This window comes from Pholcus phalangioides, unplaced genomic scaffold (genome assembly GCF_987345545.1).
Source record: "Pholcus phalangioides strain wild (caught in Gottingen) unplaced genomic scaffold, Ppha-v1.0 ptg000014l_1, whole genome shotgun sequence".
In the NCBI taxonomy this organism is placed as follows: domain Eukaryota; kingdom Metazoa; phylum Arthropoda; class Arachnida; order Araneae; family Pholcidae; genus Pholcus; species Pholcus phalangioides.
This window is the reverse complement of record NW_028301607.1, coordinates 17,160,211-17,295,538: the sequence shown is the minus strand read 5'-3', so window position 1 is coordinate 17,295,538 and position 135,328 is coordinate 17,160,211. Positions and strand designations below refer to the sequence as shown.

Sequence of the window (135,328 nt, the reverse complement as noted above, 5' to 3'; positions counted from 1 at the left end):
TAGAATTATCACACACATCTGCAAGAATGATATGCAAATTTCAGGAAGCTACCAGATGATGCCGATAGTACGTCACAATGACGAGAGTGTAAGAGGGGGGTATATAAGGAATGGTGGCAAAGAAGTAAAATTGTTCACAAGAGTTCTGTAAGGCGCTCAGTGCCATAAGCGAATAGTTATGACACAGAGGACGCATGTGGATGATTTTTTACGTGGTAGAATTATCGGCCGCCTGGAATGTGGGCGTACTCAGATGGAAGTATCCGAGGAACTTGGAATTGCCCAAAGTGTCATCTCTAGGCTTTGGCAACGATTCCGAGATAACGGAAATGTCAGCCTTATAAGAAATGACTAAAAGAACTAAACTGATAAGAACATACAACGCCACCTAGTGTTGTGTAAGGGGAACTAGTGAGTTCCACCTCGGACATCAAGTAGACAAGATGTCTAAATGTTCTGCTCTTTCCGCTTTATAAATTCTTCCTATCTATATGTATATAATCTATCTAAGTCTAACGTAATAATAAATACTCAACAAAATAAATACCCATGTGTTATCCACTCGGCTAACAAAGTGTTAAAGAAAACACAACAAGTGGCGACGAGGCCCATCTTAAAAGTTGGATAGAGTATTTACTCCAAGACTGCAAAAGGTAGGAGAAAAAGTTTTTCATACATCTCTGACGATGGAAAATTTAGTTGAAGAGTTAATAAGACAGAATCAAGCTCTAATGGAAGCTCTCAAAGAGCAACGAGGCTCAACGTCAACAAACCAAAAAGTGACGGTTTCGTTTGATAAATATGATGAAGCTTCAGAGACTTTCGATTCGTTTATAGAACGTTTCGAGGCGTTTTTAGACATTCAAAATGTCCCAGAAGAAAAACGTGCTAAAGTCTTAATTTCGAGCATTTCTGCAAAGCTCTACAACTTGTTAAAAAATTTATTGTCTCCGGAAAATCCAGCGGAGAAAGAATTCGCCATTTTAAAGAATGTTTTGAAGAACCATTTGAATCCTAAAGCATTGATTATACCGAGTAGGCACATGTTTATGAACAGAAAGCAGAACGAAGGCGAAAGCATCAGTTCGTATATAGCCGAATTGCGACATCTCGCAATCGCGTGCGATTATAAACAACAGATGTTGAACACCATGCTTCGGGATGTTTTCGTTAGTGGGCTCCGAGATAGAGCGATCCTCGATCGTTTATTTGAGGAAGACGACATCGAGCTAGACAAAACAATAAAGATCGCGCTGGCGATGGAGAAAGCTGTTCAGGGGGCGAATGAGATTATCGGGAAGCCGGCAGAATTGAAGGTAGTGAAAGCGGGGAAGAGGAAAACGAAACTCCCCACGCAAAACAGAAACTACTCTGCCGCCGCTGTCAAATATCCGCCGTGTATACGATGCACAGGGACAAATCACGATAAAGACTCCTGCAGATTTATTGCTAGCAAATGTCGCTTCTGTAAAAAAATCGGGCATATAGAAAAAGCCTGCTACGCGGCAAAGAAGACTCAATCGGCACCTAACAAACAGAAACAGATTTCAGTTGAGGAAAACAAAAATGACGTTTCCATGTTTGGGTTAGAGTGGGCATTGAGTGAAGAGCCGAAAAAGCCTCCGATGATGGTTACTGTCAACATAGACAATAAACCAGTGAGTATGGAAGTTGATACGGGTGGAACAGTATCAGTAATGAGCTTACAGAGATTCAGAAAAATCTCGAAGAAAAAAGTTCAACCTACGAATTTAGTATTCCGGACATACAATGGAGAAAAAATTGTCCCAGCGGGATATGTCACTGTGAAAGTGGAGTACGGAAAACAAAAGTTGCACTTGAACTTATATTTGGTGAGGGAAAATTTAGACACGATTTTTGGCCGTGAATGGCTATACAAAATCAATCTAGACTGGAACTCTCTTAAGGCTGTGAGGACCGCTAATGACATGGATCTCAAAAAATTGTTGGATGATTATAAAGAAATTTTCGACAACAAATTGGGTGAGATAAATAACCATGAAGTGGAACTAAAGCTAAAACCAAATGTTACCCCAGAGTTTCGTAGAGCGAGAACTGTGCCCTTCGCATTAAAAGACCGGGTTGAAAAAGAAATAGACCGGCTTGAAAGAGAAGGCATTATCGAGCGAGTTGAAACTTCAGATTGGGCTACACCAGTTGTTCCCGTGGTGAAACCAGACGGATCCATAAGGTTATGTGCAGATTATTCTGTCACATTAAATCCTAAGCTAGAGGTGCCTCAGCATCCCTTACCAACGTTTGAGGAAATATTCTCATGTTTAAATGGGGGTAAACGATTTTCAAAATTGGATTTCAGTCATGCATATTTGCAAATGAAAGTGCACCCTGACAGTCAACGACTCCTAACCATAAACACTCATAAGGGGTTATACGCCTGTAAAAGATTGATGTACGGCCTAAATGCAGCTCCAGCAATATGGCAGAGGTACATTGATGGGCTATTCCAAGGAATAGATGGTGTAAAAGTTTTTATGGATGACGCCAGAGTGACCGGAACAAATGACGAGTCACATCTCAGGGCTTTGGAAAAATTTTTCAAAAAATGTCAGGAGCATGGGCTGAAGTTAAATTTGAAAAAGAGCACATTTTTTCAAAAAGAAATAAATTTCTTAGGTCACAAAATTGATGAAAATGGCCTAAGTGAAACAAATGAGAAAACTGAAGCAATTTTGAAAGTTCCCGCACCGAAAAACGTTCAGGAAATAAAAAGTTTTCTGGGCATGGTAAATTTCTACGGGAAATTTTGTCCTAATCTTTCAACCATTGCCTATCCTCTCAATGAGCTGACAAAAAAGGACGTTCCGTGGCGTTGGTCTAAAAAGTGTGAGACGGCATTCAAGAAGATCAAAAAGGAAATTTGCTCAAAGCGAATCTTGATGCACTATGATCCTACACTACCTCTTACTCTTGCTTCGGATGCTTCTCCAGTGGGAATAGGAACAGTTCTATCACATGTCTTACCAGATGGAACAGAAAGACCAATTGCCTTCGCTTCTCGTACGCTGACGAAAACGGAACAGAGATACTCCCAGATTGATAAAGAAGCTTTGGCAATTATCTGGGCAGTAAAGAAATTTATGCTTTACTTGAAAGGCCGAAGATTTACTCTCATAACAGATCACAAGCCTTTGGTAGCGATATTCAGCTCGAAGAAAGGTCTACCAGTGTTGACGGCTACTCGACTTCTGCATTATGCCTTGATCTTACAAGCATATCAATTCGATATCATTTATCGTAACACACAGAACCATGGTAATGCAGATTGTCTTTCCCGATTACCTTTAAGGTCGGAAGACTTAGTTGTCAAGGATGACATAGAACTCTTCCAGTTGAATCAAATCGAAACACTACCAGTGAAAGCTCAACATTTAGCAAAAGAGACACAAAATGATGACGAGTTGGGTCCATTGCTGAGGAAATTGAAATTCGGTGAACCTTTAGGAGGGAAGGAAGCCGAGTATACCTTGCAGGACGGATGTATAATGCATGGCCAAAGAGTTTTTATTCCGAAGAAATTTAGAAATCAAATTCTTGATGAACTCCATCAAGGCCATCTGGGCATTGTTAAAATGAAAGCAATTGCTCGATCCTACGTCTACTGGAGGGACATTGATAGCGACATAGAAAAAGCTGCTAAAAATTGTCCAGATTGCTCCAGATTCAAGTCCGATCCGGTGAAAGCAAGGGTACACCATTGGGAATACCCGAGTGCTCCGTGGGAGAGAATTCACGTAGATTTCGCAGGTCCCATATTCGAGCATATGTTTTTGATCGTAGTCGATGCTCATTCTAAATGGATGGAAGTATACCCGATGAAATCAACAAACACGTTCAAGACAGTTGAATGCCTACGGGACTGTTTCTCTCGATTTGGACTGCCTTTAGTGTTAGTGAGTGACAATGGTCCTCAGTTCACATCACACGAGTTTGAAATATTCATGAGGAATAATGGAATAAAGCACAAAACGTGTGCTCCCTTCAAACCATCAAGCAACGGGCAGGCAGAGAGATACGTTCACACCTTAAAACAATCCCTTCGGGCGATGCAAAGATTTCCCGGAAACATCTACCAAAAAGTGAGCACGTTTCTGTTGAATTACAGAAAAGCGCCAAATGCGACTACCATGCAAAGCCCAGGAATGTTATTCCTAAAAAGAGAAATCCGAACAAGGATAGACCTAGTCTTGCCAAATATCAAAAACAGGGTTCAAGAAAGGATCAGAAATGAGGTCACAGACTTCTATGACCGAACTTTCGAGCCAGGAGATCGTGTGGCTGTGCGAGATTACAGATCCGCCAATAACAAGTGGAAGTTCGGAACTGTTCTCAACAAAGACGGAGTTCTGCACTACACTGTAGATGTAAATGGAACTCTCTTCCGACGTCACATCGACCAGATGAGAGCAGCTGGCAATCAAGTCCAGCCAAGCTTGGTGATACCCCGAGTTCCAGGCAAACTTTCATCAACTCCTGTCGCTGCTGACTCCGAAGTGCAGTTTGCTCCAGAAGAACAGACAACTCCGGCAGAGATCAGTAGCGATCTACCAACCAATGAACCAGCTAAGGCACCAGCGACGTCCAGTACTTCCGTTCCTTTGCGACGTTCCCAACGAACCAGGAAAGCTCCTGTCCGGTTGGATCTTCAAATTAGCGGGGAGGAATGTGGTGTCCTTATAAGAAATGACTAAAAGAACTAAACTGATAAGAACATACAACGCCACCTAGTGTTGTGTAAGGGGAACTAGTGAGTTCCACCTCGGACATCAAGTAGACAAGATGTCTAAATGTTCTGCTCTTTCCGCTTTATAAATTCTTCCTATCTATATGTATATAATCTATCTAAGTCTAACGTAATAATAAATACTCAACAAAATAAATACTCAACAAAATAAATACCCATGTGTTATCCACTCGGCTAACAAAGTGTTAAAGAAAACACAACAGTGTCATCTCTAGGCTTTGGCAACGATTCCGAGATAACGGAAATGTCAGTAGACGTTACAGTACAGGTCGCCCCCGAGTTACAACGCCGAATGAAGACCGGTATTTGGCAGTAACTGCCGAAAGAAGCAGACGGAGCACAGCATCCGACCTGTCTCGTCAGCTATCTGCAGCCACGGGTACCACAGTTTCAAGGCAAACCGTGTGCAGACATTTGGGAGATATTGGTCTATATGCTCGCAGGCCTGTCAGATGTGTTCCGCTCACGGCAACTCACTGTCGGCAGCGATTAGTCTGGAGTAGAGAACTACAATGTGGACATCGTCACAGTAGGCTTGTGTGATGTTTTCCGACGAGTCCAGGTTTAGCTTGCAGTCCGATTCACGTCGGACTTTCATATGGAGAATGCCAGGTACCCGTTGCCACCAAGACAACATCATTGAACGACACCGTTACGGTGGTGCATCATTGCTCGTTTGGGGTGGAATTATACTGGGTTCCAGAACAGATCTGCATGTTCAAACCGGAACCATGAAAGCCCAAATTTATCGGGACATCATTCTGGAACAACATGTACATTTGTTTAGGGGTGCCATGGGCGCAGAATTTGTGTTTATGGATGAAAACGCCCGTCCTCACCGAGCAAACATCGTAAACGAATGCCTTGAATCTGAGGATATAACCCGTATGGAATGGCCAGCATTCTCACCTGACTTGAATCCGATAGAGCATGTGTGGGACATGGTTGGCCGACGAGTTGCAGCCCGTAAACCACCTCCTACACGTGTACCTGAACTTCGGAGAGCATTGCTTGCTGAGTGGAGTGATCTTCCCCAAGATCAAATCGATAATTTGATACTCAGCATGCCTAGGCGTTGTACGGACTGTATTTCGTTATGGGAGGCATACAATGTATTAACCATCATACCAACCATGTAATAGTAAGTTTTTGTAAGGGAGATATTTTTTATAATTGCTCCAGGGAGCAAAAATCGTAGTTTTTATGAATGGTATCATACATACACCATCGTTTTTTTTCTTTATCTTTTGTTTAATAAATGGGCTTTATGAATAAGTAACGTTTGTTTTGTTTCTGAACCTTTATTTGCCGGAGCTGGCATTATCCTTAATTTATGGACATGAGTGTATTATAAGCTGGTTAATCTCAGGAGACGTGGTCCACGGTGGAAAATCCAATAACAAACAGTCCACACCAGGCCAGACAGCTACAAGCCAACCTGCAGCAGGACTCCTCCCACTGTGAAAGACTGAAATTGAAGAATGTCGACGAAATATTTGGTTACATTCTTATACATTCGGACCACCGCCAGTATATGTCGACAATCACAGATAAGCTTTAGTGGGGTTCCAAACGAGAAGCCAAGAAGACACAGCAAGAGAGGCGCCAAATCCTTGTTGCGAATGTTTTTTGCTGGTTGTGGTGAAAACAGAGTCGATATTTTCATATCCGGGGGGGGGGGGATTAGAGCGCCCCCACTATCGGGCCGAGAAGCGAAGCGACACCCGAGCGTAGCGAGGGGGCCGGGCAGGCGGAGAAGCCGTTTGCGGGCGTGTAAGGTGCGGGGTCGTATTCACTGCTGCTGTGGTGGTCGAGTGGTCATAGTGACGGACTCACGTCGCGAGGCCCCGGGTTCAGACCCCACCGCCACCACAGTGGTGGTCGGCTGAAGTTGGTTTTCAACTTAAATGAGCGAATGCGAGCCTATCTCCCCTTTAAAAAGTCTCGCCATAGAGAGCAACTAAACCTACAAACATTAAAAATGTAATTCAATCATAACACATCACTCACTACACTTCTGAAATATAGATGACAGCCAGGGCCGTATTTATGTTTTTTCCGCCTGTGGGCTATACAAATTTTGCCGCCCCCTCCCATGCCATTACTAATAAATCATAGACGAACAAAACACAAAAAAGCGGTACTACTGTATATTAGTTTCCCCTAAAGTTTAGTTTTCTGTCCTGTATTCGTATCCTATTCCGATCCGTAATGATTGCTATACAACGGGGGGGGGGGGGTACTCAACCTACGGCCCGCAGGCGTCTACACATTGATGAAATACGCCGATAAATTTGATTGGAATGTATGGTGCATACATTCGAATGTGAAAGTGTCTCATCACCTATCAATGGTGCAGAGATACTTTCTGCGTACTTGATTATAGAGTCTAGCAACAAAAAAAAATCACACACACAAACACACACAATAATACACAATACATAATATCTGTACATATCTTTAACCACACGTCCTAAAGTGTAGGTTTAAATAATGAAATACTTTTTCAAAATTTTTTCGTGGACAGATTAAAATTCTAGATGGCGCCCGCCAGTGGTTTGTGCACTCGTGTGATTCAAATGCTTGCATTACTTGAATGTACAGAGTGTCCCACAATCGCCTGACGGTTTTCAAAACGGGAATAGCAAGAAAACGGTGACAGATATTAAAGTCATTCTTACGGAATGTAAATGTGCGAAGTCAGGAATTTCAGCTACGTCATTCATGCTTCAGGGATTGTATAGTTATTAAAAAAAAATAAAAAAATTACTTTTTATATGGACAACCTGTGCCCAAAAACCGAATTAAAAAGTTGTTGCCCTGTCTCTTCTAATGCCACGAGTTTTTTTCCATTTTGTTGGTAATCCTGCGTTTATAATCGAATGTAGTGTTTTGTAATACTGCATACAATTCATAAAAATTTGGATTCTGCCATGCTCCGCATTTGTCGCCCCCCCCTCCCTTTTTTTCAGGAAAACGTCACACGAGGAGAACTGTCCTTATAGGAGCAGTAAACTGAATTGCCTGACCCCACTTACCATTCTGTACCATGATTTCTTTGTATTTCGATTAGTGACTGCAAACGGATGGTGTTCTGGATTGATCAGCTTCATCTCATTTCGGTTCCCAAACAAGTTTAAAAAATCGTATTTTAATCGAATTCATCCATTTGATTTATAGCCACACACTTAACACATATTTCTATCCCCCCAGATGGTTCACCATAGCCCCGACCAGTGCCAATAAACGCATCTTTGTTGCAGAAGATTCTTTCTCATATGACAGGCGTCGTTAAAATCAGTAGAATGTTCTGTCTTTTTACTTTCAAAGCAAGTCAAAATTGAGTTGTTGAAATGATCTTTGTGGTCAGCTGGGAAGGGTGCAGAGGCTTCCAGTCACGGAAAGAACCCTCTTTCTTTTTTTTCTTCCTGACCACTGTACCAACACTCTCCATAGATAGCCCTCCAAAGAAGATAACCCTCCCTCTTTCTTGGGCAGGGGTTCTTATCGTGAACCAAACTTGGATCGCCGGGCTCCCAAGGTGGGTCGTTGTCCAAATAGTCCAAATTCATTAACAACTAAGATCGGGTCTCGACTGTAACGTAATTCGCAGGGGCGTCCAAGAGGGGTCGTACGAATCTACTAATCCAGGGACTCGAGCTATGGGTCAAAACACGACTTGATTGGCAGGGGTTTCTGAGGTGGGTCAAAAATTCACTAACAGAGAGGGGATCTTGAGCTATGAATCACTACCAGGACTTGCTTGCCAAGGGCTTCCGAGGTGGGTTGAACAAATTCACTTGCAACCAGGGATTCTTGAGCTATGAGTGACGTCCGAAAGTTGTTGTGCAGGCGCTTGCAAGATGTGTCGTAGAAATCCACTAACAGACTGGGGCTCTTGAAATTATGTATGACGACCCAAATGTGATTCGCAGGGGCTTTCGTAAGTAGTCGTACAAATCCACGTAGTCCTGTTATAAATGCACGTATTGCGCCACTTTTTTCGCTAATTTTGAAAAAAAGTCACAAGGGTAGCGAAGCTGATCTTGTTGCTGATTTTGGGTCGCGGCTGCAAGGTTCAAGAACCCCTGTTCTAAGGAATGTCGGCTGAACTCTTGTCTTTTCTCCAACACCATCAGTAATCTAAAATGAGTGCGGCTTTGCCTCGCTATACGCCTACTCACCCTCCCACCTCTACTTTTGACAATACTATTTGGGAAGGCGGTGATTAACACTGTAAATAGGAAAAGGTTAGACAATCTTATATTTTTTTACTTCAACGACAGTCTGTGTGGAAAAAACAAAAAATAAACAATATGGTTTAATAATTATATACAAGATATACAGAAGACTGGATGTTGTGAAGATATTTATTATTTTAGATGTTAATTTTTTTAAGGAAGGAAAAAACTCATCTCTGCCTCTACCGGGAGTCGAACCCGGGTAAAATAATAAATATCTTCACAACATCCAGTCTTCTGTATATCTTGTATTAACAAGTGGAGAGCGACATTCATGTCATAATAATTATATATTATTTACGCTAGTAATGACACAAGGCACTTCTATACGTTTACGAAACGTGAATTAAAAAAAAAAAAATCTCAAAATTTGCCGCCCTGGGCTATAGCCCGCTTAGCCCCCCCCCCCCTGTAAATACACTACTGATGACAGCACTGAAAAATCAAACAACACTACATACGCACTCAGACTGTTAGGTACACAGTTACACTTCCGGGACAACTCACTAAGTAGTAAATCGCCCATAGATGGTGATAGACCTGAGTTGTGCTCGGTTTGAAAGAAGAGAAAGGTGTATTTACTAATACAAGTAGTACGAAATAGCAAGAGAGCCCAGCTATCATTTACAAAAAAAATTTCTATTCATCATCAGTGCATGGTGAATGTCGACATTTTCCGGTGTAAGTGGGAAATAAAAATTTGCCAGATTTCAGTCTTTCATGGTAACATATACATCGGACAACTGGCAAGTTTCAATACCCCCCCCCCCCCTCTCAATGCTGTCATCGTGTCTGTGCCTCTGTATCAAATACAGGGCGTGCGTGTGTGTGTGTTTGGTCACAGAAAATATACCTACACATTCAATTCACCAATTTCTCACATATAGATAACAGCACTAAAACATAACAGGTACCAGACAGCATACATGTATGTACAAGTAGATTTCATGAAGAATAAAACTGACTTGGCTCAATTCTTCGGCAGCCACAATAACGATTCCACACATTTCAGACGTTTAATGTTTAAGCAGCTATTAAAAATCTTAGACAGGCGCTAAAGATGATCTCCAGTAATTTGGGAGAAGGCACATGTTTGACAACTGAAATTGTTGGCCTGCCTCTTAACCGGTTTTTGAAATTTTCCAGATTAATATTATAACTCCCACGGTGGGCATCACTTAACTCTCTCTGTAAAATACAACTTTTTTCCGTTTTTCATCTGATGATTGCTTTTCTCCCTAACACCGAAAATATTTTTTAAAAAAAGAAATATTCTACCTTTTCCTATTATTTCTCCTGTGCACAATTGCTATACTACCCGAAAGGGGAAAGAAAAAAAACTTTGTCTTTCCATTATCAAAATTTAGACAACAGCTTACTCTGCCCACTGACGATAAAAGCATTTTTATCCAGCGGGCTATACAAGTGGTGACCCAGAGTGCCAAGTTTGAAGGAACCGCAACTTGGAGGAATGAGTGATAAGTCAAATTACTGGAATGGGAGAAGCTTAGCAGGGCCATAAATCTGCCTAGAGGGACCAGATGAGCGAATGATCAACCGAGTGACCTCAGGCATGTAAAAACCAAAAAAGTGATTTGGTGTACAAAGGAGTAGATCAGTGAGCAGGGTTGTAAAAAAACCCAGCCCGGGCGGGTTTTTGGGGCAAAATTGAATTTCTTCCCCCCCCCCCCCCACGCTGAGAGATATGCTTGGTTTGGCCGGATTAGCGATAGCGTACGTCGTAGGCGATCTCTGGGCTAGCGCAAGGTACAGTCCGTCTTGTTGTGACGTGAACTTCGCCGACCAATTTTTCCTTTTATGGCTGAGGGAATACAAAGTGACGTGAACATGGTCTTGTGATGTATATCGATGACTGCCCAGGACCGTTGTCAGCATAAGCTTTGGATTCATTTCGTTTTTGTTCCACCTGCTGCTTCACTGAATCTCTAGTAAGACTTCGCATGGGTGTCAACCTGCTTTCATGATTCCTCTTGTAATGGTTGCGACCTTCTGTTCGACTCACGTTAGGGCTTTGTTCAGAATCCTTAAAGCCACTCCCCCTGCATTTATCGTTCCCATCACTAGTGCTGTTTGCACTTGTTTGGGTTCTTGACTCACGGAAGCTATTGCTAGACGATATTGTTTGGCTCGGTATTGTACAACGACGCCGTAGGTGATAATAACCTGGTACCAGAAAGTTCGATTCGTTCGCTCCTGCAGAGTCGTGAGTCTAGTACTTGATCGACTGTCAGAGTAACTCGTGGTGGCCCTTGCACCGGATATATGGTGATGAACACTTCCTGCGGATCGCAGGATTCCACTACGGACAGCAGGACGTGGATTGCCAGAAACATGACGTGGACAGTCACAAGTAGGTCACCTACTTGGTTTCTGAAACATCTTGACAGATCACACCGCTGAGGTTCGGATGCTCTATCGTCATGGTGAACTTCACCTTGGGGAGTGTCCCCCCCCCCCCCGAACTGAAAATAATTTCATACATTTGTTTCTGTCGCTGTCCTTTCATTTGTCGTAGTTGGCAGAAATTCAAGTCGACGTGGTCCACCACATGTTGAACAGTTTTAATCTTAGACTCGTTTACGAGTATTTTCCCGAAGAACCACTGTCTTTGCTTGAAATTCAAGACTACATCAGCTTTCTGTAGAAAGTTGAATTCCCAAGATTTCTGTTACCGACGATTTCAGGTAGAACTATAAATTTCGTCCTTAGCTGCTTCCATTGCATATTGACCAATACCATCGTGGTCAACATATTCACCGTTGATTGTTGTCCGTTTGCAAGACGCATATTGACAGTTTCTTGATGGAATTTGGCGTTTTGCTCTTTCAAAATACGATGCAGAGTATCATTTGCGATACAGTGCATAGCACCACTTTGCCATTCATATGTATTTTAAACAACACTACGGGTTTTGTTACAGATGTACATAAATTCAGTTTCAACTGGCCAAACTGAGCGGTTGTCTCTGTGGTTTCAGGATTACATGTTGGACACTGCACTCTAATTACTCCAGGATCTCCACATTCATAGCAGCTTACAGGTCGCTGTTCATCCAGGCTGATCATGGGAAGTGTCTGTTCACCTGCACAAAAGGTCTGGGGAATCACTGGTTTTGATGACGTCCATGGATATTTCCTCTGTGTTTGCTTTCGACGACCCTTGACATCGTACTGCTGATTGAATTTCTTTGTGAAGGTGCTTCTGGCATCTTCATACGCGTCGAGTTTCTCAGCTAGTTCAGATGGCGAGATCAACGTGGCCCATACATCGATGAAATGTTCTTTCACTTCCGGAGGGCACTTCATCTGATCAACTATGACTAGATTGATCAAGTCCTCGAATGTTGTGACCTTAACTTCTGCTAACCACTGTTCAAGATACGTTTTCAACTCGAAATAAAAGTCACGCCATGAACTCTCCAAGTTTTTCCGATGCTCTACAAAAAGTTGTCGAAATCTATCCGCATGTAGCTTAAATCGCTTGAACAGCAGCTCTTTGACATACCGAAAGCCCTACCGTCAGGCTCCCTGGCGCAGATCCTAGCCACCTCCTTCGGTAAGCTGTTGATGAGATACATAATCCACAATTCTTCGAGAATCTGGCGCAATTTCATGTGTCGTTCGAACAGGATCAAAAACAATGAAATGGGGTCCGATGATTCAGAATGCGAAACTGACACTTGGAAGTCCCAATTTATTACAGCCAGTCGAACAGGAACTTGGCACTTCTCCGCTTCTATCCTGTTTCTTGAGTTCGAACTGCATTTCTGCTTCAGCTTCTTTTCGTCGAATTCGTTCTCTTCAGCAGCTTCTCATCAAATTCTTTCTCTTTGCTTCTTCTCGTCGAATTATCTCTTCTACGAGGGTCTGCAGTAGTCCTTTTGCGAAGACACCGTCGTATTCTTCAATGGACGTAATAAGTTTCTTCAGCTCTATCACTTTTATCTCGGGTTCGGTAGGTTCGCCCATCTCTACGGCAAGGCGTCGGAGTCTTTTCGATATTTCGCCAAATAGGCCATTTTCCACTCGTTACCTATTTAGAATGTCCGCTTAGCCAAAAAAACACATTCGTCTATTTTAAAACGTTTGGCGCCAATGTGAAGGTCGGTGTGGTGTATACGGAGTGGCGAACATGGAAAATTCCTTTATTCTACATTAATACAGAACAACCCTTCGTCATGAAGGTTAAAATCAAACTCCTCGAGAATGTCTTCGTCTCTCGATACAACTTAAACCTCACGTGTCTCGTGAATAAAAGTATTACTGTGTGTATCCTTGTCAACAGCTTGCCTGTAAAAATTTCCTTTTTCCACAACCTCAAAATATGTAACTTAAAAATGTATGTACATCCTTTATGTGTGCATCTTATGTCTAAATATACATTTTTGGTGCACCTTAAACTATGGAATTGATCAATAAAATTGACCATACAATAAGGGAATAATTGTTCAAGCTATTCAAAACGCAAATGCACCCACTTCTGCATAATTGTATCGTCACCTTCAGTTGTATGCAGAACAGTAGCAAGAAGATTGTTTGTGATAAAATAAATTAATTTGGAAAATAAAAATTCTGAGAAATCGCTCTCTCTCAGGATGTGTGCCTGAATTTTTTTTCTGCAAATTTTACGAACCCCAAAGAAAATGTATCCATAAGTGTCCTGAGCAGTCAAAAATAAAACTTTTAGCTATGTAACACACCAGAACCCCATAGTTTTTTTTTTAATTGAACCCAAACTTTCAGGAGCTAAAGTCAAATACTTCTCTTTTTCTTGAATTCCTTACAAGAATATTCCCGGCTTCATTAAATTAAATTATGAAATACATTTAAAAGAGCAGCAATAATTAAAAAATGATCTGGTTAAGAGGAGGAGATAGAAGTCATTCTGAGGATTCATTACTCTGGAGGTGCTTTCCACTATGCCAAATTAGCCATTTTTGGGAACTTAAAACTACACAATAACTTGAATTACCATTAAATACAAATGTCAATAACATTATTGTATATTATCACTTTATACAAGACAACCTGTCATGTATAGCAGCAGACCTGCAGAATGCCTTCATCTGGCTGATGATTTTAACAGGCCAATTCTTGGGGTCAGGCTTATATTATGAGCATCTTGAAAAATCAAGCTAGGGCTTATATTTCCTGGATAGGTCTTATTTTCAGAGAAAAACTATACTTTTTGTTGTGTTTCAGTTGAAAGTGTTCATTACCATTGTTCAATTCAAGAATCCCACAAAGTTATTTTCTTTTCCTTACGAGATGTTATTTTTCTCTCTTGATATTTCAAATATGAAAGTCTGATATACCTGTATAAAACTTATGAAAAAGTAATGTGTACATGTAAATATTTTTGAATGAAAATTCAGTTTACATACATTGGTTTACTTCTTCACAGAGGCTTCAATTTATTTGTACAAGGATTTGTGCGCGTTTGAAAAATTGTGTGTTATAAATAAGCAATAATTTCTGTGGATATGCTTATCACATATTACATATCAGGTATATTTGTTAAATTAGGGTCCATGGTTACATTTTCTGCTTGCGGTTTCTTGTAACATATTTTAATATGTGAATCTCACACCTAAATGCTTACATAGAAAAAGGATATGCAGCAATTTTTGGAATACATAAACTAACCTCAAAATAAAATTTTAACCTGAAAGCAACACATTTTCTTCAAAAACAATTTCCCCAAAAAACCCAGCCGGGGAAACAGGTATCTACCCAAGGAGCAAATTTGACAACCCTGTCAGTGAGTGACCACAAGAGAGTAAACATGGGATTTACCTAGGAAGTGAATAAGCATAGAAGTAATCTAAAGAACAAGGGATCAGATTGGTGAATTAACAAAAGCGTGACTAAAGAAATGACCAAGAAAGTGTTCAAGCATGGGAATGATCAAAAGAATGACTTGGAGACCAAGGTGTATTTAGAGTCAGGGGACTAAGCTGGCTGTAGCAAAGGGCAGCAAATTTGAGGAATGAGCGTTCAAGAAAATTAGACTAGCATGAGAGAACGGCAGCAAAATTTATGTAGTCTCAAATGGCAAAACCATAAATCCACCTCGGGGATGGGAATGAAAAACAAGTTATCGGAACAAAACTTACAATGGTATCTGGGCTTGGCAATGCCAAAATAAGAGGGTAAAAAGAAGAGATTTATTTCAGAATCGCCAAAATACAAGGCATTAAGTTAGGTGAAATGTCTTGTCATTGCCGTGATAAAGGTAAAGATGCCACTAGAAATCTATGTATACTCCATCTTGAATCAAATCTGCTTATTGGTCACACAGGAGGAATTGGGGGGGGGGGGTATCAGAGAAGTTAACTTCAAATCTTTGAATATTTAGGTGTATTTCACTAACTGATTTAAAGAAATAGCATGAAAAATAGATCTTTTCAATGAACATTCAATTTCACAACATTTGAAATGAATTTATTTCTTTTCTTTCATTTTTACATTTGATACCAATGAAATAAATCATCACTGTCTTTCCGCTTTGACCTCTAAGATGCACTTTCAAATCTGTCCTCATTGATAATAAGGTTGCCGATAAGCCTGATCAGTAGGGCCGCGAGCAGGAATATGACCCATGTTATGGGTGGAAGAAGGTGGGGCATTCAATGGCCTCGGAGGGGGCATTGGAGCCCGTGCTGGAGGAACTGTTCCAGAGTTCCACTGAGGCATGTATGAACCTTCATCGTAATTCCCAGCTCCACCAGGAAATCTCTGAGGTGGCATTGTGTGAGATGAATGAGGTGGAGCAACGGGTGACGTGCTGTACGTAGCTTGAGGAGGGTGATGAACGGGAGGGGGAGGAGTTGAATATAACGGCACACTTGCTCCGTGAATGGGAGGGGGAGGAGGGTGATGAACAGGGGGAGGATGTGGAGAGAATGTCTGCGTTGTGACTGGAGGTGCCTGAGAATATGCTGGATTAGTTGGCCCAATCGGATGTTGATATGCATGGGGAGGATATGAACCTGCATGCTGCTGCTGGACAGGTGGCAACGAATGCGTCGTAGTGCCAGAGACCGGGCTGTATTGCTGAGGAAGTGCTTGTGGATGAGCTGCATGCTGACTTGTAGATGCACTGTCATCCTGAATTGGAACTGTTATCAGATTTGGACGAGCACTGCTGACCGGAATCGCTGATGGATAAGATGCAGGTGAATGTGGATACTGCCGTGGTTGTCCACTCTGATTACCAGAAGGAATTGCTGTAGGTGGAACAGCACTAGGGCGAGAATGATCTCCTTGATCTCTATGTTCAGGATGAACATGTGAAACATGGGCTCCCAGAGTTGTCTGTGCTGTCATCATTTCATGAACGTGGCCCCGAGGATCTCTAGGATGTGTTGGCACTAAATTTACATTAGTAGGCAGAGTGTTAGTAGTACTATTGTGACTGATGCTGTTCTGTGAACTGCTGACAGCAGCAGCTGCACTGGCTGCCGCAGGTTTCAAGTGACGATGATTGATGTGAGCCTGCAAAAAATATTTAAAATTGAGAATTAGTTTTTAGAGACTATTGTAAAACAAATATGGCAGCTGTATCTTGCTACTTCCATGACATGAAACTGGAAAACACAAACATTAATATAGTTAGACCCATGGGGACCGAATAAAAATTACTTCATAAGCGAGTTGACTTTTTTTCTTTTATTTGCAAAAACACAAAATACATTTTAAAGACACAAAAAAACACATAGACAAGACATGAACACACATATAACCATATTGTGCCCCTTTTTAAACATAAAAGAAATTCATCAAAAAAAAAAGCAACCGAAATGTGTCCAATATTTTCATTAATGGACTATTAATTCTGTAATAAATTTTTAAAAACGTACACAGTTCAGTACATAATAAACATGCAGACATGCCAACTTTTGGAATCCAGAAATCCCCCAACTTATAGACCTGATCAAAAAAATTGCACAAAAAAATTATAATTTTTTTTTTAGAAACCAATTAAGAAAAATTTCCTAAAAATTTTCCTGCCTGTACTTAAGGTCAGAAAATATGAATAGAGTGGGTCTTAGTATAAAAAAGGTGGTTTTTGATGGTATGGGTGGAGGTAGAAAGTGAGCATTTATAGAACCATGGGCTATCTGGCTTTTCTGTTATCTGGCGCACCCCTCCGCCATATTAGGCTAGATAGTCCCGAGTCTAATGTACTTTATTAATGCTCAATCAGGCACAGTTGATATGATAGATTCATTACAAACAAATTCTTAAATATCTTAATGAGAATATAGACATATACCTGTAGGTCCCTCTGACTCAGATAAGTTCGACCACATGAAACAGGACCAAGCCTTGAACCACCAAACGTACACATGAATACAGTTCCTAATGCAGTCTGCTCTACTCTTTGGATTTTATCATCACATCTGAATTAGGTATAATGAAACGTTAATAAATATTGAAAAACGTATGACCATGAAAGTTTCATAAAAAATAACCAAAATTAAAAAGAAAACAATTAAACTATATATTATGCAAAATATAGAGATCATGTGACCATGACTACTAGAGATTGGAAGTGAAACAAAAACCTTTCTTGAGCACATAATTTGACACACCCATATATCGAATTCCATTCACATTCATTTTTGCGGCTGCTAGGGACTCGTGTTTCGGCAAGTTTATTTTGCATGACCACTTTGTATATATAGCTACACAATATGTCTACCTTATGACATAAATACAGTAATAGTGATATAATAAGTACGGCTTATAAGAGTGATTTGCAAGTGACTGTCAAAGAGTCAAGTTGAAGTGTTAAAAATACAGCAAATATTCAGTTATAACAAATTGAAAATTAGAAAGCTTTCATTATAACCTCGAAAAATTACCACAAGCACCATGATTTCTGTCTTTTTTTAAGAAGTTAAACTAAAGATGAGAATTATTATCACAAATATTTCTTGTAAACATCAGCCTGAGGTACTTCTAACAAAGAATGGACACTGAGAAGTCATATTTTTACCTCCTTTTTCTATTTTTAAGCTTTCCCGCTGTACTCACAGAATATGTGACAACTTTAACTTTTGTCTCTCCCAGTAACTACTACTACTAAGCAACACATCCACCTTGTCCATATTCCTTTGAGGAACTTCTAACAAATTGGTTCGTGTTGGAATGTGCGTCCATGTTGTGAACCTAATGTCAAGTTTGTTTCTGTGTAATGCTTGTTATAGTGCTATCACCTGCATCTATTTTTTAAACTATGAGTGAAGTATCCCAGTGACTGTGGTCATTGCAATGAATTATATATGACCAGAACTCTCTTACAGTACAAACCCATTTCAAATGGCTGAATAAACTGTATTAAAAAGAACTTTCAAATAAACAGAAAAATATTAACCAATATATACAGCTTTGGAAATGAGCAGTGATATAACTGAGAATTTTGACTGTCCGGTTAGTTTTCTAAATTGTATTCATAGTGCTAAATTCTATTCAAAAATTTCAAAGAGAATTGCCAAAAAACATTTCATGAATGGAGTTCTTTTAGTTCACAAGAGGAAACTATCTACAAGACATTTTAATGCAGATAAAGCAACAATTCATAATCTGACAGTGCAAAAAATTTACATTCACTTATAACGAGAAATCTGTTACAACAGCAACGTTTTTAGTGATTATGAACTTTCACTGTACCCAAAGTTATAAACAAATTCTACCTCAACACCCTATTTTGACTAACCTTCTGTCTCGTAAATATCCCTTTCTCTACAATGTCAAAATTATCATTGTGACAGAATTTGAAATTTATAAATATAAATAAAAAATATTGACATCAAGTAACAGAGAGAAAAATACTTATGGGAAATTCAAGAAAAACAAATGGTGTATGTTGTGGAATTGAAGAATATCACTGACAAAATTCAACCCTAAAATGGATATGATGTACAAGGATGGTTGTCATAATCTAGAATCACCACAGGACCTACATTGGGTCAAACTGCGCACTAAACTCTCTGACTCTGGCTTCACAATAGTGGAAAATAAAATCAAGAAAATGGCAAATAAGCAATAAAGGAGGTCATTTTACCTTCGAAAGGTGAGATAAAAGACGCAAATATAAATAAACGGTTTTTTTTTTATATTTTTAACCAATCGGTTTCAAAATTTATGTCACACATTCATATACAGAAGTTTTTCTAAAAACATTCACTTACTTGGGACATAATTTCTCTGCTTTCTTAGCGCATTCATAACAAAACACATGTTTACATGGAATCTAATAAAAAAACAAATTTTTATTTTGAACACAATTGAAAGACTTAAGAAAACCAAAAAACAAATTAACAATTCCTCAAAAATAAAAATCAAACAGATTAACAATGGTTATTAATGTTGTTTACTCAGATTTTCACTCATAGATCAGCAGACTTTGTCCACAACAATCAATAGATACAAGAAAAATTTTTGAGTTTGACTGCCTGAATTGAGTGGCATTTTAATTTGTGTCACATCCAGGCATGCCAACACTGGCATAAAGCCTCTCAGTAGTGATGAATGTTAAGCTTTACCATGGAGTACCCTTCCCCTTTCTGGACAACCTCATCATAGTAGTCAAAAAAAAAAAAAATCACTCAAAAATATTCTTTTTTTTCAATTTCAAAAATTAGAAGTTTATTCAATACACAACACCCCATACATACTAGAACCTAGAAGAATGGTCCACAGGAACCCCCGTGCTCGATCAACTTTTTGAAATTGCAGAGTCCCTCAGTTATTCATGAATTTCAACCCAATCCCTCCCTGCACATGTCCTTATGGGTCGTATCTATGGATGTCTGACAACCCTAGACTCCTCCTCCCCTAATGTTTTCCTTATATCTGAGCTCCAACAGCACCTGCCACACAACATTTTCTGAAACAAGTGTTGCAGGGTCAACCACACACACTGAAAATATATACCAGAGGTCCCTAATTGGGAAGGGTCCATGGCATTTTTACTGGAGTAGTCCACTACTAATGTAAATTATACATCAAAGCTTTATTGGAAAAAAATTCTTTAAAAGAAAAAGTTTTAATTAAATGTAAGTGCAAAAGCACTGGTGCAACCTTGGTAGACTGCAGTAGTAATATTATGATTTGACAAATATGCTTGTGAGTGACATCTTGCTCTCTGAGACAGTCCATCCCTTTGGGAAAGAGCATAAATACAACGCCACGACAGACGAAATGTCTAACGAGGTGGCTGATAAAAAGATGCCGATAACAAATATGGATGTCATATTTCAAAAATACAGCAACCCAATTAAAAATGCAATTACAAACAATATATATACAAGATAAAATATTACACAATGCTCATAAAGAATACTAATGGTTGTCTTATTCTAAGTATGGACAGCTTTTGATTCACTCCAACATGTTTATCATATTTCTTTTTAAGCGCATCAATTGTGTTAGAATTCACTACCTGGGGGTGGGGGGGGGGGAGAATAAGCTATTCTATTTATCAACAACACCATCCCAAGATGGTCTCTCTGGGTGGACAATGGTCATATCTGTGTCAGTGGGTGACATCTCTCGATAGGAGCATGAAATGTTGTTTTAGTTCATCCAGGCATTGCTATCGCATCACATTTACTGGTACTAAATAGAATGTCCTCCATCGTTCAAGAACATTCTCATTGTAGATGGCTGAAGTTTTCGCTGCTATAAGTGGGGGGGGGGGGTCCAGAACTAAAAGTATTTAGGAACTGTTGAGTGAGATTTATACTGCACATACAAAACTTCTAAATAACTATATTGGTGTACATTACAAGCTGTATTACCACGCACAGACAAGACACACTGGCACAGGAAAAATTTAAAAAATTAGAGGGAATGTTGCTTATGAGTGGTGAAACCATCGCATGGTTTGATTCTGTGGCGCTGCGATCGTCACGAGAAAGCGTGCGCGTCCGTGGGAGAAGAAAAGAAATTATTGGTTCTTCCCGCGCTCGACAAGGTTGTAACACCTCTGTGTGAATAAATTTCTCTTTATCTATTTTGTTGTTTTGTGAAGCAACAATTCCTTGAGACATATTTTTCAGGTGAAGACAGAAAGGTTCATTGATCAAGTAGTCCGAAAATTTCTTTAACTCCTGTTTACATAAAGCTCACGAATACTTCTCTCTCACTTGCTATAGCTAATCTCAAGAAATAACATATTCTAGTCCTAACATTTAGTGCCTGGGCACTTAGTCATCACCAGCTTGTTCCAGAAGATTTTTAATTGTCTAATACGTTTTAGCTAATGTATTCTATAGATGTCTAGTTCATTCTCATCTATTTGCTGTGGTCATTAGACTGATTGAATTCCTGCCATATGTGCCGATCTTCATTAATGAATGGACAACCTGGTGTCCAAGAACTTGCTTCTCAAGGTGGATTCCTAGATTTGGTTAACGTCTGTGATCAAAGGACTCTCTCTCTGACCAGTCATTTCGTCGGACATGACAAAAACAAGCTGGATTTTGACTAGCTTGCTCTGATCAGTCATTTCTCAGAGTGAATATCGATTCTCTCTTCACTACCGCTATACATAACAAGAAATTAGGTCTTGTGTATTTCAATGAATGTCAAGAAATTAATGAAGTCTACAGATCACGATTAACGGATGCGTCAATGGACTGACATCAAACATAGGGATACAGAACCAGACAGTTGATGAGAGATTTCCCAACTAATTATGAGTCGTGTGTAATATTGTTTATTGTTAATATCAAAAGAGTAATTTGAAACATGTTGAATGAACTTCTGAATTGTCATGACTTAAACAAAAAATAGATACAAGAGCTGCCATGAATAAATATCCTTGGTAAAAACTTGCATTTCGTTTTCTTTCATTTTGTTGTCTGCAAATATTTGGATAAACAAAAATGCACCAAGAGTGCACTATAAAATGTTACTCACTGCAACACTCTTAATGGATATATATAACAAATGATAGAAATGGATTTGGTGAATTCTACAGGAGCTCTGAACTATTGTTACAGCAAACGATACATCAACTGAATCACAGACCCTTTTCTTGGCCATTATTCTTTCTCTCAAACTCTATGATTCTGTCACATGAGTACATGAACTGTTTGTTATGCTACAGCTAGTCAGTGAGAAGTTTGATGCTATATAAAAATAAGTAAAATATTGCAAGAAATTCAAAAGAACTGAATTTTGTTTTTCCGAGAAAAAAATGTATGATGGAAAAACAATTTCTGTAATATTAAATACATATCTCCCATAGTAAGTAGTTGAATGCAGCCATCTGTAGGAACTATGGATAGTTCATAGTACAGTTGGCCACTCCGCATATTGAATAAAAATATGCCTGGGAATACAATAAACATGATCAACATTACAAATATAAATTTTAAAAAAGCCTAATTAAAGATTGTGTTTCGATAAATCAGCATTCAGTTTAGATTTATTAATAAAGAATCGCTTTCTCATTTTATAATACAAGATCATTCACACTTCACAACTGCCTTTTTCCCCCACTCATACACAGAAATCTAAAAGGAGCAACAGCATAAGCAAATATCACATTTTAAATGTCTCATAATTTTGCTCACCAATCTTCCATAATTCAGAATAGGTAAAGAACATTTTTCACAGCAATGAATGAGGGGGTTGATAACTTTCTCTCCAATCAGGTTTACCTAGGGGGGCGAAAACTACATAAAGCCTCTTTAAATATAATAAAATGAACTAGAGCAGTGGTTCTTAACCTTTTTTCCATCCCCCAAATCTTTTCAATTCACCTTCTGGCACCCTCTAAGCCAATAGTTCTAAACCCAAAATGTAATAGTGAAATTAATTTTTTGAAGGAAAAAATATGACAGGTATGGCATATTATATCAAAGCAACAAAATTAAATCTACAAGTCTATTCTATTTTAGTGACTAATAGTTTTTGATTTTTCATAATATATTGAAATTGAGGTTCTTTTTCGAAAGGGTCACCCAAATATCATCACTCATGTTCAAGAGATCCGTTTTTCCTGCCTTGCTTTCATGGTTATGAAAAACTCATTTCACAAAGGTGGGTGGTAGCAACCACCCACAATTTTTTTTTGTTACTTTTTTTTCAGATATCGCACCCCGGTTAAAAACCACTGCACTAGAGTGACGCATAAGATATGCAAAAGTTACATGTACCACCTTTAATCAAATGTGCCTTTTCAATTTTCTATCACACATGTACTGTACCCTCCTGTGTATAACCTACACATCATGTTTTTGAAAAACATTTTAATTTTTTAGTGTATATTATTTAGCCTACTGATGAATTTTATCTGCAGCTTCTTTTTTTTTTTGACAGGTTGGAAGGAAAAAGTAGTTTTAGGTATTTAAAATTAACAGATGACATTTTTTTCAATGGCAGTAAAAGAATCAACTTTTTTAAGAATCTTGACCAAAAGCTTTTCTCAAGATTTCATAATTTGAGAATGAAATTTTTGCATTCTGGTTATATATAATAGATACTACAGATTATACAAAAATTTTTCTTTAAATAGCAAAATTCCTGTTCACGGATTATACAGGCCAATTCCATAATTTGTTTGGCCACATTTTACTGGCAAACCATTAACCCTAAAGGCATACTTCCAATTAGAAAAAGTATCCAAATAATATTTAGAACTCAGATACGTCATTCATGTTGGAAGGGGTATGTATCTATATGAAATTTATTTTATGTCTGTGTGTATGTATGTTCTCTATACAAATCTAATTTTAGATTTATCGTTACAAAATTTTACATATATACCAAACGGGGCTCTACTTATGAACAATGGGCTACTGTAAAAGTTCATCAGAGCTAGGCAAGTTCCCAAAATGGGCAAAAACTGTCAGACAACGATGGTTCCTGGGCTTCAACAATGACTTTTGGAATATTTACTTTGGTTACTGTGGTTCCTTAAGAATGAGTTTCAGACATGCATAGGGGTCGTTCAAGTATTACGTAAGCAAATTTTTAGCCATTTTTGATCACCCTCCCCCCGTCACCAAAATTACGTCAGCACTGCCCCCACCTCCTAACACATATTGGCGGGATCAGAAATGTATGCAGGAGGGGGGCATAAGAGGCTCGTGCACCTTTCCCTCAAACAATTTTTTTTTTAATGTAAAAAACATTTTTTAAAAAATTAAAATTTCGAAAGAAAATACCTTTATATGTTATGGTCAATGCTATTTTGAAGGGTAAGAACTCAAAATTTCTCTTTAAGAAATTCATAGCAACCGACCCTTTAAGCCATACTTGGTAAACCCTTGACCCACAGACCAATGTGGCCCCGTAGGTTATCTGATGTGGCTTCCCCCCCCCCTCAAACCTAATTTTATAAAAATGAACTAAGTGGCACATTTTCAAATCGCTTAAATGACCTGTGGCACAATTCTAGAGCATTTAAGTGGCCCGTGAAACATTTTCAGATCACTGAAGTAGGCCTCAAAGATCACTTTCACATTCAAAGATCACTTAAGTAACCCGTGACACAGTTCCAGAACAATTAAACAATCCGTAGCACATTTAGAGATCCCTTGAGTGATATGTGGCACAGTTTTAGAGCACTTAAGCGGCCCCCAGTGCAGTTATACATCACTCAACTTACCCGCGGAACATTCGAGATTACTTAAGTGATCCGCGACATAATTACAGATCGCTTGATTGATGCGTGGCACGTTCTAGAGCACTTAAGCAGCCCGGAAACATTTCCTGAGCACTTGAAGGATTCGTGAAACATTTAGAGATCACTGAAGTGGCTCTGTAAGGGATTTATCATTAGGGAGAACGTTAGTTCAGGTGCCCACAAACAAGCGAAAGATTTTGCTCGTCTTTGGCGCACCGAGTGAGATGCCATCAAAAATATTTCATAAAGGATGGTTGATGACGTGGGCACATCTTCCAAACCCCCCCCCCCCGCGTCATCGAAAGTCTGCTAATCGGAAACTCCCCCCCCCCCATTGATGCTGACGTAATACTTGAATGTCCCCATATGCCTTTACGTTGGTTTGTCACTTCTTTAATCCTGCCAGCATAATAACTGGCTTGTCACTTTTTCAATCCTCATGGTAATTGAAGAAAACCTGGGCACCGCCAGGTATTGTAGCTGGTAGTTTTTTATTGAAATAAAGAATTAGTTTTTTTATATGGACACCACGTGCTCAAAACCATTAAAAAGTTGTTGCCCTGTCTCTCCCGAGTCATACAAAAAAAAAAAAAATCTGTTTCTTAATGCAATATTCACTTCAGATATTTAAATTAAAAAATTAGGAAATCATGTAGGAAATGAAATTGCAAAGAACTCTATACTTTCTATACTGGCCAAGATAAAAATTTCAAAGATAAGAATTTATATTTCATAAAAATATGCTAACCTTATGATTCCAACGTAATTTTTTGTTTTGATGGAGGGGCTCCGTAAAGACTCTCTCCATGGGACTGAATGAGGGTGTTTCGATCTTAGATATCACTTCATCCAGATTTGAATCTGAAACTGTTTCAAAATGAATGCATTAAGAAAACATGGAATTGCAGCACCAATCAACCATTATTTTTCAATGTAAATACATTAGGCACTACTTATTATCACATAATGTTATCACTTGCATATTGTTATCATTTTTTGTACGGAACAAACTAATATAACATGGGAAAAAAACTTGTTTATAATTAACTGAACTTTGGTTCAACAAAAAAGAAACTGACAGCATAAACCGGACTTATTTTTTTCACTATAAGTTAACATTATCAATCTGCAAGACTATGTAGGAGCTCAGAATATGGATCCTTTACTAACAAAAATTTCTGTGATCAGTTCACAATATTCTAATCAGGCAGCAATACCTCATATGATCCATGTGCAATGTACATTGCTACACTGTACATGTAGTGCTTCTTTTACGATACCCTTCTTATAGTAAAGGCATGTGTAAAGTAATAAAAAGTTGTTTTTTAGTTTAGTGTCAGTTTCTTTCAACTGACCACATCCACAGTTCCTCAGCCAAAAGACTTTCACAGTGGAATCAGTAGAAACGCACTGTAAAAATTATAAAAAGTATTGTAATTTGTAATGCACATTAAACTTTCCATTCCAACTAAATACAAATACAAGGCCACAACAGGCAAAATGCCTAACGAGGTGGCAAATGAAAAACTCATAATTTTTGAATAAAAAAAAAAGAATTTCAAATGAAAAATGGGAGAGAATCCTGTTTCAAAACAATTGAAAAAAAAACAATGCATAATTTAACATTTTGAAACCTGTTGTGGAAAAAAAGAAAACAAATTGTCCCATCGACATATGCCCCATTTGACCAAACAGAAAAAAATGGTCATCATACTCAGAAGTGGGATTTTTTTTTGTACAGTTATAAATCAGTTATCGAAAACCTTAAATCTTGATGTGATCGCATTAACCCTTTATGGTATCCGACTACCTTTCTTGTCACTTTTCTATAAAATGGTACTGGAGTGTATGAGGGATATAGTTCTAATGAATGTTTTGTTACTCTTGAACACAAACTTTTCTTACTCCTGTAAGTGAAAAATATCAATTCTGAAATTTCGATATCATTTTTGATAAACCAACACCTATCTGTATGATTTCTTTTCTTTCAAATTTCACAAAAAAAAAAAAAAAAAAAATTCTTGCGCAATTAAAAAGAAATAAGATGTTGGAATAACAATAAATTTTGCTTTAGAAAAAAAAATTAAACATGTAGCACAATGTTTCAAAAAGGCAATATTATACGTTTTAAAATAAAGCAAATCTAGATTTTGAGATAGGCCATACAAGCTATTATTCATTTTTTTTATTTATTTTCTGTGATGGGGTACATTTGACATGAACTGTTATTGCTTTCAAATGGGCAAAAAAAGTATTTCTGATACTTTGCAACTAACTTCTCAGTTGAGTAATTTTGTAATTTTTTTTCAAAAGAAAGAAAAGAATAAGAAACTTTTAGGTGGTGAAACACCACCTGATTTGAGAATTTTCCAAAAAATCACATACATATGTTAGCTGTGTCAGAAGCTTTTCTTTTCATGATTTTATAATAAAATTACCTAGAAATTTTGATCAAAAATATGTTTCGCATAAGCGCAAACAAAATTTTCTCAAGGGGGGGTTTCCGATTTTTTTTCCTTCGGAGGAGGTTCAAGTTTTTTCCTGTAAAATAACTATAATCTTGGCTCAAGGGGGTCCTTTAAGGACGTCAATGTGTGTTCGGCTAGTTTCCGACCGGCCCAGTTGACCCGGCAAATATCCGAATTTCTGGATTTTTTCGGCCCCTATACATCGATCCCTGTGTATGGGATATCTGTATTCCTGAATATCAATATTTAAAGATATCAATATTTTGATTCCGCTAATCGTTAAAGTTGCCGTAGCTAATCATAACTAAATAGTTATAATTATCACAAAACAATACACCAACGTGGAGATGATCCCAAATCATAGGAATTAATATACAGGGGATGAGTAAACTGGAAAATTTCGGACTTCAGTAGTAATATATATAATATATTTTAAAAATAAATATCGTTGTAGAGGGATAATTGTTATATCGAGACGTAGCAGTTCAACATTAGAGTATTGACATTTCCAAACAAGACTTGAAAAAAACATCATTGCAGGTGGATTTATCGTATTATCGAGTATCGTTATAGCGAGGTTTCACAATATATAAAAAAAATATGTGATTAAAATATGTAAAGAAATATAACTGTTGAGTGAAACCAACAAATAGTTGAAATATTATTCAAGTCACAAGTTAAATCTATATACATATAGCTTGGAATCAGTTCCTAAAAATGAAATTGTGAAAAAAAAATTTAATTTTATCTTCCAGCCAATAAACTTTTTTTGGGGGTTTTGGCAGATTGCATACGTTAATTTACGTGTTTATATACAGTGAAATCTCGCTACAATGATATTCGATTCAAGGATAAGTACCTCTACAACGATTTTTTTTCCAAGTCTTATTTAACAATGCCTATAGCCTAATATTAAACTGCTGCCTCTCGATATAAAGATAATCCCTCTACAAAGACATTTTTTCATGGTCTGCAGATTATTGTCATATCGAGATTTCACTGAATTTAAAATATAAAAAAAATTTCAGAAGAATTTTGACGTGCAGCTTCGCTTTTCACATATTGTGAATATAAGCGGGGAAAAACATGGTTCCTCCTTGGAAAGTTTCCTCTATACCCCTCCCCAATCCCATTCTAACAATCTTGTATTTTTACTTCCAAGATACCAGTAAAAAAAGTCACACCTTGTTCTATATATAAGGTAGTCATTGTGATGGTCTAGGGCCAATTCATTGTAACTTTTTGACCAAGTGCTTCATTCACTTGAATGAGTGAGGATTAGGAGCCGTTGAAGGTGTCAGTCAAAATACAACATGTAAAGGGGGAAGGAATAGATCCTCCATGACCCATATATTCATCAACACCACTCAAGGGTTGAAAACAGATTGACCCATATATGTGTCATTACCACTTGACTGGTTAAGAGTATCACAGGCCCTTGGGCCAAGGGGTTTTTCTGAGGCCCTACCTGGTAAATCCTAGAAAATTTCAACAGGATCTCATTTTAGTGAGGCCCCTCTTCTCTTGAGGCGTGCCCGGGTGGGCCCATGCGTTAAGACGGCACTCTTACAGGCATATATTGTATTATATTTTATCATGTATACATAGTTTTTAGTTTTTATGATTGCATTTGTAACTGGGGTTCCTATATTTTTTTTAAATATATGACATCCATATTTGTTATGGGCAATTTTTTCTCAGCCACCTCATTGAGCATTTTGCCTGTTGTGGCCTTGTATTTGTATGAGTAGTAGTAGTCATCAAACTTGTATAAGAAAAAGTTGTGATCAGATGATACCAGATTTTCAGCTCACAAAAACACAGAATCCTTGACTGATTATATCATTAGACCAAAAACAAGACATTCAGCTACATATCTCTAATTGGTCAACTTTTGGTCAAATCATTTCACTGCTCTTATATTTATGCACTAAGCATGGGCGGAATCAAAGGTGAAGTCGACTGATCTAGTACATATATGTATAGATGAATTGCCATCATCATCAGCGTGCCCCCCCCCCCCCCCCCAGACACTTCCAAGTCTATCTCCGCCTACATACCAATTAATGATTTCTGATTTGAATCAACTGCTGAAGATATTTTGCTTACCTTCAAAAAGCAATATATTGATGACACTTTTAAAACACGGATGCCCGGTGACCCTAATTGCAACTTTTTAACACAATTTATAAAAAAAAGACCGATACAGTAGAATTTCAATATGGAAAAATAGGGGAAAAAATAAAATATTTCGTATTAACTGATATAGGAGCAATTTATATCCAACACTTTAAGCTGAGAAGCTAACATCACCTTCTTAACCATACATGCACCTCATTTTTTCCCCTGCATAATTTCTAACAATATATGCAGGAACGTGTTTTGTGTGTGTATGTGACCATAAAATTCATGTTCTCAAAGTTATGATTGTTTAGTGTTACTGTGTTGCTGTCATCTGTAGAAATGCCAAATGCTTGAATTCTCATGTTTTGTAAGTATCATATTGAATGTTTGCCTGTTCTTTGCAGAGACACTTTTTGAAATGGGGACTGATTTGCATTTGTGCCTTGAAGTTGAAAAACCGCAAAAAACCAACTTCGACTGACAACCACTGTGCTGTGAACAGGGTTTGAACCTGGATTCTTGTGATGAGAGTCCTGCATGATGCCTATAGAACCATACTGGGGTACACACTGTTCGATTGCAAATGATAGTTTTTCGGATGAAAGATAACCATGATTAATTTCATCTGAGTTACTAGGAAAAGTTAGAAATTCCTTCACAATAAAATCACTCCTGATAACATGCTTAACACATGTCAGCATGTAAAAACATTTGATGGTTTAGTATCCCTTCACTATACTACTACTTAACCCCACATGCACCTCCTCCATATTGATCTACAGAACTAACGAATTGGTACATGTTAGATTGTGCGTGTCCATGTTGTGAACCTAGTGTGGTTTGTTTCTGTGTAATGCTTGTTATATAGTGCTGCCACCAATTTTTTGAACTGTGAGTTAAATATAATGTAATGATTGAATAATTGTATCGTTTTGGGCCTGTTGCTCTCTGTGGCGAGACTTTTTAATTGGGAGATCGGCTCTTTACTATACTACCCCCCCCCCACCCCCCATTTCATTATAAAATTCCTATACATATTGTATATCTTCTATTAGAATTGAAATTAAAAATATTGAACATCAGCACCCAGATTGTTGTCGGTTATATTGTGCAGTAATTTCAGAAGAGGCTCCCAATACATGGGATATAACAAGGGATCAGTGTGTTACAAAATTCAATTAATAATGATAAAGACATACTCAGCTTTTCTGAAGCAGTTTCTTCAGATATAAGATCTTCGACTGTCCTGGCTTGATCTTCATCTTCAGCTCCAACCGTTTTCTTAGAAGTGGATCGCTTGCCTCTCACACTCTTACGGCCACGACCTCCCCTTCCTTTACCTTTTAATTTTATTGAAATGTTCTTCCTCACACCGTGACTCTGAGCAGATCCAACGTTTGTTTCAGAATACTCCAAATCATCTGACACAGCAAATTAAAAAATAACTCATTATATAGACAATACATTCAACTTTGATGGAAAAAAAACTATAACAAACATCTAAAATATGAAATCAGTTTCACAAGAAACCATAATGCAAACTTTATTAATGTCTGTAATAACCTTTAGGGCGGTCGTCTACTGAAAGCTACTATGAGTCATAATAAGTCACATGTATGGCACAGCTGAACAAATCAAAACAAAATTTAGGCACCAGCCAAATTTCTTGAGACCTTTTTTTCCTCCTGACGAAACCATTAAAAATTGTATATTCTTTGACTTTATTAAGACTGAAGGACTATTTTTCCGATACCCAGAGATGCTGACATGATTTCTGGGAATGTTGTGCTGTCCTTAGAGCCCTGACTCGATTATCATACACAGAGCCAATGCCAATTTTTTAGAACCATGGCGATCTCGTACCTGAGATTAGTCAATTCAGGGTGAGAACCATCCCTTTCATGTGAACAGCCAGACATGCTGCCACATGAGCATCACGTTCTTCCCTATGTCACCGAACATCTGCGCTTGTTTTTCAAAAAATTTTGGCAGGATTTTCTCCTTGTGGTAGCTGTAAGGTAAGAGTTGTTAGTGCACTGCATAATGGAGAGGAGAATCAATATGAAATTATGTTTCAAACTGGGTAAAACTGCAACAGAAACCCATGAAATATGTACAAAGATGAAGCTGTACCTCGAAAGACGCTTTGAAAGACAGTGGTTCACACGCTTCCGTGAAAGTCATGAAAGTGTCGAAGATGAGCATCATAGTGGAAGGCCTGTGATGAGCATAACGGTGGCAAATGCTGACATAATTCAGTAGTTCTTGTCACAAGATGCACGTTTGCCCATCCAATTTACAGTGAAAGAATCTAATCTTGCATGTGAAATTGTCCAAAGCATTGTGATCAAGGATTTGGGTAAACACAAACTTTGTGTAAGATTTGTCCCTCATCACCTAAGCAATGAACAAAAACAACACATAGAGTCGTACAGCTACTTCATCGATAAGCCATATGATGCCATGTTTTTACAGTCAAAAGTTACTGGAGACAAAACCTGGTGTTTCCAGTGCAATCCACAAACTGAAATACTGTCTTGCAAGACACAGCTTTATCTCAAATACACATTTCGTGGATTTCTATTGCAGTTTTACCCAATTTTAAACAATTTCATACTGATATACGCAATACATTGGCAACTCTTTTACATTAAAACTACTATATGAACAGACACTCAGGACCGTAGGTGGGTCTGGTGCTTGGGACGCCGAACTGGAAGGGGGTGCAAATTTCACCTTTCAAACCTCTTCTTACATTCCCTTCTCAACATTACAAGGGGCCACCAAAATGCTTGCTTGCTCCGGCTGACAAATCATCTAGTTGCAGCCCTGCAAACACCTGCCAAGAAATTATTTAAAAAATGAGCACAGATGTTAAGTGGCATAAGAAATAATAAAGAATAATGCTAATGTAGCTGGCTGTTTAAATTTTTAAAAAGGGGGGGAGGGATGATTTGCCTTACTTACTGGTCAGACCTTGTATTAACACTATAGTGAAGTGTACAGGGAATGGAAGAATAGTATTGTCACACAGACCAATGGTTCTCAACTTTCGAAGCCTGAGGCCCGGTAAATCGCTTTTAAGTGAAAGGCCCATTAATGCAAACAACTAAAGAGAAATGAATGGGAAAAATGAAACTTTGAATCGCTCACGGTCCGGTGTGGTGTGACTAGTGTTATTAGGCCGCGGCCGGTGGTTGAAAAAAATTAATATAGGCGATTATCATAAAAGATGTTATAGGATTTTAACTACTTCTTTTATAAAGAATTACAAGCATTTCAATAGCACACCATATAAATCCCAATTTCTTTACCAATAAATTACGAAAATGATCACAGGTAATTTTGTAACTAATTTGCGCAAGGGGAGGGGGGGGCGGAAGGCATTATTCTACTATTCAACACTAAGGGCTGATTGTGTTTATATCACACTACGATTAATTTGTTCACATTGGGTCGAATGCAGTAAAACCTGATTACAAGAACTGTCCACCCAGCACTCAAGAGCTGGATAATATAGGGGACAGGGGAAAAGGTCTGTTTTGTAAAATAAAAGAGGAGACCCAATTCAGCTCAAATAATTAAAAACTTTAGTTTGAAAATATTTCACGAGCCACTCAAATGATCTGGACCAGTAACGCAGGTGACTCAAGTGATTTGAAACTGAGCTGTGGATAACTACCAATCTGTAAATATGCTGTGGGTCACTTGAGTGATGGGAATGTGCCATGGGCTACTCAAGTGATGTGAAACTGCACTGCAGGTCGCTTAAGTGATCTGTAAGAAGGTGCCTCTTAGTTCATTTTTATAAAATTAGACTTGAGGTTGTGGGCAATATCGGATGACTCAGAGGACCACATTTATCCCACACGTATGGTACGGCCATGTACGATTTATAACATTTCAAACATCACTATGTGCAGTTGAGGCAGTACCTTGACATTAACACATACAGCTTTTGCTACGACGTAGAGAGGCATATATACAGCCCAGGTCGGTAAATTTAGAGAAGTGGCAAAATTAAAAAATGAATTGATAAAATTGGATCGAATGGAAAAACCCCCATCGATCTGCCAGCGAAGGGCAGGTCAGTGAGTGGCCAAAAGTGTGACACAGAGAGTGCAAGCTTAAGAGAGCAACTATAAAAATGAATGAGTATGGGACTAACGCAGAGAGCAAAAAACCATATCAGTGAGTAAGCGAATGGTTGATCTCTCTACATAATCATTACACTCCTGCATAAACATGTGAGCAAAATACATTGTGAAAGCTTGTTAGTGACCGAAAGAAATAAAGAATAAAGTTCTAAGTTAATGAGGAGCAGATTTGAGGAAGCAGCATGAGGAAGAGGCAGCAGATTTCTAAAAATATAGGCCTACCGCCGTCTGTCGGTGATATGTAGTCAGGTACAGTTGCAGAGCCAAAACTAGGAATTTTGCCGCTCCACCAATTTAAAATTTGATAATTTTACACATTGGTGTTCTGTGTTCCCCACCCAAAACTTGCCACCCCCGGGACAAACACCCTCTCTGCTACTCCCCTCTAGTTCCAGCCCTGAGTACATGTACTATTTGTAATTAGTAAAGTATTGCACTGCATTCGATAATTTTTGTTTATCAAATTATTTTTCACATTATCTGTATATCTATGCAGTACAAAACTAATGCTCTATCAATGCAACATGAACATAAATAATTTGTGCAATGAGCCTTACTGATATCTTAACATCAACATTGGAAATCATTATTTTGGTCCAGCAGTTGTCATCGGCAATGGTTTTATGCAAATTGCAAAAAACTCACTTTTATTATTCTAATTTAAAAGATTTATATTTTAATGATAAAGTTCTCTTTTTTTTATTTTTAATATTTAAATATATTTTAATTTTAAAAAATGCAAAAGATAGCTGATAAATGGCAGCATCAACATCCAGAGTTTTTATACGTGGCCAAAATGAGCGTAATAACTTGTGTTAACTATCCCCTTTCCCCCTCCTCTCATGTTCCTCAATAATAAGGGTATCTTGTTTGGCCATACCACGGAAAGCACCTAAAGAGGAAAGAAGAACATGCATCTTTCCATGTAAAGCTCCACCAAGCCTTGACCATATGTCCTGTAGTTTACAGGACACTTTATTTCAGTGTCTTTTGAAAATATTTTTCTAATTTAACAAATTGATTTAACAAAAAGAAAAGAAATTCAATGGTATTAAATTGGTACCAAATACATTTGAATTATAAAATTAATGACTTGAAATTTTCAGAGGGTGCCGTCACACCTCCCTCACAAGCCACCTTTATATGCAGTAAATGAATGCCAAAAAGGGGAACCTAGAGAGTGTGCAAGCCCATGAACAAGAGTGACTTAGAAACAAGCACTTTTATTGGTGCCCACAGTATTATTAAGAAGGCTGATTACTCCCCATGTTTGCGAGAACTACTCAAAAACAAATAGATAGTCTGAAAATACCTATCAATAGACACAACAGAAAGAATGCATTAGTTTGCAGTGCAAGAAAAAGAATCATCTGACATATGTTGCCCACGGGATCCAGGAAAATTCACCTCTGACATTTCATCCCAGAGTGACCATATGAGGTACAGTGGGTGAGTGACTGCACAAGAATCATCATATGAATGCGAGCGAATGTATGAGTAAACAAGAGTGAGCGAGTGAATGTACGAGTGACTCAGTGGGCGAGCAAGTGAGTTTCATATGGCACTCAATAATTCACCCACTCACTGTGTCGTTCATACTGTCACTCGTCACTTCCACTCAGGTTAGGAGTTCTTCCCAGTACAACCACGTCCTTTAGGGAAATGTGCTGAAATCATGCAAGTTATAGAGCCTGGCTGTGCATGATATTTCTTGTCAGTCGCCACACACTCGGTTACTCATATGAGTGAACAAGTTAGTTGGTGAGTGAATGTATGTGTGAGCAAGTGAGTTTTTCATACGGACACCCATCCACATACTCGGTCACTCACACGATCACTCCGTCACTCGCCCTCTTCCGGAGTGAAATGTAGAGGCTGTTTCCGTAAACCGAATACATGAGGGCGACATTCAAATTGCGGTAGGTTTTCGTTGTCCATACCGACCGACCGACCGCTGAATGTACACACACATATACTATATGACGAGGTCCCGTCGAAGAAAGGCGAAAGATTGTCAAGTGGCTGAATAATCGCGACGCGTGCGTAATGTAATACATCACCTTCCAAGATCGAGCAGTCTCAACGGCAAGCAATTTCAAAAGAACACAGAGTTAGCGAGATTAACGCACTAAATTATCACGACAATGCAAATCAGTTACTTTCAAAGAAATAGATAACAAAAAGGGGGATCGGGGCTTTCAGCAGCGCATCTTCAACCTTATAACAACTGGAAATACCTACCGTCATCGGCCATTTTCGGTTTTCATTCCTCCTCGACATGAAAATTTGGATGGACCGCTTTTCGGGTTTGGTCATACCGTCAAATCTGCAGAAAATTTTTTGGCTCCATTGAATGGGCAACATTTTTTGTGGTTTGGTATTTTCTCTGTGGTGAGTGGTATTCATTTTTGAAACTTTCATTTGTGTACATGTTTTACAGTAAAACCTCAATAAGTCATCATCTAATCGAAAAATTATGACGGCTTAAGCGGAGTGACGACGTAAAGCCGGGTTTTCCTGGGAGCAGGTTTCCTGTGCCGCGCGCTACGTGATTCGCCCAGCGCCACACGCAGTCTGCTCAAGAATAAAAAAAGCAGCATGACAGTTTTCCTACAGAGCGCAATAAGCCTGACGACAGCGCTCTCCCTTCCCTTAAAACTGGAACATGCAGACAACACACACACACACACAGAGTAGCTGATGCCAAGGCCATATACTATAATACAAAAAAGCCGCCCTGATCTGATGCGCCACGTTAATAAAAACAAACGCGTAGCGTAATTATGTAACACGTTTCTGCCGGCGGGAAATGGTCTAATTCGGTTCGCGCGGCGCAAGGAACCTATTCCTAGGAAAACCCGGCTTTAGGAGCAAGTTTTCTATGATGCGTGCAGTGTGAAAACGCGAATTGGTAAAAAATTTCAGGTTTTTAACCAATCAGCGTCTTCACGCTGCACACGGCGCAAAAGTTCTACTCCTGCGAGCAGGTTTTCTGTGCCACGCGCGACATGAATCACCCAGCGCGACATGCCATCCACTCACCAGTATGAAAAGCAATACGGCTGTTTTCCTACAGAGCGCAATACGGCTCACGACAGCGCTTTACGTCGGGCGTTATTGGCTGACTGCTTCTGGAGGAGCCAAATGCGTTGTACGCCGCGTGTTTCACCGATCTTCCCTTCATATTTTTGTTGTTTTCTTTCCCTTCTCTTCAAGCCGGAGCATGCAGACGACAGAGTAACTGATGCCAAGGCCATATAATATAATATAGCCGTCCTGGTCTGATGCGCCACCCTAGGAAAACACAAACGCTTAGCGTAATTATGTAACACGTTTCTGCCGGCGCAACATGGTCTAATTCGGTTCACGCGGCGCAAAAAAACCTATTCCTAGGAAAAACCCGGTTTTAAGCCGGGTTTTCCGAGGAATAGAACTTTTGCGCCGTGTGCAGCGTGAAAACGCTGATTGGTTAAAAACCTGATATTCAGGTTTTTTTTTACCAATCAGCGTTTTTACGTTGAAATTGAGTAAAAACACAGCACAGTCTATAGTTTTCCTTCTTATCATCCGGTACTATCTTCTTAACCGGGTTAGGAAAAATCGAAACAAAGAAATAAGAAAAATAATTTCTATTATATGTGAAATCGCTACAGAATTTCAGCTCACAGGTAAATACAAAATTTCATTATTTAAATTGATATCATTTTGAAATGACAATAAAATGGTAAAAAAAAATCAGATAATTTTTTAGTATAATTTCATGTTTCATTTGGAAAAAAAATCGCAGTAAAATGTCTGTTTCTCCTCTATAAATGTGCCTTTCAGTACCTATATACGTTGAATTTAATATATTTTTATTGTTTATTAGTTAAAATATTATCACGCAGAATTTTAAATAGGTTCATGAGATAGAACGACAAAAGCTGGTTCCGAGAGGCAAAAAATAAACTACTGGCAAAACTACAGACAAACAACGCATGAATTGCTTATGTTTCAGGGAATGATTTTCCCCGAATACTCCCACACACAGCAGATGTGCGTGTACGTGACCTAGATTACAGACATTCCAAGCAAGGGGGAAAATCAAGGACCATCCCTATGGAACACGTGCTTGTTTAGGTACATGTAAAAGTAGACAGTATTTTGAAATTTTCTCGAGGTTCTTATCCAGGGTCGTCTTAAGAGCATCATGCCCCCCCCCCCCCCCAGCCCTGTATTTTTTTTCTGAGACCCTACTTGGCAAATTCATTTGGTTATTTCTGAAATTTTTTACCAGATCTAATTTTCGTGAAGCTCCATCTTTCGAAATCGCCCCCGGGAGTGTCCGGGCCCATGTGTTTACAGACCTGTCATCTGGGGGGATTAGGGGGCTATTGCCCCCCCCCCCCAGCTGTCAAAAGTACACTAGAAATAGTGTATATATATTTACATACAGTGAGTATATGTTCTTTGTGCGCCCTCCCCCCCCCCCCGAAGAAAGTTGAAATGACAGTCCTGGTTTACCATTTCATTCAGTGGCGTCAGAGCCAGGGGTGCAAGCTCAAGCACCCACGGTAATTTGTGGCATGGATCCCAGAACTGATTAAGAAATTAAACTTTCCGATATAAAACTAAAGACGAGCACTCACAGTTTTGAAACAATTCCGACGCCCCTGATTTCATTATAATTTCAAAATAATATCAATTTAAATAAAGAAATCGTGTATTTACCTGTGAACTGAAATTCTGAAGAAATTTCATTATATCCTTTCAACTGATAATTTATTACATATATACTCTGGATTGTTTTTCAATATGAGTCCAAACTCGCATGACGAAAATATGAAGGAATGCTAAAGGCAGTTTCTCTAGTTTCTTCAACAAAAGTTGGCGGCGACTAGCATGCCAGTCGCCAAGTGACTGAGTCGTGTTCGATATCTCGTTGCCAATACGCCAATTTCCTAGACACCCGGTTCGTCCTTGTCAGAAAACTTTCCTGACACAGGGGTACAACAGAAACGGCGGCATGACCACAGAAAAAAATTGCTACCGCAGGGAGTCCCCCATCGAGGAATTAGCGCACGAACCTCTCGATGAGTATAAAAACAAGAATGCCATTCGGGATCGGCAATAAATTGTAGGTGTAGCCCTCGTGTGCAGAAAATGACAGTGGTGCGACAAAAATGATCAATAATCAAATGACCCTCTGTCGACAAAAATTTGAAGTAAATTTTTTTCTGTACCAAAAGAAGTCCCCCTCCTCCTTCGTGAGAATAACTTTTTTGTCACACAAACCGCATTAAATATACCAATTCCTTCAATTTTTATAAAGTTTTAACTATTTCTAGTATTTAAGGGACACCCTCTACACTAATTGTCTAGGTATAAATAAATTTAGTAACATTCGATGTAAATATTTAATAAATGTTGTTAAGAAGATTACGAGACTATAGGGCTGAAAACACGCAATACAGTTCATTTGTATTACTAAAGCAAAACGTTAATTTTGCCAAGTTTTTCCCGTACCGAGCACAATTTTAGAATTTAATGATATGATTGGGGATAAGGTAGAAAGCTTTTTTTTAAACCTTCAGGCATTATCTAACGCGCAAATAATTTTTGATTTATCCGTTCTCAATTGACATCCGAAGATAATGGAGGTCAAAATTATGGGGTTTTATATGCAGTGTAATTCTTTTTTTCTTTTTTTTTAAATGCTAATCGCGACGGTATCCGATGGTTCAGGAAAATATATTGTCACAATTGTGTATGTTAAAAAGATATGTATGTATTTTATTTGATTCAACGCACGCAGGATCAGAGGCCAACATGAAGAAAACATTGGGGTTATGAGGCTGGAAGCTGCTGGTCATCCCGTATATTCGAAACTCAAGCACGTACGCAGGAGAGGGAGGCTATATTGTTGCGGTGCACCGTGTTGCGGGCTCTCTGTCTTGCTTGTTTTTCATTGTGTCTTCCGCGGTGATGCTCATGTGTGTTCGCGTCTGTATGTTTTAACTGCACTGTGATTGGTTTCTAATTTATTAATAAGTTCACATTAATGGATCAAACCTCCGTTGTGTTTTTCTGCATACGCTGTTGTCGAGTGCTCCTTACCACCCGGTCATTACAGATACACAATCTACGCCTTTGATCTGAGCATCGAACTCTGTCAAGGCGATTATTTCAATCTGATCAGACACGGTAACCTACGACTGGAAACAAAGTTTAAAGCCCCGGTTGTCCAACCAGTTTCCGTCATTGGCTACCTGGAGTTTGACAACGTCATAGAAATAACTCAGCACGGAACATTTTCCATGATTTCAGCAGTTAAATATGTACTTGTCTCGAATAAGAAATATTTTAGACTGGCAACACCATACTTCATTGGTATGTTTCCATGTGACATGTTACCTGTGCCTGTTCAAACCTATCCAGCATCTTCAGTTGTGAACGCAGATAAGCATACAGAACCTGGTTCTCACTAGATGGCGATCAACATACCAGACAAGAATACCTTGGAATTTTTCGATTCACACGGGCAGAAACCAGAGACTTACGGAAAAGAAATTGTATCATTTGCAAGAAGATATAAAAAAAAACATTTTATGGAACTCGACTCCTCTAAGTCACCACCTCCAACGTATGTGGACAGTATGCCGTATTGTTCGTCATACAAACAAATCATAATGTAGCCTTTGAAAACATTGTTAAGAAACTAAACAGAAAAGGAAATGATTTTGCTGTTTATCAATATGTAAAGAAAAATTTTGCTGAGCGAATGTTTTTAATAAAGAGATTTTGTTGATATACATTGTGTTTTCTTATTTTTGTCGTTTGAAGTTTTTTTTTTGTATTTCTTAAATAACAATTTTAATTTTTTTAATAAAAATGTTATGTGAATAAACGAGAAACCTCGCGTGTTGTAAAAAATGAGACAGACTACAAGTTTATTCAGTTCAAATATTTATTCATATCAACATATCGATTGCATGCTCGATTGCATGCTCGATGCATTTGTACATAGAATTTAAATTAATTCCTTTCATCGTTCATGTGTTATTAATAAAAACACAAATATCATAAATTGTATTGCATCTCGTGAGAAAAACACTATCGCCAAGAGATTCGGAACGGGAACAGTTTCCTCTAAATTTGAAGCTTGGGTCGTCGTACACAGTCAATGGAAGGCTGGATGAAGTGATAATTATAATCACGAACACACAACAGTGATCTCGATTAAAACTTTTTCGGTCCCTTCACGGCTAAATAATTTTCTCTGTGCCGTCACTATCCGACTCCTTTCACACGTCGTGCATAATGAAACACTTTGCTCTCTGTACTTATCATTGAAAATGAAAAGAAAAATGATGACCGATAACAAAACCCCCGCGCAGAGATAAGACACCGGAAGTCGATAGCCAATAGCTATAGGGTAACCGAAGTCAATAGAGATAAGACACCGGAACTGTAGATATAAACAACGGAGGTCACTTAATAAACACCAGAAGTCTTAATAGCGATAAGACACCGGAAGCGCGATAAGACACCTCGGACTATATCTCCGTGGTCACTTCCGGCGGTGGAATGGGGCCCATACTACTGACGAGGGAAAAATTAAAGGATTCCGGGTTGCTTTTTCCTGGGATTTATCGCTTTTTTTTTGGCATAAACATTGCGCTTCTTTGTGATTTTCTGTGAGAACTTTTCGAAATGCTTTCTCTCTCAAATTTTAATAGACTTTCATATAGAGCGAAGGGTGGTTTATACAAACAAATTGAAATTTGAAAATTTATTTGATTGGAATTTATTATCTTGATCGGCATTCCAATGCCCCTGACTGCGAGAAATGCAAATCCCGACAGAAAGCGGAAAGTGCAGCTTATACGTTGAAATTAAATTTTTCAATACGATGGTGTCGGGATTATGAACGTAACCAAGATCTTGAACTAACCAAAAACCGCAGATCTTGCCCAGGCTGAAATTATTGTGCATCCCAAATACAGTGGAACTTCAGTTAACGACCAATTTGCATAACGAGCAAAAATTTTGAAAAAAAATTTCATTCGATTAGCAAGTTAAACAAGAGCAAAAATTTTGCGCTTTGTTTATTTATTGCCACGTTATCACAACTGAACTGATGGTTCATTGCTTTCGTCCACACACGCACTGTGGAATTGTAGGTGATATTCTTCCCTACAGTCTCCGGTCAGCTCGAAAAATGAACACCTGTATACGCGAGCTTTGACTGTTTACGATACGAAACTACACTGCTCAAAAAAATTAGGAGAGCACATGGTTTTAACAAAACTACGCAAAGATGTATACCGATAAGTAACATAAAATGAATCATCCATAATTTAAAGCCTAGCAGGAAACGGAAGAAGAAAACTTCATATGCAAATCAAAGTTCATGACGTCAAAAACCAGGAAAAGGAGATAAGGGCAGAAATCGGAATGTTGCAGAAACGTCTGTTTTACTGCCGTAACTGTGAAATTCGATTGCGCAGTATTTTTTTTTTTGAGACAAGGTGACTTGAGGATGTCTCAACAACGTGATTTACCGGAATCCATGGCATGGCGTGTTATAGGCAGACTGGAATCCGGGCAAGCACAACATAGTGTCGCGGACGCTGTTGGAGTCACCAGAAGTGTTGTTGCAAGGCTGTGGAATCGATTCCAAGAAACAGGAAATGTTAGACGTCGACCAGGGCAAGGTCGGCCACGCGCCACTCCAGCAACTGATGACCGGTATATACGGTTAACAGCCCGTCGAAAAAGAACAGAGAATGATACGCAGCTGCAAAGACGGTTGCTCTTGGCAACAGGACGAAGGTTGTCCAGCCAAACAGTACGTAATCGGCTTTATGAGGGAGGGCTCTATGCACGTAGGCCAATGGTCTGCATTCCGTTGACCCCACGCCACCGTGCGGCCCGAAGAAGATGGGCTGCTGAACATCGAGATTGGGAGCAACAAGATTGGAGCCAAGTGCTGTTTACAGACGAGTCCCGATTCAGTCTGGAGTGTGACACCCGACGTGTTCTGGTATGGAGGGACAGGGGCACTCGAAATAACCCCGCATTCGTTCGTGAAAGGTCACAATACAGACGAGCTGGTTGGATGGTATGGGGTGGAATCAGCATAGGCGGACGTACGGACCTGCATATCATTCGGAATGACACTTTGACGGCCCGAAGGTATGCAGACGAGATACTGCGACCTCATGTCATCCCTTACGCTGGAACCATTGGAGATTCCTTTGTTTTCCAGGATGATAATGCCCGACCGCATAGAGCTCGTCTGGTGGAGAACATGCTTGAAGCTGAAACAATACAGCGTATGGAATGGCCAGCGTGCTCTCCTGACCTGAATCCAATCGAGCATGTCCCAAACATGCTCGGACGACACATTGCTGCGCTACCAAGGCCTTCTTGAGGAGTGGAACAGTATTCCCCAAAGTCTGATCGATAACCTCATCGCATCCATGGCAAACAGGTGTGCAGCAGTCTTAGCCGTTCGAGGAGACCACACGCCCTATTAAAACTCATGCATCATGTCTAAACAGTACTTTTTTTTTATCGTTTACATGTAACCAAATTGTTGCCCTAAATCATCTTCTCATGTTTTTTCCATATTTTCAAAGAATTAAAGCTTAATTCGAAATTTTTTTACGTCTTTTTTCTGTATTGCGCATTGATACGCGTGTACTATCCATTGTATGCCAATACGTGGCTGTCTCGCACGGTTTTCTTCACTTTTTTGCTTGCTCCCCTACTTGTTTTGAGCAGTGTAGATGTCGCATTGTAGCCCCGCGTATGGCAGCATAAAGTTATTGTTATAAATTCTGCTTGGCCAGAAAGTGACTGTTGACAAACTGATGGACCTCCATTGCATGCAACAGCAAATTCTTATGGAGAGTATTTTTTCTGAGGAAGAGAGAAATATCCTCACTTCAAATAAGGTGTTAGAGAGATGTGTAAAATGCGGGAATCTGTGCAAAATTCTGTAGAAAAGAACCAATAAAATAAAGCTGTATGAGAGTGTGCGAGCAATCTATCCAAGAAAAATACAAATTCTCAATTTTTGAGAAATCCTAAAAAGGAGGCAAAAACAAGTGTCATTGAATACGTTCTGTTTCAAAGTCGGACAAAGAGAATAAGTTTACAGAAAAAAGTGGGTCCCTAAAGTAATCCAAAACAATAGTTCTCCTCTCTTTCATCGCGTTTAAAGTTAATTTGTAAGCATTATCGTGTTTGCATGTTTATTTATGGCGTTATTATGTTATATATATTTTATTGTATTATTTATTATATTATTATTGTGTTGTATTATTGAGTGAAGAAATTTTTTATTAGTCATTTTTATGTGAATGAATAATTGTGGGACGAATTATGCGGAATTAAACTTCCCCATTATTTCCTATGGGGAAGTTTTATTCGAATAACGAGCGATTCGTATCACGAGCACGTTGGCAGAACGAATTAAGCTCGTTAACCGAAGTTCCGCTGTATAAAGATTCCGAGTGGGTAAAAAAAAGTAAAAAAGTAAACACTGAGAAGGGGGTTTGAAATACTAAAGAAATTGCGGGATATTAAGGGTAAACGCATGTTTGAAATAAAAGACCATAACAAATACGCAACGAAATTCGAAAATCTTTGTCTCTGTGCGTTATTTGTCACAGTTCACCTCATTTCATGGACAGGAAGGAAGTTCTTATCCAACAGTTCTTCATCTAAAGGCAATTACTCAGTAATGCGGTTCGCTTAATAATTGTTATGTATTAAGTGCTTACAAATTCAATATCAAAGCTGCACGAAAAAGAAAATTAATTGTCTTTCCGAGGAATAATCAACAAACGGACAAACACACAACCCATTGTCTTGTTGTTCTCGGAAGACAACCGCGTAGCACTGCTTGCTGCTCTCTATCATAATTTTTTCTCCATTCACTGACCAATATAGTACGACGAGAATAATATATGGTATATGAGCATAATAACGAATACTAACGACTCATACATATGAAATGAGCAATTCTTCCCAGTAATGACTATGGCAATATTTTGCCTATTGTCAACCCGAAGATATTGAATTAGCGACTTGTCGATGGCTTATCTCGGCACACCAGCCAAAAACGAGAAGCGACTATTATTGATGGTTTCGCTTCGGATCATTCGTTTGATCGAAGTAAAACATGGTATGAACGCCAGAAGTTTGCCACTAGACTTGTCCCATTGACGAGATCTTTTCCAGCACGACTTTGTGGTAGAGCCTAGAGCACTCCTGCGCATAGGCACCGGAACTTAGGGGGGCTGAGGCCATTTGAGCAATCCCACGATAAAGTTTGTAAGGGGGCTGAGGCCCCACCCCCTAATCATTTCTGAAAAAATAATGCAATGTAGCTTCGTTCTCCTGCGTACGTGCTTGAGTTTCGAATATACGGGATGACCAGCAGCTTCCAGCCTCATAATCCCAATGTTTTCTTCATGTTGGCGCCTCTGATCCTGCGTGCGTTGAATCAAATAAAATATATACATATCTTTTTAACATACACAATTGTGACAATATATTTTCCTGAACCATCGGATACCGTCGCGATTAGCATTTAAAAAAAAAGAAAAAAAGAATTACACTGCATATAAAACCCCATAATTTTGACCTCCATTGTCTTCGGATGTCAATTGAGAACGGATAAATCAAAAATTATTTTCGCGTTAGATAATGCCTGAAGGTTTAAAAAAAAAGCTTTCTACCTTATCCCCAATCATATCATTAAATTCTAAAATTGTGCTCGGTACGGAAAAACTTGGCAAAATTAACGTTTTGCTTTAGTAATACAAATGAACTGTATTGCGTGTTTTCAGCCCTATAGTCTCGTAATCTTCTTAACAACATTTATTAAATATTTACATCGAATGTTACTAAATTTATTTATACCTAGACAATTAGTGTAGAGGGTGTCCCTTAAATACTAGAAATAGTTAAAACTTTATAAAAATTGAAGGAATTTGTATATTTAATGCGGTTTGTGTGACAAAAAAGTTATTCTCACGAAGGGGGAGGGGGGACTTCTTTTGGTACAGAAAAAAATTTACTTAAAATTTTTGTCGATAGAGGGCCATTTGATCATTGATCATTTTTGTCGCACCACTGTCATTTTTTCTGCACACGAGGGCTAATTAGACCGGAGCCTACAATTTATTGCCGATCCCGAACGGCAGACTTGTTTTTATACTCATCGAAAGGTTGGTGCGTTAATCCCTCGATGGGGGACTCCCTGCGGTAGCAATTTTTTTCTGTGGTCATGCCGCCGTTTTTGATGTACCCCTGTGTCAGGAAAGTTTTCTGACAAGGAAGAACTGGGTATCGAACTCGCGACACCTCTAAACATCCTTTGGTACTTTAGGCGAGTACCTTATCGACCTGGGGCTACCACGCCCGATAGAGGGTCAGACCCTTAACTAGGGTGGGACAATGGTGGCATTTCCTCAGGGCCTCGAGCTGAATAGGGGCTCTACAAAAAAAGTACTCTTATTTTTGCATAATAATAACGCTTTCAAGAAGGCACGAAGAAAAAAGTCTGATCCGAAGCCCCGAGAAGGCACGCTACGGGCCTGGGACCAGGAAAATCAGTCCGGCAGGAGTGATTGAACTCGAACCTTTCTTGAATCTCTTCCGTATCTTAAACTTCGTAAAACTTTAGCCGGCGATTCCTGGCTAAGGTGAAACAACTCACCAAAAGTGCTTTATGCACTAATGTCAACATCGCAATGAAACCCTAGTAAGTGATAGTAACAGGAAAATACAGAAATAAGTTGCTAATCGTACACTCTGCATTTTATAAGGTACTCTGATTTGCATATTTCCGGTGATTTGCTTTCGTGTAGTACCCTCCACCTCTTTTTGCAAACCGCATTCAAATATATATATATATATATATATACTGTATATTTCAATATCTTCATAATTTTTGTGAATGTTTTAACTATTTACGAATTTATGAGACACCCTGTATTTCAACAAACATTATTGATGTTTTTACCGTTCCTACGGTTTTTCCGCATTGATTTTGTAAACAACCAATTTTTTTAATTAACTTTTAATTTAATCAAACGATTCTGTTACTTTTCTTCCCCCACGTCAAATTCTGAAAATGAATTTACCATTTATAATTTTTTCTCGGAATAAAACTTCCATAAAAGAAATGCGAATGTGAATTTGGAAGAAAACTTTCATTTTCATGGTTTCATTTTCTTTTGACACCAGAATTTATCATTAGTCGTGCTACAAACAATGAGAGAAATGAAATTTATTACGCTTGACAATTTCTGGAAAACGCAAACTTTTTTGTACAATATTTAAAATCTTACGCTTCCTCACACGTAATTGAGTAATGGAGGAATTGCTATTATTGTATCAATACATTAACTAAGGAACCAAATTTGTTATTTCTTTATTTGATCTGTATCTGTCTTAATTAGAATCATCTCTAAGCATCACCATCATTCTCCGATGCCGCTTGAATGGCACTGCAAGAGAAGAAACAGCGCATGCCACCAGCAATCACGTCACTCGGCTTCGGGCGAATCGGGATAAATAGTTTTTTCTCTCCCGTCGGATCGCATAAAAATGTTCGGCGCCCATCCAAAAAGTCCATGAAAAAAACTTCCTTCGCGACTAGCAAACCGAAACCCAAATACCGAAACCTCGCCATTTCTTACGGTGTCGTATAGTGGAGCGCACATAGGTGAGTAACGAAACATAATTGATATTTAAGTTGAAAGTATAAATAATAATGTGTAATTATTTTGATTATAAAATAGCATTATCAATTCCTGCTTTATATCAATGTGTACGTGAGAGAAAACGTCAACCCTATCTCAAGACGTGGTCCCGAAGTTTACATGAAGTCCTCCTCATGAGGACGTCAAATTAATTTCTAACAGCTAGCGCAAATAAGCAACACTTGTAAACTTCGTGTGGAGAAGATTCCTTCGTTGACCGAAGGTCTTTGGCAGGTGCAAAGGGTGCAGCCATTTTATATTAGGGGCCGTAAAACAGGATTAAATACAGTACATTGACTGCCTAATGCATTTTGTTTTGACTTCGACTGCTTAAAGGAACCCTAACTTAAAAATAATCAATCTGTATATATAGATATGTTATAATTATTAGTCATCTTCTCAATGTCTTTTATGAATTCATATATGTCTTATACACAATATTCGTATATATATATATATATATATATATATATATATTTATATTTTTTTTTTGTGATGGGAGGGAGGGTGCAAAATATCTAAGAAAGGCCCCGCGGTGACCAAACTATCAAATTACATTCAGAAGAGAAGTCAATATTGTGTGACAACAAAACTAAATTTCAGCTAATGAAACGGGTTGTGTGAAAATTAGTCTCTATTCAAATCATTTTTGTTGCAACCATGATCATTTAATACAGTGTCTCTCAACCTGGGGTCATGTCCCCCCCCCCCCCAGAGGTTATGAGATGTTCTCTAAGTCTAAGGGGACCACAGAGATCTATGGAAAAATAATTACAGTTGAAGAAATGATGTTTTAAAGCTGAATTTTTTTTTTTGGGGGGGGGGGGGAGGAGTGTGACTACCTTCAAATCCAGCAGCACTGTTGATAGAAGCAGGACCATCTTAATGCATGGGCCCATCTGATCATGACCTGGTGCCTCATGTCCATAGGGAGCCCCATGGCCCCCACATCCTGCAGCGGGGCCCCTTAGGCTGGGATCTTTGTCGGGCCCCTGTCAAGACTTTTTAAGGGCCCCCTTTTATAGTGAATTTATAGCGTGAAGAAAAAAACCAAAAAATAATGAGAATCTTTCCGGGCCCAGTGCTGGAGCCCCGTCGGCCTCACCCTCGTACGCAGTGCCGTAACTAGAGGGGGGCGGGGGGCAACTGCTCCGGGTGGAAAAATTTAGGGGGGGGGCAGTTTTAGGTGGGAACAAAGAACAGCATTACAAAATTATCGAATTTTAACGTCATGGAGGGTGGAAAAATAATATTTGCCCCGGGCAGCAAAAATCCTAGTTACGGCCTTGCTTATACGGACCATAGGGAGCCCACATGATGAGATTTGATACGATGAGTTTCGAGAGTAAATATGTGAATTTGTAAGTTGTTACTTCCAGCTTGAGTCCTCAGAAAATAACTTTACCCTGGGGCCTCATGATGTTAAGCCTGCTCTGAATAGAACCCCCTACCCCCTGAAGAGGGAATCCCACTGAACTCTAAGGGGGTACCTTATTCACGAAAATGTTTTGTTCACTATAAATTTACTTAAAAAATCAATTTTCAACATGTAAAAACAAAGTCTCGCTCCTGGATGAGGGTTCAATGCACATGAGGTCAATATCTCCGAACTATTCCAATTGGCTTTGAATTTTCTGATGGAAAAAGGCTAGAATTTTGTTTTTTTAACGAACAACGTAATTCGTATTTTGCGCTTTGTTCGGGTAACGTTCAATAATCTTTGGAAAAATGTTTCCTGACACACGTGTATAAACAGAATTATCACAAAATGTTTATTTATTAATTTGTTCAACCTTAATTACAGTTCAAATCTGTTTTTCATTCGATTCATCATCTACCGATATTTCTGCTGATGTCATTTCAAGTTGAGAAAATGGTGGATGGTAAAGTTGTCAAAGCGTTATTACTTTGGTTCACTTTGATGGTTACTGTGAATGTTGTTCTATGTGATTCTGCTGATATTTACGACGGTGGCAGGTAAGTGCGATAATTTGTTGCTTTCCCCTTCTTACGTCTTTTTTACGGTTATTCAGTTGCTTTCCGGAAGAGTTGAAAACAATTGTATAATAATATCTCTAAATTGATTATGGGTATCGGTTGGTCAATAATTTTATAAATGTTTCTAAACTACCACTACTTAACTGCACATACACCTCGTATAAACATTCTTCTGGAGAATTTCTATTTCTCGATTTGGTTGTTTGCAGGAACTTGTGTCTGTGTGTGACCCTAACGAATTTATGATGTCAGGGGCATGCATGTTTCATGTTCTAATGGTACTGCCATATTAAAGACATAAAACTACTTGAGTGCGGAGATTGATGATAGAACCTTTTTCTTTTATGTTAGTGTTATCTCAACCATTTTACAAAAAAAAAATGATTCAAATACTTATTGGCAACGAATGTCCATTGTCGAAAATTGAAATTTTGCGTTTCACCTTTGGCTTTTCAGATGAAACTACTATAGATTGGTGTCGATAAATAATTCCTATGGATGCGGACTGTGATGACAAATTTTCTATATTATTATTATTATTTTTTTTTTTTTTTTTTTTTTGCAGATCGGCTAATAGTTATACCACTATGAATTTTGGGGACCCCTGATCGATTGGGCTCTGAGACTTGTTGCGTCAACTGATAAAAACATCACCAGCTCACATACGAGTTGATTTAGTCCCGATCCTGATCCATTCAGTCAAAACAAAGAAAAAATATAGCAAGCAAGGTATTGGCAACTACTGATACAATCACCATCAAACCCTACATGCGCTTCTTAACATACTGGTGGACATGAAGAAAACATTAGGGAGGAAGAGGACGAGAGAGAAAGCTGTCAATCGTTCCGTATGCAGAAGGGTGGGGGGGTGCACATTGCATTGCATATTTCTGTCTTTCAAACAGAGCACAACTCTGGTCTATCGCTCTATGGGCAATTTACTACCGAGTGAGTTGTGCCGGAAGTGTCAGTGTGTGTACCAAACAGTCTGAGTACGTATATAGTGTTGTGCCTGATTTTCAGTGCTGCTGTCTATATATTGTCAACTGACTCATGTCAATGTCAAGCTCATACTTTTACGTGTTCACATCATCGTCATCATTTTACGACCGCTTTTGGTCATAATCATCTTTCACTTCGTGGCATTTTTAAATTACCCTTATGATGCATCTCGCATTTTTTAAATTCATCAAAGCCGTTGGTGTTATGACAAATTATAGTTATTTATAATCTAGGCCCACGTCATTGTTTTATGTTTCACTTAACATTGTTTTTTACCATGCGTAGTTTTATTTTCCCTGCCGCTGTGGGGCGAGGGGAGGTTGAGTGGTCATAGTGACGGGCTCGCATCTCAAGGACCCGAAACCAACCATGACCCCCGCTCTGTCCCCATGGGAGATATAGGCTGGTCACCCAGAGGACTTGGGCCATGACGGAAGAGCGATGCGACGCCCGGAGCATCAAGTACCGAAAGACCACCAGTGGGTAAGCAGACACAAAATTGAGGTTACAGTGGGCAGGTGCTTACAGAGATACGCACGTCACCAGCAGGCCTCGGAGAGGGCCCACGAATAACTATTAACACACAATACTGTATGCAACAATCATAAAAAGACACAAATGCAGAATAAAAAACGCTATGCCAGTGCAAAGGGATACAAAATACGACTGGGAGAAAATGGCATGTAAAAAAGCACTGTGCATGTAACAAGTAGATGCAAAGAAATATAGAAGCGAAAATATATAACGTATTACATGATGCAGTGATGCAGAAGAAAACGCTATACAAGTGCAGTGAATTAAAATCTGCAGCAGAATTACAGGAAGCTTATGAAAATATGACATATGCCGAAAATACAGAGAATACTATGGTATAAGTTGCAACAGAAATTGACATGATGCTGAAGACATTACATTTTGCCAATGCGATAGAACGGAAGGTACAAGAGACACAAAAAGTATGACGGAGTACTTATTGCAAAACAAAAATAGAAAAATAGGATATTACTGAAACAATGAATAACATAAAATGCCTTGCGTATATAACATGATACAGAAAATGAGAGTGCTTCGCAGAAATTACATAACTCAATAAATATTACACAATACTGCAATTATATTCGGAGCACTCCAACCGTAGTATGACCCGATTAGTTAGTTAGTAGCCGTGTTAGGCCCGATCTTATTTACTTTGTACACTTACGATATTACTCAGGCTGTGGCACCCATCTCTCTATTGCAATTCGCTGATGACGTGAAGTTATTCTCTCCAGTGGAAAACACTAGGGGCCTAAGAATTGCATGCCAACAACTTTTCCAGTGGAGTTGTCAGTATAAGCTACCTATTTCATCATCAAAAAGTGGATCAACGCATTTAGGTAGACGCACCGATCCCGAATATTACCAACTAGGTAATGCATAGTCTGCAAAGCTAATAGAATTTCATATATGTTACGTACGGCATACCGTAAGTGTGATGCGCATACGTTGTCATATGCTTTCTGTGTGTACGTTCGCCCGACTCTGGAGTTCTGTTCGTAAGTATGGAGCCCTTACAAAATCAAGGATGTACAGCTCCTCGAAAAGCCACAGAGGTCGTTTACTAAACGAATACCTGGCATGAGCAGTCTACTCTTATTGCCAGAGACTTCAATTTCTGGGTTTACACTCACTGGAATGGCGTAGAATCGCTGCAGATCTGAAGATGTGCTACAAACTAGTCCACCAAATTGTTTATCTACCATCGAGAGAGCCTTTCTTTGATATCATAGACAGGCGAGTTAACCTACGTAGGCATCGCTTCCAAATAAGAATACCAACGGCTAGAAGGGATTGCTTTTTCCACGGATATAGATGCCGTGTGGCAAGAATATGGAACAGTCTTCCATCAGAACTTGTATGTGCCTCCTACGCAAGATTTGCTTCCGCTATTGGGGATTTCGACCTGACTCCGTATGCAAAGTGCTTCCCGTACTGACTTTTTTTTTTCTTCCAGTATAAGTGCATTTCATGCCTTCTGGGGTTATTGTAAATAAAAAAACATAAATCAAAACAATACAAACGCAGTGCAATGAAATGAATATATACGATACAAGTGATAGCATTATGAACAGCAACGGGAATCAAGGAACTTCATTCTCTGACAAAAAACTGCGCGAAGAAGTCATCGCAAGGGCACAGGTTCGAACCCCACCGCTGCCACAGTGGGAGTCAGCTGAAGTTGGTTTTCTGTGGTTCCCAACTTCAAGGCGAGAATGCGAGCCACTCTCCCCGTTAAAAAGTTTCGCCACAGAGAGTAACAGGTCTACAACGGATACAACACTACAGTGGCGTTGGAAGTGTTTCGAAACTGTGGGTGCTCGTCTTTAGTTTTGTATCGGAAATTTTAATTTCTGGATCAATTTTGTGGGTGCTCGGATCCATGTCACAAATTACCGTGGGTACTTGAGCACCCCCGGCTCCGACGCCACTGCAACACTATATGCGCACTCAGACTGTTAAGACACACACATTCATACTTCCGGTACAAATAATCGGTAGTAAATTGCCCATGATGATAGACCGGAGATGCTCGGTTTGAAAGAAAGTTTTACTTCCCTGACGTGACAAGAACAATTTTTTTCTTATTTTTATATGGTCATTTGTTTTGGCGCATTTTGACTTAATTGGTTCTTGCGCCAATAAAACCAAAATCCAATCCAATCGCATTGCATATTCATTAATTATTAAGGAAGCGCAGCCTCCTCATAAAATTTATTGGGGAGCTGGGAGCCCAGATAGCCTCCACCCTCAGTTTCCGGTACCTATGTTTTCTTTCTGTCTTTCAAACCGAGCACAACTCAGGTCTATCACCATCTATGGGTGATCTACTACCTAATGAGTTGTGCCAGAAGTGTAATTGTGTGTGAACCAAACAATCTGAGTGCGTACGCAGTGTTGTGTTTGATTTTTCAGTGCTGCCATCTACATTTCAGAAGTGAAGTGAGTGATGTGTTATGATTGAATTACATTTGTACCGTTTGTAGGTCTGTTGTTTTCTGTGGCGAGACCAGTACCTATGCTTCATAAACATTCCTCTCAAGAATTTCTGATGAGTTGGTGCTAGCCAGGAAGGTTTTTGCATGTTTGTATGTATGTGTTATGCATGGCACTCACAAGGCTGACAAGAGCTCAACTCCTGGGCTTGGAACGATTCTTATCTCACTTTCTGTTATTCACACTATACATATATTAACTATGAATGTGCCCATGAAAAATCTGGCTTGGGGATCGCCAAAGACCCAAGCCTTTGTACCCTGCTGCTGCTGGATGGGGGCACACTATGCTGCTGCACACTATGGGGAACGCATTTATGATGTTTGAGGTATGCGTGTCATGCGTTCGAGAAGTTCTGTCTGTCATCTACCGTCTGAGCTGCAAGTGAAAATGCAGATGCTCGATTTTTTGCGATCTGTAAGTATCGATGTAACTGGGATATATATATATGAAATGATTATGAAAAAATACAAAAATATGTATTTTTTCATCTTTTCATTTTTCTTCTAATTTTATAATTTCTAGTTATGTGCATACAGGTGCCTTGAGCTCTATACTCTGGCTTTTGAAATGTTTTAATTTTGAATTTTCAATACGTTTGGTTTTTAATTCAGTATCTCTCTTAGAATGTAGGTTATACTTTATATACATATATGCTGTGCGATAATTATTATGATTGGATTGGAAAGAAACTCACAATGTTGTTCAAACGGCACATATTAAGTCAACTGAGCCTTATATATCGTGATCAAAAATACTAAATACAGTATAAAACCCAGATAACACAAGAAAGCTTTCCATTATTTTCGAGAAAAAAATTCACGTGACATGATACCAATAATAGTTTTAAAGCGTTAATCGCGTGAAGGAAGAAATTGAGTTTCAGATATTTAATTGAAGACAGTTTCAGGGAATTTTGGGAAAACTAAAACTCGTGATCTAAAAATAAATCAAGTACATAAAAAACAGCCTTATCTCGAAAACTTCTTAGAATTTTAAAAATTTCAAAGGTCAAATTTAATATTGTTTTTAGCCGATGAAAAAAAAATCATTGTAAATACACAAAGAAAATGAATTAATATACGTGTATTATAAATGTGCTTCAACTTTGCCCACATCGATCAATTCGCTTAACTTGCTTTCTCAGAATAATGAACATACAGGCTGCGAAAGGAAACATCAACTATTCCTTGTGCAGTGATTCATCAATTAAATGAGCTCGAAATAGATGAATGCGATTTTTTGGGACAAGTTTCGTGTGACTGGATGAGGCAAATCAAATGACCAGATGAAATTATAATTAATAGCTTTCTTATGAAAACATACTCTCGAAATATTTTGCGAAAAGAAAACAATGTTCGCCTGAAAAGTGTGGCACAAAAAAATTGCATTGTGTAATACTATTAGTGCCGCGGAAAAGGTTCATTAGGCAAAATATTAAAAATGGTATCCTTCGTGATGAAGTAAATTAGATTAATTTCTTTTGGCAACAGTCGAACGATTCTTTTTTTTTTTGTAAAAGAAAGTCATGGACTTTCACGAGGGTTTATTTTTTATTTTTTTAATGTTGGAAAACACCGAGTTTCCATAAAGTAAATAATCCATCTAGCAACCACTGTCCTAGAACCATTTTCCGCTTTTGTTTTGTTCTCTGTTCGCGATGGGAAGCATAACATCTTTTTTTAATTTCAAGAATGTTGTATGCATGCAAATGCCACGAGTTCGAAAAAAGAATTATAAAGAGTAGAACCAAACTATTTTAACGTGCTTCTCTTAATGGTTTAAAAGGTGGGGGTGGGGGAAATGTTTTTTCCCTCTTTTCCGCCATATTCATAAAATGAATATGTTTTGTGTAATGGAAGAGTGCTTTGCTTGTTGTATAGTTAGTTGGTTCTCGTGGATCATTGAATTCGTGATTTCTCAGAATCATCCCCAAAAATAAAGACATGAAATTTCTCAGTTGACTTAACTCTTATTACATGCTAAAGTGTAATGAATGTGACTGGACAATTACATACCCGAAGATATCAATAATTGTCTTTCGCACAATATCTAAACCAGGGGTGCACGACCTTTTTAGTCCATGGGCCAAAAATTGGAATATCTAAAGCACGGGATAGTGACCCAAACCTGGTCGCAGCTGCTTCCAAGAGGAGTCGCAAAATCTACTTATAGCCAGGGACTCTTAAGTTATCGGTCCAGACCCAGAATGATTCGCCGAGGCTTCCGAGATGGGTCGTGAGAATCCACCAACAGCCACGGATTCCTGAGACATGGACCTCGACTCAAATTTGATCCACAAGGTCTTCCGAGATGAGTAGGATGAATCTACTTACAATGCTGTTATAATTACACTTATTGCGTCACTGGTTTCACTAATTTCAAAGAACAAACAATCCCATGGGTGGAAAAGCTGATCTTGTTATTGAGTTAGGGTCGCGTTTGAAAAAAAAGTCAAGAACCTCTGATCTAAGGTGACCATATAACCGTTTGTCGCGGAGTTCCCGCCGCTTACTCTTACCCATTGCGGCTGGAACTCCGACAAATGATAAGAGCGAAGGAATCAAGATATTTTGCTTTCGCTGCTCTGCTCGCTTGTGTGTGATTTCAAGATGGCCGTCGAAGGTTTTCGCTATAAAAAAAAAAAACCGTAGTGAGATCAAAAATATCATCAGAATCGTTGATGTTTTAGTTCTCGACGTACTTCAAAATGGTGTGGACGATCAAATGGAAGTATTTGATACTACGATATGATAATGAATAATTATTCCCGTTTTTTATTTTTTATTCTTTAATTTTCGTAATTATTCCCGTTTCGAAATTTACCCCGTCGAACTTTTTTCGTGCGCACGTGCTCAACCAAATCGAAAATGATTTACATTTTGAGTTTTACGCTAATTTATCATTCGTGTGTGGGAAAATGTATTGAATAGTATGAATTTAAAAAAAAAATGTTTCTGTGGAAAAATTAGCACGCTTTATTTGTTTATTAATTTTCTGAATACCGTCAATATTTCTATACTGGAAGCGCATCGAATGTTTGTTATGCTGGATTTTTTTGGGAATTTCGTGTCCCCATGTTATGTTAAAAATATGAAACCAACAAATATTCGTACAAATAAAAAAAAATATATTCGAACGGGAGACGGGGCGGACTTTCCACCTGCACCCTTCCGCCTATGCTAATACAAATTTAAACGGCAGAAAGGATATTTTTCTCAATTTTTTACTCATAAATTCAGTAAAAAATATAATTGATTTTCCGGGAAGTGCTCGTGCTGAAGTGCCGCGGGAAAAGATGTAGGGAGGAAAATAACCAAAATATGAATGGAACATTTCCGTATTTATCCTTAAAAATAGCGATATTCACCACACTATTTTTTCTAAATTGGTATCTGAGCATATTGGTTATAATAATTATGAAATTTTTGCAAATTCTAATGTGAGCATTCTTTAATTGAAAAAACCTAGTCGCGCTTGCGAGTTTCTGCTCGATACTCTCTGCTATATCAAACACCCCACTACGTGTGCTGCGTTCCTTGCTCGTGGCTATATTCTCATCTCACTTCTTTTCTCTTTTCATTCGTTGCTTTGCTCGCCGCTCCACCATGTTATTATTCTAACGATTATACACTCCCTTACTCGAACTTTTCCATTCTATAAATATGGATGAGAAGAGAGAATATTATCTAAATATAGAGAGAAGACATAATTATATTATTTAAAAATCAGCCTTCTTTACCTCTGAACATCTCCCCGTTCTTCTGCAAGAATCAACTTCACCTATTACTCCCTAAAATCTATAAAACGATTAGTAAGAAACACTTTCCATATCTGTATTTTCATCATTGAAATATGGTTAGCTTTTCACTACTGATATTTTTTACCGCAATATTTTTCGCTGGCAGGAGGTTGTGCAACCCTGATCTAAATAAAAACTTGGAATTCAGAATATTTTTTGCCCCTCCCCCCACTCTTTTAAAACAACAAATATAACTGAAATGTTCAAAAAGAAACGGAAATTCAAAATAGATGTGGCCGTTTCGAGACTCCATTCTAGTTTTCCGAAATCGCTGCATTGTTCAAATAGCATGCATAAACGTTGAACACGATTGCCTAGTAATATATTGTAATTGCAGCTGAAGAAAATTCCGCGAAAAGTGCTTAAAAAGAGGAGAATTTTCTTTTTTTTAACGGAAAGTAATTATGAATGCGGGAGAGAGGGTGAGATGTTTACGGCTGCAACTTTTTATTGCTTTTGCTTCATTCTGAAACGAATTTTAGAACTCAAATTTTTGCAGACAAATGCATATTCATCTTGCAAGTTTACTTAATTGCATAATTTTGCATAATTTGCACACACCTATGTAATTTTTTAAAAGCGGAGAATTGTAACGGTGTTTTCTTTAATTGCTCAATTCTCCACAAACAGTGGTTAAAGAGAGGCCGTGATGCCGACGATTTCCATATTTACTCGGAACATGAATTGTTTTCATGCAAATAAAGAAAATTGGTAGTTTAAAAGAACGCGCGAGATTTCTCGTCATTAGACTGATTTGTTCAATTCGTGAGGTTTTTCTATAGCGGTGCTTTACACGCAATTTCATCGTGTAATAAAACCGTACTTTTCTTACTTTTATTTTGTTTACATATTAGATATATAGTTATTTATCATACTAAAATTTCATATCTGTCAAATCTATTTTTAACGTATACTTCAGGGGCTGTCAAACTCTGTGAAGCTCCCAATATCCCCCTAGATAGGACCAGAGCTAGCCATACCTGAGAAAACCTTATACAAGGCAGCCCCAGTGTTTTCTAAACTGGGCACAATGATACACTGTTACAATGATCCAAAGGGGAGGTAGAAGCAATTGCTGCATAAGCTGAACATATTTCCTCGAAAAAAATACGGGACATCGACAATTTTCACCAAAAGTATGCAAAGTTTAGCAATCATTGCTAAAATCATTGAAAAATCGCCAATGGTGGAAAATGAAGCATTACCGCAAATTGTAGTGAATTAAAATGGACTCTACGAAATAAAACGTCTAAACATAACAAATATATGGCATGAATATTCCTATTTTACGGTCGTAATTATAATACGAGTTCTTATAGCCAGGGGGGAGCCACTAGGGAAGAGCAGGCGGGTCTCGTGCCTCGGGCGCTAGACCCGAGGAGGCGCAAATTTCATTCTAAAGCCGCTTCTTCAACATTACAGGGGGGGGGGGGCGTCAAAATGCGCGCTTGCCCCGGGTGACCAAGCAGCTAGTTGCGGCCCCGCTTATAACTATAATGGATTACTGGAGTTGGGAAGATAATTTTAATTCATGATTTCAAATACAAATACAAATACAACGCCACAACAGGCAAAATGCCCAACGAGGTGGCTGATAAAAAGATGCCCATAAAAATATGGTTGTCATATGTTTCAAAAATACAGCAACCCAATTAAAAATGCAATTAACACAAATTACAAACAATATATACACATGATAAAATATTATACGATGCCCATAAAGATTACTTATGGTTGTCTTATTCTAAGAATGGATAGCTTCTCGATTTACCCCAACATGTTTATCGTATTTCTTTTTAAACGTGTCAATTGTGTTACAATTTACTACCTCCGGGGGTAAGCTATTCCATTTATTAACAACCCTATTGGAGAAAAATTCCCTGCGACACCATAACCTTGCATTGTCCCTCACCAATCGATACTGGTGTCCCCTTGTAAAAGGGATTTCAATGGATTAAGTTGGATGAAGTTGGCTTCGTTGAAAATAAGTGAAAAACGGGACATTTTTATTTATTTATACAATATTGTTTAGCTGAGGCTTATACAGGAGGATGCAGTGATGGGATCTGACATAGGAGACGATTGTTGCTGCATATAAAATTAGAAATTGAAGTACAGTCTATATAAAGATATTTGATGGAAGGTCCTTCAAATCAATAATTGTTCGGGGAAAAAAACTAAATTTAAAGCAATCTGTGGATGCAAACAAAGGTTTAAATTTTTGAGAGTGACTAAGTCTATCAGAAAAATGTGAAAATTTGATTAAAATATGGGAAGTATCAATCAATGTTAAAATAGCCGTGGATAATTTTGAAAAGTAGGGATAAGCGAGTGATATATCTACTGGGGGGGGGGGGGTAAGAGGTAGAGAATAAGGTGGTGTTTGAGCCGTGCAATGGAAAATGGTATTTTCACAAAAAAGTGGGGATGGCCAAAATTACGTGAAAATATATCGACGTACGGTCACCCTACGGGCCGTTGTGGTGGTCGAGTGGTCATAGTGACGGACTCGCAGCGCGAGGACTCGGGTTCGAACCCCACCATCGCCACCACAGAGGTGGTCGGCAGAAGTTTGTTTTCTGTGGTTCCTAACTTAAAGGCGAGAATCTAAACTGATCTCCCCGTTGAAAAGTCTCGCCACAGAATGCAACAGGCCTACAACGATACAATTATTCAATAATTACACTTCACTTATATTTAGAAAAATTTACGGCAGATGGCACTATTTCACATAAGTATTACACAGAAGCAGACTTCACGTTAGGTGCACAACACATACATGCAGAGATTCCAGCACAGCCCAGGTATTCTTCGACCACCTGCTAAAATCTCTTCATTGAGACATAGCGGCGGGCAATGGTCTGGTTAATAGGAGCAGGATGTCACCCAGCCTCCTCCCCACCTGGCTGTAATATCTCTTTTAGACCCAAGCATTAATTTTTTATAATTTCGAAGATGTTTTTGCATTTTTGATACTCAAAAAACACATTAAAGCATAAATGTCAGCAAATTTTTGTTCAAATTATACTGTATATATATAGAAAAATGTATAGTACGAAAAAAATTTTTTTGTCGAAACTCACCAATATATCAGCGCCATAGGCAGCTGTAATGTGCTGTGTAGTGGGAAAACATTGCAAAAGTTTTATATTTTAAATGAGATACTGCAAACAAATAAAGTGAACTGGAAAGATATAGCAAAAATATGAAAATTCAAATAGGAATTCAAAAATGAAAAAGTTATAGCCAATGTCTAGGGCTCTCATCTGGGGGGAACACCCTGACATTGGCTATAACACAGAACGTTTCTGAGAGAATTTCTTGGCATTCATAGCCTAAATATATGCTCGATCCCCCGAAGTTCTGCTGAAGTACCATTGAATTCAAAAATCAAAATAGAAACAAAACAAATTTTTTTTTTTGGTCAAGTTAAAAAAAAGCAAAGTAGCAGTCAATATAAAAATGTATAAATAACGGGATTTGACTGTATAACATACAGCAAAAAAATAGAAAAATAGTCAAAAAACTGACTTTTTTGTACATTTATTTGGGTGATATATATATATCTTGACATTTTCTCACAAAAAGACCTAAATTTTTCTTAAAATCTAAGAATATTCCGTACGTGAAATTATCATCATCTATAGCGCATCGCACTGTGTCAATGAACCATATAAGTGCAGTGTTAGTTGACATATTTTTACGAAATCCAAATTGTTTTTCATATATGGAACAATTATTTTCTAGAAAATTCTAAATTCTATTGAACAACATTTTTCAACTCAAGATTAGTAAAATTGATATGGAACGATAGTTTAGGGCATAGCTGCCAAGTCTCCCAAATGTTAGCTTCATCTCTCGACCTCCCGAAAGTTCTTAAATCTCCCGAATTTTTACAAAAACACCACAAAAAATCCCTAATTATCCCTAAACATTCCCTACTTGATTTAAAAATAATACCCGCTTCTGAAAACAATACCTACGGAATTTCTTGTGGGGCAAAAAGTCTTTTGCCTGTTTTTTTCCCCTTTCAAAATGACGTCACACGTCGTAAATGGGGGGGGGGGGTGAATAGTGGGAAATTCCTTTTTTAAGGAAGTTTTACAAACCCTCTGATGGTAAAAAAGGTCTTATCGTACAGGCCATTAGCCCTGGATAATAATTGAAAATTATAGTGACACGCTTATGGTTAAAACTTCCTCTTTTGTTGAAGTTACGTATGTGCGATATAACAAAACATGAATACTAATAAGCAAAAACATATTTAATCAATTTTAAAGATACTTTTCCGATGAATTTTCCTTTCATCAAACGTTCCAGAAAAGGGCCGGCTTTTTCTTTTTGTACAAGTTGTGTTAAGGATATAAACATCGGTCATGGTGAAAAGACCGACATAATCACCCATGCGAAATCAAAAAAAAAAAAAACAAGTGTGGGTTCAGGAACAAATAATTCGAGACAGACGTTATATTATAATTTACAAAATTTCATTATTAACAGCAGGTAGCGTATCAGTGTTATGATTGCAGAATGCATGATTTAAAGGGATAATTTTCTTCTCTGTATATCACTGACAAGGAAAGTGTCCCAAGGTGAGATACTCAAAAAATTATGAAAAAATGTAAGTACAATCATCTCAAACAGAAACACATAAAAACAAAAAATTAGCGGTGGAATGCAATATTAAAGCTGCAAAAAAATATCAAAATTATAACATTGGCTATTCGTCGCTTCTTGGCGATCTACTGTATATATATGACATGAATGTCGCTCTCCACTTGTTAATACAAGATATACAGAAGACTGGATGTTGTGAAGATATTTAATATTTGAGATGTTAATTTTTAAAGGAAGGAAAAAACTCACCTCTGCCTCTACCGGGAGTCGAACCCGGGTCCCTCGATTGCCTTCCTTCCTTCGACTCCCGGTAGAGGAAGAGGTGAGTTTTTTCCTTCCTTAAAAAAAAAATTAACATCTCAAATACTAAATATCTTCACAACATCCAGTCTTCTGTATATCTTGTATTAACAAGTGGAGAGCGACATTCATGTCATATATATAGCCCTCTGGTGGCTCGTCGTCCATGAGCTATTAGCTGATCGGTTTCACCGTCCATTGCACGGTTCCGTTCGGCATATATACGCTCTAGCGAAGGAAAATCCCTATCTCCTCTGTAGCTTAGTGGTCAGAGTACTCGTCCGGCAATCGAGGGACCCGGGTTCGACTCCCGGTAGAGACAGAGATGAGTTTTTTCCTTCCTTAAAAAATTAACATCTCAAATACTAAATATCTTCACAACATCCAGTCTTCTATATATCTTGTACTGTATATATATAAAATTGATTTTCTGTCTGTGTGTATGCTCTCTATACAAATCTACAATTTTAGATCGATCGTCGTCAAATTTTGCATATATATCAAATGGGACCCGACTTGAACGATAGGCTACTTTAAAAGTTTGTCAGAGCAGGGCAAATGCCCCAAATGGGAAAAAAACTGTCGGGCAACAATGGTTTCTGGGCCTCAACAATCACTTTCCGAACGTTTACTTTGGTTACCGTGGTTCCTTAGCAATGTGTTTCAGACGTGTATATGCCTTTACAATGGTTTGTCGCTTAACGCTGCCAGTGTATATGTATAACAGTTTATGCCTTTATAATGGTTTGCCACTTTTTTCAATAGTCGTCAGAATCATCATTAGCATCACTCTGAAGGTCAGGCAAAGGATGATCCCCATAGATATCAGTGTTAAAATTGCAGATTTTACTACATAAATGCGGAAATTTACTGTGAGTTTCCTGCCACATCAATAATTTTAAAAATTGTATTGAATTCTTGATTTTTGAAATATTGAGTTAGCTTAGAGATATACGAAGCCCAGAAAATTAAAAATATGAATAATTTGCCGGATCTACTTTTGAGTTGGATATCCATGTAATAACATTGATTTCAACTTTTTATTTATATCTTCTCAAGCATGAAAATTAATGTCTCCGTATTGCCTTTTGATATTCAAACTGCATAAATTCATGTGGGGTAAGATACTTTAAAATTAATTATGGGCCCGTAAAAAGTACATCGAAAAAATTCCACAGCTTTAATTAAGCATTTTTGGAAGCTGAAACTGGCAGAAATAGATAACTTGAAGTTCGGGGGGGGGGGGGTTGAAATACTTAGCGCCCTTAAAAAGAAAAAAATATATTCATTTCTACGTTTCTTTAAGTCTAGATTTGTTTCTTTCATGAAGTCGCCATATTGGTTAACTTAGACACGGCTTGCATGTCCCTCAAACAAAGAAAGAGATATCACGTGATCCAAAAAGCCTCATTCAAGAAAACCCGGGCAGCGCCGGGTATTATAGCTAGTATCTAATAAAAACAGTTTTTGACTTTCTTTCTTCAAGCTTCTCTTTTCTATATAACTAATTTTATACATTTCTCTAGTCTGTACCTGATCGTGCGTTGCTTGAATGACGCCACTCTAAGACTCTAGGGTTGCGAGATTTTTTTAATTCATTGTCAGCCTCTCTATTGGCGTTCAAAATATTAATATTTGCAATTTTTTTTGAGTGATCTGTAATAATTTCGCCGGATTTTCTATATTTTTGTGTACATTTAAATGTGTAGAATCAGTGGCAATTTTTTCAAAACTTTTTGAAGATATCAACTCGGAACCCTTTCCTTGTAAATAAATGTTCGTTTCAGATTCAGAAGGCTTCAGGATCCGGAAGAATTGAATACTATCGCTGAATACCTTGCAAGACAGTATATGTTAGCGAATGAGTAAGTTCCATTTTTTGTTCGGAATATCTCGCTCTCTTTTAACGATTCTCTGGGCCTTTGAAGGGTTTGAAGCCCGTACAGCAAGGGTTCTTAACCTAAACTTGGGTCGCAGAGATAGACTTGGAAGTCTGGGAGGGCGCACGATGATCTCAATTTATATATACACATATACATTAGAGTAATCGACTCCCCCTTTGATGCATATCTCCGAGATGAGTCGTTCAAATCAACTAACAGCCACATAGGTCCTGACCCTAACTTACTTCACAGGGGCTTCCTAAACGAGTCGTACTAATCCACTTAGTCCTGCTATAAGTGTACTTATTACGTAACTGATTTCATTAATTTCGAAGAACAAACAGTGCCATGGGTCCTGATCTTGGTGTCGATTTTGGGTCACAGCTGGAGAAGGATAAGAACCCCTGCCGTACAGGGCAAGAAATCTCAGAAAATTGGTTTTATATATGATTTTTTTCCCTCTTAATTTCTAGGCAGAAACGTGGGATAGATTTGGGATTGAGTAGAGGTTTTTCAGGAAGTCAAGCAGCGAAGCATTTGATGGGTTTGGCCGCAGCGAATTTCGCAGGTGGACCAGGACGCAAGCGTAGAAACACCAACGAAGACTGATGATGTCAACGAAGAAAGATTTTTTCCGCGGTTTATATTTGGATGAAGAAAAAACTGAACATTTTCATGAATATGTATTTTTTTTTTTTTGGAATGAATAAATCAAGTGACTGAGAAATTGATTATTTCGAATCAATTCTTCAGTTTCAAGAAATATATGAACTATATTTTTTTGGTTAAAGGTGTACATTTTGGTGTATTGTTTGAGGAAACAAATGATAAAAAAAAAATCACACGACAATTGCTCCTGGACAATAGAGTTAGTAGCCAGCACAACAGTTCAGCATCTTTGAAAACATATTTTGCCAATTAATGAATTTTCAAATTTAATAAGAAAACTTAATTCAATGTTCTAGAATAAAACAAGAACGTTTTGGAACTGAAATATCTATTTATACTGCAGAATTCTCTCAATTATGAAGATTTGCAAATGTCTTCACTTTTCTCATTTCTCTAGTGAAATTTTGATACCAAAGATTGAAACATCCACTCTTGACATTTGAGTCCATTTTCTTGTTTAAAAAAATATATTTCCTTCTTTTGGTGCTACGACATAACTACAGGCGTCCCTCACTTTATGCAATTAATTGGTTCCGTAAAAGCGCCGTGTAAGGCGAAATCGTGTGAAGTGAGTTGAATTTAACATGAGAAAGCAGGCCCGTAGCCAGAAATTTCGTTCGGGGGCGGGGGAAACAAAGTGACCGGCTCTCACATCACATTCACACCTCAAACTTAAAAAATAGCAATAAAGGGGACTGAATCCTGTTAAACTAAGAAAACCTTTTTTTGATAAAAGTAAATATGTAGCACTGTAAAAGGACTAAATTATTTGGTTTGAAGCTAATGAATAAATGTTGTAGAAATTTACCCGTTTCATTTATAAAATTTCACACATAAATCCAAGACAATAATCTCACAAATTATTTGCATTATTTCTTTAATAACTGACCCCTTTCCACCTGAAGGTATCTATGGAAAAGTTTATTTTGAATATATTTAAAAACATACACTGTATATAACTGTGGTTTTAGACATGTGGAAGATTTTACAGCATCTAGAATTCTAAATACATATTCTTGGTAAGTTTTCAATTAAAAACTACAGACAAAAAAAAAAAGCAATCCTCAAGCCATTCGAAAATCTGGGTTTTGACAGTTATTTAATGCTCAACATCATAAAAGTAACTTTTTCTATTACATCTCACCCATACAATATTTTTGTATAAACCTTATCACTAGATATCAGTTTGTATAATAAGAAGGGATATCAATTATTGAATGCAATATAATTGAAATACTCAATAATTTTTTTTCTCTTACACAGGTTTAAAGATCATACAGTTCCATTCAAATAGCATACAAATGCTACAAGAACACACAATAGAGGAGCTTATTTTTAAACGGGAACATTTTCACAATTACTAAATTTTTACAGTAAAAGTAAATACATATATAATATATTTTACAAAAGTGGGATATAGCACGAAAGGTAGCATATGGGGGAGTGGTAGAAGAATATTTAACTATCTTGGCTCTTGATCAACATTCAAGAGTTGAGTTATCTACATTTAATATTTTTAAATGTTTTGTTTTTAAAGAAAATTACTGGAAATGTTATCTTTTAATTAAAATTGGAACTGTTAAGTCCAAAAAATTGGAAATTTCTACTCTGCCACCTGCTGATTCCAAAAGGTTTAGCTAGCCAAGGAGAAGGTACCCTTACTGCTCTCTTGTGGGTAACATTTCAAAATGATCATGTTTTAAATGTGAAAACTTCAACAGCACTTCTGAAAATGTTCCATTCTGAAAAAAAATCCCTTAAAACGAGTAGGACAACGGCCTTGTCATGTTCCCTTTTATATTTCATCAAAAAGGTGAATGAATGAGGTGAATGTGTTTCCTTTCGTAGAAACGACTAACTTCGCATTGTGGTTTTTACCAAAAATCATTTCCATTTAAATAAACTGTTACACAATCTGATAGAAATCATCCCAAAGATTCAGAAACCATTGAAAAATAAATGAAAAAAAGTTTCCTTTTTTGAAAAAAATAAGCTCCTCTCAATTGTAAAGACCAGGATCTAAAAAAAGGGAGAAAAAAAAATCACTCAATATAAGATATCAACTGATTGAGTCAAGCCATAAATAAATAAATACACCTCACTGAATGATGTCACAATAAAACAAACAAATACAAAGATGTAAAGGTTTTGCGATCACAAATTATTACTAAATGCATGAAGGAAAAATAAGATCATAAAATCTTTAAGCAGTGCTTATTCCAATAAAGAACATGCACTATGCTTACTGCTAAAGTTCAAAGACAGGCAATAGAATCAAAGAAAGATCTCGTAGTCAGATCGCGCTGCATTAATTACGTAAATTATCACAAATGAAATTGAAATAAATTATAACACTAAGACTCAAAATCATAATCAAAAGGACACACTGTTTTTTTAAACAATAGAAGAGATTTCTCAAGGAAGGCCCAAAAAAACATATTTCTAAAGTTGTGAGATTCACAATATTATGTCATTAAATGCTTGATATTAAAATTAAATGTAGCTCAAAGTTTTCATCCTTCAGCCTAAAATCATAATCATTTAAACTGAGATTACAGTATAGAAATAGCATGAATAGTTTTAACCTCTTAACTGCCCCAGATATATATATATCTTCACAAAATTTCTTCCTCTGTAATTTGTTGCGAGCCGTATAACTATGCTCATTGCTTCAGAATGTAATAAATTGACCTTGAACAGGGGTTTACTTGAGAGGCACCTATGTCTTAGAATAGAAGAGTAAGATGTTACTGTAAGGGTGTAAGGCATGCTTTTTTTGTTGTTCCTCTGCTGCATTTACGTCTTGAGTTGTGTGTATGACAGTGTTTTCGAATTCCCTCCCCCCCCCCTCCACTTCCGAATGAATATGTTTGAGAATGAATCTGTATAAATGTGCTGAGAGTGTAAGATTTCGTAGACAATTAAGCAGTTAACAAAAAAAAACATATGCATTGGAACACAGCAAACGTTTCAAATGTATGTTCCATTACAGCAGCTGTGTTCCAACTTTCTTCATCTCGCTCCAAACCTAAAATAATTTGAGATTCTGAAGCACATCAAAAACATTCTCACTGAATTACTATTGTTGACCATCACCACTTTTTTAAAGACATAGTTAAAAACTGCTGATATAATGCAAAGTTTTTACAGAAGCAAGGAAAAGATTATTTAAAAAAAAACAGACTATCCAAAATATATACATAAAAAACTTGCATATTTCAAATACAGTGAATCCTCTTGTTACAACGATACTGGATATAATAAATAAATAAATAAAATCCTCTGATAAATCCCTCTACACACACAACTTGTTTGGAAATGTCTGGGTCTAATGCTAAACATAGTTATAACGATATAGCATCTATTGCTGTAATGATAATTCCTCCACAACACACATGCCCAACCGGTTGCAGGCCAAATGTAGCCTTCAGAGTCATCTGATGTGGTCCACGACCTCAAATCTGATTTTGGAAATATGAACAAAGCATTACATTATCAGATCACTCGAGTGACACTTAGGGCAGTCCCACATCAGTTTGGTGACCCGCAGCAGAACAGCAGGGTTTAACAAGTCAAAATAAAAATTAGGTGCCAGTAAAATTTCACAGAAGCCAAGCAATTTTTCCCCAACAAAATCGGTCCAAAGTAGTGTACTTTTTTGGACTTGGGAACCATTTACATGCTAGCAGAAACACTAGCATAATTTCTGATACTTTTGTGCTGTTCTTCAACTTTAATTAAGTTACCATACATAAAAATATAAAGCACCAATTTCTTTTTTAATCACCACGACAACCTGGTGCTTGATTAAAATCAGGCCCTGATTTACAGATAACTTTAGTAGCCCTTTCATATTTACAGATAACTCCAGTGTTCCAAGGCACAGTTCCAGGGCACTTAAGTGGCCTGCCACACATTTACAAATCACTTAAGTGACTCATGGCATAGTTTATAACAGTGGTTTCTCAACTGCCAGGCTGCAGACTGGTACCAGGCCCGCCATCGGTCAAATTGGGCTGTGAGTCATTTACCATTTCATTTTTACCCATTTATTTCTCATTAGTCATTTTTATGACCAGAACTTCCATTTACAATGAAGAAATCAACCGGGTTTGCAGGCTTCCGAAGGTTAAGAACCACTGGTTTAGAATACTGAAATGGCCCAGAGCACAATTTCATTTCCCTTAAGTGACCAGAGACGACGCTATTCCAGATCACTTGTGTAGCCCATGATACTTTTTCAAACCAATGAAGTGGCCCACGCTCTCTAAAAGGTTGAGCACCCTTGCTTTACAACAATAATTTTTTCTGGGTATGTGAGTATCGTTATATTGAGATTTCAGTGTACATAAAAATCATTCGTAAACTTTCACCTTTATAAAAATATTGAAAAAAGGCAATAACATTAATTATTTCTAGACCTCGATGTTTCAAGACTTGTTCTACACGCTATCCAGACTAACCGACTAATCATGTGTATACACTATCTACCAATAAGTATTTGGACACCTATGCAAATGACGATATCTGCGGTCCTGAGATACGTCACGCCCTCCGCCTGTATATATCATGTAGGAAACAACATCGGCATTAGTCGCACGCAACATGCCACGCAGTTCTGAGCTCTCTGATTTCGAGAAAGGTATAATTATCGGGTATCACAAAAATGACCGATCCTTAAGGGACATATCTAGTGAGCTGAAGTACCCAAAATCGACAGTGGCCTATGTGATTAAGAAGTGGAAGGTGAGCTGTGATTGTCGGAATTTGCCCCGAGTCGGCAGACCAACGAAACTGGGAGATAGAGACCGACGGGTGCTGTCCAGAGAAATTCGGAAGAATCGCACCCAACCGATGGCCTTCATCCGCGAGGAGTTTCAACAGGCATCCGAGAGTATTGTTTCAATGAATACCATCCGTAAGGAAGCACATCTGATTGGTTTTCATGGTCATGCTGCTGCCCGTAAGCCTTTGATCACAAAGTCCAACCGCATTGCTCGGTTAATGTGGTGCAAAGCACATCGAAATTGAACCTTAGATCAGTGGAAATGGGTTCTTTGGAGCGACGAATCAAGGTTCACCCTCTACCGTTCGGATGGCAGGGTCTGGCGTCTGCCTGGAGAACGTCTCCTGCCAGAATGTATTGTGCCAACAGTCAAGTTCGGCGGAGGTGGAATTATGGTCTGGGGGTGTTTCTCCTGGTATGGACTGGGACCCTTAGTCCCCATTCATGGTAAGCTCAACGCCGATGCCTACTGCACTATTTTGGATGACAATGTGCTTCCTACGTTGTGGCAGTTTTACGGGGTGGACCCCTGTTACTTCCAGGACGACAATGCCAGCTGTCATACTGCGAGGTTAACCAAGGCTTGGTATGGTGCCAATAGGGTTCATCGAATGGACTGCCCTGCCCAGAGCCCAGACCTGAACCCTATCGAGAACCTCTGGGACGAGTTGGATCACCGAATTAAGGGGTGCCCTACCCGTCCAAAATCGGTGAAGGAACTGACATGTCTTCTCCAAGCCGAGTGGAAGAAAATACCACTAGCCGTCACACAAGGACTTGTGGAAAGTATGCCCCAGAGGGTTCACGCTGTAATTGCCTCTCGTGGAGGCTCTATCAACTATTGATTTTTAATAAAGTTAGTTTTTATTTTCTATCACAGGTGTCCAAATACTTATTGGTAGATAGTGTATATAATATTAATATATACACACACACACATATTTATTATACACATAAACATGTGAATATATATATTTCCACTACTAATATGGGGGAAAAATATGTTGGAAGCAACCATCCTATCACAGAAAGATACAACCTAAATGATCAAGGAATAAAACCACTGAATATGGAGCAAAATACAACTATGAAGTATAGGGTAACATAAAAAACACCTTTTTCTTCCTGAAAGTCTGCAACTTAATCCCACTACTGCTATTCAAGTCTAACAACAACATGACTAGATCACCCAGACGTGACAATTCTTACTATTGCATGACAACTGATAATGTCTAAACGATTTTCATAAGAATTATTATTATTATTTTGCAGCTTCTGGAGAGCATGGAAATGTAAACTCATAACATACGTATAACTAACATATAATTACATTTCATGAAAACATATTTACAATTTTTCATTTTGGAATTTAAATAATATTTTGCAATAATAATTAATTCAGATTCCTCCGTGCAGTTGATGAAAAAAAGGAATCTGATCTGCTATTTTATCTCTTCCTTTTTTCCCACTTCTTTTCTCACACATTGCCATGTTCGATATCACCTTTCTCACGAATAAGCTGCAAGAAAATCAAATTTAAATATATAAATCAAATCACGCATAAAACTGTATTCACATATCCTATTTGATAAGACAAGAATACACAGACATAAACATAAAAGCATTGAACATTTTTTGTTTGCTCTTTGAAGTTTGCTCTTTGAATGAAATACCCTGTTCTGTACGTTTTTTTGATCCAGAAATTTATTCCTCTAATATAATTACCCTGTCCTCCCCCTCCCTCCCACCGTATGAAAGTAACAGAAGAGACCAATCTTTATAATCTTTTCTACATAAACCTACAATAGGAGACAACCATGATATTGGCTACGGATGTTGAGATATATTGTGGAAATAAAATCATAATAATATGGTAATATATTCTTTACTAATCAAAACACTATAACTCTAAATTATAATGACTGAGATATCAGCATCAAGTTTTCTGAAGCACTTTAATGGGTCATTCTAATCCAGTTATGGTACAAAGAGCTGATATACTGCATTAATCGGCATGCTGGGAAACAGCGCGAGGAAACCAGCAAGCCGGGAAATTCAGGTCATAGATTTCGGAAAATTCCTAAATACCCGGACTCTAACAATAAATTAAAGTGGCTGATTCGTCTGTTCTAAGCACTTTAGAACGTTTTGTTTTTTGTGAATTAGGCATTAGAGATAAATACATCCTAACCGAATATGATGACCCGGTCCGTATTCCAAGTGAAGATATATATATAGTAGACTCTCGAGTATTCAGACTCCCCATTATCTGGCTTAGTTAAATATTAATAATTCTCTGTGATAAAATGAGGAATAATTTATTTTGCCAAGCATTATCAATATGTGTAATCATTTATCAATGAACAGTAAAACAAATTTTAATAATTTTTGTAAGAATTAAGTCTCAACATTAATATTTTGTTTATTTTAAAAGCTTACATATTCATACTATACAGTTTACATGATTTTATTAGGTGCATGATTATGTCCATTTACACAATTTTATGTTGCTCGCAATTAAGTTAGACCTTATCACAAATTTATCTTCAAATGTGTACAATATTTTTATTCTCGGACCTCCTTTCCCTTGTAATAAATTTTTCAAATGCACAATACAAGAGAGCGCATGCACACACACAAAGTAAAGTACATGATGAACATTTATAAAGTACCAGCCTGTACTTAGAGGTTAGAAAACATGAATAAGAGCAGGTTTTGGCAAAAAAAAGTTTTATGATATGGGTGGGGTAGGAATTGAGGATTTATAGAACTCCCACTTATCCAGCTTTTTGTTATCTGGCCTGTCCTTCTGCCACATTAGGCTAGATAGTCTGGAAGCTACCATAGTTCTAACTGGATGTTTACTTTTGCTACTATAAATCTCAGTTTATTGCAAATGTCGAATACTAAACATTCTTTCTTGTAGATTACATGAGCTAAATGGAAAAGTTAGTAGATTGTGAAGTATTTTTGTATTCTTTTATCATGTGATTCAAATTTGAATAAGCAGAGCAAGAAATTGAAGAATTGTACAGAAAAACATGATATTGTTACTAAATTTCATGATATATATTTTCATTCATCACGATATTTACTAAAGTGACAAAGTATTTCTTTCATCTCTGAACATGTAAAATATAGCATCTGCATGCAGCCGCCTTACTACACACATTGTAAATAGATGATCAGGACCACCTTCACCATATGCAGGGACTGATGCAAAAATAATTTAGCACAAATTAATTTATTCAATGGGAGAGGGGAAATAAGTAGGTAAAAATTCACAAATTATTACAAAATGTATAGAAATGCTAAAAAAATATAGACACAATTACATGTAAGTAAATTAACAGAAAAAATTAATCAAAATTTTGAACTGAAGGAAGTTTTGAATTGATGAAAGAAATAATTTCAAAACCAATTAAAACTCGGACAAAATGAAAAAAAAAAACAATACGAGAACTAATGAAAGTTCAAAATCCCTGAATTGAAAATAAAATAATTGACAGAGATAACTCCAGCATCCATGAAAATTTAACATTTAGAATGAAAGTAAGAAATAATTCCAGAATGGATAAAAACCCAGAATTACACAATAGATGAAATAAAAGAATTCATTCAAGGATGAATGGAAATTCAGAATAAACAAAAGCAATACTTCCAAAATTGATGTAAATTCAGAATTCAAGAACAGATGAAAATTCATGATTCCAGAATGGTGAGAATTCATTATTTATGAGAGAAATTATGATTACTGCAAGTGTGGGGGGGGGGGAAGGCAAAATGCAAAGCAAGGACCTGCTGCACATCCCCAAGGGCGGTAGATGATATACTTTGCAGCTGAATCCTTTTTTGATGATTTACGATATACTGAAAAAAAATGACCTTTTTCTCTTGCACAAACAGAAAGGTATATTTATGATTATTTTCACAGTTTAAGCAAGGATTAAAAGAAGGTTAACAAGAACTTCTGTTACTTGCATAACACTGGATCCTCCTTGACTGTCTTCACTTTTAAAAAACATCTTCCTGAAATTACAAAAAAAAAAATGTGTTAGAAATAATTTAAAAAATTTGAATAACTGCTTGCAATTATTGTACACTTAATCTGTTTCCTCTTTAGTAAAGTTTAGAAAACTTTTAAGTAGTTTTGAATGTTCAAGGTTCCCAATAATTCGAGAAGCTGCAATTTTTTGAATTTTTTGTCAAAACCCTTTTCTTCTCACTTTTTTTTTTTGTTCCTGAAGGGGCATGTACAAAGTTTTATTTTCCCTGCATTCTGTTCGCTATGGTTTGGTTTTGCGAATTAGATGTACTCTTGCCCTCTTTCTTATTTTTCCTCTCCTCCCCTCCCCATGCACCACTTAGTTTTGACTGCAGCCTTAGCTATACAAAATCAAAGGGGGCATACCACAAGCTTTATCGAATCCATCGTTGGCAGATCATCCAAGGTTTGGCATTTATCTAGTGCATGTTGCTTAGCTTGTGATGAAATATTTATTTACAACCATACACGTGTATGAGAAATTGCAGCAAACTACCCAAGGAAAATGCATAGTGTGCGCATGACGACGTCTTAAGAATGTGCCTTGAATGTGTTTGATTTTTTTCACAAATGTAAGAAATCTGACTTTAAAAGGCATTTGCAGCCCTCATCTGTGATGAAGTCGGCACACATTTGATAAGTTCAAGGAAAAACATTTTTTAATAATTATTATTCAATGGAAATATTGATGGTTTATAATTTCATCAAATAAGTTTTTCTTATGCAACTTTTTTTAGTAAACCAAGGTGGTCTCAATCCTATTCACCTTATATTATCAAGGCTCTACCACATAATCCTTTTCACTACTTAAATTTTTCAAATGTGAACTAGAAAAATGCCATACATTATATTCATTCTTTTTTTGCAAGCTCCTATGGAAAAAACAAAAAAGCATATTATTTTTCAAAACAGTGGTGCATTTCTGAATATTTAAAAAAATTTGCCATTAGCATAGCTTTACAAATACTGAATTGAACATATTGTGTTCATACATATTCTTTTGCATAACAGTTAAGTTGCATGGGTTTTAACTAGGGTCTGGAAAATTTGCCACAGACATTTTGTCTTCAAAACATTTTGCTCCTGGCACTTTTTGCCCCAAACGTTTTACCCGTGACAGGATTAAGTGAGTGTGTGAATGACTGTATAAGTGACTAAGTGATAAGTGAGTGGATCAGGGGGCGTATGGATAAGTGATTATATGAGTGAGTACCAGTGAGAGGGTGAGTAACTGTATAAGTGACCAGGTGAGTCAGTCTTTCACACATGCACTCACTCAATTGCTCACTCTTTCGGTAACTCATCCATTCACTTGGTCACTCATATGATCATTCACCTACTCACTTGGCCAAGTCCAGGACAAAAATGTCAGGGCAAGTTTCAGTAAATCGGGTCAACCATGCCCCACAATGGATTTAACCTCTTCAGCAACGGAAAACACCTTACCTTGTGTCTTGTTACGAGCATTTGGAAAATGAAAGACACTTTTCCTCGTTTCCAGTCGACACAATGTGTACAATATTCAAATTACAGAATTCAGAGGAGAGACAGGGAGCTACTTAATTTGCCAAAGAATCTTGCAAAATATAACTTTTAGCTAAATAAAAATTATCTTCCATAAAAATAATCACCTTCATCAGATAGATGTCATTGTTTGGCAGTTATCCAAAAATCAGGGTTTCAAGCTTCAGATCTTTCCTCGAAAAAGCAGCAACAACAGCAGCAGCAACAGATGAAATTCCTAATCCATGCTTTAAACTCCTGCCACAGTGACGGCTGCATGATGTTCTTCCATACCTGATCTTCATACTCTGTCCATGGATCACTATATGCACCTTGAAATTAAAAATGCATGCAATTCTTCTGTTATACAAATATCTATCTCATCATAAAAGATAGTGAACTAAATATTATTTGCGAAAAATGTTGGAACATTCCTTTGCAGGAAAACAAAAAAAAAAGTGTTATCAAAAGTGCGATTTCTAGAACAAAGAGTGGTTATATTTGAGGCGTCTATCGCACATCTGGAGGACCAATGTGGACTACTTTCCTGAATAACTGAAATGTGTGGCTTTTGAGAACTACTCAGGCAAGAACTTAAGGCTTTTAAACACTGGGGTTAAGTAGTTGGGGGGGGGGGGGGAAATTTAATAGTTAACTAAATTTTAAGTTGACAGGTAACATATGCAAACGTTAAGGACTGTTTATATGAGTTAAGTTAGTAAATGATTTAGTGGCTAAGTAAAGTCAAATAGAGTGTGGTCTATTTCTTTGATTAAGTAGGAACTATGTGCATGTGGCTTTGTGTTATCCAATCACCATTCACTTGATTATACTTGAGACAGAGTTTAACTACGACTAATTTTTATTCGACACACATTTCACTACTTAATCATTTAACTCATGTTAACAGGCCTCAACATGATGTGGGATGAAAGTAAGAGATCATCATCACTTCCCACATTAATAAAGATCAGCATAATCAGAGAAACGAGATTTAATAATTCAATATTTATTTAGTTATATAAAATTATGAAATTGGTTCTCCGATCATTTGGTCTTCATAAATGTGTGATCTAACAATAATTTAAATGTTTTCTCCACAAACAAAGCTTATGTTCTGCACAGCATTGCTAAAAGGTATTAATTGATAAATAACATTCCAACTATGAAATCCAGACCTAGCATCCCCGAACATGACTGCAAAGGAACAACTACATAAGAGTGAACAAAGGAAGACGCACGTGAGAAGTATCAAATAATTTGGTATAAACAGAAATTCTGCATGGCCCGATCACTAGGGAAAAAATTTAATACAGAATTTGCATACACCTCAGCAACTGAAACTATTACATCTTAAATTTAAGAACAAAATGTCTGGTCAAAGTCATACAACAAGTCTTAGATCCATTTTATAGTAAATATTTTATATTATGTTTAATACAGTTAGTGGGACTGACTACCAGGTGGCAAAAAGCCACAAAATATTTCAAGCAAGTATTAAATTTCTTAGATTTCTAGTTTAGAACTGGAAATATGACCGTAGAAGACTCTTTCCCACCAGGGTCCATCTCCTCACATTGCAACAGTATTTCTACACAATAAAAAATATCAAATATCTGAATGCATGAGAGGGCTTACTAGAGCTTATTTTATCATTTGAAGAGGACAAATTCTATTGTAAAATTGCAATTTGTATAGCAAACCATTTCTTTAAAATTATTTTGAGAGGGTAGGGAGGATGCAAGATAATTTAGTTAGAGGAATAAATTTCTGAATTCAAAAAAATGCAGGACAGGGTATTTTGATAGATAGAAAAAAACTTACCAAAGCCAATGAAAATGTTAGCATAAAAAAAGAAAAATTCATAGGAAATGAGACATGAGCATTTGCATATGAATAAAAACATTCAAAACCTACTACAGTCGACACTCATTTTTATGCACCTGTATGAGCGGACTTGAGTAATTAGTTTGTAAAATTGAAAGTTTGTAAATGAGAAAGACATTTAAAGGAATGGTATATCATTTGAGACCAAGGAGGACTAGTCTGTAAAAATGTGAAGTTTTTAAAATGGATGTCTGTAAAATCGAGCGCCGACTGTATAAGTTTGTTGGATTAGATAAAACCTCTACAGAAATAATAATAATAACGGCTGATTAAGGTAAGTTGCAATTCACACCTTGTCAAATTGAGACACAGTCTATGCTTGTTTTAATGACTATGCATTATAGTGACCATTCATTAAAACCACCGATAGGATAAGTCCCAAATGTTTTCATATAATGACAATCTCATATGTTTATATCAAAGGAATGATAGACTGATATATCTATATTTCCTGTTTGACAAATTTTGAAGATGAGAGACATGAATCTGATTTGTTTTGTTTTTTTTTTCACTTCGTGCATAAGATAGGAAACTTGAATAGCCAAAATTATTGTTTTCACACATTGATGATACGAAGCAATAAATGCCATTATTGATACATCTGAAGACTTGATCTTCATTTAGTTGATTTTGAGCAATTTTTAATGGAATGCTTCATTTAATAAAATGTTACATTGCTTTGAATGGGAAAATTTACATTTCCCCATAGGTAGTGACAATCAATTCATTTTTCTTATTTGTGCTCGCTAATTAAATATCCATTTATTTCAAAAATTCGGATATTTATATATATATATTCATTTCCAAATAAACTACAATGAGCAAAAAGTGATTTTAAATAGACATATTAGTCTGATCAGCATTGATGCTCGCAAAACCTCGCCAAAGGCATGCCGTCAAACTCGAGGAACACCAGCTTTTTTAATGTTGTGGTCTGGTCCATTCCTGGTATGCCAGGAAAAGTGAGGTTCAATAAGGATCACAAAATGCATTTAGCCAATTCAATGGATTTTTAAGATATTTAAGAATTTTCCAGAATCTGAGACTTAAACTTCCTTGCATGCTTGTCCCCCTCGATGTTTCCTGGCACGAAGGCTAATGTAGGGGAATATGATAATCTTAAAATCTTTCATTTTATTTATGGAAATGTCATTCTCATATAGAAATTTAGTAGAATTATTATGAATGATAATGCACATTACAGTGAATGATTCGAGCTGAAGTAAATTGACAAGCCAAAGCAAAAGTAAAACTACAACTTCTCAAATCCTGACACTTTGCCTGAATTTTTTTTCCCTCACTAGGGGGGGACTCAGTAGGGGGACTAGGGTATAGTCCACCTACTGAGTTGGCTCTACAGCATAATTATTTCTCAGAAAGTTGCGCAATATGTGGAAATGTTTGCCATCAAACCAAAGATATTTTGTTAGTCAATGAATGCTGTAGTTGATTTGAGTTGTTTTATACCCTGTATAGTTCACCCTGTAGTGTATACCCTGTACTTACTTTATTTCTGGGAAAGGAAGATGGGGCTCCTGGCTCTATATCATTACTAAACAGAATTATTAGGTTACAGACCTAATAATTCTATCTTGTCTAACAAGTAGGGATATCTATCGTTGATAAAATGGTGAAAATGATGGTATTTAAAAAATGAATCTCCTATAAATCTGAATTTTTTTGCTAACTCGAACAGTCCTAACATCATCTGGTTCAGATTGGATGAGTTTTGCTATAATATTTTATTTAAACTGAAAATTATCAAATGCTTCTTGCATTTTTGTTCGAAGATCAAGTTCACAAATTACGCAACAGATAATTAATGGTCAATCTGAGGTTCATTTCAACTATCATTTAGAATTTAAAACAAATGAAGTAGAATGTCAAACTCAACTTACCCGATGTGAACAGATCATGTTTTTGTTTAACATCAGACAACTGGAAAAAAATTATTGATACATAAATAAATACATATGCGTCTATGAATGTAACTTAGTATAAGCTTAAACATTTAATTTGGATGCTGAAAAAAAATGTATGATAAAAAGTAACAATAATTTAATCTTATTTTTTGTTGCACACACGTCCTAATAATAAGACCACTTCTTACAGTTTGTAGCTGATTCTAGTTGGTAGCATTAAAGTTTTTTTCATATGTCTTGGAGAGGTTGGTGCACTAACCCCTTTGAAAGGAGAAAATCCTGTTTTAGCAATCTGTTCTATAAGGCTTGCTTTCTTTCAAACCGAGCACAACTCTGGTCTATTGCCATGGACAATTTAATACTGATTGAGTTGTGCCAGAAGTGTGAGTATATGTACCTAACAGTCTGAGTGAATGTATAGTGTTGTGCGTGAATTTTTAGTGCTATCTATATATTTAAAATTTTGAATGAAGTGTAATGATTGAATATTTGTGCCATTGTAGGTCTGCTGCTCTCTGTGGTCGAGACTTTTTAATGGGGAGATAAGCTTGCATTCGCATCTCAAAGTTGGGAACGACAGAAAACCAACTTCAGCCAACCACCACAGTGGTGGTCGTGGTGGGATTCGAACCAGGATTCTCGCAATGCAACTCTGACCACTCTAAGGCATCACACCCTTTACAGTCTACAGGTCAGATATGCAATATTTCTGCCACTCATGGACCAAAAACTTGTGTATAAAGGGTGGCCATATGACCAGTGTCCCAATATCCTGTATTTTACAGAATATCTCCTACCTTTTTTTGTAAAAAACTTTTTGTTTTATCATCTATTTTTTAGAGATGCAGTCAAATTCTCAAAATCAAGATTATGATTATTTTCATGGCTTGTAAATTATATTACGATATTTGACTCTAATTACTGTAACTATATATATATATATAAAATCAGTCATATAAATATATTAATCTCACATATTTTTCACAAACATATACATTTTTTCAGCAACTTGCAGTAATCATAATTTTTTGCCATTGGCTATTTTTCAACAATTTTAGCAATATTTTGCAACTTTCCTTGCCTTTGACAATTATTTTTTTTACTATAATTGACAACTGCAACTGGCAACTTCTCAACCCCAAAAAATGTATTTTTTCTTTTTTTTTTGATTTGATGCAATGGCAACAATTCACATTATGTTTGTAACATCTTTTTTTTCAAGATAAATTCTTTGTGAATAATTTTTTCCCTAAAAGTTTGGAGTTTTTACAATAAAGATAGAAATTCGGAACATAAAAGAATTTTTCGGGAGTGTGGGAGGACGAGTTGAAATTTGGGAGCCTCCCACAAAATCCGGCAGAAATGGCAGGTACGAAATACGGTCAGCCTATGGTTTTATCATGTTGCATGTGCTAATAATTTGCTATCGGAACAACTTCTCAGGCCAGATGAGACCCCTTGGTGAGCTGCATTCGGCTTGCAGATCAGAGGTTATGCACACCTGTTCTAAGGTATCTTTTGCACCTTCCGGATAGATTCTAACAAAGACTAATCGATCGGATGTGGAACAAGTATCTTATCAACCTGGCAAGCCCAATGGTCACAACAGTCAGGAAGTAGATTGAAGTTCTCAAAAGCATCTTTATTTTTGAAGGGGGGAAAAAAGAAGCCAAATATCGCTTAATAAATATGAAATACACAAACCTCTTTAACATACGAATCTTCTAAGACATCATCCATTCTAAAATCTACCGCTTCAGCTTCATTAATCTAAACAGGATTTAAAACAATAACAACAGATAAAATTACCTTCACATACTTTAATGATGCATGTCTTTTAAAAGCAAACTGAATGATCAGGGAAAATTTTTTAAATTAATTTTAACCCTTTTTAAGCAGTTTTTAAAATTTCCCTGATCCGCATTATAACTGGCACAGTGGAAATCCCAAAACCTTCTAGAAATTTCAACCTATTTAAGAATTTTTTTTCAATTGCTAATAACTACGCTGAAATTGTATAAAAATGTGTTCCTCTTTTTGTTTTTCTTTCCCTCGGACTGTGACGTGCACTGTGCTTACCACAGGTGTTTAATTTTTTTATTGTTTTGTATTTTCCATAGTGATTTAACTGATGGTTATTTTCTATTCTTCATACATGTGTACTTGGACTGTGACAGGCATTGCGCTTACCACATTAGCATTTCTGTTGTTCCCAATTTTTTTTTCTCGGACTGTGACCTGCATTGTGCTTACCACAGATGTTTATTTTTTCATTGTTCTGCATTTTCCATTGATATATAACATATATATAACTGATGTTCCCCCCCCCCTTTTCATACATATGTATCTGGACTGTGACGTGCATTGTACTTACCATAGATGCTTAATCTTTGCATTTACCATATTTCCATTTCTGTTGTCCTCTCCTATTTTCTCTTTTTTCTTCTTCTTGGACATGCATTGTGCTTCCACAGATGTTTGATTTTTGCATTATTTTGTGGTTACTATATATTTTAATTTTTTTTTTGTCCCCATATGCTTTGAAAAAGTGTTCTCATGTATGATCAGGTGGGGTGGATGGATTTGATGGGCTGGGGAGGGTGTTGCTACTTTTCCAACAGATACCCTTCACATTAGAGGAATATTAACATGAGTATCTGTCTGGTAGTTCAAGATTAGGTTTTCTGAACATTGTTCACCGGTGGTCAAAAGAATGATCGGTTTTATTCTTAAAAAGGTCTCTTCGCATTCTCCTAAAGTCATTCTTCTTTTCTGAGGCTTAATTTGTCTTGGACTGGAGTATGTCGTAAGGTTTTGGAGACCTTACCTACAAAGGGTAGTACATAGACTTGGTTGAGCAGGATGTAGAGAAGAGAATACTCTTGTTGGTACACAAGGCTTGAAGAGCTATGAAGAAAGACTTGATTTCTTGAATATGTTTACATTGGATGAACGCAGGTGTCGGGGAGATATGATAGAAGTGTTCAAAATTTTCTACAGGATGGGTAGGACCATCAGTTATTTATACACCATCAATCAACTGCTTCGACAAGGAGACACCAGTATCGTTTAGTAAGGGACAATTCCAGGTTGTGGTGTCATAGCGTTGTAAATAAATGGAGTAGCTTATCTCTGGGGATTGTGATTTCCAACACAATTGATACGTTTAAAAAGAAGTATGATAAACATAGTGCGATAAATCGTATCCATATTTTTTATGTATAATTTTTTCAGTCATCTTCTTGGGCAATTTGCCTGTTGTGGTATTTGTATTTGTAGTAAGAAACTCACAATGGTATCTGGGTTCGGGGATGCTGTTTTTGAAAGAGTTTTAATAACCTGGAGTTATCTCGGGATTGCCACTGTAAGAATGGAGAAAACAAAATTGTTACACTTGTGATTGTTTTCCACATTCTTCTTTTTAATGAATTCAGATTCAAAAATTTACACTCATGTGAAAGCAGCTAATTTAATTTTTTAGATGTCACTGTGTTTATATTTATGTTAATTTTTCAACCCCAATACAACAATTTTTCTTGATTTATTGGACAAAAATGTTGGTTTTACCTGATTTGATATTTTTCGAGCATGAGAATGCATTGTAAGCAACGTGGTGGATTGTACTGCCTACTATAGGGTTTGGCAAAACAAAATATATTTTAGGTGCCAGAAAAAATTTATCAAGAGCCCCATTCATACTTCCTACATGAAAAATAGTTTATAATAATGTTTCTTTTGATTTTTCTTGGACTTGGTGGCCCCTTGACATGTGTTGGTAGACACACCTTGACATGAATTCCAAAAAATATTTTCTGTCTATAAACTTCAATTCAGTCTCCAAAGCAGAATTTTTCGCATTGTTCTGCAACAACTCCTCAGCTGACTAAAAACATTCTGCAGTATTTTCTTCCTAATATAGTGTTTAGAAAACAGAATCGTTCTATGCACGTAATCATTCTTTTTCTTGAAACTCTTTCTGAGATTGATCTGTGATGAATTTAGCATTTTTCTGCTTCAGGGAATTCAACAATCACGAGATTTTAATGTTTTCAGTACCATGCCAAATTTTAGTCGCCATGAAACCTTGAGCTTAGGCTCAAGATTTGTCACTCCTTGACCTAGATAGTAATAATATAATATCACCTACACCACCGACGATGAAAAGCTATGGGTATAATATAGAAGCTCCAGTGGGTTTGCTTGACTTAGGGGTGATGAGATAGAAAATTTTCTGAAGAAGGGGCAATGGAACAGAAAGTTTCGGAAGCTATGATTTACTACTATATAATAAAGTTCATACTTTTTGGGCTGTTATGCCATGTTCCAGGCTTCTTTGAAGCAGACATTTACTCTACGATGATGTCCACATCAGTAGTGGACATCTTCACTGCAGTTTTCAACAAGCGAGGAAACGAAACAACTTCCTTGGATGACCATTGTTCACTGGTGCTTTTGCTGAGCACACAGAAAGATCAACCTCATCGTTGTGACGTTGAGCAAGTGAAGTGTTAATGTTGATGGGACATGGCGGCTTTTGTTTGAGTGGGTAGGAATTGGAGTCTTTAAATTCGAATGGGGGGTCAGAATTCGAAAGAGTTGATTTCCTAATCGTCCTGATCTTGGTATTTCAGATCGTTAGGAGTCTTGCTCAAATACAGCCCTTCTTTCCTGTTGAAATTACCTTTGTGCTTAACAATCTCTACAGCTTTACGATTTAGTTGGGAGTAGAAATGTGTCTCTGGCGATGATGATCGGTGAGGCGAGCATCAACGACACTGCCGCCCGGGGAAAACAGAAAAATCTGCTGTCACTGAACACACCTTCCTCGAGGGTTATGACATCCACTTCCAAGACACTGTTATCCTCTCTTCTGAAACAGATTTCTATTCCTGACTAAACAGCAAAGCTATAGAGATCATTAAGCACGAAGATAATTTTAACAGGAAGGAAGAAGGGCTGCATTTGAGCAAGATATGGCTCCCGACAATCTGAAATATTAAGATCACGACAGTTAGAAAATCAACTCTTCTGAATTCTAACCCCCTATTAGAATTTGTAAACTCTGATCCCCACCCACCCAATCAGAAGCTGTCACATCCCATCAACATCAACACATCATTTGCTCGACGTCATAATGATGAGAGGTTAATCCTTCCATGTCTCCAGTAAAAGCATGGACAACAGCCATCCAAGGAGGTTGTTTCATATCCTTGCTTGTCGAAAACTGCACTGAAGATGTCCACCACAGTAGTAGATGAAACGTCTGCTTCAACGAAGCCTAGAACACAGCATAACAGCCTGAAAGGTACGAACTTCATTATTAACTTTTGCAGTGAAAGCTTGCCTACTACTATATAATTTATTTAACCCAAGCAAAAAGGATACACAGAGAGTAACAGGCCTACAACAGTGCAAATCTTCAATCATTACACTTCACTCATAGTTCGAAAAAAAGATGGCAGATGGAAGCACTAACACAGGGTTGCAATTCAGGGTTGAAACATGTTATATTTCTAATAGAAATATTATTTAAAATACTATTTAACCATCGATTTATTCCAAACGTTTTACACATGGTCTTGATTGTATGTGCTATCCTATGCTGGTATAAAATTTTAAATATCTTAGATACTTAATTTTTTGTAAATTAAAAAAAAAATTGCATTAAAGCAGCTTGCATGCATGATAAATTACCATGACATCAATGTAATTGAATAGAAATTGATTAAAAATTCCTTTAAAAATAAAAGAAACTGTTCAGTTCATGAAATGAAGCAAAAGGTTGAGATTTCATTGACTCAATCTTATTTAAAATGAAATTTTAAATTCCAAAAATGTTTACAGTTAAAATTTAATTTTAAATAAGATTGCATCAATGAAATCTCAACCTTTTGCTTAATTTCATGAATTGAACAGTTTTCTTTATTTATATTCAATTACATTGATGTCATGGTATTTCATCATGCACGCAAGCTGTTTTAATGCATTTTTTTTCCTGAAAATTCACAAAACATTAAGTATCTAAGATATGTAAAACTTTATACCAGCATAGGGATAGCACATACAATCGAGAACATGTGTAAAAAATTTACATTTACAATTTACATTGCGTGTATCCTTTTGTTTTTGTACATTGCGTGTATCCTTTTATTTTTGATACAAATTCTAATAAGTCATATATAAATAAAAAAAATGCAAAGTCAATGAACAGTCGAATATATTGCCTGATTTTTCACAAATATTTGCTTGGGAACAAAAAACATCTAGAAATACGTGTTGGCAGAGAATCTGTGCAATCTATCTTTTTTTATAATTATTAAATTACCTCTTTTTTTATTATTCATTAATTTAATTTTCAGTGTTTTCCGTATACCATACTAGGTAATAATTGTAATAAAAAAAATTTAAATTCGTCAATTTTCCTTCCAATTGTCAAAAAATACATGTTGGTTGCAAGTTTTAAATGCAAAGCGTGTATGCGGTAGGACCTGGGTTGTGACGTCACGAAAACATGTTTCAGGCTTGTATCTAGGAGGCTTTGGTTCTACACAACTACTAGCCTATTGAAATTCACTTAATTACCACTTGATTATCTTAATATTATTTATTGATTATTTTAATGAAATAAAATAATGGGGAGAAACATTATTACTAAATCAGTTTCAAGACTATATTTGACCAGTTTTAACATCTTTAGCCAGTTTAAACCACTTTTAGCCAGCTTCCTGGTCAAAATGTCAACCCTCCCTCTGTTACAAATAATCATCTTGAATTTTATTCTGAAAAGGAAAAGTAAAAACTAGGAACTCTTGAGAAACCAATTTGATTTTTTTCTTTTGATGTTATTTTAACATACTATTGGAGAACAACAAGCACAGTCAACTGTCTAAATCTGAAACCTGCCTATATAAAAGTGTTATTTGATTTTTGTACTTAATGTTCTGTTGGCCATTTTGTCAAACTGGTGGTTAAAGCAGAAAATCTGTAATAAATTCATACATCAATCATATAATTTCAAATTAACTTTTTTTTTTTAATTTCACAATTTTTTTTATCTGCTTATAAACAGTATTTTAACTTCATGTCATATTTTCATATATGGTAATGAAGTTAGAAGGTTTTGGATAATATGGTAAAAACATGGGTATATGTATTCTTTGTTTTTTACTTTATTGACCAAAACCTTACTAACAATGATTTTGTTTGTTTGTTTTTTTTTTGTTAAGGCAGTATCACATAAACTACTTTTTAAGAATTAATGGAAAAAATTTTGAGGTTTGAGTTTTGACCACTTGAAGTGGCCAAAACCAATATTGACCAGGGGCCAGTTTAAACCAGTTTTAATCATGGTTTAACACTCCCTGGTTGAAACCAATATACAATCCTGCTATAACAAACATTACACAGAAAAACAAACTTCTCATGTTGGGTTTACAACACCTACATGCACATTTCAACATGTACCAATTCGTTAGAAGTTCCCCAGGGGAATATGGACAAGATGTGTGTGCAGTTTAGTAGTAGCTGCACAAAAAGATGACAGCCAATAAAAATCATTTCTAAAGAAACAAATTGCATGTGCATTTACTGCAGATTGTACTCGTACTTACTAACCCCCCATATGGCATAAATATTGATTTCAAAGCATATAAAACTACTCTCAAGCACAGTCCAAAAACAATAATAATGAAAATATAGTACAAAATAACAAAGCAGAATTTACCTCTTTTTGTCGTCCCAAGTCTCGTGATACATATTCAATGATGTCTTGAACACATTCTTGAATTTCATTCTGGACAAATGAGACACATTTTGAGTTATACTTGAATTTTATTTATCACTAGCTATAATACCCGGTGCTACCCAGGTTTTCTTCAATAACTTGGAGGATTGAAAAAGTGATAAACCATTATAAAGGCATATAAACTATTGTACATAATACTACTTCACCAAACACCAACTCTGGTCATATCACTATATTGCAATTTATTGCCATTATTGAGATGGGTTGGAAACTAAAGTGCTATCTACCAGCGGTCACCTCAAGCTCGTTAGGGAAAATATCTTATCTATATCTTCCCTAGGGTTTGAACATGGGACCGTGATGGCCAACCTTCACAGTGGTAGATGGACATCTTACCACCATGCCACTCGGACGCTATACATAATACTGGCAGCTTTAAAGAAGTGACAAACCATTGTAAAGGCATATGTATGTCTGAAACGCATTGCTGGGGGAAACCACAGTTACCAAAGTAAACATTCCGAAAGTGATTGTTGAGGCAGAGAAACCACTGTTGTCCGACAGTTTCTCGCCCATCTCTGACAAACTTTAAAAGTAGCCTATCATTCAATTCGGGTCCCATTTAGTATATATACAAAATTTGGCAAACTTGAAAATTGTAGATTTGTATAGAGAACACACACACACACAGAGAGAGAGACAGACAGAAAATCAATTTTATATATATAGATTGAATTAAATTACAATTAATATAACTGCAATTCAGAAAAAGTAGGTTAACAGATTAACATCCACACAAAAATTATTCAATAGACCACAATTTCATAATTGGAGGATAGCATGATTTCCAGACCGGATTTAATAAATCCTACGAAAAGAGAAAATTCAAAAGTAGTAACAGAATTTTCTCCTCATAAAACCACAGATAACAGAAATATGAATTTATGATTTATTCTTTTATTCACAATGAAATTCTTTACAAAATGCACTTCACAACTTTTTTAACAGCTTGAAAAAATGTTTTTTTAAATCAAAAATTCACAGTATTTTTCTTAGGAGTTAAAATCGAATAAGTGATGGAATTTTCTTGTCACTGAAGACAATAAAGTAAATACCATGGAACATTGAAAATGAGTTTCCATTTTAAATGTTCCATGTGATTACTTTACAAACTATGTTGCAAATAGTTAAGATTTCACATTTGCTTGGAAAAAGATGGTTCAATCTGCTTATGTGGAGATTGCAAAATCACAGTAAATACAGCCAGACTTGGAACAGTATCTCTTGCCAAATATTGAAGATTTATTTGCTGAATTGTTGGGAGGTTAAAGTTTCTAAAAACTGGATTTATAAGATGCTTATTGCCAGGATGAGGAATCCAAACAGCTCATTGTAATCAATACCCATAAAGGCCTCTTTCACTACAATAAGTTGCCATTTGGAGTCGATTCTGCACTGGAAATTTTTAAACGTGAAATGAAGAAAGTATTTCAAAATCAGGCTGGAGCAGCATCTGTTTACTTGGGTGATCTTTTGGTGACAGGCACTACAATACAAGGGCAGAACATCTGTTGCATCTAGATCAAATTCTGACCAGATTGAAAGACACTGGAGCAAGGTTGCATCCTGCAAAGTGTCAGTTTCTCCAATGGTGTGATATTACGTGGAACTAGAGTTTTTATACCTCAGCGCTTCAGGCGATTCATCTTAGATGAACTTCATGGTAGCCACCAAGGAATGCCAACAGTCAAAGTTATGTCGCGTTCAAATGTGTGGTGGCCGAGAATTTATAATGACATAGAATCTCTTGTTTACTTGTGTGTGTGTCATATCAAGAAAATGCATCTATGCCTCCTCCTAACGTGTTCCTTGGCCAGTGACCAAAGTTCTATGGGGACAGAACTTATATTGATCATGCTGGTCCAGTGGAAGGCCATACACTTCTCATTGTCATAGAGTAGCTTCGAAGTGGATAGAAGCTATTACTGTGCCCCCAACTTCTTCAGCTACTACTGTTTCTATAGTGCATAACTTGTTTTCTCATTTCAGGCTTCCAAAAAAGTATAGTGTCTGACAATGGACTGTCATTCACCAGAAGGGGTCTGTCCTGTTTTTGTGAATATTTTCCATATTTTTGTAAAAAAAAGGTAATTAATTTTATGAAAAATAAGTAATTTTGTGGGAAGCAAAATAATCTAGTTAATATATCATAAAAAATTAAATTCCAAATTTATGGTTTCATTAATTTTTATTTTGTGAAGGGTCCATTTTCCAGATCCAGAATTTTGTGAAGAGTCTGTCTTTTGGGTCAGAAATTTTGTGAAGAGTCCGGAAAATGAACCAAAATTTCGGCTAAACAGACCCCTGAAGAATTTTCTTCATTTTTACATATAGTTGTGGTATTGTACATATTCGAACAGCCCCTACCATCTAAACTGAAATGGATTGACTGAATGGGCAGGAACAACTGGCAAGGTTTTGTTAGCAAAGAATATGTTTGATTCTTTCGAAGAGAGGTTGGAAAGAGTACTCTTGGAATTACGCAGAACACCTCTTCCTCCAGCAATGGCCATGTATGGAAGGCAATTGAGATTTCGTTTGGGCTTGATTAGACCAGGGGGAAACCATATCCCAGTTCTAGGTGATCCTAGTCCTGCAACAAGTTTCCATCTTAGATGATGTGTGGGCCAGGAACTTCAACAGAGGACCACGTTGGATTGAAGGAACTGTTGTTAGTACTACAGGTAGATCCATGGTGCGTCTTGAAACATCTTCGGGTTCTCTCTTCAGGCATGCGGATCAGTTACACTATGGTGAAGCAGTACCCTCACCAGATGTCACAAAACAAGGACGCACTGAAGAAGACAGTGAGAGGACTTCTGTCAGTGTCCCTTCAGCTATAGAGCATGCAGACGCAGAGAGTGGATTGAAGAAGAATGAAGACAACCGGTGTGCAAAGGTGAAACCATCAGCACCAGTACAAAGATCTTCAAGGATCAGACATCCTCCAAAGCGGTTGATCAACTGACTGTTTTCTTTAGGGAGGAAGGAATGTTATGAATATTAATAACTGAAAAATTTACTGACAGATGGCAGCAGTATTATAAGTTAGGCAGTCAATGTCAGGATAGCAATGGCGCCTGTTGTGTAACCATCCTCTACGTTACAGTGTTCATTAAATGTTGTAATAAGCAATTTAAGTAATTATTTTACAGCATATTTCTTCAATTTCTGAACATTCCAAAAAAAAAACAGTCCAAAAAAATGTATCCGTATTTTGTATTGGGCCGGCAATAATTAATTTGGAGTGATAAGTAAACATTTAAAAATTTCATTATCATAATCAAATTCCTGCACAAAACACGTTTGCTCCAAGGAAAAACTAAATTACAGTGACACCTCTGCCAAAAATTCTTTTGTGGTTTTTCCTTCCTCGACTAAGGAACACAGATTTGACTAACAAATATTTTCATCGATATGGATGTACACGCTAAGAATGAATGAATGAATATCAGTACTCTGCTGCCGGACTAAGTACCTGTTGCCGAAATGTCTTCCAGACCAGCTTCATCGCAGAGTCTGGAACAAAAAGTGTGTATATAACAGCCCGAGTGCATATTTAGAGTTGTATTTGATTTTAAGTGCTGCCATCTATATTTTCACATATGCTAGCATAAAACTGGCATGTCGTGAGCTGAATTTCAGATCCAATCATCAGCATCATAATTACCTTAGAGTGTAATTAGCTCATGTCTACCTCAGAATCTTTTTTGCAGATGTTGCTCCATTTCTTTTTCCGAATCATTTTAAATGAAATGGTTTAAAAGCAAAAAATCAGCTAATAGAAAATGCATTGGAAAAAAATGATTCCATGTTTTTAGAGCACGTGTTCTCCCACTTAAGCATCAAACTGAACAGTCTGGACATTGTAGAAGATTATCTTTTCCATCTGCATGTATTAGACACAGTAATGAGCTGACCAAATCACAAATGGGGTACTTAACTGCGTTGCGTCAACCCTATTGTTATGGTGATACTCTGATTCATTTATTTATTCTGTACTTAGTAAATTGATATGATTTTCTCAATATATCATGCGATTATCTCGCATTTGAAAAGCTGGTGTCCCCTGATTTTCACAGCAATCCAGCTAATACGGAGGAGAAACAAGCATGCCAATGGTCGTCCAGATAATCAACTGTAACATATTGAGAAATCGATTTTATGAAATTTCTAGCCTCATTGCTAACATAATATGCTTTTATTGAAATAAGATATCTTGTAAATGTAAAGCTTAGCAAGATGGTAAGATATCATGTCAACACCAATATGAGAAGGTAAATTCATTACAGCTGTGAAGATAAATGACAGACACAAAAAAAACATATATAGGGTGCTTCAAAAAGAATCACCCAATTTGAAATGCATATATTACAAAAAATATTGAACAGTCACTTAAGATTAATTTTATATTACATGGCTAATCAAAGTTTTTTTGCAAACAAAATTAAAGGTGCTCAATATGTCCACCTTGGGATGCACGGCATATGTCTATATGGTAGTCAAATTTGTCCCAAACTTTTGCGAGCACTTTTGTGGCACATCCACTGCTTCCACAGCTTGTATTATGCATATCTTCAGTTCGGCTAATGTAGCTAGAAGGGGAGACACATAAAAGTAGTCTTTCATAACCCCCACAAAGAGAAATTGCACACTGTGAGGTCTGGCAATCTTGGAGGCCAGTTATGTTTAAATGAATCATCAGGTCCCATACAGCCGATTCATGTAATGCGATTGCTCAAAAATTCTCAAACGTCCAATCTCCAGTGTGGCGGTGCCCTGTCCTACTAGAAAATGAAGTCATCCGAATCGGTTTCTAACTGTGGGAAAAGCAAATCTTGACAAACACTGAATTGGTGGCTGAAGGAAAAGTGTCAGTGCTACCGGTTGGCAACTGCGTGAAACTCGAGATTCCCTCTTTCTATCCATACATTATTCAATCAAAATGGATTAAAAGCTGAATAGTAATGATTTTTTTAAATCGGATGATTCTTTTTGAAACACACTGTATAATAAAAGCTTAGTTATGATTTTAAAAATTGATGATAGCTTTTACCTGATCTTGCTTCTCAGCAGTTTCCATCAGCATGGACTTGAAGAAATCACAGAATTTCTCACAGACATGTAAAAATAATTTTCGTCAGTAAATCCTTGAAAAAAAAAAAAAAAAGACTTCAAGTTGGCCCAAATAAAAAAAAAGTTTTTTTCACAGTTTTGGAGCTAAAGAAAGTTCCAATATAAAAATTTTGGCATGAAATATTCCAGTAATGGTACTATTTTAACGTAGGGTAATGCAAAATTAATAGGTTTAGTCCAAGTCTATATAATAATGGTGTTCCTCAATGTGCTGGAGTCAGTACCAGCTGACGTCATGAGCAATATCATTGCTCTCGCAGAAGCGAATAAGCTCACTATGCTAATCACTTCACGTACAAGGTTTTGGCAAGAAATTTGGATTACCTTTATTTAATGAGTTGGCGATAAATCTGGTAATCGGATAAAACTTGTCCTAACCTAACCCCACGTTAGAAAAAGGAAGAAAGGGAAAAGAAAAAATATAAAAGGAAAAAGTACAATAGATAAGTGTATTTTTTTAGTTCTCTTTCTGAAATTTCGCCAACATTCTGATTTTCATTGAAAGATTATTTCATTTTCTTTGAAACTAGTAAAAGATCTGTCAGCTAGCTATATGTTTGATTAATAATCGAAGAATTTCTTTCGTAGTACAATAGAAAAAAAAAGACTATTAATTTTAATACATCAGAAAATCGTAATTTTTTTTGTAATTATTAACCATTATGTGGTGATGCAAAAATGAGCAAGAGAAGAAAGAGTTGAAAAGAAATTCCTCACAATTAAAGTTCCCTTGTGCTCTAAATATCCCGAATTTGGATCACATATATATTCACAATAATAAAACAGCTAAGATAAAGGTCATAAAATGAAACACCACTCTTCCATCGTAACTAGATTTATTATCCTCAGTCCTCAAACGAATATAAAATCGATTATGTATTACTTTCAGTGAAATTAGAAATCTTCTAAATGGATGCCACTCCAATAACTTGACAATTGAGCACAACCTCATTGTGAGAAATCTGAATCTAATCATCGGATTTAAAATCTTCATGAACTCTCATATAAATAAGAAGCATACATATATATATTTTTTTTGGTATAAATTGAAATAAAATTTTATTTGCTGAAATTGCTGAGAAGGGGGAGAGGGGGGGGGGTACAGTCTTCTTTGGGGTCAAAGTGTTCAGTTTTTTGTTTCATTGACGTTTTTGTTCATCAAAAGGTTTTTTCTATGCATTGCCGTCTTGCTAATTATGTTTCATATTTTAACACTCAATGAATGTCTAAATTCAGATGTACTCCACATTGGACCTATTCGATTTTGAAGGAATTAATGTCATAAAAGACAACTAAATACTATTGTAATTGCGCAAAACTGTCAAACTTTCATTCATTTATGTCATTATTGTTAATTAACTTACGTACAACTTCAAATGATTTCTAGGACAAGGATTACAGAAGTTTGATCTTTCCATATTTTTTCTAGCTGCTTGTGTTTTTCTAGCAAAAACATACGCACAACAAGAAGTTTTCGTCAGAAAAGTAATTAAATATCTGTAAAACTTTAAGACATTTTTATTTTTACGGATTTAGTGCAAATTCTATCTTCCACAAGTGGTTGTCTATAACTTGACATATGTCAAGTCTGTAGCTTCCTAGGATCTTATTTTCATAGGCGGAGATAGACTTGGAAGTCTGGGGGGAAGGGCACAGTCAGTGCCGTCTTAAGGCATGGGCCTACCCGGGCACGGCCCGGGGGCCTCACAAAAATGAGATCCGGTTGAAGTTTTCAAGAATCTGCCTCGTAGGGCCTCAGAAAAATCACTTGGCCCGGGGGGGCCCATGATGCTCTTAAGACGGCCCTGGGCACAGTCATTATTTCTGGGGGGCAGGATGATGATGCCAATTCATATATGCATATATATACATTCGATCAGTCAACTTCACTCATGGGCGTATCTCCGCCCATGCTATATAGGATCCTATGGTTTCACTCGATTTGGGGGGCGATGACAGGAAAACAAATTGTTGATCTAGGGGCGATGGAACAAAAAAGTTTTGGGGGAACTATGCTCTAACCTTTATCAGGAGCGTCGCGGAGCGGCGGTTCTGACAGCTCTGGGAAGCCGCAGATAAGCGTTGAATAGGGAAGGGGGCGCCACGGGTGGAAAAGGTTTGAGGACCCCCCCCCCCTCCCACTAGGGTATTGCGCAATCACCAGTAAAATGGATTTAACAGCGATTATGCATAATAACCGATTTATCTCGCATACATTACAGGCAACATATTGACACTCACCATCAAGAAACTTTTACCTGTTGAGAAATCTGTAATCCTAATTAAAGAAACGAATTGCGCGATCGATCGCGCGTTTCAACGACGGACGCTCTTTCTTTCTCTCTTTGAGTCATAACTTCATCCACAAAACTGCTTCGTTAACGAAATTAATACTAATAACTACTGCTACATGTACACTTCTACTATATTGTTTGTGTGTACATGAAACACGTGCAGTCTCAAACACAAAACTGAAATTACGATTTTATCGTAGTGATTATTTTCAGACATTACGAGGAGAATCGTGAAAGTTACGATGAAGTTCGTAATATTTGTCCTTGGTTTTCGGGCTTTCCTGCTGTTGTACACTATTTGAGATCACGTGTTCGACGTATGGATTTGGTAAGGTGACTGCATAAAACGGGCTCATCGGCCGCCATTTTGTTCTCTCGCCGGAATCCTATAGGGTTGCTGCACTGCAGTGATGGTAACTCGAGGGAAATTTCCCATATTCGTGGGAAAAATCGGCTAAAATTTGCCAGGGAAATTTACTTAGCATTTGTGGGAAATTTTGAGTTCATCAAACAAAAGAATTTTTTGAAAAAAATAAAGAAATTAATGCAGTGCAATACTTTTCTATTGTAAAGTACTTGATTACGTATTTCCCCCGCTAGATGGCAGCACATTATCGGAATGAATGGGGAAAAATTGAGTCAAAAGGGAAATTTTTGAGGGAAATTTTGCTGTAAGAGGTTACCATCACTGCTGCACTGAATACTGCCTCGGAAATGACCTTAATTCTCTCAAAGATACAATTCAATTTCAAAGTTTTCGGGTTTTTTGGCGGTCGCGATGTCCCAAAAATCTGAAAACATTGAATTCTAATTTACACGATGGCCACGAAGCCTTTCTTGTTTCATTGCGTCCGAGACTTAGCTTGGCAACCTAGCAGAATTTCCCGCGCAAAAAAAAAATGCGTAGGTAAGATTCGATTAAGGGGCCGTTCAAGTATAACGTAAGCAAATTTTTAGCCATTTTTAACCCCCCCCCCCTTGTCAGCAAAAGGCAGCAAAACGATGACTCCCTCCTCCCCCTTATCAGCAAAATTTCGTCATCAGCTCTGCTCCTCTGAATCCCAACTCATATTTTCATTAACACGACTTCATATATATGTATTAAGGAGTTCTAATTTTCATGAAAGGTGGTTGCTGACGTAAGCATTATCCAGACCCCCCCCCCAACCCCCTTGTCATCAAAAGTCAGCAAATCGGAAACCCTCTCCCCCTATCATGATGACGTAATACTTGAACTAAAGGAAAAAAATTGAATTTAAAGAATTATGAAAAATGAGTTTCATTTTTTTTTTTAAATTGTTTAAGAAAGTGTAATCTCGAGTGGGAAATGCATCGAGCTTATATTACTGGAGAAAGCATCCAGCCGCCGCGACGGCATCGGCATCAAATGCCAGGAAATCACGTGACCCGGTGAAAGCAAAGTTCGTGCCCGGCAATTTGCCCATAGAAATGTACACTGTACAGTTCGGTCTCTAAATATTGGGTTTTAAAGATTAAAAAAATGATGGAGAACTCATCTAAAGATAAAAAAAGATTAAATTATTTATTTCATTAATGCTCGAATAATTTCTTTCCTCAATTCTGGAATTTCCACTTTCATTTATTTTGAACTGAAATTATCTCTTTCATTAATTCTAGAATTTTTCTTTCATTAATTCTGGAATTATCTTTCATCAATTCTGGAATTATCTCTTTCATCAATGCTGAAATTATCTCTTTCATCAATGCTGAAATTATCTCTTTCATCAATGCTGAAATTATCTCTTTCATTAATTCCGGAATTATCTTCCATTAATGTTGGAATGGAATTATCGCTTTCATTTATTTTGGAACTGAAATTATCTCTTTCATTAATTCTAGAATTATCATTCATTAATTCTGGAATTATCTTTCATCAATTCTGGAATTATCTTTCATCAATTCTGGAATTATCTTTCATCAATTCTGGAATTATCTTTCATCAATTCTGGAATTATCTTTCATCAATTCTGGAATTATCTCTTTCATCAATGCTGAAATTATCTCTCATCAATTCTGAAACTATCTTTCATTAATGCTGAAATTATTGCTTCCATTTATTTTGGAACTAAAATTATGTGTTTCATTAAAACTAGAATTTTTTAATTAATGCTGGAATTATCTTTCATTAATTTCGGAATTATCACTTTCATTCATTTTGAAATTATTAATTTCGTCAATGCTGAAAGTATCTCTTTCATTTTTATCATCCTTTATTCTGGAATTATCTTAAAAATATCGATGGGGAAATGCAGATACGATTAAATTACAATTAGAAATTACGATTACGATGCAAAATTCATATATAAGTAAATATATACTGTATCTAAAATCAACACTTTGAATGAGCCACAAAAGCACAAAAATTGTAAATGAAAATTACAACAATAATTGCTCAAAAGAACGACCGCCAACGGTGATGCAAGGCGCGGTGGCCCAGGTCGATAAGATATTAGCCTAAAGTACCAAAGGATGTTTAGAGGTGTCGCGAGTTCGATACCCAGTTCGTCCTTGTCAGAAAACTTTCCTGACACAGGGGTACAACAAAAAACGGCGATTTGACCTCAGCAAAAATTGCTACCGCAGGGAGTCCCCCATCGAGGGGTTAGCGCACCAACCTCTCGATGAGTATGAAAAACAAGCCTGCCGTTCGGAATCGGCAATAAATTGTAGGTCCCGGTCTAATTAGCCCTCGTGTGCAGAAAATGACCGTGGTGCGACAAAAATGATCAAAAATGATCAAAACAATTATGGCGAAAAAGTAGTGCATGCATGATTATATATCCATAATTACTCATCCGAGACCCTCGTAATAGGTCACTAATAAACTAAGCTTTGAAAGTTCTAAATAAATATATAAAAATATAACCATATTTCAACTAAAATTCATGAAAACAATATACTGATTCCTTTTAACATATATATATTTGTATGTAACCAATGGCAGCGTATATCCAGCGTGCTACCGATGCAAGCGCGCAAGTGTTTTCGGATTGGGCAACCGCCTTTGGGGAAAACGTTCAGCGTACATTCATGCTGTCTCTGTGGTACTTCCGTTTACAGCTCCGTAAATGAAATGCATGAAAGCTTTTTCAGTATCACTAAAGTGCGCTATTATCCCGTACGTTACAATTGTTAGAACGGTTGCACGCTGCAATGACTTCCCAGGGCTGGCGTCCGTTAATTACTGTGACGCAGATTTGCATACGGTTTCTTCTTCCCCATGTTAGATTTGCATGCATGGTGTTCTTTTTCTCCCGATAAATTTCAACAGGAACGCCGTTGTAACGTTTGGGGAGCGGCCGTTTCGAAACGCCCCAGTGCGTTTGCGTTTCATGTTAGACCTTGAATTCTTTGATGACAATTGTTATTGGTGTGTACTATCACCTGTTAAAGTTTTTCCCACCTTTCCTTAATCACCCTGTATACAGTCACACCTCGTTAATGAGTCACTCTTGGGAGAGCAAAAATATGACTTAGTAAGCGGAGTGACTCGTTAAACGGAGTAAGCCATAGCTGTGCAAATTCCTACCTGGGGACAATTGGGACTTCCAAAAAGTGGCCCGGTAAGCGGAATGACATGTTAACCGGATGACGCACTAACAAGGTTTGACTGTATATGAGCAATATTCTAGAGGCTTTAGGATTTGGCATTCACTAGATGACCATATTTGCTGTAGAAAAATATGAGCAATTGGAATTTAAAATATGGGACAACGCCAATTATTGCCAAAAGTAAGTAAAGTTGCCACCTAATTGTTGCCAAAATTACTAAAACATTTCCAAGAGCGGGAAATGAAACATTACTGCAAATTGCAGTGTATTAAAAAGAATTCTACGAAATAAAACGTTTGAATTGACAAACATGTGAAATTATCCGAGGATGGTGTCACTACGCTTATCCATACGAAGGCTTTTAACAGCTGGCTGATGCGAAGATATATTTAAGAAAGAGAGAAAAAATTCAACTGCGCTTGCGGCAGGGCCGGAGGGATTAACCCATATGAAGGCCCGAAGCACGCAAGAGATATTTTGGTGCTCCCCCCCCCCCCTCCTCCGTCCGTTTTACTTTTAACCTTAACGCATAACCCGGGACCTCACGACAATTAGATCTGTTCACGATTTTGAAGAATAAGTATGTAAATTCGTAAGCTGGTAGTTTTCAGTAGGGGGGCGGGGTGGGGGTTTAGAAAACTCATTTCACTCAATCCCTATGATCCCACTGCTCGGGAGCCTCGAATGCCGGGAAGGCCTCATGACAATTTGGTCAGGTTAAAGTTTTGAAGAGAGTAAGTATGCAAATTGTTAGGCAAGTATTTATAGCTGGGGGTGGGGGTTGAAAAATTTGCTTTACTTGGGGGGGGGGGAAATAATGCTGTTGATATCGCTCTGGGCGTATTTTATGGAAATAGAGCGAAATTTCAATCCAAAAACTGAGGATTGACACGAGTTCTTGTTCGCAATTAAGTTAGTTCGATTCCCTGCAAAGCCAGTTGAATTTTCTTTCCTAAATATATCTTCGCATCCAAAAGCTGCTAAAAACCTTCGAATAAGAAATTTCTCCCATTTTGAATTCAAATATCTCAGCAAATATTGCACTTACAAGGGATATCATGGAAAAATTCAAGTACATTCATCAGGGCGGTAACTGTAGGATTTTTTCCGCCCGGGGCAAACATTGTGTTAAATGCCAAAAGTCTGTTCTTTACGGAGAAAATTTTTCAAATGGAAGATATCCGTAGAACCATCTCGAATATATATTTTATACACATAAAAAATATACAATATATATATATATATATATACACAGTCGAATCCCGTTATAACGAACTCCAAGAGACCGGAGAAATCACTTCGTTATAGCAAAATTTCGTTATAAAGGGAATTTGCATTGTTCTTATGTAAACTTATCGGGGGATTGGAAAAGTGTTCGTTAAAACGAGATTTTCGCTACAACGGTATTCGTTAAAACGGGATTCGACTGTATATATATATATATATATATATATATATAATATTATTTATTTATTTGATTTTTTTGAGTGACGCGTAGAATCAGTGGCAATTTTTTCAAAACTTTTTGAAGACATCGCCCTGGGACTTTCCTTGTTAGAAAAGTGGATTTTTTTTTTGTTGGCTTCAGCAGAGAGAGAGAGAGAGCAACAGCTGTCTAATTGGGTTTTTTATCATACGACGACTGTATAGAAAGTTAATTTCTTCTTTTTCTTTTATGTATACGACCCCTCAAATAAATTACGGCATTTTAAGAAACCGCGTGTCATTTGAAAACTTTTTGCAACCGAAAGTATTATAAGCTACTTCTAAAGTCAACGGCTGCAGAGATGGTCCTACGGATATATCTTCCATTTGAAAAATTTTCTCCTTAAAGAACAGACTTTTGTCATTCAACACAATATTTACTTCAGCCCGAAAACTAAGGCGCATTTGCACTTTCGCTTCTAATATTCGAGAGATGACAGCACTTCTCAAATGCAAAACACGCATAATTCAAACATCATAGAAACGTTAGGGCCACACATATGATGCAAACACAACACTTTCCGGCATGTACCGTTAGGTAGGTGGGGATCTATTAGAAATCGGGCATCAACGTTTTGATTAAATAAATTCAAGAAAACGTCAACCAAAAAACGGAAAAACCGGGACATTTTTTCAAAAAAGTGAGTCGAAGAAAAAAACAAAAACAGGGACTGTTCCAGAAAGTATGGTACAAAATGCGGGACGTACGGTCGTCACATTTACCACAACCAATTTTATAAGTCACCCACAAAATCCACTTTATGCGCCCAGCATTGGTAGTGCAAAATGTTGTCATCAAGAAGAGTTTTTAATAATTTGAAGCACGTAGTATGTAACGCGTGGAGTTTGATACTAGCTACTTTATTTTCGTATTCTTTTAAGGTGTCAATTATAGCTTGGAAACACGGAAGAATTAACGATAAAATCGAGTTAATTATCGAGATTTCGCAAAAAAAGTTATAAAAATTCAAATTTTTGCATTTATAGCATTTATTTCGTGAATTTCACATTAATCGCGGTTATCTCTTAAATACGAAATTTACGTATCCCTAGTCATGTGGTGCGTTATTTACCCTTTCGTTAAATTTCAAAACACTTTTTCATGCGATAACTGTTTCGAAATCAGGCGCTCTCATAACTATTTTGCATATTTTAGAATAAGAGAAAGATAATCGCAAAACTATTCATATCGTTATCTTTTCCATTGAAATTTCGACAAAGCTTTAGGTCAACCTTTGCCTCGCTCTTGTGATAAGTGTAGTTGCACGACTCTCGGTGAAAGTAAAACGAGTGTTTTCCTATCTAAAGCGGTGTTAATTTCTAACACTTTTAAAATCAGCATGGATAAAAGAATAAATGAACGGGCAGCTTTATAGCACGTGCGATACAAATTTTTAATAGCTAAAATAAACGACCAGGGGATGGGGGGGGGGGACAAAGTGATGTGTATTCCATTTATAAACTTTAACGTTTTCCTGTTGTGTCCTACATATACTTATTCGTACACACCCACCCACTCCTAATAAGGAATAAACTTTGGTGACTTTGTATGGTGAAATACATCACAAAAATAATTATTATGCATCGGCTATTAACAATATTTTTATTGCGTATTCGTTATTTCTTGCATTTTTATGTGCGTAAAACTCCTGTTCAAACACAGGTGAAATGATATTTTGCAAGGAATAGCAGAGAATTTCTCAGCTGAAAAATGTTGCTTATGTAAAGAGGAATTTCAGATCATGGAAATATTGTATTGAAATGCAACAAAGAAAAAATCCCCCCCCCCAATTTCCATGTCATATTTGCTTGTTTTTTCCCTTTTATAGCACTGTTTAATGCATACGTAGGTTAATTGATCGCAAACGCAGCAAAGGACCCGTAAACAAATTTACGGGACACGGGCTGTATCCAATAAAACTCTGAGCAAACGTGAACTAAAATATGAGCAACTTGAAAAAAGGTTAAATACATGTATGCTTATAATACATGTGTATATTGTATATCAAGAACTTTTAGGACTTCAAAAAATGTCTGAAACTATGCACAATCGTGATGTGGTTAGTGTCAAAGTATATTTTCAATATTACACACATGTATACAATCATAATGGCATATGGGAAAAAAAAGGCTAAAAGGAAACAATGTTGTAAGGAATCTTCACACGAAAGAAAATTCTAGCGCCATATTTTGTGAGTGCATTCATTCATTTGTCGAGTTCGTCCACATTCATAGAGCCAATGCCGTCTCATGAGTATCTTGGTCAATAGATTTTTCTGAGGCCCTATCAGGCAAATTTACCTGCTAACTTTCGAAAATTTCAACCAGACCTCATTTTGTGAGGCCCCTTCCTTTCTCGGGCACCCCGGGCCGTGCCCGGTCGGGACCATGCACTGTAGACAATACAGGTACGAAAAGAAAAAAAACTGATATCTCTTCACTCTTGTTGGTAACGCAATAAAGACAAATCAACGGTGAAATCAAATAAGTTTCGACACTCTATACAACTTTTCTTTTCAAATCGAAAACGACGCTCTACCGTCGATGAACAGTTTTAACCGTTTCCCCCGTTAGTGGGATATCAACACTATATGGTCAATAATGAGGTGACACGCTGACATAGGCAGAGATAGACGTGGAAGGCTGGGGGCGAGGCACGGCCATTATTGCTGGGGGGAGGGGGCAAGATGATGCTTTGACGATTCATCTATACATATATGCATTAGATCAGTCGACTTCACCTTTGATGCTGACACCCCTCCCGTACCGTATCTCCGCCCATGCACGCTGACATCTTGACTGCAAGATTCAGAGTCACGGTGGCAATAGCTGACATCCGATTTGGGTTGGCTACTAAATATTAACTGCAGGTGGAAGTTTCGACAAAAAATCCTATCCGTACAAATCGGACGCTGTGATCACGTATTTTCCCGCTGAGCAACAATGAATTAAGATCAAGTAACCAACCCAAATGGGATCCACGGGCAGTGTGAGAGTGGTTAAATATACCCTTCTTTTGAAGACGAAATTCGTAGTGAGTCGAAAAGCGTACGATTCGTGCTATTTACCTTTAGTGTTGCTTAGCGCAGTGGTTCTCAAACTTTGAAAACCCTCGGCTCAGTTGATTTCTTTCCGGGATCCGGAACTTTCGCCCCCGACGGTTTGTTCCCGACATCTTGCCCCTGGAACGTTTCGTCCCCGTTACATTTGACCCCCGGAAATTTCGCCCCTGGCGCGTTTGGCCCCGAAAAATTCACACCTGACATTTCACTTGCCCTGAACGTATGAGTGATTGACTGTGTGAGTGACCGTGTGAGTGACCAAGTGAGTGTGAAATGGACTGTAGGAGTGCGTTAGTGACCGTACAAATGACTAATCGAGTTGCAGAATGACTCACCACGTGAGTGACCGTATCAACTAGTGTGCAATTGACTTCATGAGTGAATGACCGTATGAGTGACCACGTGACTGACCGAATGGCCGTATGAGTGACCAAATGAATGACCTTATGAGCGACCAAGTGATTAACTGTATGAGCGATCAAGTGAGTGATCGACCGTGTGAGTGACCAAGTGATTAACTGTATGAGCGATCAAGTGAGTGATCGACCGTGTGAGTGACCAAGGGAGTTACCGAGCGATGAAACGTTTGAGTGAATGAGTGACCAAGAGTGAGTGACCGATTAAATCTTATGTAATTTTCCAAGTGAGTGACTGAGTGATTGAGCATATGAGTGACCAAAGGAGAGACTGAGTAATTAACCGTAGGACTGACCGAGTGACTGACCGAATGGACATATGAGTGAGCAAGTGAATGACTGCATGAGCGACCAAGTGAATGACTGCATGAGTGACTAAGTGATTAATTGTATGAGTGACTAAGTGATTAATTGTATGAGTGATCAAGTGAGTAATCGAGGGATTGACCGTGTCAGTGATAAAGGGAGTTACTGAGTGATGAAACGTTTGAGTGAATGAGTGCCCAAGAGTGAGTGACCGATTAAATCTTATGTAAGTTTCAAAGTGAGTGACCAAATGAGAGACTGAGTGATTGAGCATATGAGTGACCAAAGGAGAGACTGAGTAATTAACCGTATGAGTGACCGAGTGACTAACCGAATGGACGTATGAGTGACCAAGTGAATGACCGCATGAACGACCAAGTGATTAACTGTATGAGTGATCAAGTGAGTGATAGTGGGATTGACCGTGTCAGTGACAAAGGAAGGAATTGAGCGATGGAACGTTTGAGTGAATAAGTGACTGACCGAATGAGTAACCAAGTGAGTGGCTAATTAAATACTTTTGTAAGTTTCCTAGTGAATGATTGAGCGTATGAGTGACCGAGTGGCTGACGGAATGAAAGACAGAGTGAATGCTTGAATAAATTTGCGAGTGACTGAGTGATTGAGCATATGAGTGATCAAGGGAGAGACTGAGTGATTAACCGTATGAGTGACTGACCGCATGAGTGACCGAGTGACTGACCACATGAGTGACCGAGTGGTTAACTACATGAGTGACCAAGTGAGTGACTTTATATGTGACCAGGTGAGTGACGGTACGAGTGTTCAAGTGAGTGATCAAGGGACTGACCATGTGAGTGACCAAGGGAGTTACTGAGTGATGGAACGCATAAGTGAATGTGTGACCAAGTGAATGACTGCATGAGTAACCGAAAGATTGATAAAGTGAATGACCGTATGATTGACCCAGTGAGCGATTGAGTGATTGGCAAAGTGCGAGGGTGGAGTTTTGTCTGCAAAGATGATCCTCCTCATCCCCCTCCCTTTTTATAGGTGGTTACATAGCACTGAAAGACCAAGTGACTCACACTTTAATGGATTCTAAGAATTTGGAATTTTCAGTTTAAGCATAAAATATTTTTCCCAAATTCACGACTCACACCGGTGTGGTCACTCACACTATCATTCATATATTCACTCATACGGTCACGCGTACGGTCAAGGTAGGCAAAATGACAGGGGGTCAATTTCCGATTCACTTGATTATTCACTGAGTAACTCATATGATCACTCACTGGGTCACTCATATGGTCAGGGAAGGTGAAATGTCCGGGGATAAATTTTCAATTCACTCGATCACTCATGTATTCATTCACTTGGTCACTCATGCGATCAGGGGAAGCAAAATGTCACGAGTAAATGTCCAACTCACTTGATCACTCATGTGGTCACTCACTTGGTCCCTTGTACCATCATTCATATGTTCACTCATACAGTCACGCGTACGATAAAGGCTGGCGAAATATCAGAGATAAATTTCCGATTTACTTGATTACTTACTGAGTCACTTATATGGTCACTCACGGAGTCACTTATATGGTCACTCACTGAGTCACTCATATGGTCACTCACTGAGTCACTCATATGGTCAGGGCAGGCGAAAGGTCAGGGCGAAATTTCCGGGGGCCAAATGTACTGGGGACGAAACGTGCCAGGGGCGAGATATCGGGGACGAAATGTCGGAGGCGAAATATCGGGGGCAAAGGTTCCGTGAACCGAGACGGGATACCAACACAAGACTAATGAGAAATGTATGAGTAAAAATGACGTAATGACAAAGTACGTTTGACTGATGTCAGGGCCCGGCGGTTGAGAAACACTCGCTTAGAGAAGTTGCTCGTGTTAGATTGTTCTGTACTTAGAAAGCAGTAAAATAAATATTTTTACTGTTGGAGATGTCACGGTGCCTTAATAACATCAGCACATTCAACTTTCAGAGAAGAAAAGAGAGTTTACAATAAGTTTCAATTTTTTCTCACAATTTCATCTTGTATATATTTTTAGTTTCATAATTGTCGATATCGATTATGACAGGCGAATGCTCTTTCAATCGTGGACAATCAGTGTAAACATATGAAAAATAATTTGTGCGATTTTCCCCATTAATTACTCAGCATATATATTGTATGTGTGTGCAAAGTTTACCGAAATTAAACTTATACAACTCAGAGGGTATTGGAGGGCTACTGGCCCAAAGGGCCCTAAATTCGGGCAGGACAACAGGCACTCACTATTAATTGAATAAACACGTTACGAAAATTTGTTGATGGGTGGTACCACAGCTCGGCAAATCCCTGCTGACGTTCAATATAGTCCCCTCTATTTTCCACAATGCTATTCACAACAGGTTCACCAAGAATAACCAGTAACTCTGTTCTTAAATCTTAAAGAAAACGCGGTAATATGAAGGGAATACAAAACATAGCTGTTAACCAAGATGGACGTACGGTGCTTTTTTGATTCTTTCCTTCTTTCAAACCGAGCACAACTCAGGTCTATCGCCATGGACAATTTACTATCGAATGAGTTGTGCTGAAAATGCTAGCGTGTGTCCCAACAGTCTGAGTGTGTATACGGGTATAGTGTCTGATTTTTCAGTGCTGTGTTCTATATTTCGATATAAAGAAAAATCTAGATTAAAGAAATGTAGAAATAAAATAAATGTTTTTCTTTTTGTGACGGGCGCTATTTGGAATTTTTTTCAAATTCAAGTGATCGATCTGCCTGTTTTTGGTTTCAAAAAAATGCTCCAATCAAGGCTGCGGAATTTCTTCAATGTAATTTATTATTTGAAAAAAAATCTTAAATTATGTGAATTGACGCTGTTGAATATTAAAAGACAACAAGGAGACGTTGATTTTCATACTTGAGATGATATAAATAAGTTGAAATCAACGTTGTTGCATGGATATCCTACTTAAAAGTGGGCACATCTAATTATTTTATATTTAATTTTCTCTAAGCGGACTCAATATTTCGAAAATTAATAATTAAATTCGATTTTTAAAATCATTTAGGTAGCGGAAAACCAAGCTAAATTTCCGCATTTATACAGTAAAATCGGAAATTTTAGCATCGATTTCTATCTGGATCATCCTGTGCACGTCCCACAAAGTGATACTGATTATGATTATGACGTCTATTCAAAAAGTCTCATAATCACACACTTCGCGAATTTTTTTGGTGACTAGCGATTTCCCGCACTTGTGTTAAAGAAATATGTTCAAACTACAATTTTAAATTTCAGTAAAATCTCTCAACAACGGCCACTAACGGGACCGTGAAAATGTGGCCCTATTGGAAGGTGGCCGTTATTGGGAGAGGTAGTTTTATTGCTGCAAAAAAAAAAACAACTAAAATTTGCGATCCACGTACATAGCATGTGAAATGAGAATCCATTCTGTAACTGATCACGATAATTATATAATTGATTATATTAAAATATATGGTTATATTTTGATAATATAATAACTGATTAATCGATCTACAGCACTATTACGATATTCTAAAATTCAGGCTTGCAGTGCTCAGGTAGAACACAACAAGCGGGAAAAACCAATATGGAACAAGACGGTGTACCAGCAACCTCAAATAGTTCTGTTACACTGGACCTTCAACTAGACCACTGTTTCCCAAAAGTGGGCAATATCGCCCCCTGGGGGTGATGGAATGATCCAAGGGCGGTAGCAACTATGGGTTTAGTACAGGGCCCTATGGTTTGGCTTGAATTGGGGACAATGGAACAAAAAGTTTGGGAAATATGAACTAGACCTTTCCAAAGCGTTCCCCAGTCCAATCGGGTAGCTGAAGACATAGGCGCTAACATACATTCTTGTTAAAAAAAGATTGACACAAAACTTAATACCCTGGAAATTTCTATTCCTATCTGCGAGCACCATTTCTTTTGGATAAAATCGTCCTTTGGACTAGAGAGTGCCGTGAACTTGAATTTTCCTCATAGCGATATGCATATTTTTTTCCTGACTCCATGTACCAAGTGGCCGTTCTTTCTCCCCCCCCACTCCCAGCGTTCAAAGACAGCTAAAGGATCTAATGTATATGTCACTGCCAAAGCCCGAAGTACGGCCAATTTGGGAATTGGCCAAGACTTTTTGTCAAAGTCCGAATTGCAGAAATGATTTCGCGAAGTGGCCGGAGACCCCTGTGTGTGGCGACACGTTAAGAGCAAATAAATTTTTTTTTAATCACCAACGTGTGATACATATCTACATATCGCAGCTGTATTGCATTAGCACCATATGATGAGAAAAAAAGTGAAATTTCGGAGAAAAACTATAAAAATAATTATATATAGTTTTTCTGCCAAATTTTGGGGGAAATGATTACCGCATCGTGATTGCGGTTTGATAGGTTGCCATAACTAACGCGCCAACTTGACGATGATCCCGAATCATGTCTCTTGTTATCACCGGCCACTTCGCGAACTGGCCAGTCAATGTCCGAAATTCGTACATTGACCGGGTCAATATTCAACACAATTGGCCAATTAGTGGAAGGGTGGCCGGCCCCGTCCCGAATTGGCCAATTTCGGGCTTTGGCAGTGACGGGATATGAACTGACATCATTATCACGACCCACAGCAATCATCATCATGCCCTTCCAGACTTGAATGGCTGGGGGGGGGGGTAGATATCACTGGAGATCATCCCGCGCCTGTCCCTCAAATTGATGCTAATGATGATTATGACGTCTATGCGAAAAGCCTCTTTGAAAATACGTAGAATGATTTGTCGCGAATTTTTGTACTAATTAAAAAAAAAAATTGTTTTCTTTATAGAAGGATAATATCATCTGAAGTATCCATTGTCCGAATTTGGTGCCTTTTGTAGAACGCCCTCTATAATGCTCCGGGTAGTTTAATTACAATTATCCTGAAAACAGGTATATTATTCTTCCACCGGCACCATTATCAAATTACATTCAAGTAAGTCTATAATGACTGTAAGTCTATAAGTATGATTATTTTTCCTTCTATTACGCAGTAAAGATATATAAACATCGCTTGGCTTTCCTTCTTTTTCCCACAAACGTTGTAGATAAATTCGAATAATTGGATTTTATATGTTGTGGCTCCTGAGCATTTGCGGTTTTTCAATTTTGCTTTCCCCGTTATTATTAGCATCATCTAGATTGAGTTTCGCCAAAAATTGTTCGATTTCTTGCACGTATTCTCTTTCGTGGTTGCGCATGTGACTAACGTGCAGAGAATCTTTCCAGCATTTCAGGGAGACGTATATGCCTTTGGCTCGCCATTTGTCCGCTACCATCATATTGATTTCGGGATTTCCGATTTTGTCGGCTTGCGATACCAACAGCAACGCGGGACACTTCAGGGGAGTGTTATGAAAGCATTTTGAGGCTTTCATGTAGTGCTTCGTAGCCACGTTGTGCATCAGAGTCATGTGCGTTTCCAGGCATTTCTCCAGGGCTTTTATCAGCAGCGCATTTTTCGTAACTGACCTAGACAAGCCCGCTGGCAAGCCCGGCACGTCGACTGCGCTATCGAAAATGACTCCGGATATCCTATTAGGAAATCCCGCGTATTTTTCTGGAGACTCGTCGAGCTTGACGAATATCTCTCCCATCAGATAAGCGCCGATAGAAAATCCGTGGATGATGACTTTGTCGTACTGCTTGTTCTCATCGATGTAGTCCAATATATTCGTGGCGACTACCTGGATGCCGTTCACCGGAAGGAGCAGTTGCTTAGGATGCACTCTTACCGTCAGCACGTCGAATCCACGTTTCAGGTACAGCTTGCAGTATTTGTCTAGGTGGGCATCTTTCGCCATCAGCCAAGAAAGAATGACCGCGAGGTTCTTCTTGTTGCCCGATGCTCCTCCTCCCTCTGAGACTTGAGAAGAGTTGCCATCTTCCGTCTTCAATTGCAGGTTCTTGTTCAGAGTTTTGGTGTGGAAGGGCCTTGCGAGACTATTCCATGACGCTACCGGTGACAAGCCCTGCAAATGTAATGGATACGCTATTAGACTAAAGTCACTATCGAATAACGAACAATCATGTAAACCTCATATTCTGACAATTGCAATCGATTAAACGGGGAAAAGAAAACTAGTATGATCATACTCCCCCCCCACCAAGGATGGGGGCTACAGGACTCCAGCCATTGATCCTGGGAACATTCTTTTTTTTTTCACACTATAAATTCACAATATAAGGTCCCGTAAAAATCTGTCCCACCCTAGGGCGGGCGTTGGTGCAGGATGTTGGGCCATGAGTATGATGATGCTCAATGGTGAGGATGGAGATGAAGTCGTGTGTAAGTTTACCTAAAACTTCAAACACAAAAAAGAAATGAGATAATTTGAGGGGAAAATTAGATAAATCTCACGGATTTACGCCTACGCTCGGGATTCACGCCATACGGATAAATAATCGGATTAATATTACGGATAAATAATCGGATAAATATTACGGATCAATAATTTCATCTGAACTAACATCATCAAACTGTTCTTAATTGATTGACTAGTTCTGGTGATTGTGAATCTTTATCTGAGCTCGGGCTGATAATTTTTCAATGAAACAGTCGAGATTCAGATGAAAGGCAACATTCTCCATGCGTTACGATCATTTTCTTAAAATTCTGATTGCCGCGTTGTGTCAAAATGTGTTTCCAAAAGATGTTAATTGGCGAGCTCTGGTGAGTTGGATTTAACCACTTTACGATAAAGAACGTAATACTGCTCCCAAACGCCAGTGGAATAAATTCAAAAAAGTTCAGTTTTCTTTCCACATCTTAGCGAAGCTTTGTTGCAACCCCACGAAAAAAAAAGTTTTTACTTCCGCGATGTATCCTACTATATGCATATAAGAGCGAAAGAGAACAGATAGGTGAGGGTAAAAAGCAGGGGAGGTTCGCGAACAAGAGCAGCACCCCTGTCGAGTCATTAATTTAATTCTTCAAATGTATTTGATACTAACTCAATGCCATTGAATTTTTCTTTATTTTCAAATGAATTTGATAAGTTAGAAAATAAATATTTTCGGAAGACAATGATATAAAAAAAAGTTCCGTAAAGTACGGGTCATATGGTCAAGGTTAAGTGAAGCCTTCCATGGAGAGAGCTCTGTATTATTCTTTCCCGCTGAGCTATAGAGAAACTTTCCTTAAGCCGGGTTTTCCTAGGAGTAGAATTTCTGCGCCGTATGCAGCGTGAAGGAGGGGATTGGTTAAAAACCTAAAATCCGGGTATTTTAACCAATCGGCGTTTTCACGCTGCACATGATGAAGATAACTTGCTCCTAGGAAAACCCGGCTTTATTGCTCAATGCACTGAAAAACACGAAAGGAGGGAGAAAGGGGGATTGTTACAAGCTGTCAGCGAAGTACAGCCGGAAGAAGGCGAGAAATGCCGATCTTAACCGGGCCACCATCGCTTTCCTGGACTCCATCAGGGATCACTACGACTGCTGGGAGATATCACACCCAAGAATCAGGCGCCCAGAAACTGAAGTTTTCTATTGCACGGGTGATGAGTTCCTGAGGAAGGCAATGGAAAATCACCAAGCCATTACAGACAGGCCGGATGACCCGGAAATCCCCCTCTTCAAGCAGCAGCTAAGGTGGAACATTAGCCAAGCCTTCGTAATAGGCGACGACTGCTTCTTCGATGAGGAGGAAAACGAGTCTATCTGGTCTGACTACGCAAACGAGATCAACAAACACATTTGGAAAAGGGCCAGGAAATGGGATGAAATTCCAGTGTTTATGCGGAAAAAGCCTGCCCCGGATCCAGCGGTCCCACAAGATCTTAGCATCACGCTACCAATACAGGAAAATGTGGACCCCCCGAAAGAAACGGAATTAATAAGTGAACTTTCAAATTCCAAAGAAAATTTTGAACAACCAAGCTCTCCCGGAATTATCCAGGAAAAAGATAAAGGTGAAAAGACCAACGATCCCGTTCTCACCGTAGAAGTCGCCCAGGAGAAACAGAGGCCCGCCCCACCAGACGAACCGACGGAGGTAAACCAATCCTGCGAAAGAGACATGGACCAAGCCCCGCCCCTTTGTCTGATGGATGCCGACGAACCGAGCTGCGAAAAGCCGACGGAACCCGGGCTACTCGATAGCGGCGAGCTGAACACATACGTGAGCACGGACGGTCTCAACGGAGAAGATGATACCCAGGGAAGCCCCGCCCATGAAACTGAGCCAGCATCAGCTGACGAATCGCGAACGATCAACAGCGAACCGATATTGCCCCTGCTAGAAGCGAGCGAGCACGGTAGTGAACAACCGGCATTAAGACGCGAGAGCAGCGGCAATAGTTCGATCGTGGTGCGGGCCGATCGAAATTGGAGAATCACAGCTAGAAAAATCCGTGAGATCAGCCGTGAGGCTGTTCGGGTTAAACTGTCTCACGGTGAATATAAAATTAACTTCCACAGCACAAGTGACTACGAGAAGGTCCTACAGTTTCTTGCGAACAGCAATACTGAAATCATTAAACGGTCCACACCGGACGCCCCGACCCTCAGCGTAATTTTACGAGGGCTAGATATCTCAACGCCTGTTGACGACATCAAAACAGAACTCGTTGATGAAGGGTTCTCACCGATTTCAGTTACCCAAATTCGCTCCCGCAGGAAAAAAATAAGGGGAAAATTCCTACCCCTTTGGAAAATTGACCTGCCGGCCCTTGATGAATCGAAACGCATTTTCGATCTAAAAAATCTACTCTTGATTGAAATTTCGATCGAAAGATACCGGAGAAACCCCGGCCGACCTGTTATAAGCATCTGCAACCGATGCCAGGTATGGGGCCACAGCGAAGAAACATGTGACCAGCCCATCAGATGCATGGTTTGTACGGGCCCGCACGAAGTCAAACAATGCGGCAACATCAAAGGTGTTGATCCCCCGACCTGCTGCAATTGTGGAAAAAATCATACCAGTATTTATCGCGGCTGTGAAGTATACAAAAAAGAACTTGCTAAAATTAGAAATCCGAGTAATACTCTGCCAACGCATGAAGTAGCACACGAAAAAGTTCTACCAACGGAATATCGGAAATCACGGAAAAAATATTCGAACTTTTCATACATTCCCAGAAGTGTCTGGAAGCAGTTCCACGACCGAAAAAAGAGAATTTCTCTTGAGAGCGGAAAATTAAATAAATCAAATGCGATTGGTCAATCTGGACCTACGGACCTCCCTACGGATCAGCAAGAACCGCCGATGGAAAGTAAATCTACGGACTACAAGAACCCCACCGAACCGAAAGGGCACTTGGGACAAAAAAGCAGCGAAGCTACCAAACAGACCCGAGCGACCAAGGGCCAACCACGGCACACGCTGAACCCGGAGAGGACCGTAGAAGCTCCCGCAAAGTCAACTGCCCGAACCCCGGCAAAAGCTGCCAAGAAGCCCGAGTCAAGACCGAGCGAATTTACGGTAGAGGACACGGGATCTGACGGGTATGGCGATGACTCAACATCCGAAATATACACGATCGCAAAGATTTACATGAAGAACATCATGAAGGCCACCTCCCGGAAAGAAAAGCGCGAACTGCTCCAAGAATTCCAAAAAGAGGCTGGTCTCTTGCTTGCTCGCTAACGATTCCCAGAACAACTGCTGAACTGGCAAACTTATATAGCGAAATTTTTGAGCAAAAACAGACTCAAAAGCGTCTTCGAAATCTAATTTCGGAAAGTTTTCTCATATCCTCTATCTTTTTCTTCATTTCCCCTTCCTATCTTTCCAAGAACATTTTCTCAAAAAACAAAAAAAAAAAAATAAAAAAAAAAATAATGAGGTATTTCTGATGATATCAGAAATAACTCTGAAAACTAAATAAAAATTTTCCTATCCCTCCTTTCTTCCCATGCTTTTTTTAATAATACTAACGCTATTCCCCTATTTTTTTTTCCCCTTGAATCTAACTTTATTTTTTTTTTTTTTTTATAAATTGTATATTATCATGTGACTACTTTCAGCCAACCAAAATGCGGCACGCAACCGGCGAATCAGGTGCGACCATGACGATGAGATGCCGACGTCACGAAGCAGATTACTTTTCCTGCCTAAAATATTAATAAGTAATATGACTAACCAAGCTCGTCTAGACATGTTTAATTTGTAAAATTCCTAGTTAATTAATGAAATTCGTTAATTAACTGTGGGTCCCCCACTAGACCTTTCTCCCAAATTCTAACCGACATACAAGCACACTACACTTACACGAACATTTGCTCCCTTGCCTTTCTCTTCACAGTGGTCCCCCGCGGGCCAGTTTTGAAGGCGGCAGATGTCTGCAAACAGATAGGCCCCGCCAGAAATCTTTTTAACTTGGTAACTTGGGGATTGTTAGCACAGGTTATTACGCTCGTTTTTTGCCAGGATAACAAACACGCCGCGGATACTGATATATGCGGTCATCTCTCTTTTATCTTTTAACTCTATTGAATCTTTTAAGTTAGAATATATTTGAGTATAAAAAAATATGTATTTATAACTTCATCATTAAACACCTTTAAATTAGAATATAATATTGAAAGAGTATGATAAATAGATATACAGATAATAATAGATATACGGATAACACAGACGCAGAAAATTTCATACTATTGAAAAATTGGAAAATTTACGTGCACCTGTGGCATATTTTCAGATCACTCAATTAGGCCTGCAGCGCATTCACAGATCACTTAACTGACCCGCGATACAGTTCCAGAACACTTGAGCGATCCGTGGCACATTTAGAGATCCCTTGAGTGACATGTGGCACAATTTTATAGCACTTGAGCGGCCCTCAGTGCGGTTTCACATAACTCAAGTTACCCACGGCACATTCCCAGATTACTTAAGTGATCCAAGGATCACTTGAGTGATGCGTGGCACAGTTCTTTAAGCGGTCCAGATACTTTTCCAGATCACTTGGATCCGTGAAATATTTAGAGATCATTAAAGTGGCTCTGTAGGGGACTTATCAATAAAGAAAATGTTAGTTCAAGTGCCCACAAACTAGGGAAATGCTTTTCTCGTTTTTGGTACACCCAGTAGGGGGTGCCATTAAGAATATTTCATATTTTTATATTTTCTTGACTACTCTTTCCACCCTATGCAATAGCCTGCTTGCCCCCCCCCCCTCCTGCAAGTACACCTGTGCTATAGTAACTCTTTTAGTCAATCACATGCTTGCACACTGTTTTGGTTACGTGTTTGACACTGGTTTCGGTCACTCACGTGTTTCACACTGGTTTTGGTCACTGTTTGGATACTTACGCGCGCTCTAGGCAATGCCGTCTTAACGCATTCCTCTCGGAATAATGAATAATATTTAAAGAAATGTTTTTCTTCTTTAAATATTCAAGGATCATCCCTATTAAACGAGGTTTCTGGTATCCGTAGTAGCTCAGAATTCATGTCCTCTGGTTGATCGAGATCCTTATTTTATGCATATTATTTTGCCTAATTGTTATCAAAGCGTCACAAAGAGAAACGTTCGAATCAAAAAATTAAATTTATACCTAAAGTATCTACCTACTTTGACTTGAAAAACTGGAAAAAAAAAACCATTTATCGAATATATACGGATGCATTTTAATTTGTGCTCATTGTTTTGTCCGGTTAACCGTGAGCCTTAATTTTTATCAAGCAAATGAGAAGGAAGTAGGATTCTTTTGGAACATTTTAAAATAATAATTCTTCACATGCTTTTCATATTCTGCTCTTTTCATCTGCAAAGTTTTCATTTATTTGTACAATTGCACATGCTACTGTTAATAAAAACATTTTTAGCAGGTAATGTGCATCACAATTCCTTGCAATGTTTATAAATATTACACATATCATTCAGTCTGTCCCTTAAACTTTTTTTGCGAGAATGCTCTAATGTTCAAATTTATTGTCAAAAACCACTAATTCATTAAATGTAATATTAGTTGTAAGCAAAATTTCTTAAATAAGTGTCGCTTATTGAAAAAATATACTTTTTATAAATATAAATTTTAATTTAGTTAATTTTGAATTTAATTTAATTTTAATTAATTTCAATGTTTGATTTTAATTTTAAAAAAAAATATTATTTAATTAATTTTCTAAAATATAAATTTTTATATTTGAAATACGTTTCGTGCCGGCTGAAACTAGGTTGGGCTTCACCGATCGACACCTTCACTGTAAAACATCGCCCCCCAAAATGGGGCCTTGCTTCGGGATGAGAGTCACGTTGGCGCTGGAACCTAGAGGCTGAGGCCATTTGATCGTCCCAATGTTTTCTTCATGTGGGCATCTCTGGTAGAGTCTTGTCATTGACGTTGTTGCCCCGAACCCAAATTTGGTTTGGGAGATTTAAATCTCCTCCCATGGTATACAACGACGTTTGTCGATAGAGAAAAATTGCCATTCTTTAAATCAAAAATGCGTTCAAAATAAGTAATCAAAGAAAGCAGCGTCCGATCATAAATGGAAAGCCAGTTAAGCAAGTACAATAATAATAAGATGAAAAGAAGAACGAATTGTAAACACTGACCTTGCCAGAAGAAAGAATTTCAGCAGAATCCAGAGTAGATTTAAAACTGGAGAAAACGTGAAGTTGCCTCGCGATGTGCGACATGTCGTTCTTCACTGGATGTTACCAAACGTGCGAATTCCACACACACTAGCCTCTATTTTCTCTTATATATTCAAATCGTATCCGCCCTAGAGCCGGCAGTAACAAGCTGCACATCGATTAACGCTATTTATATATGTAGCAGGAAACGAGCGCCGGATTCGATTTTCCCCCACTTGTTAATGATATAATTTCCCCAATTATTCCTATTATTATTATCTTACGTTTAAATAGATAGAGAATCGAAGATGTAAAAGGCAATGTACGTGAACGGAAGATAAAAATATATTTTTAGGCGAGCGTCAGCCACAGAAGAAACGAGGGAGAGAGGAAAAGTGATTGTGTGAGCCAAAGGTTGCAACGGAATCGAAGAGGCCCTGTCAGTGTGTGTTTTGGCAATCTCGGAATTGCGCCAAGCATGGCAGGCATAGTCGTGGGGGGTCATTATTATTTTTTTTCTTTCCCGCCTGTCTCTGAATTAAGCGCTCGTGAGCAGCACGTGTTCTTCTGGATCTCGTTCCGCCGCTTGTGAAGTGACCCACCCAAAGCGTTGGACCCACCCGATCGATTCACGACAGCAAAAGCTTTTATTCTTCCACCGTTTTTTGGTGACGAAACATGCTGTATGCTTTCGGTTAAGAGCCTTCATATACCATTACCATGAACTTTTATGTGAAGCGCCGGGGCTTATCCCCACATCTTCTCCGTCTTGGGTTGCATTTGGCAAACAAGCATGGCTTTATGTTCATTTTAGGATATAAATGAACATAGTTTTTAGACAGATGTTTTGTTGATCGAAAAAATAAATCATTGCTTATTCCTGAGTTCAATTAAGGACAAAGTCCTTGTTTGTAACGGTAAAGAATCCTGATTATATATTATGTACAGTATATATGCGGTTATATATGGGGTAAATATACATGGGATATTTTCTGGGGTCATTTTTATGTTCTGAAATCCCTTGGGTAACTTTCGTCGATTTTCCAATGTTTATTGACGAGTATATCTTCTTTTCACTATCCTGATTATGATACAATAGATCGATATCTGTGGTTATACGAGTAAATATGATTATAATATACGAGCGGAACCATCAGGCATTCTGGTCATTATTGGTCGGTTCATTATTCTGGTCATTATTGGTCGGTTCATTATTCTGGTCATTATTGGTCGGTTCATTATTCTGGTCATTATTGGTCGGTTCATTATTCTGGTCATTATTGGTCGGTTCATTATTCTGGTCATTATTGGTCGGTTCATTATTCTGGTCATTATTGGTCGGTTCATTATTCTGGTCATTATTGGTCGGTTCATTATTCTGGTCATTATTGGTCGGTTCATTATTCTGGTCATTATTGGTCGGTTCATTATTCTGGTCCTCGCTGAGGTTCAACAGGGTTGCTGCACGAAATCGTCGCTTCGAAAATGACCGCTAAACAGAGGAGAAAAAAAATCGCGTCGGTAAATCTGGCATAGCAACCTAACAGAATTCCCCGCGCGCTAAAAATGGGTGGCAAATACGTATGGAAAATTCAATTTGTGGGAGTGTTGTGGTGCAAAATTAAGTTGAGTACTATTTAAGTTGACAGTACTCCAAGAAAGAAAACTTTTGGCCTGGTGATCATATTAGTGGGGTACCATTTTTGAGTTGTTACCGTGTCCGCAATAACCCTTTGTGTGTCGGTGAGTAATTCTCCTGAATAAATATGTACTAGAGCATTTTAACCGAAACAATTAAGTCACAAAGAAAAAATAATATGTCAACACACAGAGGTCTAAATGCACCTTAGGTTCTTTAATTCTTAATTCATATAACCAAAAACAAAATACCAAAAAGAAAAAACGATGCTGAAATACCTTACTTTACTTATCGAAAAATTAAAATTTAAATATCACTGCAGTTTGGTTTTTCCTGACCACTCAACAAAATTTGTAAGAGAAAATTTACTCACTATCTCCCATATTAAGGTCACTTCATTCTTGACAACCGGATTTCGATGAACAGTTCCCTTTAACTTGAACACTCAGTACGGACAGTTCGTTTTCTCATAAGTCATCCTTTGACTGGCGAATCTGCTTGGCGAATTGAACGATTAATGTCCTCTGTATCTGCTGAAGCAACGGTCCGTGCACATACTTTACGATGTCGGAGCATCAAAGTTCTCCATCTGTACTACCACTCGGGGTAGTGTGGACATGGACGAAGTAGCATCCTTAGACTGGACTGCAAGAGACAGCTGCTGGGCTTCATCTTTCTGGCATGACAGTAAACCTTCCTTCCTGGATCAGTTTGGAGCAACTAATATAAAGAGACGATGCTTCATACTGTTTTTTTTTTTTTCTTACATCTTCAAGTAAAATATTACGACTTTTGGCAGTTCAGAACTAAATGGGGTTTGAGTGACTTGACTTGGGATTTGAGTTTCAGGGGCTCTTCAAGTTACGTGGGGGGGGGGGGGGATTCTTCAACGGCGGGACCACGCTTTCTCGTGCAACTGGTCCCGATGAACTGCACGCCTCCAAAGTTTTTCAGTGATAATATGTAAATTGAGTGATGGGCGGGGCTTGAGAAAGCGCACCCTCTAATTCGTCGCGCAAACTGCGTCATCCAAAATTTTATCCAATTGTATCACGAGGCGCGAACACAAACATGAAACCAAAAGAAAAACATCTTCTCTCAATACGGGGTCGATTTTGAACACAGAACACACAGGAGGTGACAGCTTCCATGGTGAACGGACGTGTTTTTCGATTGCTCCTGTCTTCGACAACGTTAGTATTATAACGTTCCGGATTCATCCGTAGAGCTACGGACTTCGGTCATCATACGGAGTTGGGTGCGACCTGCTTCTACAGTGATCCTGGTTGGCTCTCAACATATCTGCATTGCGGAATAACGGCCATCTTCGATCCTGTTTGTGTCATCGCACTCAAATTTGTGAAATCTGTGATTCTCCCCCCCCCCCCAGTGAAATGTCTGCCCTATTTTGTTTTTTTTTTTAGCCCCTAGTGATTTTTTCTATGGATTGTTCCTGTTTTATTCTCAAGGTAAGTGGTTTTAGTACATGCGAAATATGGGTAAAATATGTCCATTTGCAAGCTCTGAGTTGGATAAGGTCAAGAAATTGTGTTTTTTGGCCTCTGAGGTCAGTGATAATGATGAATGTATGCTTGAGTTTCAAGAAATGTTGCTGTCTTTTGTGAAAAATCAAAAGAGGTTAAGTGACGATCTTTATCACAAGGGTGAGAACTGCAATCTTGCGAGAGAATTTGATATAATTGTTATTTCGGATTATGTGTGCTGGGAAACTGCTGACAAGGCAAATAAGGAGAAATTTTTTGATAATTTCGTAGGTAATGCTATTACTTTTTTCGATTCTCTTAATCTTGAGTCATGTAAACACAAGCAGTCTGCATCGTTCAAAAAAAGTTTTGGGGCTGCATTGACTTCTACCCCCATACTCGATTCGAGGGTTAGTGTTTCTTGTAAGAAAAAAAGAAAAAAAGACAGTGACAAAGGAGAAAAAAAGAGTCCTCTTAAAGGGGAATCTAAGGATTCTTCAGACAACGATAGTAGAGATGAGGAACCACTCACAGACACTACTAAAGGGTTAAATAGTACCAAAAAGAGAAGTTCTGGAAAAATTAAGAGACAGAAAGAGTGCAAGGAAACAACTACTCACAGTGACGCTGGAAATGAGGCACCCGAGCTCTTAAAAGAGCCAAATTCAGTTAGCAGTGGAAATACTAGCTCCACTTCAAACTCTTCAACCTCTAATGGTTCTAATGGATCTACTGATAGTAACACAACGCAAAGTGACACTGATTTAAAAGAATCTGACCATGAAATGTCGGAGAAAGATGGGCACAGGGAAAACAGTGTGGGAAATAGATCAATAAATCATATGGGCACACAGGGTATTGATGTAATTACATCCACTGACTTATTGGCAAACAATGATGCCAGCACTTCGGGAGAAAAATTTAATGAGACGTCCACAGTGAACACACAAAGAGTTATACATAATAATTCTAAAATGATTCATGAAATTAGTGAAACGGATGAAGAGGACAGGAATGCTCACAGTGACAATAACGATGATTTTGTTACAGTTAATCGAGCAAAAAAGAAAAAAACTAGTACTCAAATGAATACTAACAACAATGAAAATGTTGTTAATAAGAATGGTGGCAAAAATGTACTGTCGGGTCCAAAGGGAATACCCCCCATCATACTAACTGATTGGGGCAACAAATGGTTGCAAGATTTTGCAGAAATAAAAAAAAAATGTGATATATTGCCTCAATTTAAGACAACTGCTAACACGCTGGTATTCCAAGTATATTCTGAAAGTGATTATCGTACTGTAATAAAATTGTTTGATAATAAGAAATACAAATACTATACATACCAAATGCAGAGCGAGCGTACGATAAAATTTGTAATTAGGGGTCTCCCCGCTAATGTAGACACCACAGAAATTAAAATGGATCTGGAAAAGAAGCAATTTCACCCTATTAAAGTGTCCAATATGAAAAATCTTAGAACTGGTAGAGCTCTACCTTTGTTTTTGATTGAAATACCGATTTCTGATAAAAATCTTGCTAACATAACACAAATTGCAGATGTAAATATTGAAATTGAGAGGTACCGAGGTGCTCAGGGTCCCATTCAATGTAGGGCGTGTCAAATGTATGGACACAGCTCTTATGGATGCAAAAACGCCCCGGCGTGTGCTTTTTGTGGTGGTAAACATGAGACTAAAAATTGTAGGGACAAGGGTAACCCAAGAAAAATTAAGTGCTTTCACTGTGGTGGCCCTCATACGGCCACATATTCTGGCTGTCCAAAACGACCAAGTGCAAATCTGAATAGAGCTAGAATTTTCTTACCATTGTTACCACCTGATGTAAAAGAACAACATGAATCTGAGACACTACCTACAGTGACTAATGAAAAGTCACTCAAACATGACCACAATATTGTACAAGCTGAAAACTTACAAGAGACTGTAATAATAAACTCATCAGAAAAACCAAAAACTTGGAATATTGTCAATATTAATGAAAAAACTGATGTCACTCAGATTTCTAGGGATATAGAGAAACAAAAAATTCTACACAACACCATATATAAAGGTGTACACCCGCTTGCCATAAAAAACAAGAACCTGGAAGTAACTCCACTTGAACTGACTCTACAACTCACTGAATTAAACGCAAAAAAAACTTTTTCTAAGGTGCTTCACCAGTTATTGATAACATCTGAACGAAAAAATATTTCTTCTATATCGGAAGCTTCAACAACCAGTTTCTCTGAGGAAATGCTGAATACTGGCGACTTAAATACATCTGGTGAAGTTGGAAATCGAGGGCTCACAGAACTTACACATTCTACACAAAAACCTACAAATCCAGTACACACAGAGTCACATATACAGGATACAACGACTGTGAGTCAGTTTGGCCGAGACAGAATCATAAATTCAAATGAATTCAAGCAACTTAATGTCGTCCTTAGCAATTTTCTTGGTGCTGCTGGTTTCTCGCACGTAAAAATAAATTTATTGATACAAGCTTTGATTAACATTTTACTTCTACCCAACAATTAGTACGCTAAGAGAATCTGCACCTAGACCATTGAGCATAATGGCTTGGAATGCCAATGGCATAAAAGATAAAATTCCAGAACTTAAAGAGGAATTATTCACTAATCAAATAGATATCTTACTTTTATCTGAAACATTCCTCTTACCAAGCCAACGTATCAAATTAAATGGTTTTAAAATAATAAGAAATGATCGAATTCATAACAGAGGAGGAGGTACTGCTATTGCAGTAAGAAATAGCATACCCTTCCAAGAAATAAATCTCCCGTTGTCTTCTCAAATGGAAGCAACAGCGGTTACAATTCATGTCAATGGTATTAATATGATATTCTGTGCAATGTATAAACCTCCCAGGAACTCTATTGATTCTGTTTTACTTGATTTCTTGTTTGACACAAATATGCCTATTATGATTGCTGGTGACTGGAACTGTAAGAACAGACTGTTTCATAGTCGTGGTAACAATAGATGTGGTAGAATATTACGCCTTTATTGTTTGAGAAGGTTTTTATGTATTCACTCTCCCAAGGTGCCAACCCATATTCCACCTCAAAATAGATATAGGCCGGATATTATAGATTTTGGTCTGTCAAAAAACATCCTTTACGAGGTGGAAACACATACTAAAGTTATCTTAAGTTCTCCACATAACCCTGTATTTTTTCGGATCAATTTCTTGTGCCCACGTTATAAACGTATTTTTAAACAAATTAACTGGACAGGATACAGGAACATGCTTGAAAATGAATCACCCATTACCTTGGTAGATCCAGGTGCTAGGGAATTAGATGATGCAGTAATTCAGATAACTCAGACAATAAAAAATGCACTGCATGAAAATACAACAGAAATAATCCAACCAGATAACCAATATGGTCTTCCAAGGGACATATTACAAAAAATCAGACACAAAAATAGAGTTCGTGGTCTGTGGCAAAAATATAGAAGAAGATCAGACAAAATAGCACTTAATAGACTCACAAGAGAAATAAAAACGGAAGTCACTCACTTTATTAACAATAGATTTACTGATTTTATTGAAAATGCAAGCGCAGAAAATAATAACATATGGCGTGCTTGGAAATTATGTAAAAAAAAAGGCATTTCCAATGTCAACAAAATTCAAGGGGATAACGGAATTGTTTTCTCAGAGGAACAAATTGCAGAGACTTTTGCAACAGCATTTGAGAGACAATTCTCCCCAAATCACGTGCAGGACATCGAAACTCAAGTTCAAATGCGACATAGAATAGCAGAGTTTATTCAACATCATAGACTCTACGGTTCTCAACACTTTGAACCAACTGACATCATAGAGGTATCGGACACTTTATCGAAGCTAAACGTCAAAAAAGCTTCAGGTGTCGATCATGTCTCCAACTCTGCACTAAAGAATCTTCCCACATCAGTTATTGTTTCACTCACTAACATTTTCAATGCATTACTTTTTGCTAATTATTTTCCAACTTCTTGGAAACACTCGGTTGTAAAAACCATTCACAAAACAGGCACAGACCCATTGATGCCAAATTCCTACAGGCCAATCAGTCTTTTATCAAACATCAGCAAGGTATTTGAGCGAATTGTTCTAATACGCTTCGAAAAAATTAGCACCGAGCTCAATCTGGTAAGACCTGAACAACACGGATTCAGAAAAAATCACTCTTGTGTTACTCAGCTAATGAGAGTAACTGAATATATTACGAGTCATTTTAACAACAGAGACTACGTTGCAGCGGTCTTTTTAGACATTTGCAAAGCATTTGACAAGTGCGATCACCCAACACTACTTGTCAAACTTATTGACTGCAACTTACCACCTTATATAATAATCTTTTTCTATAACTATCTTGTTGGGAGAACATTTGAGGTTAGAATCGGAGAAAAAGATTCGTCAAAAAAAATAGTACGTGCATCGGTTCCACAGGGAAGTGTGTTGGGCCCACAGCTCTTTTCAATTTACATTAATGATATCCCGGCACCTTCCAATGGAATAATAGCCCTATTTGCTGATGATGCTGTGGTATTGTGTGGCAATAGAAGTGCAACACAAGCGGTCAATAACTTACAAGAAACAATCGATGACATCACGGACTGGTGCACCGACTCAGACATAGTTTTAAATCAAGAAAAATGTAAGTTTGCTTGGTTCACACACTGCCGAAACACTCCCCAGAATAGAAGAATTCACATCAACAACACAACACTCTGTCCAGTCTCAAAGGTTAAATATCTCGGCTGCATTCTAGACAAAACCTTATCATTCATACACCAAATTAGAAATGCACGCAACAAGACTAACAATATCATGGGTGCACTCAATAAAATTACCTTCCCACAAGCAAAGCTAACCATGAAAAATAAAGTCTTACTCTTCAAGTCAATTCTTCGGCCAACGCTAACTTACGCCTCACCAGCATGGGCACATGCCAACAAAAATAATATAAAAATCCTTCAACGTGGACAAAATAGAATCTTCAGAAGATTTGTAAGAGCTCCATGGTTTGTTAAAAACGAAAATATACAAAAAGACCTTGGTATTCCTCATATTTTTTCATATATCAAAGAACTCAATAAAACACAATTTGACAACATGGCTGATTCGGAGTACCAGCATATACGTGACATTGTTGACTACCATCGTGACCCAACTCCACGTATTTCGGCAAGGAGGAAGGCCTATCGTAGGCCTCAACAAATCTTTCATCTCCAATGGGAGAATGAGAGATAATAAAAAAAAAAAAAGAAAAGTAAAATACTATGCACATAATTCTGACAATTTGACATCTATTTATTTTTTAATATTTATCTTTCTCCTTTATGTTTTTCACCCTTTGATAATTGCATATGATTGTTTTGATTGTGGCACCTATTTAACTTGTACTTGGCACCTATTTAACCATATCTAACCGCATTTAACCGCATTTAAATCAAAATCAAAAAAGGAAAAAAAAAGAAAAAAAAAAAAAAATTTCTCCATACTGGCGAACTGAGCTGGTTTGAGGTGTGTATTTGTGCGACCTGCTTTCTTCTGTGATCTGGTTTTTTGAGGGTTTCTTGTGAAAATTATTTGTATAATATGTCAATGGACTGCTTAATGTAGAATGATGTTTAATGGAGCTTGACAAATAAAAATTGCATTCGCATGTACTTGACCACTGCCCATTGCCATGTATGCTGGATTTCTTTCTCCGTAGGTAGAAGAGTTGTGACGGCATTTTACACGACCAAATCCCTGGGCTTAATTTTGTTTTTTTTTAGCAGTGACCGACCAGGACCATTCCTCCCAATAATTGTCACGTTTGTTTCTCTTCTTTCTTCCACTGTACATACACACGCACAACTACACTACAATTTCTTTCGTTCTTCATAGGCCCTTCACGGCCCGTTTGTAATCCCACAGTCAGCACACATGGAGCTGGGAATGGGGGAAAAACTCTAATTCTGGTCTGGTCTGACGGGGTCGATTTAAGAAAATGAACGGCTTTCAGCAAAGTTTATAATTACAACAATAATTTTCAGTATAAGATTTCCGGATTAAATGCAGAAATATTCATCAAAATCAAAAAACATTAACATCATTGTGTGGAGAAAAAAATTAGCTTTCCAACGATATGCGACATCATATATAAATATTCTTGTTTCGCGACATGCCGAAAAATTTAAATCTAAACAAAGGAAATTCTTAAAAAAATTCAAATTCAACACTTTCTCGATGACAGAGAATAATTTCAAGCATATATAACATTATCTCAAGTTTCTCTCCCTCAAAATATTTTACAACACAAGCCTTGTTTTTTTTTTTTCTTCAAAGCATTGGAAACAGTGGAAAGAAAAAGGGGGAAAAAAATATATAAATTTTTAAAATTGAAATACTCACACGGTCTCTCTTGATTAACAAAAATGTTTGTTTCCCTTATTAAAAAAAAAAACCATCGACTCAGAATATGCAAAAGGCGAAAAATCGGCTTTTCAAGTATAAAAAAAAATATATACAACGGATTACGAACAGTGAGAGGGAAAAAGAAAAAGGAATCTTATCTTCCTTTTACACGTACCGAACGAACGCGTTCGTGTGGGAACAAGAAAACTGACTCATCAAGATGGCGATAATATCTTTGATTATCAGTGGATAATTAGGTGTGTCTCTCTCACAAAAGAAAGTATATATATTATTCAAAAGAACACACATTTTCTCGTTCAATTTAACTCGGAATTTCTCAAAATTTTACAGGAAGAATCAGAAAAATTCAAGGAATTTGTTGTTGAACTCAAATGATTGAGATGTCAAAGCAAAGCATTTAATATTTAGGATTTTCCGACAAACACATACAGTGTGATGCATAAAGAGTGTGTGTCCACTCTATACGAACGATCTGTGGTTCAGATCTTGGGCATTTTATAAATATCGGACGGAATGATAACACAAGGGAAAAAAAATAGACAACCACGAGATTCATCTCAGCCTTCCACAATAATATAAAGACAGAAGCTCAAATATTTTCCACGCGACAAACACAATTATATTTACATTTAGCAAATTTCACATGACTATTCTAGGTTAAAATATGTCAGGCTTCTTTGTCAAAGGGGGGGAAAGTGTCCTACTTTTCCCACCGTGACAGGAGAAATGAGGAATTTCAAGGAACGGATTTTTACTACGGGAAATAAACCACGTTTCACGAAATTATTGGTAAACAACAGGTTGAATTCGTAACTGTTCGTGTGATTACGATCAAGTAATTAATCTTAAACTCAAAAGTATATAGGAAAAAAAAAATTCTTATTAACTTTTAACCTTTTTTCAGGTTTTTATTGAAAATAAAATATTCCTATATACCCTACCCTTAATTTTAGGATAAAAGTCGGCATACAAAAATATATATAGTCAATTTAGATTACATGGAGAAAATTTCTTCTGGATGTTAAATGATTGTGTGAAGTTAAGGATTTGATAAACTACTGCAATAACTACTATTGGAAATTTAGTAAAAAAATTCTTAAATATTTTAGGAGCATTTATTTTATCAGAATTTTCTTCAGTAAATTACAAATTCTGAATAGCACACACAGGTTCAATAATGTAAATTGACGAGCTCAATGAGTGAATAAATTTATTTATTAAAAAAATATTCAAACATAATGTACATAACTAATGAAAGTAAGATTTTTCAAATATCATATTCACAATTTCACATATTTTTCTACACTAAGTAATCAATTACTACGCTGCTTTAGAGTACTAGTAAACTTTGAATTACAAAAAAAATATGCTTAAATAATAGAAATATAGTTCGTTTCTTGAAACTGCGTGACCCAACAGCAATTAATCTGGAAAAAAAAATTACATATATTCATATTCAAAAGCAATACTTTGAGAGAGCCAAGATAAAAACTCAACAACTGCAAATTGAAAATTACAATTATGGCAAAAAATAGTCCACGCGTAAATGGTAAATACCCATATTTCGTTATGTGACCCCAGTAATAGGTCAATACAGGGGCGCAACAAAATACTTTGTCCCGCGGGCAAGCCAGAATTTTGGTATCCCCTTGCATGTAGAAACAGTTAAAGGATGAATTCTCTGCACCCCCGTCTGGTCCAGCACCTGGGGCACCAGACCCACATCCCTCCCCCCAGTTGCAGCCCTGGGCCAATAATAAGCTAATCTTAAAATCCTAATAAATGTATAAAAGCATCACGACATTAGGGTAACTAATCACTAATAAAATAAACACACTAATTCCTTTTAATAAACATATTTGTATGTAGCTAGTATCCTACAAACCAAGCTTTCTCTCCTCATCTAAGAAGTTAACAAATAAGCAATGACGAGTAAAAATGCAACACAAACTTTTCTTTAAAATATAAAGACACTGAGGCTCTATAACATTATTAGTGTAAGTGCATAATGTAATTTGTCTGACACCACACAGTAATTCATTGTGTACAATAGATAGATGTCGATATGTATAGCAAACTATTTTCAGAATTTTACCATTACTCATCCGAAAATTCAAAAGAATAATATATAAATTACAGGTGACTACAAGATTGAAAAGACAAATATTTAAGATACCAAAAAAGGTACGAGAAAGACATATTTATGTAAAGATGTTCAGATAAATTTCACTTAGTTTTAGAATCTTTCAAACTTCTCGTATTCAGAGGAATGGATGTGTGAAATGATGTTGGTAGAGTGATAAATAGTTACACCTGCGCACTCACTAAAGTGGGGGAGCCTATTTCATAACTTCAGTACCTAGATTGAGTAGCTTGGTTACATTACCAGTTTTAATTATTTCAATTATATTTTCCTAAATAATTATTGTTTCTTGTTCAGTGAAATTATCCTTCAATTAATTACAATAGAATCAGAAATAAGTGGCATGAATAGAGTTTTCTTTTAACGTAATCTAGGTTGCGCGATGGTAAAGGAAAACATATCAACAATGGGAATATATTGAGCATACAAGAAAGACTGAATTTTTGCTCATGCAACAGTTCATATTTTCAGTGAACATCATTAGTGTGATTACAATCTGGACAATGAATATAAAAACCATTTTCATGAAACAGGGAAAATTTCATAATACATATTTACATGTAGTATTGTTATGTGCAATTAGTTGTGAAAATTCACATGTTCTGATGTTGTGGTAATGGACATCAGAAATAAGTGTCCACCAGTGAATGAGAGAAACATGATTTTCACGTTTTTCTTACCATCGTAATAATGTGTTATGTGCTTGTACGTCTGTATAACGAGATTTGTTGCTGACAGTTGTCGAAAACTCTTTCCTGCCTTCTAAATCTTTTGCACAAGATTTGCAATAAAATAACTTATGAATCTTTCTCTCAAACAGCGATAGGTCGTTACTAAGTAGCGATAACTCGCCAAACTAGAAATCAAAATCGTGAGCAATCAGAAATGTTTCAGGATTAACTTACAACAAATTCAGGATTCAACTACACTGCTCAAAACAATTAGGGGAGCATATGGTTTTAACAAAATTACGCAAAGATGTATACCGATAAGTAACATAAAATGAATCATCCATAATTTAAAGCCTAGCAGGAAACGGAAGAAGAAAACTTCATATGCAAATCAAAGTTCATGACGTCAAAAACCAGAAAAAGGAGATAAGGGCAGAAATCGGGATGTTGCAGAAACGTCTGTTTTACTGCCGTAACTGTGAAATTCGATTGAGCAGTATTTTTTTTTTGAGACAAGGTGACTTGAGGATGTCTCAACAACGTGATTTACCGGAATCCATGGCATGGCGTGTTATAGGGAGACTGGAATCCGGGCAAACACAACGTAGTGTCGCGGACGCTGTTGGAGTCGCCAGAAGTGTTGTTGCAAGGCTGTGGAATCGATTCCAAGAAACAGTAAATGTTAGACGTCGACCAGGGCAAGGTCGGCCACGCGCCACTACAGCAACTGATGACCGGTATATACGGTTAACAGCCCGTCGAAACAGAACAGAGAATGCTACGCAGCTGCAAAGACGGTTGCTCTTTGCAACAGGACGAAGGGTGTCCAGCCAAACAGTACGTAATCGGCTTCATGAGGGAGGGCTCTAGGCACGTAGGCCAATGGTCTGCATTCCGTTGACCCCACGCCACCGTGCGGCCCGAAGAAGATGGGCTGCTGAACATGGAGATTGGGAGCAACATGATTGGAGCCAAGTGCTGTTTACAGACGAGTCCCGATTCAGTCTGGAGTGTGACACCCGACGTGTTCTGGTATGGAGGGACAGGGGCACTCGAAATAACCCCGCATTCGTTCGTGAAAGGTCACAATACAGACGAGCTGGTTGGATGGTATGGGGTGGAATCAGCATAGGCGGATGTACGGACCTGCATATCAATCGGAATGGCACTTTGACGGCCCGAAGGTATGCAGACGAGATACTGCGACCTCATGTCATCCCTTACGCTGGAGCCATTGGAGATTCCTTTGTTTTCCAGGATGATAATGCCCGACCGCATAGAGCTCGTCTGGTGGAGAACATGCTTGAAGCTGAAACAATACAGCGTATGGAATGGCCAGCGTGCTCTCCTGACCTGAATCCAATCGAGCATGTTTGGGACATGCTCGGACGACGCATTGCTGCGCGACCAAGGCCGCCTGTTACTGTCCGAGACTTGCAGATTGCACTTCTTGAGGAGTGGAACAGTATTCCCCAAAGTCTGATCGATAACCTCATCGCATCCATGGCAAACAGGTGTGCAGCAGTCTTGGCTATTCGAGGAGACCACACGCCCTATTAAAACTCATGCATCATGTCTAAACAGTACTTTTTTTTATCGTTTACATGTAACCAAATTGTTGCCCTAAATCATCTTTTCATGTTTTTTCCATATTTTGAAAGAATTAAAGCTTAATTCCAAACTTTTTTACGTCTTTTTTCTGTATTGCGCATTGATACGCGTGTACTATCCATTGTATGCCAATACGTGGCTGTCTCGCACGGTTTTCTTCACTTTTTTGCTTGTTCCCCTAATTGTTTTGAGCAGTGTAGTTCTGTTCGTTAAAAATCCTCTACTTACGCATCATTTCTCCAAAATCAAACGGAATGGAAAAACCAGAAAATTATTGCGCATATTAAAATCACCGTAACTCTTATGCTACACACAACACAAAATTATGGCGCCAAATATCGTCTGCTATTTTCCACTGATTTTTTTACTTTCATTAATATCATTTAGTTCTAAAATGTAACAACATTATCACACATATGTATCATAAATATGATTGTAAAAAATTTTAATTCGAAAAATAATTAAATTTCACTTACTTCGCATAGGGAAGCTCCGTTTCCGTGAGGAACTTGGCGCTCTAATGCACAGTTCACGATTCTTGCATCGGTCTTTATAAAACTCTAGAAATCCTTTTTTTACTCAAATTTTAACATTCTGGTGCCGAAAATCACGGAATTTTTACAGTAATTTCGAAAAAAATTGACAAAAATGATTCATAAAAACTAATAATATTAATAAAAAGGAAGACGTCCTAAGGATCCTACGGTAAGATAACATTGAGCAGCGCGCTACTGAGGGCCAAAATGGCGCATGCGCCAGCCTGTATATTAAGGAGTTCTACTTTCGGTGTATAAAATGGAGGATTCAAACGTAGCATTGAACAGGAATGAGATCGTATACGCGCTCCTCTTGCTCGACTCACTCGAGTGAGGATCGATATTTATTTTCTTCCACGGAAAACGACACGCAAAGATTTTACAATTTTATTTTAATTGTCAGTCATTTGAGTATTCCCATCCAACGGTTCCACGGAAAAAATCCGCTTTCATTCTTCGCAATAATTGACTTCGTCATCATCAGGGACGGGATGTTGATGTCATTTGAATTTTTTTGAATTTTTCACTTTAAGGCATTTTTTCACATATTTTGATTTTTGCCTTGGAAATAAAGTAAAATCCCTCATTTGCACACAGACACTGGACAAAAAAATTCGGCCGTAAAAGATGGGTGACCGCAACCAGGGGCGGCTCGTGCGAACCTGCCGCCCGGTTGCCAATCTTCATATGCCGCCCCTAAAGGTGACCCTGGAGGGAGGCTGACAGGGTTTAAAGTTCAAGGGGATCTCGAGATAAACCTGATTTTTTCAGAACAAAGCCGCTCACCATTGCTTACCGTGTAAAATGCTTTTGACCATAAGTCCCGCCTTTGAAGCAGATTTTTCTACTTTTGGGTCCAGAATTGTTTTACCGTTCTCAATAATGCCAGTCAACTTATTCCCAAATAGCAGTCATTGGTGAACCATTATCACATATCCTGTAAAGATGATGTTCATATATAATGAGGTTATTTTTATTAAGAAATTTATTTCGAAAGTGTTCCACAAGGGCGGCTCTTGGGTTCTGCGATTCGTTGTTGCCGCACGGGATGCCACCCAAGAGCGGTGCTGAATCAGAGGTGAATGGAGGAAGAAAGTTTCATTGGCCAAGAAAAATCAAATAAAATTATTTCTGTCCGCTCTGGAGGGGCACCAAATCCGAGATGAAATGGCAAAAAAAATGTTTTTTTTATAATTTTTTTTTTGTTAGGAATCGTTGGAATATAAGTTAGGTAGGGTGGGCATGGCCCCCACAAGGGTAGGTGTCGTGACATAGCACGACACCTCTTATGTAACCAGGTTATACTGTATAGGAGGTCGTGGTTCTTGTGAGGCCAAATTCTTCTCCATTCTTTACTTGGACAAATCTTTTTATTGTATCTTGGTGATAGAGAGATTTCCTTTCTGCCTTTGTATTAAAATTTCCCCCATACCACCAATGTAGGTGGAACTATAGGAACACTGGATATAGTTCATATGACCTTCTTGAATATCTCCTTTATGGGACTTTCATTTATACGACGTTCGGCTTCGGTCACAATCAGTGCATGCCAATACGCTTCTAGATGGGTGATTCGTGCGTTAAAATTCAATTTTACTCCTCCAAAGGAAGAGTAAAAATAATCTTTCAAATGTGAGGTTATTTTTCAAGTAGAATTATTTGTTTTTCATTAAAAAATATTTTCCTCTTTACGAAATCACCCCGTAACACTAGAACGGCTCAAGCAGTCATTTTTATGGTTTTGATTTTGAAAACGCTATAATCGTGACAATATTTGACGTACACGCTTAATTTTTGGTTACTTTTCATTATTTCCAAGTTTTCGTCTCTTTAAACTAAATCAGGTCTCATTAGCAAATCCGAATTTTGAAGAGATCTAATTTAGTTCATACGCTTTGAAAACGGTATAAAAAATGTAAAAATTATTTTAAAAAAACGGAGAAAGAAGATTTTTGCTTCCATCACATATTTACGGGGTGATTATAAAAAAACTATCCCGACATATGGACCCCTAACTATCATACCATTCACAGAAACTGAATGAAATTTTTGCATAAGGTATTTTGATGTATGCGCTCAAGAATGATATGGAAAACAAGTGTCACTCTAACAGTTACGGTTACAGTGAGAAAATTTCGAAAATATCAAATGGCAACACCAGGTTTTTTGTATTGGAATGCGATCTCCATTGTGAGAAACCCTAAATAGCGTTCGAACGGCAACTGTAGCATGAAAATCACCGGCGGTAGATAGGCTAAAAGTGAGGACAACCAATAAGGAGAGAGAAGCAGCATAAAATAAAGCATTTTATTGTGTTTCACAAATTTTCCACATGACCTCCTTCACACACGATGACACTTTGCATGCGGCAGATGGTGGATAACACTGCAGCACGTACCATGGCAATAGGAATCTCTTGAATAGCAGTTCTGATGGCATCTTTCAAATCAGATGCAGTTTGCGGACGAAACTGATACACTTTGGATTTCAGATATCCCCACAGCCAGAAATCCATTGGTGTGAGATCAGGAGACCTTGGTGGCCATGGAAACGGGAAATGACGGGAGATAACTCTGTCACCAAACTGTTGACTTAAGACACGTTTGACTGAAGACCCTACATGTGGAGTAGTGCCATCTTGCATCCACACAACTTCAGATAGAGCATTTTGCCGTTGCAATGCGGGAATCGCGTAACGAGTTAACATGTCCAGATAGCGAGCACTCGTTACTGTACATGTTTGCAGATCACCGGCAGTAACCTCTTCAAAAAAGTAAGGGCCGAGGATGAACGTACTCGTTATACCACACCACACAGTCACTTTTTCCTCGTGTAATGGACGTGCAAGCACATCATGTGGATTATTGTCGGCCCAGTGCACACAATTTTTCGAATTCACGTTACCAGTTAACGAGAAATGCGCCTCATCTGTCCACAGAATGCGTAAAGGCCAGCTGCTATCTTCATCGTACCGGATAAGGAATTGATTCGCAAAATCCAGCCGTAATTGATAGTCTCCCGCTTCCAACATCTGGACACGCTGGAATCGATACGGAAACATGTTTAGAACAGAGTGCAGAATCTTGCGGACAGTTGAATTCGGCAGATTCAGAACACGTGAAACACCGCGTGCACTTGCGGGACGAACTGTGCTTATCGTCTGATGAACTTCTGCAACAGCTTCCACGGGAACGGAAGGTCGTCCAGACCGAGGTCGATCGCATGTGCAACCAGTTTCTTCAAATTTATGAATCAAGTCACGTACAGCTTTGACAGTGCACGGGCCTCGCCGTAATCCATGGTTTTTGCGGTAAACACACAATGTCTCTGCGGCATTTTGTCCATTCAGGTAATAAATCTTTACGATTTCCCCACGTTCTTTCCCTGAAAGCGGCATCTTGTTCGGAATGGCAGAAAGTAACATACGTGGCTCGCATTTCGCAGTGCCTTTTCTTTCACCTAGCGTGACGACGTCAGTCATGACTGTGTCTTACGTAGAACCCGAAATTTGCATTTCTTGGTTTCTTCTTCTCGTTTTGTGGAGGACTAATCAGGCTGGGATCTCAGCCGAAGAAACGGTGTGACGAATGAAACGAACATTAATGCTCTGGTGCACGGCAAAGTCCTTTTTACTTTTTCCTTGCCTAGCTCCGGGGATTTTCGTGCTACAGGTGCCATTCCAACGCTATTTAGGGTTTCTCACAATGGAGATCGCATTCCAATACAAAAAACCTGGTGTTGCCATTCGATATTTTGGAAATTTTCTCACTGTAACCGTAACTGTTAGAGTGACACTGTTGTTTTCCATATCATTCTTGAGCGCATACCTCAAAATACCTTATGCCAAAATTTCATTCAGTTTCTGTGAATGGTATGATAGTTAGGGGCCCATATGTCGGGATAGTTTTTTTATAATCACCCTGTATATAGTTAAATGTTACGTAATCTCTATAGTAGATGAATTACAGAGATGAATAGCAATCAATTATAATGCCACGATTATGAGGGATGGGTCTCTTGTTGTGGAAGTGAACAATAGAAAAGGATTTGGTTGCTGGTTCCCCCAGCGTCAAAAGTGGAGTGGACAGATCTAATGTATATGTGTATATATGAATCGATATCATCATCATCGTGCCCCCTCCCCCCAGCAATAATGACACCTTGCCCCCCCCCCTCCAGACTTCCAAGTCTATCTCCACCTATGTTCTTTCCCTCTCTCTTTTATGTGATGTCCTCTTTAATTTTTTGTTCAATTAATCATTTAAAAAAAAAATTCTAATACTTCAAAAAATCTCTTGAAAACCCCAAAAAAACTAAAAATCTCTCTATTTCTCTCTTTTTTCCTTTCATCTCTAGGCTTGACTTGACTTGACTTGTTTTACGTCCTTTTGTACCAACCTAGGGTTTTACGACGGGTAGAAAAGAAATATACAAGGTTAATATGTTAGTTTGTTAGTTTTTTAGGGTAGGAAAAAAAATTTTGATACATCAACATATATGGAAAATACCATACATTTAGAAAATTATAAAATAACTGAAACATATATATAACTATACCCATTCACTTTGTATATACCACCTGTACAAAACCCATACCAGTACACAGCTTTATCACAAATTGTACAAATATTAAATCAAATTCACAATATATACAGCACAAGAAATATTCTCGCATCAAACCAAATAGCTACATACAAGAAAAACAATCATACTTGTATGATCCAACATAATTATTCATAACAAAAATCACAATACATTAAGCAAAAAATAAAAAAAAAAAAATAAAAAAAAAAATAAAATAAATTCCAAAAAATAGACAAATGTATTATAAAAAAATATATATACAAGAATTATAACGATGTTTGCAAGACATGAGTAGATGGAAAAACAAATCAGTGATATTTACATCAGATTAATCAGGGACTTGGGGGGAAGAAGAAAGAAGAAGAGAGAGAAGGAGAGAGAGAGAGAGAGAGAGAGAAAAAAAATTGACCATTCAAAAAAGGATGTATATCAAATTTTGAAAAAAAAAAAAAAATCAGAATCTATTACATTTAGATAAATACACTTCCAATCCTTTGACAAATAATTTTGGAGGAGCAATAAACATAGCTCTCCAATTACAATTCTGATTATTTCTTATACCAATACTTTGGAAAAAGGTATTGCGATATTTATTCCAATGTTTGCATATAAAAAAGAAGTGATCATTTGATTCTTGATCATCACAATAGTCACATTTCGCAGTCTCTTTCTGATTAATTCTGCACAGATAACCATTAGTTGGGGCTCTGTTTGACAATAATCTGTAAAATAATGTTTCATATTTTCTCTTCGTAAAGTAAGGTGAATATTTATTAATATTATTAAAAAAACGTGATGCAAGTGGATAAAGAAACTGATATCTGAAATATCGTTCAATGTGGATGTTCCATGACTTCTCAAGCAAATTCAGCACATCTTCAACATATGAAAAATCTGGAAAAGTAGGGTTTGCATTATT

The 135,328-nt window shown here is 37.7% G+C and overlaps 5 protein-coding genes across 12 annotated transcripts; 1 reads left to right on the top strand and 4 right to left on the bottom strand.

Moving 5' to 3' along the window:
* Window positions 1–15,466: 15,466 nt before the first annotated feature.
* On the bottom strand, window positions 15,467–36,028 carry LOC149078227 (E3 ubiquitin-protein ligase CBLL2-like). 2 transcript variants are annotated; one of them, XM_089241828.1, is made up of 7 exons: window positions 35,684–36,028; window positions 30,485–30,706; window positions 25,442–25,560; window positions 22,637–22,723; window positions 19,244–19,305; window positions 17,323–17,449; window positions 15,467–16,541 (listed from the first exon to the last, which is right to left on the bottom strand). In XM_089241828.1, exons 1-7 carry the CDS (start codon window positions 35,694–35,696, stop codon window positions 15,585–15,587), a joined length of 1,587 nt encoding a protein of 528 aa, XP_089097954.1. In that variant the 5' UTR covers window positions 35,697–36,028; the 3' UTR covers window positions 15,467–15,584. The 2 variants fall into 2 exon arrangements, with proteins under 2 accessions (XP_089097954.1, XP_089097955.1); XM_089241829.1 differs by having other exon boundaries at window positions 35,503–35,693.
* An 11,033-nt stretch (window positions 36,029–47,061) lies between these two features.
* Window positions 47,062–64,607, top strand: LOC149078226 (diuretic hormone class 2-like). 2 transcript variants are annotated; one of them, XM_089241458.1, is made up of 4 exons: window positions 47,062–47,168; window positions 49,071–49,182; window positions 63,745–63,822; window positions 64,314–64,607. In XM_089241458.1, exons 2-4 carry the CDS (start codon window positions 49,079–49,081, stop codon window positions 64,447–64,449), a joined length of 318 nt encoding a protein of 105 aa, XP_089097584.1. In that variant the 5' UTR covers window positions 47,062–47,168; window positions 49,071–49,078; the 3' UTR covers window positions 64,450–64,607. The 2 variants fall into 2 exon arrangements, with proteins under 2 accessions (XP_089097584.1, XP_089097583.1); XM_089241457.1 differs by having other exon boundaries at window positions 49,010–49,182.
* An 808-nt stretch (window positions 64,608–65,415) lies between these two features.
* Window positions 65,416–118,039, bottom strand: LOC149078224 (uncharacterized). Of its 6 annotated transcripts, none has more exons than XM_089241825.1 (8): window positions 117,304–118,039; window positions 91,513–91,606; window positions 86,376–86,444; window positions 80,357–80,422; window positions 78,629–78,668; window positions 74,972–75,165; window positions 73,273–73,324; window positions 65,416–70,814 (listed from the first exon to the last, which is right to left on the bottom strand). In XM_089241825.1, the coding sequence occupies exons 2-6, from the start codon at window positions 91,543–91,545 to the stop codon at window positions 75,002–75,004; spliced, it is 372 nt and encodes a 123-aa protein (XP_089097951.1). In that variant the 5' UTR covers window positions 91,546–91,606; window positions 117,304–118,039; the 3' UTR covers window positions 65,416–70,814; window positions 73,273–73,324; window positions 74,972–75,001. The 6 variants fall into 6 exon arrangements, with proteins under 6 accessions (XP_089097951.1, XP_089097948.1, XP_089097949.1 ...); XM_089241822.1 differs by lacking the exon at window positions 117,304–118,039 and adding an exon at window positions 93,834–94,475; XM_089241823.1 differs by lacking the exon at window positions 117,304–118,039 and adding an exon at window positions 93,834–94,475 and having other exon boundaries at window positions 73,277–73,324.
* LOC149078225 (uncharacterized) lies at window positions 107,526–115,797 on the bottom strand. The gene is made up of 2 exons (XM_089241821.1): window positions 115,271–115,797; window positions 107,526–108,730 (listed from the first exon to the last, which is right to left on the bottom strand). The coding sequence occupies exons 1-2, from the start codon at window positions 115,352–115,354 to the stop codon at window positions 107,828–107,830; spliced, it is 987 nt and encodes a 328-aa protein (XP_089097947.1). The 5' UTR covers window positions 115,355–115,797; the 3' UTR covers window positions 107,526–107,827.
* Window positions 118,040–132,142: 14,103 nt separating the features above from the next.
* Window positions 132,143–133,306, bottom strand: LOC149078223 (histone-lysine N-methyltransferase SETMAR-like). Its single transcript, XM_089242114.1, has one exon. The coding sequence runs from the start codon at window positions 133,304–133,306 to the stop codon at window positions 132,143–132,145; it is 1,164 nt and encodes a 387-aa protein (XP_089098240.1).
* Window positions 133,307–135,328: the final 2,022 nt, after the last annotated feature.

Coding starts and splice junctions, on each gene's coding strand:
- LOC149078226 (XM_089241457.1), top strand. CDS start 49,058: ATGTCATTTCAAGTTGAGAAAATGGTGGATGGTAAAGTTGTCAAAGCG. Junction 49,183..63,744: donor GATATTTACGACGGTGGCAG/GTAAGTGCGATA, acceptor TGTTCGTTTCAG/ATTCAGAAGGCTTCAGGATC. Junction 63,823..64,313: donor CAGTATATGTTAGCGAATGA/GTAAGTTCCATT, acceptor CTTAATTTCTAG/GCAGAAACGTGGGATAGATT.
- LOC149078225 (XM_089241821.1), bottom strand. CDS start 115,354: ATGTCGCACATCGCGAGGCAACTTCACGTTTTCTCCAGTTTTAAATCT. Junction 108,731..115,270: donor AAATTCTTTCTTCTGGCAAG/GTCAGTGTTTAC, acceptor TTACATTTGCAG/GGCTTGTCACCGGTAGCGTC.
- LOC149078224 (XM_089241825.1), bottom strand. CDS start 91,545: ATGCTGATGGAAACTGCTGAGAAGCAAGATCAG. Junction 78,669..80,356: donor AAGATTCGTATGTTAAAGAG/GTTTGTGTATTT, acceptor ATTTTTTTCCAG/TTGTCTGATGTTAAACAAAA. Junction 75,166..78,628: donor ACATGATCTGTTCACATCGG/GTAAGTTGAGTT, acceptor AGGTGCATATAG/TGATCCATGGACAGAGTATG.
- LOC149078223 (XM_089242114.1), bottom strand. CDS start 133,306: ATGACTGACGTCGTCACGCTAGGTGAAAGAAAAGGCACTGCGAAATGC.
- LOC149078227 (XM_089241828.1), bottom strand. Junction 22,724..25,441: donor AATTACGTTGGAATCATAAG/GTTAGCATATTT, acceptor TCGCCCCCCTAG/GTAAACCTGATTGGAGAGAA. Junction 16,542..17,322: donor TGAGTCAGAGGGACCTACAG/GTATATGTCTAT, acceptor TATTTTTTGCAG/GCTCACATCAATCATCGTCA.